This window comes from Emys orbicularis, chromosome 13 (assembly GCF_028017835.1).
Source record: "Emys orbicularis isolate rEmyOrb1 chromosome 13, rEmyOrb1.hap1, whole genome shotgun sequence".
In the NCBI taxonomy this organism is placed as follows: Eukaryota; Metazoa; Chordata; order Testudines; family Emydidae; genus Emys; species Emys orbicularis.
The window spans coordinates 8282157-8402316 of record NC_088695.1 but is presented as its reverse complement, the minus strand read 5'-3'; the positions used below and the strand labels follow the sequence as shown (position 1 = coordinate 8402316).

At 48.5% G+C, this 120160-nt stretch overlaps 3 protein-coding genes across 3 annotated transcripts; all 3 read right to left on the bottom strand.

Moving 5' to 3' along the window:
• Positions 1-17321: 17321 nt before the first annotated feature.
• Positions 17322-33252, bottom strand: LOC135887648 (butyrophilin subfamily 1 member A1-like). The gene is made up of 8 exons (XM_065415369.1): positions 33147-33252; positions 28531-28878; positions 25753-26037; positions 21401-21505; positions 19641-19661; positions 19003-19023; positions 18859-18885; positions 17322-17836 (listed from the first exon to the last, which is right to left on the bottom strand). Exons 1-8 carry the CDS (start codon positions 33244-33246, stop codon positions 17322-17324), a joined length of 1422 nt encoding a protein of 473 aa, XP_065271441.1. The 5' UTR covers positions 33247-33252.
• Positions 33253-61308: 28056 nt separating this feature from the next.
• Positions 61309-77329, bottom strand: LOC135887647 (butyrophilin subfamily 1 member A1-like). Its single transcript, XM_065415368.1, has 8 exons — positions 77230-77329; positions 73657-74004; positions 72225-72506; positions 70808-70915; positions 66473-66493; positions 65018-65038; positions 63702-63728; positions 61309-61826 (listed from the first exon to the last, which is right to left on the bottom strand). Exons 1-8 carry the CDS (start codon positions 77327-77329, stop codon positions 61309-61311), a joined length of 1425 nt encoding a protein of 474 aa, XP_065271440.1.
• A 13782-nt stretch (positions 77330-91111) lies between these two features.
• On the bottom strand, positions 91112-102904 carry LOC135887652 (butyrophilin subfamily 1 member A1-like). Its single transcript, XM_065415373.1, is given in 9 exon segments — positions 91112-91316; positions 91318-91621; positions 93312-93344; positions 94037-94057; positions 94495-94515; positions 95302-95322; positions 96010-96114; positions 101278-101559; positions 102469-102904. Coding segments are annotated over 9 exon segments (1428 nt in total).
• Between the last annotated feature and the right edge of the window lie 17256 nt (positions 102905-120160).

Below are 120160 nucleotides of genomic sequence, written 5' to 3'. Positions count from 1 at the left end.
AAGAAAAACCCTATCAGTGCCTCGAATGTGGGAAAGGATTCATTCTGAGATCACACCTTGTGACACATCAGACAATCCTTACTGGATAGAAACCCCTTCAATGCTTGGACCGTGGAGAAAGCTTCAATAACGGCTCACTCCTGAATAACTATGGGAGAAACCACACGAGAGAGAAACCCTATCAAGCCCTTGAGTGTGGGAAATGTTTGAATTGCAAGTCAGCACTAATTACACACCAGATAAGCTAAACATGAGAGAGACCCCATAAGTGCTTAGACTGTGGAAAAAGTTTCACATGGAGATCAGCCCTTGTTAAACATCAGGCAATCCACACAGGAGAGAGACCCCATAAGTGCATGGACTGTGGGAAAAGTTTCACACAGAGATCACACCTCACTAAACATGGGAGAATCCACACAGGATCTAAACTTCTGGGACACACGGCCAGAAAGGCTTAAGAAACTTGTAGGCTAATTGACCCAGATTCAACTTTTAGAGACATGTTCGAAAAGTGTGTAAGGGTATGTCTACACTACAGGATTAATTCGAATTTATATAATTCGAATTTAGGAAACCGATTTTATAAATTCGAATGTATTCGGCCACACTAGGCACCATTAATTCGGTGGTTTGCGTCCAAGCTACCATAGTAGCATCGATTTCCAGAGCGTTGCATTGTGGGTAGCTTTTACATAGCTATCCCATAGTTCCCGCAGTCTCCACCCCCCTTGGAATTCTGGGTTGAGACCCCAGTGCATGATGGGGCAAAAAACATTGTCGCAGGTAGTTCTGGGTACAGCCTCCCCCTCCCTCCCTGAAAGCAACGGCAGACAACCATTTCGCGCCTTTTTTCCTGAGTGAACTCTGCAGACTCCATTCTGCATCAAGCATGGATCCCGTTGTGCTCCAGAACGCAGTCTTGAACATTATAAACACCTCGCGCTTTCTCGTGGAGTTTATGCTTACACAGGACCAGAAAAAAGAGGCGAGGAGGAGGAGGAGGCGGCGATTGCAGCGCAGCGACCAGCGTGATGAGGACATGGACACGGACACAGAATTCTCTGAGACCGCGGGCCCCGGTGCTTTGGAGATTATGATGTTAATGGGCCAGGTTATAGGCTTTGAACGCCGATTCTGGGCCCGGGAAACAAGCACAGACTGGTGGGACCGCATAGTGTTGCAGGTGTGGGACGATTCCCAGTGGCTGAGAAACTTTCGCATGCGTAAGGGCACTTTCATGGAACTTTGTGACTTGCTTTCCCCTGCCCTGAAGCGCCAGAATACCAAGATGAGAGCAGCCCTCACAGTTGAGAAGCGAGTGGCGATAGCCCTGTGGAAGCTTGCAACGCCAGACAGCTACCGGTCAGTCGGGAATCAATTTGGAGTGGGCAAATCTACTGTGGGGGCTGCTGTGATGCAAGTAGCCAAAGCAATCACGGAGGTGCTGCTACGAAAGGTAGTGACTCTGGGAAATGTGCAGGTCATAGTGGATGGCTTTGCTGCAATGGGATTCCCTAACTGTGGTGGGGCAATAGATGGAACCCATATTCCTATCTTGGCACCGGAGCACCAGGGTACCCAGTACATAAACCGCAAGGGGTACTTCTCAATGGTGCTGCAAGCACTTGTGGATCACAAGGGACGTTTCACCAACATCCATGTGGGCGGCCGGGAAGGGTTCATGACGCTCGCGTCTTCAGGAACACCAATCTGTTTAAACGGCTGCAGCAAGGGACTTACTTTCCGGACCAGAAAATAACCGTGGGGGATGTTGAAATGCCAATTGTTATTCTTGGGGACCCAGCCTACCCCTTAATGCCATGGCTCATGAAGCCATACACAGGCAGCCTGGACAGGAGTCAGGAGTTGTTCAACTACAGGCTGAGCAAGTGCAGAATGGTGGTAGAATGTGCATTTGGCCGTTTAAAAGGTCGCTGGCGATCCTTATTGACTCGCTCAGACCTCAGCCAAACCAATATCCCCATTGTTATTACTGCTTGCTGTGTGCTTCACAATCTCTGTGAGAGCAAGGGGGAGACCTTTATGGCAGGGTGGGAGGCTGAGGCAAATCGCCTGGCTGCTGATTACTCGCAGCCAGACACCAGGGCGATTAGAAGAGCACACGATGAAGCGCTGCGCATTAGGGAAGCTTTGAAAACCAGTTTCATGACTGGCCAGGCTACAGTGTGAAATTTATGTTTGTTTATCCTTCCTGAAAACCCGCCCCCTTTATTGACTCATTCTCTGTAAGGAACCCACCCTCCCCCTTCCCCCAGCTTGCTTTCAAAGGAAATAAAGTCACCATTGTTTAAAAATCATTTATTCTTTATTAATTGATTATAAAAAGAGGGAGAGAACCTGAGTGGGGTTTGGGAGGAGGATCAGCGGGAAGGAAAAGCCCAGTAAAAAAAGGTTAAGAAAATGGCAGCCTTTTGCTTGGGCTGTCCACTGGGGTGGAATGGGAGGGTGTACGGAGCCTTCCCCCCCGTGTTCTTACACGTCTGGGTGTGGAGGCTATGGAACATGGTGAGGAGGTAGGGGGGTTATACAGGGGCTGTAGCGGCACAGAACCTGAGTGGGGTTTGGGAGGAGGATCTGCGGGAAGGAAAAGCCCAGTAAAAAAAGGTTAAAAAAATGGCAGCCTTTTGCTTGGGCTGTCCACTGGGGTGGAATGGGAGGGTGTACGGAGCCTTCCCCCCCGTGTTCTTACACGTCTGGGTGTGGAGGCTATGGAACATGGTGAGGAGGTAGGGGGGTTATACAGGGGCTGTAGCGGCACTCGGTTCTCCAGCAGCCGTTCCTGAAGCTCCACCAGACGCCGGAGCATGTCTGTTTGCTCACGCAGCAGCCCCAGCGTTGCTTCCCGACTCCTCTGATCTTCCTGCCGCCACCTCTCATCTCGAGCGTCTCTCCTCTCCTCACGTTGGTCCCTTCTGTCCTCACGTTGGTCCCTCATGTCCTCACGTTGGTCCCTCCTGTCCTCACGGTCACTGGCTTCTTTCCTATACTTGCAAACCGTCTCCTTCCACTCATTCAGATGAGCTCTTTCATTCCTGGTGGATTGCATGATTTCGGAAAACATCTCTTCTCTCGTCTTTTTTTTACGACGCCTTATCTGGGATAGCCTTCGGGAAGGAGGAGGGAGGCTTGAAACATTTGCAGCTGCTGGAGGGAGTGAAAAAAGGAGAGAATTTTTTTAAAAGATACATTTTTCAGAACAATGCTTATACTCTTTCACGGTGTATACTATTCACATTACATAGCACATGTGATTTCTGTGCAAGGTCGCATTTTGCCTCTTAATATTGAGTGCCTGTGGCTTTGCTGCTAGAGATCACAGACGCAGGTCGGGGCAACAGAATTCACCTTGCATGCTGCCATGGTAAGCCACTGTCTTTAGGCTTCTGCGCCCTGCTTTCCCACATACCAAGCAAAGCCCGTTGTGCTGCAGTTTTCCTGTTAGCTTGTTTTCTGCTGCTGAAGGTTAACACCCCCCCCCATCCAATTCTCTGGGATGATTGCTTTCTCCCTCCCCCCACCGCGTGGCTGGTATCAGGGAAGATCCCTGCAGGAACCAAACTAACACCACCCCCCCCCCACCCGCCATGAATTCTCTGGGATGAGTGCTTTCTCCCTCCCCCCACCGCGTGGCTGGTATCAGGGAAGATCCCTGCAGGAACCAAACTAACACCCCCCCCCCACCCGCCATGAATTCTCTGGGATGAGTGCTTTCTCCCTCCCCCCACCGCGTGGCTGGTATCAGGGAAGATCCCTGCAGGAACCAAACTAACACCCCCCCACCCCCACCCGCCATGAATTCTCTGGGATGAGTGCTTTCTCCCTCCCCCCACCGCGTGGCTGGTATCAGGGAAGATCCCTGCTAGCAAAACGCGAAAAGCTCTGGGCCAATCCTCCCCCCCCCCTTGCACTTGGCTAAATGCAGGGAAGGATTTCTTTTCAGCCACAGGCAAACAGCCCAGTAGGAACGGCCACCTCAGTCCCCTTAATTAAATTCCCTTATTTCAACCAGGTTACCCTAAGCGATATCACTCTCCTGAGGATTACACAGCAAGATAAAGAACGGATGTTGCTTGAATGCCAGCAAACACCGGGACCATACGCTGCCAGGCTGTGTCAGGCAATGATACCAGATTACTTGCTACTAGCATGGCGTGGTCAAGTGTCCTACCATGGAGGACGGAATAAGGCTGCACTGCCCAGAAACCTTGTGGCAAGGCTTTTGGAGTACCTCCAGGAGAGCTTCATGGAGATGTCCCTGGAGGATTTCCGCTCCATCCCCAGACATATTAACAGACTTTTCCAGTAGCTGTACTGGCTGCGAATGCATCCCAAGTGCTCAGGGCAAATTAATCATTAAAAATGCTTGCTTTTAAACCATGTTTTCTATTTTAAAAGGTAAACTCACCTGAGGTCCCTTCCATGGGGTCATGGTCTTGGGTGCTGGCTTGGGAGGCTTGGGAGGGTACTTCAGTCAGGGTGAGAAACAGTTCCTGGCTGTTGGGGAGAACGGAGAGCTGGGTGCTCTCTGCCAGCTCGTCCTCCTCCTCCTCCTCCTCTTCCCCTTCCACGGAATCATCAGGTGTACCTGATGAGATTATCCCCAGCTCGGAATCCACAGTCAGAGGTGGGGTAGTGGTGGCGGCCCCCACTAGAAATGCATTTAGCTCAGCGTAGAAGCGGCATGTCCGCGGCTCTGACCCGGAGCGACCGTTTGCCTCCTTTGCTTTTTGATAGGCTTGTCTGAGCTCCTTGACTTTCACGCGGCACTGATCTGTGTCCCTATTGTGGCCTCTCTCCATCATGCCCTTGGAAATTTTTTCATAAGTTTTGGCATTTCGTCTTTTCGAACGCAGTTCAGCTAGCACTGAATCCTCTCCCCATATAGAGATCAAATCCAGTACCTCCTGTACGGTCCATGCTGGTGCTCTTTTTCGATTATCAGCCTGCATGGTTATCTGTGCTGATGAGCTCTCTGTGGTCACCTGTGCTCTCCACGCTGTGCAAACAGGAAATGAAATTCAAATGTTCCCGGGTCTTTTCCTGTCCACCTGGCCAGTGCATGCGAGTTCAGATTGCTGGCCAGAGCGGTCACAATGGTGCACTGTGGGATAGCTCCTGGAGGCCAATAACATCGAATTGCGGCCACACTAACGCTAATTCGAATTGACAAATTCGATTTTGGCGCTACTCCGCTCGTCGGGGTGGAGTACAGAAATCGAATTAAAGGGCCCTTTAATTCGAATTAAATGGCTTCGTTGTGTGGACGGTTCAAGCGTTAATTCGAATTAAGGCAGCTAAATCCGAATTAAAGTCGTAGTGTAGACCAGGCCTAAATGGTAATTAGCGCCATTCCACCTTAGCTAGACTAGAACTTTGAAATGTAAACTTTGTTAAAGACCTGGAAGAAGATGGTAACTGTAGTAGTCTATGTTTACATTTATCTTGTTAGAGGTTAACAATGTAAACAAACGGTTCCTGTTTAGGGCTGTATTCTGTTAATTCAGAGATCAGAAGGGAATATTAACATTTAGATGAAACTTGGGTGTAATAATGTCATTGTCTGCATGTCTCTTTAAAGTTTGTGGTTAACTGTCTATGAACTGCTTTATGGATAATTACCTTATGTTAATCCTTGTAATTAATTACCTGTAATGTTTAGGAAATAGAAGCTTACTTCAAAAGCCTATTGTTCACCCAAGGACTGCCTGCTGATGAGAGGCTGCAAAAATCTCTAGAAAAATTCTTGGGACCTGATCCTTTTATCTCAGATCTTAAACTTTATTTGGGGCGGAGTTTGAGTTGTACGACAGATCTCCAGTCCAGCTGGACTGCCCTGATATCGAACATTTAGACATTGGACTATAACCTTATAAAATGATTCTGAAAAGTACTCTTTGCAATTCTGAAGAACCATCTCTACAGTGAAACTGCCCTAAGGACTCTATTCATGTCTGTATGTATAATGATCTTTTAACCAATACTCTCTCTTTTTTTCCTTTAATAAATCTTAGTTTAGTTAACAAGAATTGGCTGTAAGCATGTATTTGGGTAAGAACTGAAGTATTCATTAACTTCGGGGTAAAGTGTCCGATCCTTTGAGATTGGTAGAACTTTTTATACAATGAACAAGATTTTCAGTAATCCCCATCATATTTCACTGGGATGCCTGGGGAGGAGCCCAAGGTTGGGTTGCTTCAAGGGAACTGTGATTTGGCCTCTGTGTAGCCAGTAAGGTATTGTAGAAGCTGGTTTGTTGCTGGCTTGGTGAATTGAAGTATTGGAATAGCCACCAGTTTTGAGGATTGTCTGCCCCATTCTTTGCCGTTTGCCCTAACTGAGGAATCTCAGTGTGCTCCCCACACCTCAGGACCCTGGTCAGAACTTCATAAATGCCTTGCCTGTGGGAAAAGTTTCATTCATTCAAAGATCGCACCTCATTAAACATCAGAGAATCCATCAAGGTGTGAGAGACCCTAGGAATATCTTGACTGCAGGAAAAGATTCAATCTGAGCTCACACATCAGTGACCCACACAACAGAGAGACCTTGAATTTGGGGAAAGGTTCATTTGGTGCTTCCGGAGTATCAGGCATCAGCAAATCGACACAATGAAGTGATTGCTGAGATGTTCTCAGTGTGGAAAATGCTCCATGTAGTGCTAACTCCATACTGCACACCAGAGATTTCTCCATACATGGGGGGAATTCTCTCAGTGCCCTGACTAGGGCTGGTCACTGTGGTCTTGTTGTTGGGATTAGCCAGCACATCTCTGTGACCCTCCACCAGATTTTCTGGTGTAAACTCTCTGACGCTGTCAGAACAGGTGCCAGCTCATGCCAGAGACCTAGGCCAATTCACTTGTGTATTAGGATAGATCAAAGTGATTGTTACATGTATAAGAGTGTATTTAGTGTTTAAACTTCATGACAACTAATGGGATGTTTCTTGTATTGTTTTCACTTAACAATATCTTGTTATAATGTAGTAGCAAACATTTCCTTGTGCATACTCCTGTAACTAAATAACCCATCAAACGAGGAAGATAGCTTGTGGAATGCAAATGAAGAACTTTAACAGAAAAGAGCTAATTTCAAAGCAAGTGGGCGTTGTGCGTGAGACTCGGAGGTAAAAGACTCAAAATGAAGTTCCTCACTCTCTGTCATCAAAGGAAAAGCCCATGTGGGTATTGACCCTGTCAGCCTTTTTTTGTGTGAGAAGAAGTCATAAGTGTGGATTCAAGGAAAGATCCTTTATCTCCAGACAGTTTGGTCTCTTACAGGGAAGTGTACCGGATAGAAAGTGGAGCTCCACAGGACAATCTCGGTACCCTGAAAAGACTTTTGGGAAACTGGCAGTTTATTACATCACTGCCACTCTTTGGAATTACAAATTGTGACTCACCTGTGCGTATGTTTTACCTGCTTTAACCGCTCAATAACTCTCACTTCCTTTCCTTAGGTAATGAACCTTTAGTTAGTTTACTATAGAACTGGCTGCCAGCATTGTCTTTGGTGTAAGATCTAGGGTACCAACTGATCTGGGGTAAGTGACTGGTCTGGGAGCGACGTGATGTGATGTGATTTTATGAATAAGTGACCTTTTATCACAAAGTCCAGTTTGTCTGGGTGGCAAGACAAACTGGAGGGTCAAAGGGGACTGTCTGTCAGTCTAGGGTAAGACTGGGATAGTGATCCAGGAGTTCATATATGTCACTGGCTTGGTGAAATCTAATTACAGAACACACCACTAGCTTGGGGTGTCTGCCCAAATTTCTGCCAGGCTGCCCATAGGTTGGCACTCATAGTTGTGAACCACTCCAGAGAGCACGACAAACACACCCTGAGCATCTTATCTATTCTGATGCCCCCTCTCCCCATTAGTAGAGTGATCATTAGTCCTGAGTTCCCCCTTTGGGACTGGATTGTTTCATTCCCAGATAGTCTCACATTACTCCAGGCCGTGCTGAAAAGCATTTAGTGTTTATACACAGGGGCGGCCCGTCCATATAGGCAAACTAGACAGTCGCCTAGGGTGCCAAGTTAAATGGGGTGCCAAATTTGAGGAAAAATGAAATAAAAAAAAAAAAGAAAAAAAAATACAAATAAAATAACAAAGATATCATTATTTCAATTCCCCTGCATGTACGGAGGGAATATGAATTATAATTCAGTCTCCACATTTCTGAGAATTTATTAATATGTCAAATCTTTTATTTACTGCAAACATAAATAATATTTTAGTGAACAAAATTTTCAATTTGCGATGTTGGATCAAGATGACCCACTCCGCAATTTTGATAAGCAATAACTCACCCACAATGAAACTGTGACGAAGTGGGGGATTTTCTTGGTTTTTTTTTTCATGTTTTTCCAGTGGGTTGCATGCAGAGGGAGTGGGACTCAGTGACCCTGGACAGTGGAGAGCGTATGGTGGAGGCCTTAGCATGGACAGTGGGGAAAGGGGGTGAATGGGGCCCTGACTGGGGCAGAGTGGGGTGGCGACATGGGGGTCTGGCTCGGGCAGTGGGGGAGGGTGCATTGTGGGGGCCCTGGCTGGGGCAGTTGAGGGGCAAGGCTTTTGTTTTTGGTTTTGATTTTGATTTTTTTCACCATCAGTGCTGGTACATCACCCCCACCACTAACCTGCCCCTACTTTCCTGACCTCAGGAAAGTGAAACTAGCCCTGTTATACTGCCCACAGAGAGGGAGCCATGGCTGCCGAGAACCCTGTGGAAAGCTTGCAGGAGAAAGCTACATGTCCCATCTGTCTGGAGTATTTCAGAGAACCTGTTGTCACAGGCAGGGCCCTGCACCCCTCACTTCCTTCAATTCACCGTGACTCTCAGCCAGCCAGTAAACAGAAGATTTATTAGACGACAGGAACACAGTCAAAGCAGAGCTTGTAGGTACAGAAAACAGGACCCCTCAGTCAGGTCCATTTTGGGGCAGTGGGGGAAGCCCAGACCCAGGTTCTGGGCCTTCCCATGTCTCCCCAGCCAGCTCCAAAGTGAAACTCCCTCCAGCCCAGGGCTGGCTCCAGCATTTCTGCCGCCCCAAGCAAAAAAAAAAAAAAAAAAAAAAAAAAAAAAGCCGCGATCGCGATCGGCGGCGGCAATTGGGGGAAAGAAAAAAAAAAAGATGCGATCGGCGGCGGCAGTTCAGCGGCAGGTCCTTCGCTCCTAGAGGGAGTGAGGGACCTGCCGCCCCCGAATTGTCGCAGGTGCCGCCCCTCTCCCTTGGCCGCCCCAAGCACCTGCTTGTTAAGCTGGTGCCTGGAGCAGGCCCTGCTCCAGCCCCTCCCCTCTGGTCATTGTCTCTTTCCCAGGCCACCTGATCTCTTTGTTCTCCAACACCTGCAGTTGGCACCTTGCAGGGGAGGGGCCCAGACCATCAGTTGCCAGGAGTCAGGGTGTTGGCCATTCTCTGTGCAGACACCATCACACCTGCCCTTTAGGGCTCTTCAACAATCACACACCCTTATCCCATCACCCAGGTACTTAAGAAATGCATAGGGGAAACTGAGGCAGCCACACAGTATTCAGAGAAAACATTAAGAACATTCCCACTTCATCACATCTGTCCCCCCTTCGAGACCGAACTGAGTGGGGTCACTTTAGCCGGTGACCTGGGGAAGTTCGAACCCACCAACATTCCCATGGATGCCCCAGCATCTCTCCCATTCCTTGGTGGGAGTTATACAAGGCCCTTCAAGTTTCATGCCCTCCCTTAGGACGGGTGTGCTCAATGGCACTCGCAGGCCGCATGTGGGAAGGTTTATGCGGCCCGTTCCCTTTTGCCACCCCAAAACCCCTGGGGTTCAAACAGATCGGGTCTTCTCCCAGCACTCCAGTCTGGAGGGCTGTGATTCGGGCTCTCTTGGTTAAGATCCCCCATCTTGACCTTGGCCACCCTCTGACCAGGTGTCTCTGTCACCCGCAGCTCGGCATCAACCCCTCTCATTGGATGCAGCCACATCAAAGGAGACTGGTCAGTATAAAGCGCCGCCCAAATAGATACGGCTGCAGCTTTTTAAGGGCCTGCACCATGGCCAGGCATTTTATCTCTATGGCTGCATAGTTCTGCTCCTTGGGCAGCAGCTTCTTGCTCAGGTACCCGATGGGGTGTCTCTCCCCCTTAGCATCGTCTTGCATCGGCACCGTGCCCAGCCCTGCGTCTGAGGGGTCCGTGAACACTGTAAAGGGCTTGGCAAAGTCTGGGTTTACCAGATTTTCCGGGCCCTGGATTAGAGCCTCCTTCAGCGCACAGAGAGCCCTCTGGCACTGCTCAGTCCAGACCACCTCCTCTGGCTTCCCCTTCTTACATAGCTCAGTGATGGGGGCAGCTAGGTAGCTACAGTGGGGTACAACCTCTGGTAGTACCTCGCCATCCCAATAAAGGCCTGAACCTGTTTCTTGGTCTGGGGAACGGGCTACTCTCTCATCATGTCCTTGGCTGGCTCTGGGCTTGGTCAGCCGCTCCCCCCCTTGTGGCCCAGGTATGACACCTCTGTCATCCCCACCTTACACTTTCCAGCTTTTACCGTCAGTCCTGCCTCCTTGAGGCAGCCCAGCACCCTCTTCACCTGGGACATGTGTTCCTCCCAGGTCTGGCTAAAGACACACATGTCATCAATGTACGCCAGGGCCAAGTTCCCATCCCCCTCAGTAACCAATCCACCCGGCGCTGGGAGGTGACCGACGCCCTCTTGAGGTTGAAAGGCAGGACCAGGAACTCAAAGAGCCTCAAAGGGGCAGTGAAGGCAGATTTCAACCTGGCATCTGGGTCGAAAGGTACCTGCTAGTCGCCCTTGGTGAGATACATAGTAGAGAGGTAATGAGCCCCCCCTGCCCCAGCTTGTCTAGAATCTCACCAGGCCTAGGCATGGGGTAGGCATCAGACACGGTGATGGCATTAAGCTTCCGATAACCCACACAGAATTGGATTGACCCGTCTTTCTTGGGGACCAGCCCCAAGGGTGAGACCCATGGGCTGTTGAATGGCTGGATCACCTCTAAAGCCAGCATGTCCTTGACCTCTCTCTCCAGGTTCGGGGCTGTTTTCCCAGTGACACCTGATGGGAGGGTTGGCTCCCATCTCAGGGAAGAGATCCACCAGAAGGTCTTCCCCCTTCTCCTCCCAATCCTCCCTTACCAGGTCCAGGGCTCCCCTCACTCTCCTCCCATACAGCAGCTTGAAAGGGAAGAACGCTGTGGACTCCTGGGGCACTTCCCTGTACCACAGGTGGGGCAGGTGCTTGTCCCAGTCCTGCGGATGCTGATTCATAAAAGTCCTCAGCATCATCCTCAGGGTCCCATAAAATCTCTTCACCAGCCTGTTGGACTGAGGGTGATATGCAGAGGCCCAGGTGGGCCAGACCCCACATTTCTCCCACAAGCCCCGGAGCAAGGCTGACATGACATTGGACCCCTGGTCGGTAAGGACCTTGCTGGTAGGACCTCAACTCTGCTGAAGATGGTCAGCAGCACGTCTGTCATAATGTCTGCCTCGGTGGAGGACAGAGCCACCACCTCTGGCTAGCGGGTGGTGAAATCCTTCACCACTAAGGGTCTATTTCTTCCCTGACCGGGTCGCCTTGCTGAGGGGCCCCACTATGTCCATAGCAACCTTCTGGAAAGGTTTCTCTATGATGGGCAGGGGTCTCAAGGGAGCTTCACCCTTATCCCGGGACTTCCCCACCCTCTGGCAGGGGTCACAGGACGTGCAGTGCTGCTGGACTGTGTCACAGACTCCAGGCCAGTAAAAGTTCTGCAGCAGCTGCTGCCCGGTGCGCTGGATCCCCTGGTGTCCCGAGAGAGGGACATCATGGGCCAGGTACAATAGCCTGCGGTGGTACTTCTGGGGCACCACCAACTGCTTCCTGATTCCCCACAGTTCTAGTTCCCCTTGGGGAGCCCATTCCCGGTACAGGAATCCCTTCTCCCACAGGAATCTTTCCCTGCAGCCTTCCCCAAGGGGGTTTGCAGCGCTGTGGCCAGCAAGTTCCCTCAGCTTCTCCAAGGAGGGATCCTTCTGCAGCTTGGTCTGGAATTCAGCTGCTGGGGAAAGGAGTGAAACCTGTTCCCTCTCGCTGGCTGGGCCTGGGGTCACAGCCCCACTGAGCCCTGTCCCTAGTAGCTCCCTCCCTGCTGTGAATCACTTCCCAGGAACATGTCTGGACACGGCAAATCTGGTTGGCAGCTGTCCTACCCTGCCTGTGTGTCCCCGCACTCAGCTGGGGTCTTAGCTCCCACCGTGCTCAGCGCTGCCCTTGCTGTCCCAGTGAGAGCAGGCAGCGAGCTCGCTGCTCTGGTCATAGCATCAGAGCCAGCGTGAGCCCCCCTCTCCGGTGTGCAGGGGTGCGGGGAGTATCTCCCCCTCCCACTCAGCCCCAGGAGTCTGGTTACAGACAGGCAGGTATCCTGGGCATGCAGCTCCTCTCCCCTGCCAACCAGGTCATTTGCATTTTCACTGACACTTTCAGTCTCAGCTGATTGGTTCCCCGGATTCAAATTCAAATTCTTGGCCATTACAGCAGCAGGGCCTGGATCCTGTCCCAAAGAGACACAGTCATCCCCCAACAGGATATCACAGCTGATATCTTGGAGAACCCCAACTACCAGCCAGCCTGACCCCTCCTGTGTCTGCACAGGGATCTGAGCCATAGGCAGGGCGAATGGCTTCATACCTGGGACCTTCACCCAGGTCCCACAGCCCTGCAGCATTTGGTGGGACTGCACCACCTGGGCCCTGACAACAGTTCTCTCTGTCCCAGAATCTTGCCACCCCAGGAATGTCCCCCCATTGACCATCACCTTCTGCTCCCACTGGGGGTCCGAGGGGCCTGACCAGGAAACTCCACGCAGACATATAGGCCGGGGCCAGGAGTGGAAGCCTGTCCACCACCCCACCCATCTGGCTGACAGTGTCTATTGCCTTGGGACCCAGCAAGGGAGCTAGACTCCTGGGCTCTTATGCAGGGTCCCCCTGGTTCAAATGGCCAGCCTGTTCAAAGGCAGTGTGGTGGGCATCCACATCCCCACCCCCTGAACCAGGGGCAACAATTTAATATCGAGGTTCCCTCACCTCTGGAAAGTCCCCTATACCTCTCCACTCCACCATCGCCAGTTCATGCTGCTGCTGCTGCTTCTCCTGCAGCTCTTTCTCGGGCTCTTGATGTCTTTCACAGTCCTCTCGCTCCTTCTCACTGTCCTCCAGCTCTCTCAGACTCAGCTCCAATCCCATCCATCTTAGATCCCCTGATGGGGAACCCGATCGTGAAGACCCCTATCTGGTTGTGTACAGGAGTATTGGGGATGCCTGGCTACTGCTCCAGCTGCTCCCACATCCTCTTGTGGACCCTTTTGGGGAATCTGCTCCTTAGAGTGGTCATCATCCTCCACTGTGGTTTGGTGAACTTTCTAATGCATAACCCTCTCTTTTTGCACAGATTTACAATGTCCTTCTTAAGGAGATGGTGATAGGCCATCACTTTGCTGTTCCCAAGTTGTTGTGGACTCACAGGCCTGTGTGCTCTCAGCTCCCCACAGACTCGCAGGTCTGTGTGCTCTCAGCTCCCCACGGTTTTCAGGAAGAACACCTAGTGTGCCAGCCCTTCTCAAGGTTACCACCTCTCTCCCAGGGTGAAGCTGCAGACGACTCCGCCCCTGGAACTGCTCACCGCAGTCCCCAGGGGGACCCCGTTACTGCAACAGTCCTTCTCGCTGGTCACACACTTCCAGGGGCTAAGCGTACCTCCTTCGCCACCTGAAACCGCTCCTCTCTCAGCCTTCAGCATGCCTGGTTCTCATTAATTCCCCTTTGTTTGACTGCTCCCCAGTCACTTACTGCAGGAAACGCCATCCACAGGGTGCAGTAGATCCCACCGCTACCACCAGTTGGCATGGAGTGTGGGGGAGTCAGGGCCCTGCACCCTCCACTTCCTTCAATCCACTGTGACTCTCAGCCAGCCAGTAAAACAGAAGATTTATTAGATGACAGGAACATAGTCCAAAACAGAGCTTGTAGGTACAGAAAAGAGGACACCTCAGTCAGGTCCACCTTGGAGCGTGGAGAGCCCAGACCCAGGTTCTGGGCCTCCCTACATCTCTCCAGCCAGCTCCAAACTGAAACTCCCTTCAGCCCCTCCCCTCTGGCCATTGTCTCTTTCCCAGGCAAGGAGGCCAACTGACCTCTTTGTTCTCCAATACCTTCAGTTGGCACCTTGCAGGGGAGGGGCCCAGGCTATCAATTGCCAGGAGACAGGATGTCGGCCATTCTCTGTGCAGACCCCTGCACACCCCTGCCCTCTAGGGCTCTGCAACAATCACACACCCTTATCCCATCACCCAGGTACTTCAGAAATGCATAGGGGAAACTGAGGCACCCACACAGTATTCAAAGAAAACATTAAGAACATTCCCACTTCGTCACACCTGTCACTCTAGAGCAGGGGTGGGCAAACTTTTTGGGCCGAGGGCCACATCTGGGTGGGGAAATTGTATGGAGGGCCAGGGCAGGGAGTTGGGTTGTGGGAGGGGGTGCAGTGTGCAGGAAGGGGCTCAGGGAAGGGGGTTGGGGTGAAGAAGGGGTGCGGGGTGTATGGGGGGCTCAGGGCAGGGAGTTGGAGTGCATAGGGGTGCAGGGTGCGGCAGGGGGCTCAGGGCAGGGGGTTGGGGTGCAGGAGGGGTGTGAGATGCAGGCAGGGGGCTCAAGGCAGGGGGTTGGGGTGCAGGAGGGGTGTGAGGTGCAGGCAGGGGGCTTAGGGCAGGGAGTTGCAGGGCAGGGCGCAGGAGGGGTTTGGGCTCCGGCCCGGCGACGCTTACCTAAAGCGGCTCTGGGGTGGCAGCAGTGCACACCGGGCCAGGGCAGGCTCCCTGCCTGCCTGCCCTGGCCCCACACCACGCTGCTCTGGAAAGCGGCTGGAACCAGCCCATGGGGAAGGGGGGAACACAGGGCTCCGCATGCGTTGCCCTTGCCATGCCTCCAGGTACCTCCCCTGAAGCTTCCATTGGCCGCGGTTCCCCATTCCCGGACAATGGGAGCTGCAGGGGGTGGTGCCTGGAGGCAAAGGAAACGCACGGAGCCCTCTGCTCCCCACCCCAGGGACATGGTGCCGGCCGCTTCTGAGAGTGGTGCAGGGCCTGCGGCACCACAGGGAGCAATCCCGTGGGCCGGATCCAAAGCCCTGATGGGCCGGATCCGGCCCACGGGCTGTAGTTTGCCCACCCCTGCTCTGGAATGTGGGCACAATTTCTGCTGAGCCTGCATCAGCCAGTGCTGGGAGGGATCCGATACAGCCGCCTCCTGCCCTCAGTGCAGAGAAACTGTGCAACAGGGAAACCTCAGGCCCAACAGGCATCTGGCAAATGTAGAAATAGCCAAAGGGCAGAGTTTCCAGGCAGCGAAAGGAGCAGCAGGGGACGGGTTGTGTGGGGAACACTAGGAGGCTCTGAAACTGTTCTGTGAAGAGGATCAAACCCCCATCTGTGTGGTGTGCGACAGATCCCAGGCGCACAGAGCTCACACGGTGGTTCCTATAGAGGAAGCTGCCCAGGAGTACAAGGTAGGAAACTGCTGTCAAATTGAATGGGTAATAACTTTGGATTTTAGGTACAAGGTTCATTTCAGTGGAAGTTGCCTGTTACAAGTATAGCTGCATCATTCAGCTCTCCAAAGCTTTCATTGTGTGGGAGATACAGTACTACTGAAAAATAAATGATCTAGCAGAATGGTAAGAAGGGCAAAAAATAGTCTCTAAAGATACCTGACATGAAGGACTGATCTGAGAAGCTGAATCCTGGACAAACCCAGCTTCCACTGGTGAAAAAGGGAACTTTTTTACCATAGGTGCCGACCACGTGGGTCCTGTTGGCAGGCCCTGCTGATCAGTGCCTCCCCCTGCCTCCCGAGCTCAGCTGTGGAGGCTTTGGCAGGAGAGGAGGAGGAGTAAGGAGTGGTGCCCTCAGGGGACAGGGCAGAATGGTGTGAGTAGAGTTGGGGTGGGGCCTTGGGGAAAGGGGTGGAGTAGGGGCAGGGCGAGCCCCTCTCCCTCGACCCACACATTGGAAAGTTGGCACCTGTGCTTTTTACAGAACAGAAGCTGTTAAATGATCAGTGAGGCTTGAATCACATGAGCTGCAGGTCGATCTATGTGAGAGTGCTGCCTTCAGGCTGGAGCTTGGGAAGTTACAAGCTGTTGATGTTGTTACTGATTTGTATCAGAGAACTTATTATTAGTTTTATTTGGATCGCAGCAGCCCTCACAGCCCCCAGATGAGATCTGGGCCCTGCATAAAACACAATGAGGGACAATGCCCACCTTGAGCAGGTTGTAGACGAAGTAGACAAGACAGATAAAGGGTAGGAAAGGGAAACTGAGGCACAGAGAGGGCAGTGACTTGTCCAAGGTCATGCAGCATGTCAGTGGCAGAATTGGGAATACAACCAAGATATCCAAAGGCCCAGTTCAGTGCCCAAACAGCTAGACCAGGCTGCCACCCCCACAGCAGCACTGAGCAGTGAGGAAGTGTGGCCATTAGGAAGGAAAGATTCCTTGATAAACACCCCAGGCCCAGCAGGGAGATGAGGTTTCTCACCGGGATGCTGAATTCCCTTTTTGGTCCATCAAGGATTAAACTCAGATGCCGGCCTGCACTAGAGGAGGTCACTGTGCTAAATACTGCATGGACCCCCTCCCCCCCGAGAACCTTGAATCCACACACAAAAGGGCTCCAAAGAGCTCAGCTCCATGCCAAATACCACTGGGATTACACTGGATTGCAGCAAAACTAACCCCTGGGCGGTGCTGACTTGGGTCAGTCTGACCTGTTCTGTGGTGTACCTGGGCAAGGACCAGCCTCAGCATTTTTCTAGCCCTCACTTTTGATCCCTGTTTAGTTTCCTGTGTCTCTTTCACTCTCCTCTCCTCCCTCCCACAGATCATCACCCGTGGCTGCTCCAGTCTTTCCCCTGATCTTATCCCTTCCCCTCTTGCTGCCCCAGTGAGTTCTAACCCCACAGATCTGCACAAAATGCTCCCTGGAGCTTCCAGCTGCTCCCCAACCCCCCAAACCATGATTGATTAATTCTGTGTCCCTACCCAGCCTGTGCCTCTGCCTGTCCCCAGACCAGCTGTTAGTGCTAGCCCCTGCCCAGCCCCCAGGGAGAGGGGGGGGAGGAGCTTCCACAGGTCATAGAGATGAGGAGCCAGGGACTGGGTAGATGGGAGTCCTCCAAGATCATAGAGACTGGGTTCATGAAGCCAGAGAGGCTGATTTCCGGTTCCCCCCTCTGCTGTGTGTCTCAGGGACACAGTCTGAGCCGAGATCTGTACCCCACCCAGAGCCAGGGTCGGATTCTCTCCCCAGGGACGGAGCCCGGCAGGAAAGTGAAGATCGGGGCCTCGTCACCAGCATCGATAAATGTCACCTGCCCCCGGTCACAGTCCAGACAAACCCGGATCCTGCTGGGGACCCGGCTCAGGGACAGGGGGGCCTCAGGGGAGGTGAGAGCCTGGAACTGACCCCAGTCCCGTTCCACAGCCCAGATCCCCCCCTCAGGGCTACGGCTGATCCATCCCTTCCTCCTCACAGACTCTCTGGCCACCCCCACAGCCCAGTATTCCCCACCCCCCACCTCCACCTCCCAGCAATGTCTCCCTGAGGTGAATCCCTCACAGCCCAGCACACAGGCCCAAGAGTCAAATCTCTCAGGGTTGTTGGGCAGTCGCTGCCGTGTGGCTCCCCATCTCACACTTTTCTGATCCTCAGACAGGATGAGTTTGGGATGAGCCGTGTCTGGATCCAGAGTCACAGTCACTGGGGGGAAAGAGAATCAGAGCGTTAGGGGCAAATCGCAGCCCTGGGGGAGGGTTTGATGGTGTCAGTGACAGAATCTGCCCCAGCTGGAGAGTGACTCAGGGAATCTCCTTCCTCCAGGATGTAGCCAGCTCTGAATGGGGAGCAGCTTTGAGATGTCAGCACAGTGCAGCGGAGAGTCACTCTTGAGGTAGGTGACAGAGCAAGAAGATTTGCTGAGCCGAGACTGAGACTCCGAATGTTTCTCATCCTGCTCTTTCCCTGGTGGGGACTAGAGACCCTGGAATCATAGGGAAGCCCCAGTAGATTTCCACTCATATCATTCACATGGTCACAATTATTTTTTCCCTGATGTGCCCTCCCAAACTTCATTTTAAAACCTTGGCTCTCTCGTTGATGCCAGCATGATGCCTGCTCCATCCTGCCCCATATCTGAGCTCTGTAGATAATGACAGGATTCAATACATCCCTAACTAAAATTCTGTAGCTAGTCATCAGGGCCAGCCAAAGAGAATTATCAGTCCAGATTTCAGTTTTTAAAATTGAGATTTTGATTTAGAAGCAAGGAGCTTCTACAAGAGAAGGAAATTAGGGGTGGAGAGAGGAGAAAGAGGGTTTGGAAATTAATTCATGAAGGAGAAGGTGGAAAGGATGGTTAAAAACAGCAGAAAGTTGGGAGTTGGTGGAGAGAGGAAAAAGGAGAGAAGAGAAAAGACGCAGAATTTGAAGTCTGAGTAGAGTGACTCCTTGGTTTGAACTCTGGGGACTGGTCACTCTTGTTCCTCTACCTAACACTAGGGCTGGGATCCTGACGGACAGTAACTGCTCTGTCACTTGGAGCAGAATTACGGGAGAAATGTGTAAGGAGGGCATGTTGTGGTAGTCCTTTCCTCTCCCTCCTTTGAACCTCAGAACTCTGTCTTTTCTGAACAGGAACAATATTATATTACACTTTCCTTCTTGTTTTTTGTGCAGTGAAAGGGCGCAGAATCTCCCATTGATTAAATAGGAGTTGTAATTACCTGTATCGCTTAGGGATCTCCTCCACTCTGAAAGCAAACACAGATGGGGATGAGAATTAAGCCAGACAAATTCAGCATCAATAGGATTTATTATCACAGAAAAGGCTGCATCAGAGAGAGAAACAAACAAAAAAATGCCCTTACCGAGGTCTACTTGAAGTTTACCTAAATAATAAACAAAAATAAAAGGACATCCTGTAAAAGCTTCTCCTGGGTGAAATTAACCACCTGCCCCCCAATCATTGATCAATTGGCCTGTCTACTGTGCCTTGTTTTACACCAGAACAATCCTAGGGATTGGACACAGGATAAGTCACACCAGTGCAAGTCACTTTTCACACTGGTGCAGCTCTATAAAGGAAGGCAGCCCAAAACTCTCTCAGTGGCCTTTATGCCAGCCTTGAGCTGGGTGAAAGGTCCCACTTATAACTCACATGCCTCACCTACGTGCCAGGACTGTGGGCACTCAGTGCACAGAATCCTCAACTGGGTGACCACATCCTCACTTCGATCCTGGGCTGCCACCAGCCCCTCTCAGACGTTCTTTTTATGGACTGGCATGGAGCCATTTCTGCCATGGGCATCGAGTGCACAGTCCCCCCCGGTCACCCACTCCATGCTGCCTCCTGAAGACACATGTACAATACTGGCTTCCGACCCATTACCAATATAACAAGTTAGGCTATTAGTATTACTTATGATTTTCAAGTTGACATTGTCACATTCATTCAAAAATCTTTCAGAGCAGAACATTGGTTGTACCAGGAGAAAATGGAACTTACTGATAGTGTTGAGATGTTTCCCTAAAAAAGAAAATATAAATAAAATTATGTAAGGACTTTTTCAGTGACTCTAGATTTAAAAGGATCTTTTCATTATGAGTCCTTGTGTAATAATAATGACGCTGCTCTACCACACCATTGCAGCTCTCCAGGGACTTGCAGGTTGGGTGCCCAGTGGAGGAGAAATCTGACACACAGAGTTTGGGTACTTTCTAAGTGTAATTTGATTTATTTACACACATAGACCTGTCCTAGAACACAGATGGTCACAAACAGCACACAGACAATCCTTTCTTTCAAGAACTTCACCTAGCACCAGGACTTGGTTCCCAGGGATGCCAAGAACTAATGCCAGTTGACTAATAAATCCTACTCTGTTTTGAAAAGGCTGTTTCATGTCACTACAAAAACTTGCTGTGACACATAAGTCCCTGAAGAGTATACAAGCTTCTGTTCAGGAGTCTGTCTAAGTCAGGGGTGGCCAACCTGTGGCTCCGGAGCCACATGCGGCTCTTCAGAAGTTAATATGCGTCTCCTTGTATAGGCACCGACTCCAGGGCTGGAGCTACAAACGCCAACTTTCCAATGTGCCAGGGGGTGCTCACTGCTCAACCCCTGGCTCTGCCACAGGCCCTGCCCCCACTCCACCCCTTCCTGCCCCCTCCCCTGAGCCTGCCATGTCCTCCCTCTCCCCCCGCCCCCAGAGCCTCCTTCATGCCAAGAAACAGCTGATTGGGAGGTGCGGGGAGGGAGGAGGCGGCGCTGATTGGCAGGGCTGCTGGTGGGCAGGAGGCACTGGGAGCGGGGGGCGGGGAGCTGCTGACGTATTATTGTGGCTCTTTGGCAATGTACATTGGTAAATTCTGGCTTCTTCTCAGGCTCAGGTTGGCCACCCCTGGTCTAAGTGTAGACTAGCTGGGGAGAGCTCTTGGTGTGAAACCCCGAGTGCTGGAGCCCAGATGCTCAGTTAAGGAGATTATGAGGCAGCGAGGCCTACTCTGAAGGAAGAGTGAGATCCTTTGGATGTGTGGCAGACTGAAGGGGTTTCTCCAAGAGACTGTTTAAGAGCTGGAGTGTGGATCCATGACATTTGGTTCCTAGAGAATCTCAAGAATTGATACCTCAAGAATTGACTCTAACCTGAGATCAAGACAATGAGCAAACTTTCCTGTTTCTTGTTCAGCTCCCTCTTCCTGAAACTTTGCAGAACCCCAAACTAACAACAACAATGCAGCCTGTCTTCCCCAAGACTGAACATTTCCTCACACACTAAAACAAAGTAAAAAAAAGAAAAACTTGGAAGACTCTGTGTACTGGCATCCCCAGATGGAGCCTGCCAGAACAACAAAAACAACAAGCCATTCCTTAATACTGTAACAATCTTTTGAACACACTAGAATTAAACAGCAGAAACTTCATAAGGCAAGGATTTTCGTTCGAGCCAAGTACTTAAAACCCCCAACCACACTGAATTACAGTGGGAGTTGGGAACCTAACTGCCTCAGGCTCCATTGACAATCTAATTAAACTGGTGCAAACCAAGTGTAGGCTTATTTTAAGATGAATAGAAATAAGTTAACCTGAAATAAACTCCATGTAAATTGATGTGTCCACACAGAGGTTTGCACTGGTTTAACAAAATCCATTTAATTTCACACCTTAAGCTGATGTAACTTTCTCATTTAGAAAAGTCTAAACTGTCTTTTCTAAGGAGAAAATCTCATTCTGATTACACTGTATTTTCCCCATTCGAGCTTTACCTCTTAATTTGAAGAGAAAAAGAGTAAGGCTGATGAACACCAACGAAATCACTAGAGTCACACTCCAAACCACCAGCCAAGGAGACATTCTTGGGAAAAAGAAATCTGAAACACAAAGCCCACATTAGTTCAGAAATAATAAACACTATACTCTAGTTTGGAATGACAAACCGTGTATACTTTTAGTCTAGAAACATGTATTACATCAGGATTTGTTTGAAACAAGTGTGGGGAAAATTGCTCCCTGCAAGATAAAAATGGGCAGAAACCAATTTTAAAAAGAGGTTCTGCTCACACACTTTTGATAGTATTGAATGGTGTATTAAATAGTATGTGAAGGGCTACCAGCCTCTCCCTGTCTCCATCTTCCCCTCTCCAGCATACAGAGGCACCAGTAGAAAAAAGGGCCTGTGGTGCACTGCCAGAAAAGTGGAGGGGGGGGTACATGGGCCGTGGGGGGAAAAGGGGAGGGGCCTGCATCGGCCACGTCGCTCTGACGCGAGGGCTTCACGTGACCCATGTCGCCCCCCCCCCCCCCCGCCTCTGCCAGTGGACCTGGTCACATCACCTGTTATTAAGGTGGCTCCACTCTTCCCATATTAGGGCCTTATTTTCAGCTGCTCACTACTTTGCCAAACTTTAGTCATTTGGGCAGAAAAGTTCCATGCTGGGTATCTGCCTCAGGCTGAACTTCTTTTTACAAGTTTCAGCCAAAATGGTTCCACTGTTTCTGAGAATGAGGTTAGAATAACACATCGTTTGACATTTAAAAAAAAAATCTGATGGCCTTTTCTAGGAGAAGCTTTAGTGCCCCAGGCTTTTGAGCAGAAACTTGATATTCAGCAGGGTGTGACCTGTGGGTCAGGGATGTGCCCTTTCCGTGTGAAAATCCATCCAATAATTGGCCAAGTGATAAGCCTCTGAAAAAATTTAGTTTGTGCACACTCAGTAGAGTTCTTAGAGTTTAGCAGTTAAATTCTCTGAAAATTTTGTCCTCACGGAGCATGCTCCATCCCCTCACAGCCGCTACTGCTGACCAGACTTCACATGTGACATCCCCACACTCCAGGTCAAGGATAAAAGGGCAAAGCTGAGCTTTCCCTGCAATTGCTGCTCCAAGCTGCTGTGGGGTTGGGCACTAGAATGGACAGCAGGGGGCCTGTCTCTCCTGTGCTCTCAGTGCCCACTCTGCTGCTGTCTAGGCAGAGCGGAAGTAGAAGGTGACTGACTAGAATTTAAGAGGGGGAAAAGCTAGACCCGGAAGGAGGTAAAGGATTAGATTGGAACAAAGTGCTTGGTGAGACTAGAGTGAGAGAGAAACTGTCACTGGGAATGAAGTGGAGCTGGACACTGGGTAAGGAGACTGGGAACCAGTGAGGGAAATGGGAGTAGCAGGACTGAAAGTGAGAACTGAGACCAGATGGGGAACAGGGGGCAGAGGGACAGACTAGAACAAGGCCTGACAAGGAGACTGGGACTGGGAACCAGTAGGGGGACAGGGAAGGGGGGGGGGGGAGTCACATCTGACAAGGAGCTGGAGTGTGGGGTTACATCTGAGCTTGGTTGGGCAAAGAGACAGTGCAACCAGCTTTCAGAATGGAGAGAGGTAAGTAGTGGTGTCCCCCAGGGGTCTGTACTGGGACCAGTCCTATTCAACATATTCATAAATGATCTGGAAAAAGGGATAAACAGTGAGGTGGCAACATTTGCAGATGACACAAAATTACTAAAGATAGTTAAGACCCAGGCAGACTGCGAAGAGCTACAAAAGGATCTCTCAAAACTGGGTGACTGCGCAACAAAATGGCAGATGAAATTTAATGTTGATAAATGCAAGTAATGCACATTGGAAAGCATAATACCAACTATACATCTAAAATGACGTGGTCTAAATTAGCTGTTTCCACTCAAGAAGAGATCTCGGAGTCACTGTGGATAGTTCTCTGAAAACATCCACTCAATAAGCAGCAACAGTCAAAAAAGTGAACAGAATGTTGGGAATAATTAAGAAAGAGATAGATAATAGGACAGAAAATATCATGTTGCCACTATATAAATCCAAGGTACATCTTGAAAACTGCCTGCAGATGCGGTCGCCCCACCTCAAAAAATATATATTGGAATTGGAAAAGGTTCAGAAAAGGGCAACAAAAATGATTAGGGATATGGAACAGTTTCCGTATAAGGAGAGATTAATAAGACTGGGACTTTTCAGCTTGGTAAAGAGAAGGCTAAGGGGAGATATGATTGAGGTCTATAAAATTATGACTAGTGTAGAGAAAGTAGATAAGGAAGTGTTGTTTACTATTTCTCATAACACAAGAACTAGGGGTCACCAAATGAAATGAATAGGCAGCAGGTTTAAAACCAATAAAAGGAAGTATTTCTTCACACAATGCACAGTCAACCTGTGGAACTCCTTGACAGAGGATGTTGTGAAGTCCAAGACTTTAACAGGGTAAAAAAAGAACTAGATAAATTCATGGAGGATAGGTCCATCAATGGCTATTAATCAGGATGGGCAGGGATGGTGTCCTTAGCCTCTGTTTGCCAGAAGCTGGGAATGGGCGACAGGGGATGGATCACTTGATGATTCCCTGTTCTGTTCATTCCCTCTGGGGCACCTGGCATTGGCCACTGTCAGAAGACAGGATACTGGGCTAGATGGACCTTTGGTCTGACCCAGTATGGCTGCTCTTATGTTAACCTTAATTTGGTCCCTTTGTGAATATACCTTATGACACAATCTTTAATTAAACGACCACATACTATTCCCCCCTCTCCCGCAGAACTCTTGCCTCATTCAGTACACTGGAGGCACCTGCTCTGGGGATGAATCTGGGTTGTGCAGTGAAGGTATGGGTTGCCTGTAGGACCCTGGCCTCATTTCTTGCACAAGCTGGAAAGTGTGGAAAGAATGAGGCAGGGAATTCCAGGAAGAGAAAGGATGGTCTCATGGGTATGTCAGCTCAGTGGCTCTTTTGGAGGCAAGGGGAAACAGTATGTGATCATGGTATTAGAAACTGTATCATAGTGCATAGAGACAAAGGGGCCAAATTTAGAATGCACAGGGAACCTGAATTCTGGTATTTCCTAACTTTTGAATCCAATTTTCATTTAAGATGTTTTGTGTGTGTGCACATGGCTGAGCATGTGTATTCGTATTCATATTATATATATAAAATAATGAATAGTGGGTTTGTTTGTTTATATTTTAATTCTGGTTGTCCTTATGTACAGTCTTCACACTGTTGGATAACCGGGGCTTCTGAACCCATCATCCAACCCAGGAGCCAACTCAGGGGAAAGTGCCTCCTCCTTTTCATGAAATTAATGCTACAGTTAAAACATGTAGGAAGAGAAATTATAGATAATCATTACATTTCCCAACAGAAAACTTACATTTAAGTAAAATTAAAACTTTTGTACTTCCATAGTAAAAGAAAATCTGACTATTAAAGAGTGGAAGTAAATCATTAATGGAGGGCAGATCAATATTAAAATACTCTTCACTTCAGCTGGCATAGGAGCTGATCTGCTAAATGGGTGCATGGGAACTGATCCAAATACCAATAACATCTTTAATGGGCTTTGGATCAGGCCCACAGCATTTTGTTGTTATGGCAACCCCCTTCCCTGCATGAATTTTGCTAGAGGATGAGAAATCAAATTTCAAATTAAAACGTGGACCTTGTAGTGAGTGACACACTCAAATGACTATTCCCAGGGCTCTAGACTTTCTTGGACCTGCCTTGCTTCTGACCCTTCATGAGCCAGAGACTCAACAGTCACAAATTTCCTCTATGTTGAAGAGACCACAGCATATCACATCTCCCACTCCATAGTCACTGGAGCAAGAAGCCTAGTCCTTGATCCATCAGACCACCAGGAGGCGGAAAGTCCAACCAATCAGTAGGACTCCCAATATACCTTAACACTGCCCTGTGGTGGCTGTATCAGAAAAAGAAATCTAATTTCAGCTTAAACATACATTAATAAAAAGAGATATATATAAAATACTAGTTTATTCTTATATGGGACTTCAAACACCAACTGTAATGTTTTTATTATAATCATATCCATAGGACATTTCTATCCAGAAATACATTTGGATTTCTTTTAAATTTAACCTTAATTCTGAATTTCCTGTGTCAAAATTGCTTGTTTCTGGGATAATTACTATATCCCTGGAGTGTATTTTACCCTAAATTGTGTTCTGAACCTTAACTTAATGTAGTTTTTTTGTGAGGAAATATTTTAACTTTTGTATTATTTAGCAACCTAGACTTTATTTCTTTTTTTTTTTTTTTTCCAGTTTGGGATATCAGTGTTTGGTTTTGGTGGTAACTCACCTGATATATAAAAAGTTGAGGGTTCCTTTTCTAGGTTGATGTAAGCGTTCCTTATAGAACAGGATAAATTCTGGTTTGAATTTTCTGTTATAATGATAGAACTTTTTATTTCAAAGAGCCCACGTTCATCTTTGGATTTTGTTTTAATAGAGGATGATAAAAGCTGCCCACTGCGATCTCTCCACAGCACCTCGGGCTCTGGGTACCATCCAGCCAACTGACACACCATTCGGATCCCTCCATCCTGATAACCCTCAACAGAGATTTGAGGGGCAGAGCCTGAAGCTAGAGTAAAATGAATCAGTGTTAAATGATATACATATACAGCCTAGCATATAAAAGTTTACATTTTTAATAAAATGATTGAATACACTTTCTTTATGACAGATATTCATAGAAATAGGAAATTTGACTTTAATGAGACTTAAGTACTTGTTAAGCATTTTGCAGTCCGGAGGCCTCAGAGATGGAAGTGAAAGCCTTACAGAGCGTGGGAGTGAGTAATCAGCAGCTTAGTAGGTGATGTGAATTGGGCAAGGAATGCAAAAGAATTTCCCTTGGATTTCTGATTTCTAGGCTTTGAAGGTTTTTTGTTCACAGATCCAGTAGATTTTTAAGGCCAGAAAGGACCATTGTGATCATCCAGTCTGACCTCCTGGATCACACAGCCCATATGTCTTCCATGAATTAATTCAAGTCCAAAAGCTGTGGCTGAACTAGCACATTCCTTTTCACCAGAGGTGTTCGAGTTGGTGCAGTGTGTCCTCCTCCTCTGGTTATTTTGTGCAGAGTGGGGCAGGCAGCTAATTAATTCCTGCAAGAAATGCAGGGCCGGACTAATTCTTCTGTGGGCCTGGGGCTATCAGATTTTGTGGGGTCCCTCCCTGTATACAAGTCTTCTTCCTAACTTAAAATAAAATGATCACATGGGGGGGGGCAGAGGCTCGGGGCTTCCTCTAGGCTCTTGGGTGGGGCCAAAAATGAGGGGTTCAGAGTGCAGGAAGGGGCTCCAGGCTTGGGCCAAGAGGTTTGGCATGCAGGAGGGGGTTCAGGGCAGGAGGTTGATGTCTGAGTGGGAGTTAGGGTGCAGGAGGGGTCTCAGGGCTGGGGCTGGGGGTTAGGGTGTAGGGCGCTTACCTCGGGCAGCTCCCCTTTGGTGGCACAGCAGGGCTGAGGCAGGTTCCCTGCCTGCCCTGGCCCACACCGGTCCGAGAAGCTGCCGGCACGTCCCTGGCTTTGGCCCCGGAGGGTGGGGTAGTTGGCGCTGCATGCTTCTCTCGCCTGCAGACTCCACACACGCAGCTCCCATTGGGTGTGGTTCCCGGCCAATGGGAGATGTGGGGGAGGCACCTGCAGGCGAGGGCAGCGCGTGGATGGAGCTTCCCTCCCTGATTGCTGTGAGCCAGCGCTTGCAGCTCCAGACCAGCAGAGGGTGGGGAATGGCAGCGCGTGGAGCCGCCTCCACCCCCCGCCAGGCAGGGCTGGATAACACAGGGACTTTAGTGGCTGCAGCACAGGGCCCCGGGGCTAAGGGGGCCCTGCGAAATGATCTGGACTTTGGCAGCCTGGAGATCTTTTTGCAGGGCCCCCCTTAACCTGGGGCCCTGGGCTGCAGCCCCTAAAGCCCCAGTGTTAATCCAGCCCTGAAGAAATGACTTAGGTGTCTATGCTGTCTGGCTTCAGGTGTCTGGTTCCCATTCATGAATCACCAGCAGAGACAGGCGCCTCCCTGCAGCCTGAACTTAGCTGTCCATCTGTCAGTGCGGGGCCGGGGCTTAGGACATGTTTCTGTGGTTGACAATTCCCATTGGCTGGCTTAGGCACCATCATCTCCTGTTCTGGCTGTTTTGTGCGAAGTGAGTCAGAGACCTAACCTGTTGCCATAGGAAACATGTCGGGCATTTTCCCTTTTCTTCCTGAATTCTAAAGGAGGGACAGAATTTGGCTTCTAAAAGAAACTGAACTTGGGCCAGTAACTAAGAACCAGCTGCTGCTATTGCTAAATATCCAGTGAGGATATCCCTCTCCCCTGGGATAAAAAGAAACCCACTATTTGTGGGTGTCTCTGTCTTTTGAGGATGAGCAACTCCCTAATGTCTAGGGATATTGTCCATTCCCTTATTTGGATAGAAAGCCCATAGAGAGGCTGAAATGTTCCCAAGGCACAAACACCAGCACTGCTGAGAGGAGAAACATGGAAGTGAAAGGGGATTTAAGGGTAACAATATGCAAAATGACAAACACTAAGGCCCAACTCCACAAAGAGAATTGGTGTTGCAACACTAAGCACCAAATGGCCTAACTTTTAAGATGCTTAGAAAACCACTGGAATCCACAAAGCCTGAGTTAGGGGAGAGATCAGTGCCTGAGAACGGGATCCACAAAATCCAGCATCTAGGGAGGAAGCTGCCTAAAACAGCCCAGAACAGATATTGATAAGAGTGGTGTATCCTAGCAGTATGCTGTGCCAGATTTCAGAGCCTGAACCCAGGCTGGATTGAGGCCCCCATCTCTGCTTATGACCCACAGCCTGGCACTCTCTCCTGGAGTCAGTCACCTAAGCCACTTTTTACAATCTGAACTGGTGCTGTTACCTCCCATAGAATTTTCATCACAGTTTTTAAGAGCACTTGCTGAAGATGTGGGAGACCCCTGGTTCAACTACCCCCTTCTACTTAATGGGGGGGAAAGGATGTGAACAGGGGTCTCCTACTGCCCATGACATGGGGAGTTAGGTGCCTAAGTACTTTTGTGGACTTTTATAGACATCTTACTGACCTTCTACCTTCAGTTCCAATAGAGCTTCTTCATGAAAGACACCATCTTGAACAAAACAGCGGTACTGTCCTTCATCAGAGGGTCTGACATTCACAATCCTCAAGGCAACATTCCCATCCATGATGCTGGCTTTCAAAAGCTCTGTCCTTTCATGATATTCTGGCATCTGCTGCTCATATTGATCCTTTCCATGCTGATAGAGGTGCACAAACCAAGTGAACTCAGATCGGAACCATCTCACCTCCATGTTCTCAGCACTCATCCTGGTGGACAGGTGACAGGGTAACACAATGTCCTCACCCACAATGGCAGTGACAGGGTGATCAGGTCCAATCACTGTGAACTGAGCTGCCAAATGCACAAAGGCACAAAGAAGATAAAACAAATAAAGTAAATGTACATCATATTCCCTTTTAATCAATGACACTCAAATTAGAATCTCTTTGTGCGTATTTCCTATTCTGTGCCTCGATTGCAGTGCTCTGTCATTGACTAGGACATGTCCTGAATTTATACATGAATTTTACAACCAATAATGCATTTGGATAACCATCATTTAGATTAGTTTTAATGGAAGCTGAAATACTTTCTGCCATTATCCTTACAAGCAGCTCCAGACAGAATTAACTTGCATTTGCAAACCTTTCAAATCATTGCTTTCTGTTTGAAACAGTTTTTAAGTTTTTTTAATGTTATAAAACATATAAACTAAGTAAAAGAACATTATTAGGGTACCATTCAGGAAAGAATCTTTCTTCAGGAAGGAAACTTAAGCATGTGTTTAACTTTAAACATAAACTTAAATGCTTTACTCCCGTGGTTCTCACTTTTGTACTAGTGACCCATTTCACACAGCAAGCCTCTGAGTGTGACCTCCCTTATAAATTAAAAACAAACACTATTATTTAAACAGGATTATAAATGCTGGAGGCAAAGTGGGGCTTGAGGTGGAGACTGACAGCACGCGACCCCCCATGTAATACCCTCGCAACGCCTGAGGGGTCATGACCACTAGTTTGAGAATCCCTGCTTTACTCAATCAGGAGCTAAGGTTGCCAAACAAAGCACTTAAATATTAGGAGATGCCAGATGGTGCTACTTCATTTCTGCCTCCTTTTGTGTATGATACAGTCTTCTGTTCTATGACCTCATTACTGGCCTTCCCACAGAACCCCTGTTTCACTCCGAGACTGCTCAACTGGCATCGATAGAGAGAAAGACTTGATGCTCACAGGGAGTACTTTGCTCATGAGCTCTGTGAAGTCAGCTGGGATGTTTGAGCTAATACTTCCCCCCGCCTCTCCCCTCAGTTTTAAAATGGGAGATAGATAGGTAGCCAGGAGACCTTCAATGAAGAGTCTTAAATACTAGAACTCCTTTGCCCTCTGGTTCCTATGGACTCAGCACCTGCACAGTCCAAGCTGGTTAGGTTTTTGAGAAGAAAATGGGCATGTTGAGGAGGACACTCAAGGAGGGCCACATTAAGAAACTGGATGGATGAGGTGTAGTTATTAATCCTGAAAAATTGGGGAGACATTTTACTGTATTGTTACCCCTCAGCAGCTAGTCCAATTTTGGGACCTGTTGGAAGTAGACATTGATAGAGCCTGGTATTCTCTTTGCTGCAATCTTTTTTTATTTACAAGGAATGTACCAAGCCCGGCTTCTCCAAATGCAGGAGGAACCAGAAGCGAAAGGAGCAGTTTTGTAGTTTACAGCCCCAAGTCTTTCTAGCCAACAGACTCAAAAGTTCTCTCTGTAGCTTTTCCCAGCATTGCACTGTGGTCACAGCTCCTGCTTGACTTTGCTTTTTTTTGTCTCTGTCTCTCTCTCTGTTCTTGTCTGCTGTCAGTTCTGTGTTTGCTCTCTCACATCTCACGCTCCCACACTCACCGGGTCACAATACCCAGTGGAAAACCTCCTCCACACACCCAACACATCCACAGTGCTAGGTGTGGTCTCCACTAGCACTTTTGTCAGTCAAACTTTTGTCAGGCAGGTCACCCCCCTGACCGACATAAGTTTCACCGATAAAAGCGCCAGTGTGGACAGCACTGTGTCAGCAAGAGAATGTCTCCTCCGCGGCTCGTTAGGGGTGGTTTAATTATGCATAGAGCAGCTACATGGGAGACTTTACAGTGGTGCATCTGCAGTGGTACAGCTGTGCTGCTCTAAGGTCTGTAGTGTGGATATAGCCCTAGCCTCTGTGCAGACTCTATTTAGCCTTGTTTTAGGTGTGGCTACTTTACTCTCTTTTACAGCTATATTAAGTGAAAGGGTGCAGTCCCACACCAATTTGAACAAGGTCAACTCAATCCAGAACAAGATTTCATCTAGCTCATAACAAATCATTTATTTTTTACTGATGATACGCTTGGGAATTTGTGCTGATTTTTGTTCAGTTTTGTATCATGTAGTTAAATAGGGTAGTTGTTGTTACGTTGCACTCCATATTCTTTATGGAAATCTGCTTATGAATATGACATGGCAGATTTTGAATAAAGCATTTCCAGTTATGTGACATATCCTTGGAAAGGTTATAATCTGCTGAATGTGTTCATCCTATTTGTATGCATGTATCATTTCTGTGTCTGAAGTTAGAAATATGAAGTGTAAACCGATGTTACTGTTACTAATTTAGTTCTGCCAAGTGAGTGATATTAAGGGTTCTTCAGGAACCTGATGACTCTTAAGCAAGAAACGATGGGCTGTCAATGGATTTGTTTTCCTGTAAGTCTATGGGATGCCTGTGAGGAGGAGGGCTGATGGGGGGGGGGGGGGGGTGTCCCTGGATAGGCGCCGACTTCCCCTCTGCCCTGTGGGTGCTCGACTCCCCCTCCCACAGCCTGGCCCTGGCACTGCCCTTGCCCCACCCCAAATAAAAATAAAATAAAATAAATGAATGGAGATATCCTATCTCCTAGAGCTGGAAGAGACCTTGAAAGGTCATCGAGTCCAGCCCCCTGCCTTCACTAGCAGGACCAAGTACTGATTTTGCCCCCCCGATCCCTAAGTGGCCCCCTCAAGGATTGAACTCACAACCCTGGGTTTAGCAGGCCAATGCTCAAACCACTGAGCTAACCGTCCCCCACCCCTACAAATTCCACCGCCTTCCACAAAGTCCCCACCTACCCCACCTTTTCCCACCCTAGCCCCACCCCCTCCCCGCCCACATTCCACCCCTTCCCCCAAGTCCCCACCTCTGCTCCACCTCCTCCCCCTCCCTCCTGGAAAGTCCTAAGTGCCATCAAACAGCTGTTAGGCAGTGGGTGAAGCGCTGGGAGGGAGGGGAAGGAGCGTGGACGCGGTGCGCTCAGGAGGGGGGGGGAGAGGGGAGGAGGCGAGGCGGGGGGAGCTTGGCTGCCAGTGGGTGCGGAGCATCTGCTAATTTTTCCCTATTGGTGCTCCAGCCCTGCAGCACCCACGGAGTCAGCACCTATGGGTCCCTGCGAAGACACGTGTCCGTCACCTGATGCTGGAATCCATCTTGGATTTTATATTTTTCCACAAAGCGGGGGGGAAAGTTTAAACAAAGAGACAAAGGATTCCCACCTTTTGGCAAATCTATATAAGGGTATGAAGCTGGATAAAGAGGGAATCGTGAGGACACCTCTGCTTACCACTCAAGATGCCTGCTGGAACTAACAGAGACTGAACAGATTGGGCCTGGAATAAAAATGAGTCGAGTCTGTGAAAGAAGCTTATTGGAACATCTTTGAAGGTGAGATATTACATGTAACCAGTTTTAGTGTATTAAGCTTAGCCTCGTGTGTTTGTTTTATTTTGCTTAGTAACTTACTTTGTTCTATCTGTTACCTCTTATGATCACTTAAATCCTACCTTTTGTACTTAATAATTAGTATTAATAAACCCAGTGTAAGTCATTGTTACCTGGGGGGCAAACAATCTGTGCATCTCTCTTCACTTCGCAAAAGAGGGCAAACAATATGAACATATATGGTACAGAACTTTATACAGTGCAAGATGAATTTATCTGGGATTCAGGTCCCATTGGGGCTCTGCACTGGGGTGCTGAGGTAAGTCCCTTTTAACTGAGTCTTCCCAGAGCTGAGTTGATCTCAGGGTATGTCTACACCCAGCCGCTAGTTCGGCGGCTGGCAATCGAAGTTCTGGGTTTGACTTATCGCGTCTTGTCTGGACGCGATAAGTCGAACCAGGAAGTGCTCGCAGTCGACTGCGGTACTCCAGCTAGACGAGAGGAGTACCGCGGAGTCGACGGGGGAGCCTGCCTGCCGCGTGTGGACCGAGGTAAGTTCGAACTAAGGTACTTCGAACTTCAGCTACGTTATTCACGTAGCTGAAGTTGCATACCTTAGTTCAATTTGGGGGTTTAGTGTAGACCAAGCCTCAGTGTCTGTATTCTGCAGAGGAGTGTAGCCCTTTCTCTGTGTCTGTGCTGGAGGAGGCCTGGAGTGTCTGGCTCAGCAAGACAGAGGCAAGGGGTGCCCAGGCTAGCAGAAGGCTTAGGTTCAGTGGTATCTCAGCACATCAAGTGACAGTCCCCAAGGAGGTCCCGATGAGGGAACCCGTCACAATTGCAGAAATCATACAAATGAATAAATCCTGTAAGCAGCAGAAGCTACGGACATTCCTACCTGATTCCAGCTTGTGAGCATAAAATGTAATGAAGAAAATTATAAAATCAGGTAGAGAGGAGCTGGCTCTGGAGCTGTGGCAGATTGAGAGACCCTTCATCTCAGTGTAACTTGATCTAGATGATGGGGGGACGGGGGGGATAAAATAAAAAAAATGTATTGAGTGTAACACAGTCAACGATTTAAGACAACCTGGATACAGAGAAAATGGAAAATTATGAACAGGATATGTTATTGGCGAAACAAAACAAGACCCTGCAGCACTCAACTTAATTGCATTTTTATGCAACTTTCAATAACCTTTTGAATGCTGCATCTGATCAAGTCCAACATTTCATGGAACACTCCCGGCATCGATCAAAAGTTGTCTCCTGATCAAGGGAAACCAACCAATGTGCAAATCAAATATTTTTTAGCCAAAACTACATCCCACAATAGGCAAAGGTTGTTAAAAGTGGACCTATTGAAGATACAATGGGTCGGGCCATGGCGCACAACCAACCCAATCACAGTTTTCAATCTGTTTGCCAAAGCCTTTGAGAAAAGTTTATAGTTGGAGCAACCCAGGGACACAGATCTCCAACCCTTTACCTCCCCAAAGTACCCCTTCTTAAGCAAAAGGGGTAGAATTGCTCAACAACAACTAAGTGGTAGTATCGTCTCCCTGACACTCTCCTGAAAAACCTGGAGCAAGTCAGTCCCAAAAAGGGTCCAAAAGGCCTTGCAAAACTCAACAGGCAAACCATCATTACCAAGTGTCTTCCCTGGAGCATTTAGAGCATGTGACACTGTATGGATTCTGGGGGACATTTGAGCATATTATGAATAATTAAATGCTTGTCAGTTGGACCCCAAACAGATGGCTGCTTGTGCATTTGATGGAGCTGCAAACTTCTCTGGAAGACATAGTGGAGTACAAGCTTTGCTCAGAGAAAAGTGTATCCCTAAACTCTCCTATACACACACTGCAGAGGCCATCTACTCCAACTAGTGCTAGTACGAGCTGCAGACTCTTCAAAAGACATTAAAAAAAAAAAAAGCTATAAATGTAATGTCGTCATTCTTTTTTCGGCAAGACTCCAAAAAGACTGAATAACTTGGAAAATATAGAAGATACACTGGGACTGAAGTTCAAATTAGTCCAACCTGGGAAAACCCGCTGGCTTTTTCATGAGCGATCCTTGGCTGTTTTAAAATTACTCCAGCCATTATTACTGGCTTTGGAAAGTATCTACAAAGATGGGATGGATCTAAGTAGTGAGGCTGGTGGATTACTTTTGCTACTACGTTTAGAGAAGACTATTGCCATTCTCTCTCTTGTAAGTCTACTGTTGACACCACTTGGGTCATTAAACAATGCCATCCAGGCATCTGCTACAACAGTAGTAGATCTTTGTCCAGCAATAGAAGCTACATTTGGATCAGAGAGCTATCCATTGAAAAAGTATTGGAAGAAGCAAAGACTTCAGTCCAGAAGTTGACTAATGAAGGCATTTATATTGAATCCTTAAGTGAAGAGGACAAGAAGTGTTTGTTAAGACAACTGAAAAAGTACACAGATTTGATTCTTAAAAATCTACAACAGCAACTTCTAGATTCTATTCAACCTCTACGTAGCTTTTACAGATCCCTGTCCTATAAAACACCGACAGTTGAGTGGAGTGAGGCACTACCAGCATGGGGCTGCCATGTGCTCAGGACAGAATAGAGAATTTGAACACAGAGTGGAATATCATACAACAAATGAATGAAGATTTGACTTCAACTTCTTTTTTATCACATAAATATTTCAAATCAAACAAAAATCATGCAATTTTTTTGGTGAAAAATAATTCCCCTTTTTTTAATCCTGTCCAGAGATACCCTCATGAATTCTCCCCACTGACGGCTTTTCACACAGGGAATAACCTGTCTCACAGTTTGTAACATGGGCCTTTCTTGCCATTATGCCATCAAATCTTCCCTAAACCCAGGACCATAAAAATCACCCCTGCTAGCCACCCTTCTACAGCTCTGTGGCCACAAAGATAGGAGGCAACATTAATTTATCACAGGATAACAATGCAATGTGTACAAACTGATCACTCAGTGGTTGTTGTGAATCACTTGACATGCATACAGAAGACCAATACCAAGCTAAAAGTGGTGACATGCCCTCATTGTCATTGCATTAAAGTTTCTGGCCCAGATTCAGTAATTAAATCCATCCCTATTGAGCAATACATTTCAAAGGGTACTTCACTTTAGGCACATGCTTAATTCCCACTGATCTCAAAATGAATAAAGGCTGTAATTTGTTTCCATTGATTCTGGACAAAACTGGACCTTTTTTCCTTTCAAGTATCAGAAGCAAAAGGACTCAGCCCCACAGTCAGGTTGAAAACTACTGACAACAAGCAGGCCAGGAAACTATACTGATTGCAGCTGAGTTTGCAGCCCTACGTTTCTTCCTATATTCTAAATACAGGAAGTTACTTTGTTACAAATCTCCCTTTAACTTCACTAAAAACTGGATTGGGCCCAGGGTGCTTGAGTGAAACACAGTAACAGAGGGAAGGAATTACTTATTGAATGTACTGTAAAAATCCAGCAGTGCTAGGAAACTGATCTGAAATGTAGTTTGAAGGCATATCATTTTGAATGTACATATGAGGGACTGTTTCCATAAAGAGCAAAACAAATTCTCATGGGATTATCAAATCTTTATGTTATTAACAATCTGTCCAAGAAAAAGCCCTGAATATTATAAAGTCAAGCAGCCAGAGTTCACCTACCTGATTGATCCCTCTGAGACGTTTCATGGTGGTTAGGGTGCGGTCTGTCCTTCTGAAATCCTCATGCTTTGTCGAGATAGTCCTTAAAATATCAATTATTTCATTTCATCAAACCCAGCTACTTCTGGATATAAAATAGCTGCAGTTTGATCAGAGCCTTTTCTAGCAGTTTTTTTTTTTTAACGAATCCTATTGTTGTTCCACACGGATAAACGTGCTTTCCTCTTGCAGCATTTACTGAGTTTGAAAGTGAAAGTAACAGAGGAACTTGAAAATGGCGGTACTGTAATTGCAAACCCTCAGTTTTACCATCTCTTAAAGAAACAGCCACATTGCTGCTGAGGCAGAACTGTCAGTACCAGAAGATTCAAATATTCTGGCACTCCAAATGACCTGAATACAGGAGTGATTTTGAAGAGACTTGTTCTGGCTTTTGTGTGAACTGTAGTACCTTCTCCGTTGGATCATATGAACTGGAACCATAAACTCCCTGAACATTAAATCTCACCAAATGAGGGTCAATCCATCCTCATCATCATATCCACGCATTATTATCCACACCCGAACACAGCCACTTTATGAACTTCATACCCTCATATCTCAATGTCTGTACTTTGACCCATCAACCTTTTACCCGCAATCGGGGATATTGCAGATTATGTATTCCTCATGCCACCTTATCTTAAACCAAACTTTGCACCCTCGATAATCTGTATGTTATTCCCTGATAACCAGAAACTTCTATGCTCAAACTCTGTTCACTATTTTTTTTAACATCATCTTAATAAATGTCACAAATAATAATAATTACTTTTTACATTATGTTAGAATAAAAATTCCCCTGTGGATAGTTAGAAATAATATTAATAATACCTTTGCAGTGCTAAACTGGAATTTAGGGTGAACCTCATTTTTTATGACTGTAACATCAGAAGATTGAAGCTCTGATTATCTGTATAGACAAAACTCAGTCTGAGGCTGAAAAGAGAAATTAGAGAATAGTATTAAGGAATCCTGAGTTCTGACTGGATACCAAACAAAGTTATATCCTGGAATAAGTGACAGGTTGGAAATACTAATTGTAACACTGCACCGCGTATTCTTCATAGAAATATTATTATTATATGATTATGGCATAACTAAAATATTTGTAATGCAATATGGCTCATGTAAGATGTCATTGGAAAGGTACTGAATATGGTTACTGAATATGATTATCCTATTTGTATGCATGCATCAATTCTGTATCCAAAGTTAGAGATATTGACAATGCAGCAATTACAACTGTGTTTGCACCTGGGGAATGCCCACTAGACCAGGGGTCTCAAACACGCGGCCCGTGGGGTTATTTTCTGCGGCCCACGAGCCGCTCGTGGCCCCCCGCCCTCCACCAGTGTTTACCTAGAGCGGCTCCGGCCAGACATGCACCGGGGGCAGGGCAGGCTCCCTGCCTGCCTGCCTGCCCTGCCCCCGCTCCACTCTGGGAAGGGGCCGGAACGTGGGGAAGGATGGCCAGAGGGGCTGTGTGTTGCTGTTGCTTCAGGCACCGCCCCCAGCAGCTCCCATTGGCCAGGAACGGGGACCTAGGTGAACTGGCGCCCTACGTGAACCATGCAATTAGCACCCCCCCACCCCCAAACCCCAAGGGCAGATCTAGGCTGAGGTTTTTGGTAAACTGAGGCCTGGTCTACAGTACACAGTTATTTTGGAATTAGCCAAGTTAATTTGAAATACTGATTCTGTCCACACGACCAAACCGTTTTTTCGATTTAAAGGGCTCTTTAATCCAATTTCTGTACTCCACTTCGGCAAGTGGAGTAGCGCTAAAATCGAGATTGCAGTTCCAGGTTACAGGTACTGTGGATGCAATTTGATGTTATTGGCCTCCAGGAGCTATCCAAGAATGCTCCCTTGTGACCGCTCTGAACAACACTCTCAACTCCGATGCACTAGCCAGGTAGGCAGTAAAAGTCCCGGGAACTTTTGAATTTCATTTCCTGTTTGGTCACCTTCAGCACAGGTGACCATCAACACAGTCCACTATCACAGGCGACCATGCAGAGTCCACCATCACAGGAGATCACGCAGTCCCAGATTCACAGATGAGCTCCAGCATAGTCTGAACGGGAGGTACTGGATCTCATCGCATGTTGGGGAGACTAATCTGTTATGGCAGAACTGCGTTCCAAAAAAAGAAATGCAAATACATACGCTAAAGTCTCCAGGGCCATGACGGAAAGAGGCTACACCAGGGACACAGAGCAGTGTCATACAAAAATCAAGGAGCTCAGGCAAGGGTACCAAAAAGCCAGGGAGGTGAACGGGCGCTCTGGGTCACAGCTCTATGCATGCCACTTCTACCGTGAGCTGCATCCAATTATGGATGGTGACACCACCACTACCCCACCACTGTCCGTGGACACCTGCGAGGGGGGAGTTGCACGGAGTGAGGAGGATGAGTTATTGGAGGACAAAGAGGAGGAGGAGGAGGACAGTGCACAAGCGGCAAGTGGGGAATCCGTTTTCCCCCCTAGCCAGCAACTATTCTTAACGCTGGAGCCAATAGCCTCCCCCCACTCCTAAGGCGGGCTCCCGGACCATGACCCTGGAGAAGGTACTTCTGGTGAGTGAGAGGCTGATCAGAGCCACATGGTGGGGGGCGGGGGGAACCCAGCTTTGCTGGGCTGTTCACATTTAGTTTAAAGGGCTCATCCCTGCTCTGAGTCTCATCGGAACCACGCGGTGGGTGCGGGGGGGAGGGGGGTGTTGTGTGAAGCGATCATCCCAGAGAGCCCACAGGCCCTCCTTTTATATGGCAAACCCACCATGCATTGCTTTCTATGGGAAAGGGGGCCTGGCAGTTTGAAAGCATTGAAATGAATGCGGAAGAAGCAGAACCCCGCGTGCCCCTAGGGCTTACCATAGCTGCCTGCAAGCTGAATTCTGTTGCCCGGACGCATGTGATGGCTTACTCACACCAAAGTGGAAGGCACTTCAGTACAAGAGGCAAAATGCGACCTGGTACAGAAAGAACATGTGCTGTGTACTATGAATTGCCTGTTTCACTGAGAAAGAGTGTCCCCTTTGTTCTCTAAAATGTATCTTTTAAAATACTACTCTCCCTTTTTGTCCTCCCGCAGGTGCAAATGTTTCAACGCGGCCCCTATCTACTCCATCCCAGAGGCTGGTCCAGATTAGAAGGCAGAAAAAACGAACTCGGGACAACATGTTCGCTGAGCTCATGCAGTCCTCCCGCACTGATAGAGCCCAGCTGAATGCGTGGAGGCAAACAATTGCGGAGTCCCGTAAAGCATTAAATGAACATTAAGAGAGGAGGGACGCGCATGATGAGAGCAGACAGGATGCTATGGTCAGGTTCATGGGGGAGCAAACTGACATGCTCCGCTGTATGGTGGATCTAATGCGGGAAAGGCAGCAAGACCACAGACCGCCGCTGCAGCCCCTGTATAACCGCCCTCCCTCCTCCCCAAGTTCCATAGTCTCCTCACCCAGAGGCCAAAGAAAATGGGGTGGGGAGGCTATGGAGACCCACACACTAAACCCCAGAGGATTGCACAAGCAGCAGAAGGCTGGCATATCCGAATTTTTGATTTGGTTTCTGGACTTGTCCTTCCCTCCTCCACCTGCTTAACCCAATACCCCGACCCGCCCCCTCCCCCTCCCCCCCACAGTCTACCTTCTGATTTCTCTCAATGTGTTGTGCAACAAATAATAAAGAACAGTTTTTAAACAATTATGACTTTATTTCCTTTCATATATATAGGGGGCGGGTAACTTCAAGAGAAACAAACACAACTGTCACACTGTACTCTGGCCAGTCATGAAACTGGCTTTCAAAGCTTCTCTGATGCACAGCGCGCCCTGTTGCGCTCTTCTAATCGCCCTGTTGTCTGGCTGTGTGAAATTGGAGCACACAACAAGCAGCAATTACAATTGGAATATTGGTTGTGCTGAGATCTAACCGAGTCAGTAAGCTGCACCAGCGCACTTTCAAACATCCAAAAGCACATTCTACCACCATTCTGCACTTGCTCAGCCTATAGTTGAACTGCTCCTTACTACTGTCCAGAGTGCCTGTGTACGGCTTCATGAGCCATGGCATTAAGGAGTAGGCTGGGTCCCCGAGGATAACTATAGGCATTTCAACATCCCCAACAGTAATTTTCTGGTCTGGGAAGTAAGTCTTTTCCTGCAGCTGTTCAAATGGACCAGAGTTCCTGAAGATGTGAGCGTCATGCACCTTTCCCGGCCATTCCACCTTGATGTCGGTGAAACGTCCCTTGTGATCCACCAGTGCTTGCAGCACCATGGAAAAGTACCCCTTGCGGTTTACGTACTTGCTGTCCCTGTGTTCCGGGGCCAAGATAGGGATATGTGTTCCGTCTATCGCCCCGCCGCAGTTAGGGAACCCCAGCACATTAAAGCCATCCACAATGGTCTGCACATGTCCCAAAGTCACTACCCTTGATAGCAGCTGGTCAATGATTGCGCTGGCTACTTGGATCACAGCAGTCCCCACAGTAGATTTGCCCACTCCAAACTGATTCCCGACTGACCGGTAGCTGTCGGGCATTGCAAGCTTCCAGAGTGCTATGGCCACTTTTTTCTCAACTGTGAGGGCTGCTCTCATTTTGGTGTCTTTGCACTTCAGGGCAGGGGACAGCAAGTCACAAAGTTCCATGAAAGTGGCCCTACGCATACGAAAGTTTTGCAGCCACTGGGAATCATCCCAGACCTGTAACACTATGCGGTCCCACCAGTCTGTGCTTCTTTCCTGGGCCCAGAATCGGCATTCCATGGCATGAACCTGACCCAACACCACCATGATTTCCCAATCGCCACATGCCGTGCTTCTAGGAATGTCTGTGTCCATGTCCTCATCAGTATAGTAATCGCACTGTCGTCGCTTCCTCGTCCGTTTTTGCAGGTATTGCACATACTGCTGGATAATGTGTGAGGTATTTACAATGGTCAAAACTGCAGCGGAGATCTGAGCAGGCTCCATGCTTGCCTGCTATGGCACCTGCATGGGTAATCCTGGAAAAAGGGCAGAAAATGTAGGAGAGCAGAGTGGCAGTGGAAGAGGTGCTGTTTGGTTCATGATAACTGAAAAGAGGTGGGAAATGGTTGTCTTCTGTAGCTTTCACGGAGGCGGGAGCCCAGGACAGACAACATGGAGAAGCTCGGTAGCACGGCAAGAGTGGGAGAGCAGAGTTGGCGGTGGAAGCTGTGCTGCTAGGTTCACGATGACCGAGCAGAGTTGGCAGAGGAAGTGGTCGATGAGGAAGAGAAAGAGTAGATACTTATAGAGATTACATAGAAAGATGAGAGGAAATGCAAGGTGGATTCATAGTAGCAGGAGAGAAGAGGTGCACCGTACTGCACCGTCTGCTGAAAGCAGGATGGCATCTGCACGCCAAAAAGGCACAAAAGGATTGTCTGCTGTAGCTTTCACGGAGGGAGGAGTGACTGATGACACACACGCAGAAGCACCCGCGAGAATGTTTTTGCCCCATCATGCACTGGGAGCTTAACCCAGAATTGCAATGAGCGGCGGAGAGAGCGATAACTGTGGGATAGCTACCCACAGTGCACCGCTCCGACATTCAATGCTAACCTTGGTACTGTGGATGCACTCTGCCGAATTCGCGCTTTAGTGGGGACACATAAGACCGAATGTATAAAATCGCTTACGAAAATTCAAATAGAATAATTTTGAAATAATTTTGTACTGTAAACTTACCCTGAGAAACATTTTGCCCCTTTTTTCCTTTTAATGATTTTTTTAAGCATATGTTTTTAAACAGAGGCTTAATTATTTGGTTTGTCCTTCTGTCCATCTGTCCAACCAATGTTTCTGAGATCAGATAAAATAGAGATATGAAATTTTCAGAATAGGTTTATACACGACAGCTAGATGATATTTCAGTCTGATTTCAAATAAAAATGCATTAGACATTTTAATTAAAATTTTTATTATTACAAATCCAAAATCATGCATTATGCTATCCTGCTTTAACTGCCATTACCACCACATGCAATATAGAAAGAAATAAGAAAACTCTTCAATGAACTTTAACCTGTATTTACAAAACACTCCGAATAAAAAACACTCTGTGCTCTTAAAACATGACTTTTCTTGCTTTAAGTTTTGAAAATTCAGTTTCTAGTTCTTTTAGATCCAGTTTTCCAGCTTTCAGAGTAGCAGCCGTGTTAGTCTGTATCCACAAAAAGAACAGGAGTACTTGTGGCACCTTAGGCCTTGGCTACACTTGCGAGTTACAGCGCAATAAAGCCGCCCACAGTGCTGTAACTCAGTAACCATCTATACTGGCAAGGCACGTACAGCACAGTATCTCTGCGGATACAGCGCTGCAGGTACTCCACCTTCCCGAGAGGAATATCATGTATTGCGCTGCCGCTGCAGCGCTGAGGCGCCAGTGTGACCACCCAATGCGCTGTGACTGGCCTCCAGAAGTATTCGGCAGTATCCCACTATGCCTGTTCTAGCCACTCTGGCCATCAGTTCGAACTCTACTGCCCTGGCCGCAGGTAACCGACCATGTGACCCGCCCTTTACATTCCCCGGGAATTTTAAAAATCCCCTTCCTGTTGGCTCAGCCCGGCGTGGCGTGGAGTGCTATCAGCGAATCTTTCCAGGTGACCATGCCTCCACGCGCCAAGCAAGCCCCAGTATGGAGCAATGGCGAGTTGCTGGACCTCATCAGTGTTTGGGGGGAGGAAGCTGTACAGTCCCAGCTGCGCTCCAGCCGTAGGAATTATGATACCTTCGGGAAGATATCAAAGGACATGCTGGAAAGGGGCCATGACCGGGACGCCTAGGGTGACCAGATCACAGGGATGAAATATCGGGACATGGGGAGTGAGGGGGGCAGAGCAAAAAAAAATGGCAGCGGAGCAAAAAAAAAAAGCAGTTTCGCAGGGGCGGGGGGCATTAGCAGGCTCCAGCCGCATCGTACACAGCGCCCCGGCCGCGTGCGCTGCCCACCGCAGGGCAAAAGGTGGGCCCGATGCAGAGGGGGCTGGGGATAAAGAGGGCATTGGGGGGGACCGAGAGGAAGCGCTGGGAAGCACAGGAGTCCAGGTGGGCGAGGGCGTACAGCTCCAGTGGGGCCCCGGGCAGGGCACAGGCTGGATGGGCGCAAGGAGGCAGAGCCCCGTAGCGGGACCGGGCGGGGACAAAGCTGTCTCTCCCATGGAAGCAGCTGCAGGAGCCCCCGAGCCCGGGGCTGGGCGCCGGGCAGGGGCGGTGCATAGAAGCCAGGGACCCCGGGGGCGGCGCGGGCTTGCAGGGGGCTGGCACAGCCGAGCTGCAGCAGCGGCTGGTCTCCCGAGCGGCTCCCCGGGGCTCCGGGCTGGGCAGCGGGCGGGAGCCGGGGCTTTTCCTGGCCTCACGGAGCCTCCCGCCCCCCGGCCCGCCCTGGGCACATGCAGCGCGTCCCGCTGCCAGCGGGGAGCCCTGTGCCTCTCCCGCTTGGCTGCACTCCAGCGGCTCCTTCCCGGCGGGGCAAGCTGCTGGAGTGCAGCCGAGCGGGAGAGGCGCGGGGCTCCCCAGCAGCGGCGGGGAAGTTTATGGGTTCCAGGGACCCTGGCCGGCTCCTCACCCCTGTCCACCGGCCGCCCTGCCCGGGACAAGTCTCGCCCCCGCAGGCCCTCTCCACCGCGTGTCTCCGGTGGCCCACGTCCCCGGGCCGTGCCGCCCACCCGGGCTAGAGCCAGCCCCGGCTGCTGCCTGCATGCAGCCCGGGCCATGTCCAGCTAGCCCCGGCAGCCGCGGCAACTTTTCCTTCCCCTCCCACGCTCCTGGTAGATGCCCGACCCTCCTCCCTCCATCCCCCCTCCACACATCCCTCCTTCTAACCTCCTCCCTCTATCCCCTTCACATCCCAGGCAGCACTGCACGCTGGTGTCCGGAGGCCTCCCTCCAGCGCTTGCGCAGCTGCCATACAGCTGATCAGCGGCACGCAAGCCTGGGAGGGAGGGGAATGCGTGCTGCGTGCTTGGGGAATAGGCGGGGCCAGGGTGGGAATTTGGGGAGGGATCCAATGGGGGAAGGAGGGGGCGGAGTTGGGACGGGGGGGGGCGTGAGCGCCGGAGCGGAGGGCAAATGTGCTTTTTTGTCCAGTGTCCCGACCGAACATCGGTCGAGACGTGGGACAAAGAAGCAAATATCGGGACAGTCCCGATAAAATTGGGATGTCTGGTCACCCTAGGGATGCCCTGCAGTGCAGGATTAAAGTGAAGGAGCTGCAGAGTGCCTACCGCAAAGCCCGTGATTCAAATGGACGCTTGGGTGCTCCCCCCGTGACCTGCCGATTCTACAAAGAGCTGTACGCGATACTTGGGGTTAACCCCACCTCCACTCTGAGCACCTCCATGGACACTTCAGAGCAGGGGTGGGAGGAGGGGGAGAAGGAGAAGGAGGAGGAAAACGGGAGTGAGGGTGGTGGGGTGGCTGGAGAGACCCCGGAATCCCTAGAGGCATGTAGCCAGAAGCTCTTCTCGAGCCAGGAGGAAGGTAGCCAGTCGCAGCAGCCGGTACTTGGTGGAGGACAAACAGAAGAGCAGGTTCCCGGTAAGAGGTTTTTTTTTTAGGGAAGGAATGTTTTCGGTGCGGGTTCTTTGGGAGAGGAGGGCTAGGGCTGAATGCATGCCTAGATGCAGAATAGCGCATTGATGTGGTTTATCACATCGCGGTAATCGGCCTCGGTAATCTCTTTGAATGTCTCATCCAGAACGTGGGCAATGCGCTTGCACAGGTTTATCGGGAGATCCACCGTGGTCCTTGTCCCAGTCAGGCTAACGTGTCCGCGCCACTGTGCCGCGAGGGGCGGGGAGACCATTGCTGCACACAGGCAAGCTGCATATAGGCCAGGGCGGAAGCCGCATTGCAGTAGAAGACTCTCCCCTGCTTCCCAGATCACCCTCAGCAGCGAGATATCGTCCAGGATGAACTCCTGTGGAAAATGTTGGGACAGTGTTCAGTATAGGTGCCCCCTGCAGCTGTTGGCTCTCCCCAAGGCAAGGCACAGAAACCCAGAGGACACAACAGCCCTGAAACAATCAGTCCCCCTTACTCACCATTTTTGGGCTCCCGTGGGTTATGTGTGCTCTGTTTGGGATGGGAAAAGTATGCTATTGTGTAGACTCTGTGTGTGCCCTCCTTAAGTGCGGGGGGAATCATTACTCTGGTATAAACAATGCTGCCTCTGTTAAGTGTTGCATTTTGCCTATACAGAAGATGCAACAACCTTGAGACCTCAGCCGTCCCTCTTATCGCCTGCTCAGAGACTGCAAAGACTCAGGAAGAGACCGTGAAAAACCAAAGAAGACATGCTGCAAGAAGTGATGCGGCAATCTATTAAAGAGAATGAGAAAGCACAGAACTGGAGAGAGAGCAAAAGCAGGATCCACCAGGAAAATGCAGCGCACTGGCAGCAAAGCACCGCGCACCGGCAGCAAAGCACTGATAGGCTCATAAGCATCCTGGAGCGCCAAGCAGACGCTATCCAGGAGCTAGAATCCATGCAGAAGGAGCAGTAGCGCAACTGCAACCGCAACAACCATCACACCATACAGCCCCTGTCCCAAAACTCTTTCCCTTGTGCCCCAGTGTTACATTCAACCCACTTTCCCCAACTTCCGGGTTCTTCACGCCACCCGCTGCCTCCAACACCAGTATCTTCACCACCCAGCCTTGAAAACCACGACCCTTACCCTCTGCACTCAACCCCATCACCATGCAGTATAGCTATCCTGAAGTGCAGCACTCACTGCACAGCACACCAGACAGGACATACGCGGATCTGTGATTGTACCATTCCCCACTTCACCCCCTTCACCCCCATGCCCTTTCTGATTCCCAAGCAGTTGTGCTTTTCAATAAATGAATTTTCTTTTCAATAAATGGATTTTTTGGCTTTGAAAACATTCTTTATTATTGCATAAAGTAAAAGAAACCTTAGCCCAGGAAAGAAACAGGCACTGCAAGCAGATTCCTACTTATAAGATTGGAACTATTGCACTTCACTCCCGTGCAGGGCACCAGATATCACTGCTGGCTTTCAGCCTCAAATTGCTCCCTCAAGGCATCCCTAATCCTTGCAGCCCCGCGCTGGGCTCCTGTAATAGCCCTGCTCTCTGGCTGTGCAAATTCAGCCTCCAGGTGTTGAACCTTGGAGGTCCATGCCTGAGTGAAGCTTTCACCCTTCCCTTCACAAATATTATGGAGGGTACAGCATGCGGATATAACCGCGGGGATGCTGTGTTCTGCCAAGTCCAGCTTCCCATACAGAGATCACCAGCGGCCCTTAAACAGCTGAAAGCACACTCCACAGTCATTCGGCACTGGCTCAGCCTGTAGTTGAACCGTTCCTTGCTGCTGTCAAGGCTCCCTGTGTAGGGTTTCATAAGCCACGGCATTAGGGGTAAGCAGGATCTCCAAGGATCACAATGGGCATTTCGACTTCCCCTACTGTGATCTTCCACTCTGGGAAAAAAGTCCCGGCCTGCAGCTTCTTGAACAGCCAAGTGTTCTGAAAGATGCTTGCGTCATGCACCTTTCCGGGCCAGCCTGCGTTAATGTCAATGAAACGCCCACGGTGATCCACAAGCGCCTGGAGAACCATAGAGAAATACCCCTTCCGATTAATGTACTCGGATCCTAGGTGGGGTGGTGCCAGAATAGGAATGTGCGTCCCATCTATCGCCCCTCCACAATTAGGGAAGCCCATTTGTTCAAAGCCATCCACAATGTCCTGCACGTTATCCGGAGTCACGGTTCTTCTGAGTAGGATGCGATTAATGGCCTTGCAAACTTGCATCAACACGATTCCAACGGTCGACTTTCCCACTCCAAACTGGTTTGCGACTGACCGGTAGCTGTCTGGAGTTGCCAACTTCCAGATTGCAATAGCCACCCGCTTCTCCATTGGCAGGGCAGCTCTCAATTTCGTGTCCTTGCACCGCAGGGTGGGGGCGAGCTCCTCACACAGTCCCATGAAGGTGGCTTTTCTCATACGAAAGTTCTGCAGCCACTGCTTGTCATCCCAGACTTCCATGACGATGTGATCCCACCACTCAGTGCTTGTTTCCCGAGCCCAAAAGTGGCGTTCCACGGTGCTGAGCATGTCCGTGAATGCCACAAGCAATTTCGTGTCGTATGCATTACGCGGCTCGATATCATCGTCAGAATCCTCACTCCCACTGTCACTTTGGATCTTAAGGAATAGTTCGACAGCCAAACGTGATGTGCTGGTGAGACTCGTCAGCATACGCCTCAGCAGTTCAGGCTCCATATCACGCAGACAGCTCGCGCTGCACAGAAACCGTTGAAAGATGGCGCCCAAGGAGGACAGAAACAAAGGGATTGCTGGGATACGAAGAGATGCATCACGGGGCATTGGGACAGGACCCAGAATGCCCCTGGACCCACGCCCCCTTCCCACAACCCACGGCGCCAGAATGGGAAGAGGTGCTCTGTGGGATAGCTGCCCATAATGCACCGCTCCCAATGGCACTGCAATTGCTGCTAATGTGGCCACGACAGTGCGCTGGCAGCTGTCAGTGTGGACAGACTGCAGCGCTTTCCCTACTCAGCTGTACGAAGGCGGGTTTAACTCACAGTGCTGTACAGCTGCAAGTGTAGCCAAGGCCTTAGAGACTAACGACTTTATTTGAGCATAAGCTTTCATGGGCTACAATCCACTTCATTGGATGCAGAGAATGGAACATATCGTGAGGAGATATATATACACATACAGAGAACATGAAAAGGTGGGAGTTGTCTTACCAACTCTAAGAGGCTAATTAATTAAGAGAATAAACGTTTGTAGTGATAATCAAGATAGCCCATTACAGACAGTTTGACAAGAGGTGTGAGGATACTTAACATGGGGAAATAGATTCAATGTGTGTAATGGCTCAGCCATTCCCAGTCTCTATTCAAGTCTAAGTTGATGGTGTCTAATTTGAATATTAATTCATAATAACTATTTCCTGCTCTATTGACATTGTGGCATGTCCAACAAGTCTCTCTTGCACCATTGTTGAACGCAGATATGTTTTTATCAATTTTAACTTTGAGAAGCTACGTTCCCCACTAGCTACGGAAAGTGGCAAAGTTTTAAGAGAATGCGTAGAGCTATAAAAATGTTTGGAAAACTGCCGGAGAGTTTATTTTCACAAACTTCAGTACTTCTTCAGGAGTGGAATGTTTCGTAAGTCATCTTGAAAAAGCCTAAAGCTCACTACACAAGTCTGTAGCATCAATGTCTTTTGAATTTTCACGAGTCAATGCCAACTCCAGTTTTATACAAAATTCTCTTATCTGTTTTGCTGTTTTCTTTTGCAAGCTGTGGATATCATACAGAAAGCCAAATACTGACTCTAGCTGCTTTTCAGGTCTATTTGCTCAGCCTCTGCTCAGAGCTCAGCACTATGGGGCCCTCGTCCTCCATAGACTGTAATGCGAAGAGACACACAAGCATTGTTTAGATGGAGAAACTGAGGCAGAGAGAGGGCTGGTTCAACAGGCCCCTATTCAGCGGCTGCAAGGGCCAGTGCAGACCTTAGCAGCAGCTAGGCAAGTCCTGAGCTCCAGCCAGAGTCGCATCTCCGGTTTAATGGTCCTAAGGGGCTTTGCCAGGGTGCAGAGTATAAGAGGTGCATCTTCACCCTGGCCACACCCCTCTATCCCTTTCCGCCCCTCCCTCCTCCAGCCTGTCCATGCCCCAACCCCACTCCCTCTCACCCCTCCCTGTGCCTGCAGCTGCTGGGGAGGAGGCACAAACAGCCAGGCTAGCCGGCACAGGAGCCAGAGCACAATGATGGGCTGGGTCCAAATGTCAAGAATCTCTTTTGATTTAGGGTACAAATTTGGGTCCTGACCTAAGTGCTGAGGGGCTGGTTCTCCAAGGGGCTGGGCACCCGCAGCGCCCACTGACTCCGGCTGCAGCTGCGAATGCAGGTGGACCACGTGCCTTGAACTCCTGTATTTCGAGGAGATAAACCGAGACACCCACAATTAGGCCACTGCTGTAAATTTAGGCCTTACCGACTTGCCCATTAACAGCAGCTCGTGGGCTAAGTTTCATTGTAAGTCACTCTTTATACTTGGTCACTGCTCAGTCCCATGATTCTAAGCAGCAGAGGTGCCAACCCCATGGGTGCTCCAGAGTTCAACCCACCACAGAAAAAGTATAGGGGGAGCTCAGCACCCTCCAGCTACAGCTGTTCTGTGGGGCTGCCAATGAGCTGTTTGGTGGCTAGGGGAGGTGCCTGGGCGAGGGCAGAGAGTAGCGAGCTGCAGATTGGCTGTGGCTTTGGGGAGGGGTTGGAGCAGGGGCGGGAAGAGGCAGACAGAGGGCAAGTCCTTAGGGGAGGAGGCGGTGTATGGTTGGGAAGAGGCAGAGCAAGGACAGGGCCTCAGGGGAGGGGCATAGTGGGGGCGGGGCCTCAGGGCAGAGTGTGGGTGGAGCCCCTCAGGGAAAAATAAAAGTCTGCACTTATGGTAAGCAGATTGCTATCCGTCAAAGGCCAATATTACATCCCCAGTGTCTACAGGCAGCCAGTCCCCCAGGGATGTAACAAGTTCATAATCTTTCCCACAGAATGGATAAATTCACTGTTTTGTTCACAGGTCGAGAACCTCAAGGTTAACTTGAACAAAGTGAAAGTAGCAGAAATGTGGTTCCTGTCCACACTGTGCTGAGCGGAGACGTGGCTTTCACCTGGTGTCCAAGGCCAGTCTCAAGGTGGAGTGAGAAGCAGGGCCGGCTCCTGCATTTCTGCCGCCCCAAGCAAAAAAAAAAAAAAAAAGCCGCGATCGGTGGCGGCAGTTCAGCGGCAGGTCCTTCTCTCCTAGAGGGAGTGAGGAACCTGCCGCCCCCGAATTGCCGCAGGTGCCGCCCCTCTCCCTTGACCGCCCCAAGCACCTGCTTGTTAAGCTGGTGCCTGGAGCCAGCCCTGGTGAGAAGGAGCCACATGTCTGGTTGAGGTGCCTCTGATGTCCTAGAGGTGAAAAGAGAGAAAAGAGCTCTCAGTCTAATATGTCACACAGTGGGGTGGGGCTGTCGGACTCTGGGATACAGAGCTATTGCTCTGGGCATGGTAAATTAGATCCTCCTTTCAGCAAATGCAGACTGAGGGACGGGATCAGAGTTTGCAGCAGCACCAGGGGATGAGATTTCAGCAAACCACGTGCTGGCAGTTGCGGAATCCAATCCGTGAAAGGCCCCAGCCCAGCAGAGCACATGGATACAGGTGTTATCAATGCAGCTCTCACCACACTGGGGAGTTCTGCATAAAAATGGCTGTCTGGGTCTGGCCCACTGAGCTCAAGACCAGCACCAGCCTATCACGGCCCTGACAACACTGAGTGCAGAACTGAGAATCAGGCAGTGGCTCCCTAGGGGGTTGCCCCGAGGTCTGAGGATAAACCAACCTGTCCTGGGAATGGAAAGGGGGAGGCAGCCAAAGAAACAAGACTATTCAGGGACAGTAAAAGCTGTAGGGAAAAAAATAGGGCAAAACAAGCAAACCAGTGAAACGGTAACCGCCAGGCATCAACAGGGATCAGAAGGGATTTTACAAACACCAGAAATAGAGACCTTAAAGCCATGGATTCTCTGAGCGAATGGGGCTTTTCATCTCTAACATCTGCACATCTGTAGCTCTGTAAAGAACAATAATAATTCCTGTTCTGCCGTGCACACGCCGAGTTACGCTGCAATCTCTGAGTGCTGGACTCCAGTGCCCAGGATTCAGGAGCTGTCCTGTCTCTGTGCAGGGGTCTGGGTGGCTGGAACAGTCTCCTGCAGGAATTCATTCGCTGGCTGCTGGCCCTGCCCCTCCAGCTCACTGAGTAGCTTGTTGAGATGAGATATTGGCTTGGAAAAGTTGGTGACATTTTCACCTAGTTTCTTCCCAATCTCCCGGTCCAGTTCCCCCAGTTGAGCTAGCAGGAATTGCTCTTGGTCCTGGATACACCAGCCCAGAGAGTCAAAATGAGAAACAATTTCCTGCCTCTAAGCTTCTGTCTTTCCCTGTGATGGCAGGTCACGGACATGTGGAGACTCATGGGTCATTTCATCACCCTCATGCTCCCCTAGCGCGTACATAGCACTTTTCATCTGTAGAGCTCGAGCACTTTACAGTGAAGGTAAGTGACGTTATCCCCATTTCTCAGATGGGAAACTGAGGCACGAAGCAGTGATGAACCAGATCCCCAATGGGACTTAGGTGCCTAAAGCCCAGATTTAGACCACTGACTCCCAGAATTAGGTGTCACTGAAATCCAGAAAACCTCTGCCTGGCTGCCCCTAACTCTGCAGGGGCCTAAACTCACTCAGCACCAACATTTTGACGGTAAAATTTCCCAAGGTTCCTACATTTCTGCTTCTGGACCTGGGCACTGCTGCCTCACTCTAGTCATCCAGACACCTGCCTCACACCTAACCCCAGAAGGATCCTCCAAGTTGAAGGCCGGCAGTAGAAAGCCTGTCTTGCCTATGGGGCCCAGTTCTGTAGGAGTGTGCTGAGCACACCTTTGTATCAGGGCTCAGACAAAACCCAGAGGAGGTGCTGGCAGAGGCTCCATTATAGCTTTGATCCCAGTGGTTAGGGCACTCGCCTGGCATATGGGAAACTCAGGTTCTACTCCCCACTCTGCCTGATAGGGAGGAAGGGTTTAAACACAGGTCTCCCACCGCTCAGGTGACTGCCCTAACCACGGGGGTCTGGGATATTCTGATGTGAGGATCCCTCAATCTCTTCTGATCAAGCTGCTCCACTTTGGCTAAATAATTAAATAGTCCCTGGGTCAGAGAGGGTGACAACGACTCTGTAGCCTGGGGGTCAGGGCACTGGGAGGTAGAAGATGCAGGTGTAGGACCCTGCGCCAATGGTTATTTAATTATAGCCCCTTTCCTGCAGGAGGGAGCATTTCATTGCAAACCAACGGCTTCAACCTTTAACCTTTTTTAGGGTTGTGACCTCGGCTCAGTCAAGAGATTCCCCTGTAGATGCTGCTTCTGGAGCACTTCCAGCATCCAACACCAGGGGGAGCAGCAGAGTATGACCAGGAACAGGGTCACCATCCTATCAGTGCCTAGAACTGTCACTGGGGTAGGTCACTTGTTGGGAGGGCAGGGAGCAGCACACCCTCTCCTGCTGGGACGATCTCGGAGAGACTCAAGGGGAAATTGTCACCGTGACTGATAACTGCACAGTGATGGCAGAGTTTGTCAGAAAACAGAATGTTCCTGTTGTGTGAAATTTAGACCTTTCGCAGTTACTTCCCTCTCGGGATCAGACTGAAACGTCAGGATATTGAAAATGTTCCCGGAATGAACTATTCTGAAATGTTTTCCTGCAGAAATGTGGAAACAGAAAATGTGGACGGACATTATAGACTGAAATTGAAATGATTCAACTGTTGGGCCATCCCTACCCATACTCAAAGTACGCAGCTGCATAGGGCACTAGGAAATTTGGGGCACCAAATTTGGAGCGTGCTGCTCCAGCCCCTGCTCCGGCTCATCCCCAGGGTCCCCCGTCCCTGCTCCGCCCCGCCCCTTCCCTGCCCCTGCTCTGCCCCGCCCCACCTCTTCCCACCCCCTCCGCACCCCTTCCCCGCCCCCAGTCCCGCCTCTTCCCACTCCTGCTCTGCCCCAGCCCCACCCCCATTCCCACTCCCCTGAGCTCTGCAGCAGGGCCAGGCCTGCACTCTCCGGCGGGGGGAAGTGCAGTGACCCGGCCCCAGCCGCGCTGCCGGGGAGTGCTGGGGGCTGGTTCCCCCTGCCCCCCAAGCCACCCCCCCAGAGGCCTGGGGCCAGCCCCCCTGCTCCCCCCTGCAGAGACCTGGGGCTAGCACCCCCACTCTTCTCCCCGCAGAGGCCCAGGCCCCCCACACACACCCGCAGGAGGGCTGCGTAGGGCCCCAGACTAGCTAGGGATGGCCCTGAATGTTTTAAATTACATTTTTATTCTCCTGATCAGAATCTAGAATAATGTTGTAAAAAGCAACATTTCCAGGGAAACCCCGATTTTGCTGAAGCCACACTTTCAGGTGAGAGACATTTCTGTGTGAAAAATGTCAACTAGCTCTAATTATGGAGTGCTTTAGCTTGAGACAAATAGAGATTTCTAATAAAGATTGTTCAAATTCCTCATGATTTTAATAAAACTGTTGGATTATTCAGTAAGTAAATATTTCCTCCATTCTCCTTTCTCCTGTTTAATTTCCATTAAGGCGGAACAGAAATTACTTTGCACAGAGGAAACAATCAATAGCCTCTCACAGGGGGAGCATGTTACTTGCTGTTACTCTCCTGTTACTCACAGAGATCTGAGCATTGATAACATCCCTGTGCAGATGTATTGGTGAGTAACAATGGCACTTATCGGCAGTTCCTTAATTTTCCTTCTCCCCACTCTAGTTAAACACCATTTTCTCATCTCCCTCATCTTCAAACTCCTCAAACAGCTCCAAATTTGATCCCAAGAAACGTTGCATCTGATTTTTCTGTATTTTGGGAATTTTACATCAGTAACAAAATGTATCAAGAGACAGTGAGGTGCCTAGCCAGTGGTGGCTCCCTGTCTATCGTGATCTCCGGTGGTGGAGTGGGGCTGCCACTAAGGCAGGCTCCCTGCATGCCCCGGCCCCATGCAGCTGCTGCTCCCAGAAGCGGCCAGCACGCCCCCATGGCCTTGCGGGGGGGGGGGGAATGGTAGGGGTCAGGGAACAGAGGAATCCCCACGCTGCTCGTGCCTGTGAGCACCACCCCCGCAGCTCCCATTGCCTGGGAACAGGGAACTGTGGCCAATGGAAGTTGCAGGGGTGGTGCCTGCAGAGGGGCAGCACACGGAACCACATGCCCCCCCCCCTCAGGGGCTACAGGGGTGCATTGGCCCCTTCCGGGAGTGGCATAGAGCCAGGGCCACCCAAAGTAAATGCCGCCCCCTTCTGCACCCCATACCCCTCCTGCACCCTGAGTTCTGAGCTCCCTCCCAGAGCCAGCCCTTCATATCCCCTCACATACCCTCTCCTACACCACATACCACCTGTGCCAGTCCTGACCCCCATCCCAGAGCTTGCACCCCTCACCCCCTCCCAAACCCCAATCCCCTTCAATGTGAGAGTTGATGTGGCTCTCACATTGAAGGTTTTTTGCCAAAGTGGCCCCCACTTCAAAAATAGTAGACTATACAATACCCCTCTGGTCCGCATCTCCCATTGGCTACCTTAGGCAGCTCCCTGCCTAGCATGCTGGCTTTTGTGTCACCCATTCTAAGACACTTACATCTCCCATAACTCAGGCTTTGTGGCTCAGTGTCATTCCAGTGATTTTCTAGGCAGCTGCAATTTAGACTCAGCGACATTCAGCATTGTAATATCTGAGTCCCTTCATGGATCCCGCTCTTCGTCTCCAACTCAGAAGGAGAGAGCAAAGTCCCCCAGCACGCAGCAGGTTCATGAGGCTGGGGGCCCTGCCTGCTTTTCCTGAGCCCAGATGGCCCCCAGGACTCCCAAGGGAAGGGGGAGCTAGTGAGGGGCACTACAGTTAGGTTGGTCGTTTTGTGCTACGTGATCTGAACTCTCTTGTGCTTTATCTGGGTAAGTGAAAGAGCAATAGTGTGTTGGACGTGTGCAAAGAGTCTGTGTGTGTGTTCAATGCTTTCTGGTTTTCTGTTGAACTCCAAGCTCCCAGCGCTCAGAGCTATTCCCCTTGTTGACCTGGTTTACCAAGAGCACTGGGAGAGCTCTCTCCCTCAGCGCTCGTGGGTGACCATGCAAGCAGATCAAAGCACTATCATGGGAGCACTCCCCAGGCAGCACTTTGAACTGTCTAGAGTAGACAGAGCCAAATGCTTCACAACTACTGTTTACCTCCAGAGAGAATTCTGCTGAAATCAGCAGGCTCTCACCTTGGCATGGAGTTCTGGGAGATGGTGTGTTCAGGCATGCGGGAGTCTGGAGGGTCAGCTCTGCATCAGGGGTTAGGCAGCAGGTTTCACACCTCAGGTAGGGGGAGAGCCCCCCAAGAATGTGCCTAAGGACCGCAGATTGGAGCAGTGGATGGGCTCTGTTCTGGTCCCAGATGCTTGAATTATTTGGGGATACTGGGGCTCAGAAGCTTGGGTTCCCCTTACTGCAGTCTGGGATACACACACCAGTAAACAGAAACCTTCTCACTGTCCAGCATCCAAACACCCTTAACTCTGACCAGGTGGGTGCTGGTGAATATTTTTACATATCTGAAATATTAAATTCAGAGACATGAATGGAGAGCTCTCCCCCTCAGAGCTTTCCCTTAGGCTTAGGGGGCAGGGCCGGCTCCAGGCACCAGGCAACCAAGCTGGTGCTTGGGGCGGCACCTGGAGGGGGGCGGCGCGGCGCTCTGGCCGCCGGGGGGGAGAGCCGAGCCCCCGCCGGGGCTCGCCGCCCTGCCCCCGCCGGGGCTTGCCGCCCTGCGCTCTGGCCGCCGGGGGGGAGAGCCGAGCCCCAGCCGGGGCTCGCCGCCCTCTCGCCGCCCTGCCCCCGGCGCTCTGGCCGCGGGGGGGGAGAGCTGAGCCCCCACCGGGGCTCGCCGCCCTGCCCCCGCCGGGGCTCGCCGCCCTGCGCTCTGGCCGCCGGGGGGAGAGCCAAGCCCCCGCCGGGGGGAGAGCCGAGCCCCCACCGGGGCTCGCCACCCTGCCCCCGGCGCTCTGGCCGCGGGGGGGGGGGAGAGCCGAGCCCCCGCCGGGGCTCATCGCCCTCCTCCCAGGGCTCCGGCCGCCCTCCCCTCCGGCCGCCGGGGGGAGAGCCAAGCCCCCGCCGGGGCTCGCCGCCCTGCGCTCTGGCCGCCGGGGGGGGAGAGCCGAGTCCCCGCCGGGGCTCGCCGCCCTGCCCCCGCCGGGGCTCGCCGCCCTGCCCCCAGCGCTCTGGCCGCGGGGGGGGGAGAGCCGAGCCTCCGCCGGGGCTCATCGCCCTGCCCCCGCCGGGGCTCGCCGCCCTGCCCCCGGCGCTCTGGCCGCGGGGGGGGGGAGAGCCGAGCCCCCGCCGGGGCTCATCGCCCTCCTCCCAGGGCTCCGGCCGCCCCCCCCCCCCCCGCGCCCTGCCCCCGGCCGCCGGGGGGAGAGCGGAGCCCCCGCCGGGGCTCGCCCCCACCTCCCCCGGGCTCCGACCCCCCCCCCCCCGCGGGGGGGGGGGGGGCGGCCGGAGGCTTTTTTGCCTGGGGCGGCAAAAAAGCCAGAGCCGGCCCTGTTAGGGGGGCTCTTTCCTGGATGTTTCTCCCTGTTTCTGTATTAGGGAGAGGCTCTCCCTCTAGTGCTGCCACCTCCTGCTCCCTTTGCCTTGGGGTAGGAAGGTTTCTATTAATGGTTCTTCCTGGGCTGGCAAGAGGATGTTCCACATCTTCTACCATTCTCTGTGGTCAGGATAGAGCATCTGGTGGCTTTAACCAGAGACCTGTGGCCAGAGCTGCCCGAACTCTGCTGCTGGGAATGTGGCAGCTCCAGCAGGGGGAGCAGGGAGATGCAGCAGGGGAGGAGGCAGAAAAGCAGCAAGATAGACCGGAGTGCCTAAGGGGACTGTCTGTGACTCCATGTTCAAGCTGTTGTAGTGCTTGAGTGTTCTCAGTTGATGCTTGGTAGGTAAAATCTAAATACAGGACACACAACCAGTGTGGGGTTTGTGCCCTGGTTTCTAACTGCCCTGAGGTTGATCCTCACATTCCTGAGCAACTCTAGTCAGCTGGACAGGGGAATTGAACCTGGGTCTCCCACATGCCAGCTCAGTGCTCTAACCCTGGGGGTAAAAGTTAGAAGGCAGGTGACATCCCCCAAACCACCTCCTTCCTCTCCCTGCCCCCCCCCCCCACTCATTTTGTGTGCAGTGAGGCAGATGCCTACCTCATTCCAGCAAGAAACACTTTAAGTGCCTGAGCCACCTGACATCAGGCACTGGGTTCCCGTCTGTGGGTGGCTAAGCAGACATAGACGCCCCTCTGCAGCCCAGATTTAGGACCTGTCTGTGAGAAGGGGCAGAGTTCAGGACACCCCTCTCTCCTTCTCAGCCTCTCCCAATGGCTGGCTTACATGGTTCCCCCCTCCCCAAGCTGGCTTTTGTGAATCACACTGCAAGGTGCCTGTGTCGCCCATGCACTGTACAGGGAGTTTAGGCCCCGGACTCAGCTCTGTGGGGCACAGGGCTGTTCCTATAATTTTCTAGTTGCCTAAAATTAGTCCCGGTGACACTCAGCATTGCAACACCAGAGTCCCTGCATGGATTTCCCCCTGTGCAACCAGTCCCCTCTCCGCAGAGCACAGCTGAGCAATTCCTGATTGACATGGGTGTGCACAGGACAGAGACAGAGCAGAGGCTGGAGAGTGACACATCACAGTAAACCCCACACTCTCCTCCTAGAGGCGTGATATTCCCTGTGGGGGCTGGGGGGACAGATTTCCTGCTTTCATATTTATAAAGCATCCCCACTCTGAACTGACCTAACACACACACAGCTGAGCTTTTAATAATAAAATAATAATAGTAATAATAATAATAATAAAAAGCAAGCAGCACCAGTCTGACCCGAGGTACAGCCATTACACACCCAGAGCAGACCCCCAATAGACCACACCCCTGACTGGTGCACCCCAGATGACTAAAGACTGACCAATAATTAGCACAGGACAGTGGATTCGACTCCCTTCATCCCACCAGCCTGGTGGATCCACCTTCCATCCCCAGCCCAGCTGTGCCAATCCCCCCAACTCCCCCAAACCCTGCTGCAGCCTCCACCTGCCCCTCCCCCACACAGCCTGTGTGTTCCCTCAACCTAGGGTGACCAGACAGCAAGTGTGAAAAATCAAGACAGGGTGGGGGGTAATAGGAGCCTATATAAGAAGAAGACCCCAAGTTGGGACTGTCCCTATAAAATCAGGATATCTGGTCACCCTACCCCAACCCCAGCTGCCCCCCACATCCCCTCACTGGTGCACTGCAACTTTTAAACAAAGGAAGTATCTAGCTCTCTTTGTTGCAGAGAAAAACTTAAAAAATTCACCCCAGTGAAGTCAGGGCTCAAATATAATTTTTTCGGGCCCAGTACAAACTTGTAACTCGGCCCCACCTCCACACATGGTAATGGAGGTTGCAGCCTGGGCTGGGCCTCCCAGGGTCTCTGGGCCCTGGTAAAGTGACTAAAGATTTTTTAATGCCTGGGGTTAGCAATGCTGTGTCAGTGAGAATTCAGACCTTAAATCTCTATCAGTTACCCAAGGGAAGCCCCCTAAATGAGTGTCATCATTTATCTAACACAGCACAGTGAACAGAAAGGGAACGGACAGAGAGGACAAGCTATGGGAACGCACACGGAGCCAGGCTGTGGGCCCCAAGCAGGACATGAGCACAATCCCCCCAGGCCTGCCGACAGCAATTCCGGGCCCCAGGGCAGAACAGTCAATGGGCCCCCGCTGGTGCCCATGTGCACAAGCTGCGCCCACGTGGACTCCGTCCGCCTGACATTTGGGGGGTGCTGCGCCTGTGCTGGCTGGTGCACAGTGAGCTGCCGGCTGCGCTGCTGGGTGCGCTCTTCCAGCATCGCCAGGGCTTCCACATGCCCACCCGGCTGCCTTCGCTGCCGCCGCTAGTACCACCCCACGTGCCATAGGTGCTGACTTTTGGTTTTGCCGGTGGGTGCCCCCTCCCGGCTCTGCCCCCTTACACAAGGCCAAGCCCCCACTTTGCCCCACTCCACCTCTTCCTGCCTCTGCTCTGGCCCCTCTCCCTAGGTCCCCTTCCCTGAGCGCCTCCCACCCACTGCTCACTCCTTTCTGCCCCCTCCTGCCTTAAGGGTGAGGTGTGTGTGTTTGGCTCAGTCTCCCCATCCAAAATGGCAATTTCCAGCATATTTATACACACACTTCCTTCATATTCTAGTTATTGAATGTGTGTCTATCACTGGTATCATAGCAATCATTATTAAAATAGCAATGAACTACATCATTACATTACCATGAATTACAGTGTGTTAAAATCATGACACTCAGCTACACGCTGTCTTCACTAACACCCCTGTGTAAAGACACTGTTCACTCTGTGCCTCACCCCGGCTTAGCACCTGTTTGGGAGCTGAGGGCCACTGTTGGCTGTGGGAAGAAGGTGGATGGGAGGCACAAGCAGTGGGGAGACTTCCCCTCCCTTCCTCTTTTCTCCTCTCCCTTCCTATCGCTCTCCCTGCCCCTCTCCCTCCCTCTTGTTTCTTCTCTAAGTCCTTGCTCCCTCCCCTTCCTCATGTTACCCCCTTCTTGCTTCCCACCCATGTCCCATTTCCCATCTCTCTCTGCTCCCCACCTCCTGGGGGATATGTCTAGTGCCCGCAGAGGAGGTTCCCCCTCCTCAGGTAGGAAGGGTGACCCAGTGGTCCAGGCACAGACCTGGGGCTCAGGTGTCCTGGGTTTGGTTCTCTGCTCTGCCACTGACTCCCTGCTTAGTCTTGGGAAAGTCACTTCACCTCTGTGTACCCTAGATCCCACCTGCCACATGGGGCTAATGCTGTCCCTGCCTCCCAGGCTGAATCCCTTCATGTCTGTGTGGTGATGGGGGAAATGGAGATACCAAGGTGAGTAGATTGGGCTCCACGCAGGGGGCACAGGAGATGGAGGGGCTCAGGCCAGCTCCGTGGGGGGGGAGGCAGGCTTCAGCCCCAAATCTTCTGCCGGGATCATGGGCTTCTTCTTCCCCCACCCCCCACAGTGTGGCTCCTGCCGGGGTCCAAGGTTTCTCCCACCCACCCTGCATGGCTTTTGTCATGGTCCGGGACTTCCCCTGCCCCCTACCCAGCAGCCAGTGTCCAGGGCTTCTTCTCCCCATTCCTGCCAAGGTCTAGGACTTTTCCTTCCCTTAATGTGCCACTGCACCCATCCAGAGTGTGTGCCTAGGAGCCCTGCAGCCTGCTGGGGCAATTTCAAAGGGCCTGGGGCTCCCAGCTGCTGCCACCACTACCAGGCACTGGCAGCAGTCACGAGTGGAGGCCCCAGACATCAGGTGGTGGGTTCCTGTTTGTGAGTTGCAAAGCAGAGACAGACACCCCTCTGCAGCCCAGATTTAGGCACCTATCCATGAGAGGGGTGTGGCTTAGGACAGTCCTTCCCCCCCCTTGTCGGCATCTCCCATTGGCTAGCTTACATGGCTCCCCCCCCATACTGAGGTGGCTTTTGTGAATCACATTGTAAGGTGCCTGTGTTACCCATGCATTGTCTAGGGAGTTTAGGCACCTGACTCAGCTCTGAGGGTCACAGTGCTGCTGTTCCTGTGATTTTTTCATTGCCTAAAAATTACTCACTGTGATGCTCAGCATTGCAACACCTGAGTCCCTTCACGGATTGCTCCCTGTGCAACCAGTCACCTCTCCGCAGAGCACAGCTGAGCAATTCCTGATTGACATGGGTGTGGACAGGACAGAGAGAGCACAGGCTGGTTAGTGACACATCACACAAAACCCAAACTCTCTTCCTAGAGGTGCAATATTCCCTGTGGGGGTTGGGGGGACATAACCCAGTTGGGAAGCAAATCCCATGACGCTGCCCCCAGCACCTGCAGCTGGGACAGTAAAGTGGAACACAAAAGAATAATTGTTTGTAATGTTTTATTTACAGTAAGTAGCTGGAAAGTAGCAAAGTAAAAGGAGCTTTAATAACCGCAGCACGGCAAGGAGATCACCAGCTACTAAGAAGAGTTTTCTTTATGGCACTAAAATAGCACCAATGTCCAGGAATTAATATAGGGAATTAATGAGTTACAGTCTCACTTTCAGTAACATGTCATAAATCTCTCTGTCCCGCTCATGTTCCCTTTCCTTTCATACTATCCTTTTCTATTCATTATTGTTCTAGCCCTCACTTTCCATCTCTATTTTCCTGTCTCTCTCCTCCCTGTCACAGATCATCCCCCTTGGCTGCTCTCTTCTTTCCCGGTCTTATCCCTTCCCCTCTTGCTAATCCTGGGCTGGGAGACCCCAGTGAGATCTAAGGACACAGATCTGTACAAAACGCTCCCTGCTGCTGCTGCTTCTCCCCAACCCCACAATCCCTGATTGATTCATGGTGTGTCCCTGCCACCCCCACCTTCGCCTGTCCGCTGCTCACCCCCACCTCCGCCTGTCCCCTGCCCGACTGTTAGCCCCAGGGGTTCTTCCCCCTCCAACTCCCATCCCTGGGGCTGCAGGGAAGGGGAGGCACTTCCAGGGGTCATAGAGATGAGGAGCCAGGGGCTGGGTAGATGGGAGTCCTCCAAGATCATAGAGACTGGGGTCCATGAGGCTACAGAGGCTGATTTCCAGTTCCCCCCTCTGCTGTGTGTCTCAGGGACACAGGCTGAGCTGGGATCCTGGCCACAGCCGGAGCCAGGGTCGGATTCTCTCCCCAGGGATGGGGCCTGGCGGGAAAGTGAAGATCGGGGCCTCGTCACCAGCACCGATAAATGTCACCTGCCCCCGGTCACAGTCCAGACAAACCCGGATCCTGCTGGGGGCCCGGCTCAGGGGCAGGGGGGTCTCAGGGGAGGTGAGAGCCTGGAACTGGCCCCACCAGCCCCGTTCCACAGCCCAGATCCCCTCTTCAGGGCTATGGCTGATCCGTCCCTTCCTCCTCACAGACTCTCTGGCCATCCCCACAGCCCAGTATCGCCCAGCCACCACCTCCACCTCCCAGCAATGTCTCCCTGAGGTGAATCCCTCACAGCCCAGCACCCAGGGCTCAGTGTCAAATCTCTCAGGATTGTCAGGTGGATTCTGCCGTGTGTCTCCACATCTCACACTTTTCCGATCATCAGACAGGACGAGTTGGGGATGAGCCGTGTCTGGATCCAGAGTCACATTCACTGGGGAGAGAGAGAATCAAGCATTAGGGGCAGAGCTTGGCCCTGGGGGAGGGTTTCATGGTCTCAGTGCCAGAATCCGCCCCAGCTGGAGAGTGAACCTGGGAATCTCCTTCCTCCAGGATTTACCCATCAGCTCTGAATGGGGAGCAGCTCTGAGATGTCAGCACAGTGCAGGGGAGAGTCACGCCCCTGGCAGACATGGGCCAGCCCTGCAGCAAAAGGGTCACTTGAGCCAGGTCTGGGACTCAGGCTCTTCCATGTCCTGCTCCACATCTCTCCAGGGAGGGGACTAGAGACCCAGGTGTCATGGGGGTCCCCACAGAGTGGTGAGAAACTGAGCTCCCTCTGCTCAGTGCTCACTGACATGCCTCACCTCTCCCTGCCATTTCCCATCTTAAACCCCACATTCACAGATGAGAAATCATCGCTGGGCAGGGAGAACAGATGCCTCCCATCCCTGTGCCCTCAGCCTACATGAGAGCAAGGGGAGTGTTGGGGGAGAAGGAGCAGGAGTGGAAGGAGGGAGAGCAGAGAGGTGAATGGAGACATGAAGGAGGGGATCCCAGAGGGGAGAGAAAAACATATTGGATGAGGAGGAGATGGGGCAGGGGAGGCCCAGCAGCAGGAAGCGAAAGGTTATAGAGAGTTTGCTGTGAGTGTGAAAACAGCAACTCACCTGCTTCTTCCCTCCAAGCAGCCACCGTCACCAAACCCCCAGGCCCTTCCACCTGCCCCCGCTCCTACTGCCTCCGCACCAGCCCCATTCAGCTGATGGCCTGCTGCTCTCCCCACCTTCCTGTTCCTGCCAAGCACTGCCTGCCCTCCAGACCCTTCCAAATGCTGCCCCATCCCTCAATCTACTGGGCCCTTCCCAATCCCAATGTGTCTCCCTTTTGCACTCATGATTTTCCCACAGTGGGAGTGGTTGGCTCATTACAAAAGCAGCTTTGCCTCTCCTGGAATTGACACCTCCTCATGTATTGGGAGTGGACCACATCCACCCTGATGAATTGGCCCTGTCAAGACTGGTTCTCATAGACTCATAGACTCATAGACTTTAAGGTCAGAAGGAACCAATATGGTCATCTAGTCTGACCTCCCGCATGATGCAGGCCACAAAAGCTGACCCACCCACAACAGAATCTTCCAGCCTGCGACTCCTGCCCTATGCTGCGGAGGAAGGCGAAAAACCTCCAGGGCCTTTGCCAATCAACCCTGGAGGAAAATTCCTTCCCGACCCCAAATATGGCGATCAGCAGAACCCCGAGCATACAGGCAAGATTCTACAGCCGGACCCTCATTTTACCCGCGATGGCACGTTAATGCCTAATTGACTAAAATCACGTTATCCCATCAAACCATTCCCTCCATAAATTTATCAAGCCTGATCTTGAAGCCAGAGAGGTCTTTCGCCCCCACCGTTTCCTTCGGAAGGCTGTTCCAAAATTTCACCCCTCTGACGGTTAGAAACCTTCGTCTAATTTCAAGCCTAAACTTCCCCACGGCCAGTTTATATCCATTCTCCACTTGTGAGATAACTTCCTTCTCTTCATGTGTCATTATATAATGCCTGCATCTGTAATTTTCACTCCATGCATCTGAAGAAGTGGGTTTTTTTACCCACAAAAGCTTATGCCTAACACGGCTACCCCCGATACGCGAGAATCCTCTGAGTTTCCAATGTGTACAAAAGAACTCCTTAGGCACCCAGGATCACAACGCTGGCCACACAAACCTTTAAGTCTTTTCACCTTAGTACAGAGCTGTCCTTGTCCCAAAGGCCTAGTGCAAAACGTTAAGTGCATGAGAAAAAGAGACTGGAAGTCTCAGGGCAGGGGGAGCTTTGGATATCAATGCAATATGAGCTGTAGTTACCTGGGCAGACGATGTTTCTTCTCCAGTCTGAAACCAAACACAGAGAGAGGGATGAGAACTCAGCTGAGAAAATGCAGCAACACCAGGACTCTGGGATGAAGAGCAGCTTGCTCTTGCCTGGGGTCAGCTTAAGCCAAGTGATTCCAAAACACGGACACATTTTGAAGAACCAAATGAGACACTTCCCTTCATTCCACTGAATTTCTACAGCCTCATTCACCAAAGTCGAGGTGCAAAGACTCAGGTCCTATGTGACCCTTCACTAGGCCTAGGTGACCAGGTAGCATCAGTGTCTAAACATCTCAGCTCACTAGGAAACTCTGCAACTTCCTGTGGGCAAGAATCTGGCCACAGTGATCCCTGCCTCTGCCAGCACCAGGCTGGGATACTGTAGATCACTAACGCAGCTGCCGGCCTTCTCCAGGGCTTAGGCCACAGTGACACATCAGGGCCATGTTCTAGTCCCTCTACTGGCTCCCAGTTCCCTTCTGATGCCAGTTTAAGGCCTTGGTTTTAATCTGAAAATCAATTAAAGAATCCAGCCCCAGTGGAGGCTGTTTGTGAGACATCCAGGTAGGAGGCTACAGAGGCAGAGCATTGTATAGGGCACCCAGGTTACAGGGCGGGGGTGACACAGGTACCCATTAGTCTGGATTGTACCCTGGGTATGTCACAGTGACACCCTAAATTAAAGCTCACTGGCTAAGCAGAGGATAGAGATGCCAAAACCCAGCGAAAATCAGAGGGGGTGGGGACAGGTGTTCCTGCCTGATGCTATGAATTCCCTTTCGAGAGCCCAAGGTACCATTTGACCCTCCCTTCCCCTCTCCCGTGTTTAAAGCCAGAGTTGATTAGACTCCATGGAGAGCCCTTGTTTCAGTTCAGTGATTGCAAGAGCTGAAATCACTGATGAGCAGGTCTAGGGGCGAAGTCGTAGACCTAGTGTGGGGACAGGGCTGCAGTGAACAACATGGAGATGCAGCAGCAGACACGGCCTGCTGAAATCCCTGGGTAGGTCGTGGAACCTCAGAACACACCATTGCAGAAGTGGCAGTGGGTGGCCAGCAGAAGCCGTGATAACAGCAGTTGAGCTGAGTGGTGGCAGAGGTAACAGCACCAGAAAAAACAGCAGAGGCATCAGCCAGTGGTGGAAGAGACAGCAGCCGCAGTGAGCCAGTTTCAGAGGCAGCAGAGGCATTGCTCAATGTCCCTCACCCCTTTTCAGGGATGGGGGGCAGAGAGCAGATAGATCGATGGATCCAGAGACAGTTTCAACACCACGGAAAAGGCAGCATTCGAGAAATAGAAACACTTACCAAGTTCTCTTTGAAGATCATCTAGGTAACACAGTTATTCACGTAGCGGAATTTGCGTACCTTACTTCGACTTGGAGGGTAAGTGTAGACCAGGCCTAGGTAACACAGAATCAGAAACAAATACACACTAATTAAGTGCTTCTCTTCTAGGATGGAATCAACCTCCCATCATGCAGCCTGTCCCTCACAAACCCATTGATCCAGGCTATGGGCAGGGAAACCACTGAGGTCTGGGGAGAAGAGTCCCTTTCCAACCCACAGGCAGGGCACGCTCCACCTGCGAAGTCCCATAGGGTGTGGCTACACAGCAACTGAATACCCCCAATTGACCCATGTCAGCTAACTAGGCTCACAAGACATGGGCTGGGGGCCTGTAAAATTGTGGTGTAGACATTTGGGCTCATTTTGTGTCTACACCAGAGTAAAGTATCAAAAAATAACTGATTATCTGCATGGACTTAGTTCTGAAAGTTTTCAATTCCCTAGGGAATTAGGCCCAGATTTTTAAAGGTATTTAGGTTGCTAACTCCCACTGATTTCAATTGGCAGTAGGAGTCCAAATACCTTTAAAAAGCTACCCTTAGAGCCCATTCCCGCTTCCTTGCATATCACGTGTTCCCATTCACTTTGCTGGGAGCTTTAGGTGTGCACGGAATGTAATATTGGACCCTAAAATTATCAACATTATTCTTTTAGTGATGTGACTTGTGCATTTAGAGTTGGATCCTACACTCGTTGAAATCAAAGGCACAGCTCTAATTGATGTTAGTGGTGCAGCATCAGGGCATTCATGTTTTTCTCATTTAAAAATGAAAACATGAGGAGACAAATTTGTACAAAGTTTTCCTTGTTGGAGAAAAGGGCACAACACTTAATGATTTCTGTATCACGTTTCCCTAAAAAAACCCAAAAAACAAACAAAAAAACCCAGACAAAACAACAACAACAAAAGGAATAAATATAAATTATGATTAGGAGCATTTTTCTCTTGGATATACGGTTGTCTGAGTTTTGTGAAAGTTGAACATTGTGTATAACTTTTTATATTACCTGTTGGGGTGAAATTTATCAGGCTTAATGTCATCCCAATTTCCTTTTAACATTATTTTTTCATTTAAACAACTCCTCCTCAAATATAATTACACACAAGATCCACGTTGGACCAAACTATTTACTTGTCAGATGAGGCAAGAGGACATTTGAGGACACAGAGTCCTCCTGGTCCCCCATGTCATGGTGCCTCCAGCACCATGTCGATTTCACACTCAGAGAAGATACATTTCCTCTCTGATTTCCTCTTACCCACATACTGAATCATTATCAATACATTATCACTGATATTTCATGTGATTTTCAAATTGATACCTCTTTAAAAATCATCATCATAAATAATAATAAATAAAACAGCAAACAACTTAATGGAAAAGTTTCTATGTGGAGAAAAATTGAACTTACTGATTTCTCCAAGATGTTTCCCTAAAGAAATGAAATAAAGGAAACAGATGTAAATACAAGTTATTTAAGAATATTTTCAGTTAATGGAGATTTAAAGGAGTGTTTTCATGATATGAACGCCTGGCCCCTAAATACCAAACATTTCATTCATGGTTTACCTGTGGCCATACAAGAGTTAAGTGTCCAACGGTAACTGACTATTTACAATTCTGGAAGGATTTACAATTCTATCTATCAAAATATCTATCAAATCTATCAACCTCATGAAGAAACTTGCACAAATACAGACAGATATCATCTTCCTTTCCAAATGCAAACGGATGGACATCATACCAAATGGACTGAAGGTGAAAAATCCATTGCTATCTACATACTGCACAGACCACAGTGAGAGATTGTGCCATACACTGTCAAAGAAACTGAGGAACCACCTGATCAGCATCCTATACAGCAAACAGAAAAACATCAAGAAAGAGCTCTCCAACCTGGAGACTTTCATAAATAACCAACCCTCCACACAAATGGACTTTACTAAAATAAGACAGGAGATCTACATTACACACTTCACCTCTCTACAAAGGAAAAAGGACCGTAAGCTGTCTAAAATCCTACCTGCCACAAGGGGCCACAACAGGGATAACCCTAACCCACCCAGCAATATCGTCAATTTATCCAGCTACACACTCAACCCAGCAGAAGAGTCTGTCCTATCTCGGGGACTCTCTTTTTGCCCCAGCACCCCCACGAACATGATACAGTTCTGCGGTGATCTGGAAGCCTACTTTCGCCGCCTCCGACTCAAAGAATACTTTCAAGATAACACTGAACAGCGCACTGATACACAGATACCCTCCCACCAACAACACAGGAAGAAGAACTCCACATGGACTCCTCCTGAGGGTCGAAATGACAGTCTGGACCTATACATAGAATGCTTCCGCCGACGTGCACAGGCAGAAATTGTGGGAAAACAACATCGCTTGCCTCATAACCTAAGTCGTGCAGAACGCAATGCCATCCACAGCCTCAGAAACCACCCTGACATTATCATCAAAGAGGCTGATAAAGGAGGTGCTGTTGTCATCATGAACAGGTCTGACTACCAGAAGGAGGCTGCCAGACAACTCTCCAATACCAAATTCTACAGGCCACTTTCCTCAGATCCCACTGAGGAATACACTAAGAAACTGCACCATCTACTCAGGACACTCCCTACACTAACACAGGAACAAATCAACATACCCTTAGAGCCCCGACCGGGGTTATTCTATCTACTACCCAAGATCCACAAACCTGGAAATCCTGGACGCCCCATCATCTCGGGCATTGGCACTCTCACTGAAGGACTGTCTGGATATGTGGACTCCCTACTCAGACCCTACGCCACCAGCACTCCCAGCTATCTCCGTGACACCACAGATTTCCTGAGAAAACTACAATGCATTGGTGACCTCCCAGAAAACACCATCCTAGCCACCATGGATGTAGAGGCTCTCTACACAAACATCCCACACACAGATGGAATACAAGCGGTCAGGAACAGTATCCCTGATGATGACACAGCACAACTTATTGCCGAGCTCTGTGACTTTATCCTCACGCACAATTATTTCAAATTTGGTGACAATATATACCTCCAGACCAGTGGCACCGCTATGGGCACCCGCATGGCCCCACAATATGCCAACATTTTTATGGCTGACCTGGAACAACGCTTCCTCAGCTCTCGTCCACTCACGCCCCTTCTCTACCTACGCTACATTGATGACATCTTCATCATCTGGACCCATGGGAAGGAGACCCTGGAAGAATTCCACCATGATTTCAACAGCTTCCACCCCACCATCAACCTCAGCCTGGACCAGTCTACACGGGAGGTCCACTTCCTAGACACCACCGTACAAATAAGCGATGGCCACATTAACACCACCCTATACCGAAAACCCACCGACCGCTACGCCTACCTTCATGCCTCCAGCTTCCACCCCAGACACACCACACGATCCATCGTCTACAGCCAAGCACTGAGGTACAATCGCATCTGCTCCAACCCCTCTGACAGAGACCAACACCTACAAGATCTTCACCAAGCATTCTCAAAACTACGATACCCACACAAGGAAATAAAGAAACAAATCAACAGAGCCAGCCGTGTACCCAGAAGCCTCCTGCTACAAGACAGGCCCCAAAAAGAAACCAACAGAACTCCACTGGCCATCACCTACAGTCCTCAGCTTAAACCTCTCCAACGCATCATCAGTGATCTACAACCCATCCTGGACAATGATCCCTCACTTTCACAGACCTTGGGAGGCAGGCCAGTCCTCGCCCACAGACAACCCGCCAACCTTAAGCATATTCTCACCAGCAACCACGCACCGCACCATAACAACTCTAACTCAGGAACCAACCCATGCAACAAACCTCGATGCCAACTCTGCCCACATATCTACACCAGCAACACCATCACAGGACCTAACCAGATCAGCTACAACATCACCGGCTCATTCACCTGCATGTCCACCAATGTTATATATGCCATCATATGCCAGCAATGCCCCTCTGCTATGTACATTGGCCAAACTGGACAGTCACTACGCAAGAGGATAAATGGACACAAGTCAGATATCAGGAATGGCAATATACAAAAACCTGTAGGAGAACACTTCAACCTCCCTGGCCACACAATAGCAGATGTAAAGGTAGCCATCTTACAGCAAAAAAACTTCAGGACCAGACTCCAAAGAGAAACTGCTGAGCTCCAGTTCATTTGCAAATTTGACACCATCAGATCAGGATTAAACAAAGACTGTGAATGGCTATCCAACTACAGAAGCAGTTTCTCCTCCCTTGGTGTTCACACCTCAACTGCTAGCAGAGCACCTCACCCTCCCTGACTGAACTAACCTCGTTATCTCCATACTGATTTATACCTGCCTCTGGAGATTTCCATTACTTGCATCTGAAGAAGTGAGGTTCTTACCCACGAAAGCTTATGCTCCCAATACTTCTGTTAGTCTTAAAGGTGCCACAGGACCCTCTGTTGCTTTTTACAATTCTGAAAGTTTTTAATTCCTTATGGAATTAGGGTCTGATTTTTCAAGACATTTAGGAGCCTAACTCCCACTGATTCCAGGGAGAGTTAGCTGACCATATACCTTTAAAAATCTAGCCATTAGAGCCCAATCCTGCTTCCTTGTATCTCTCACATTCCCATTTGCTTTGCTCGGAGTTCTGGGGGTGCAGACTGGAATTTCTGGCCCTCAAATTATCAGCATTATTTTTTTAGCAATATGACTTGTGCATTCAGTGCTTAATCCTATACTCATTGAAGTCAATGGCAAAGATCTAACGGATGTTAGTGGTGCAGTATCTGGGCTTTCACCTTTTTCTGGTTAAAAAACTCCAACCAAAAAATGCATAAAACAAACAAATACCCTTATGAGGAGACAAATTTGTACAAAAGTTTTCCTTGTTGGAGGAAAGAGCAAAACATTTACAGATTTCTATATCCCGTTCCCTTAAAAATAAACAGAAATACATATAAATTCTTATTAGGAGCATTTTTGCCTTGGTTACACAGTTGTCTGCATTTCGTGAAAGTTGCACAGTGATTATACAATTCATGAGCCTTTGATGGGTTTCATGTTCTCAACACCAGGAGGAGCAAACATTTTCCTTTCTCCATCTCTGACTTATTCTTTCTCACCATTGTCAGAACTCAGGTTCAGGCTCAGAGCTCATGTCTATTCAGACCCCTCTTTTCTACTGTGTATATATTTTTTTTCAATATTCCCTATTGGGGTGAAATTTGCCAGGCTTTGTCTCATTCCAATTTCTTTTTAACAGTAAATGAAATCACAGACAACTGCTCCCAAAATAAAATCACACACAATCGTTACGGGGGCCCAACTCTGTACAAAATATTTACTTATCAGAGGAGGGAAAAAGACATTAACTAATTCCCAGAGTCCATGGGGACTGAGGAGGGAATAACTGCACAGCTGGGTGGGAAGTGGGCAGAAGAGAGTGAGGAGTGAAGAAGGTTTTGGATTAATCTCCGCTCCACCCCTTCCCCAAATGCTCCATTCAGCTTAACTGAGGCAGTTCTGGGGGAGAAATATTTTGTGCCTGTAAAGGGCTGGTGCAGATCACTGGCTCCTGGAGCAAAGGGGCACCTTCGTAACGTTTCCTTCCCTGTGCTGCTGAGGGGAGCGCAGTGCAGGTCTGTGCTTCCCCTGCTTGGCCTACTGTAAAATTTCATTCTTCCCTTTTTTCATTTATTAGAAGAAAATTTCTTGTTAATTTCACTCAATTTTCCCCTGTGACATTTACCTTTCATTTTAAATAGATAAACAGTGAGGCCAATGAAACAAACAAACAAAACCAGGAGAATCACACTCAGAGCCACAATCCATGGATTCACCCTCGGGAAAAAGAAATCTGAAAAATAAACCCCACAGGATTTGCATTAGTTTGGAAGCAGGGACAACACTGATTTTTTCTCTATTGCACGTAACTACATAAATAGTCCCCAGCAGGACGTATGTGAGATAAAAGTGAAAACATGACCCCCTCTCTGCTACACAAAAGACCAAAACCTGATTGTAAAAATTACTCCAACCAACACAGCTTTAGCACTGATTAACCTGTGAATAAACAGGCCTGGTTTGATTCATGGTATTCAGAGCTTCATTGAGTTCAGGGGCAAATTCTCTGCTCACAAAACCGCATTGACTTCAGTGGAGTTATGACAGCAAACAATTTGGTCCTCACTGTTCAGCAACATTCAGAAATTGCAGGAGTAATTAGAATATTTTGGTGAGTCACTAATAATTTTCCCAATTATTTTGATGAATCAAAATCGCAATTAATCCAAACATTAAGTGCTGAAAATTGATTCTTCTTTTGCTGTTCTTGTGTTTACAGCATTTAAATCATCTAGCCAGGGTGGGCATTTCAAACATGCCTAAGGCCTTCTCCACACAGGATTTGTGCACGGGTTTAGTGAAACTGGTGTAACACTCATGCAGTCATTGTTACATTGATTCTACAGCTGACCACATAACAGGACTGCCCCAATTTAACTAAAATGGTTGACAAAACTTTAAATTGTAAATCAGCTGAATAGTGTCCTTTATCCATTTAGTATCAATCAGTAAGGAACGGACTTAAGCTAAAAACCTAGGACACTCTGAAACTGAAATAAGAGCATTCAAACAAGGGGTTTCATCAATAACTCAGTAGATAATCACTGCAGCTTTTGTGTGTAAAAGGCAAAGTGAGTTATGAGCACAACTCCCATTGAATGTCAACGGAAACAAGCCCACATAATTTGGTGACATTTCACTTACTGAAAAGGTAGCAAACAAACCATAGTATAAAAATTGCTACATTCACAAAATCACTGTGGTGAAGTTAAGTTTTTAGGAACAGACTCTTTCAAGGGTTGGTGAATATTTCTTCTCAAAATCACTTTTTTTTTTTTTTTTTTTTTTAAAGTAAGAGTTTCAGGAATATCAGAGTTAAGATTAAATTTACATGAAACAAAACTCTGATAACTCTGAATATTCAAAATTAAGGCAATCAGATAGCCTGAGTTGTGACCTGTTAAGGTACCAGTTTCTGAACTTCTTTGTTTTTATGTAGGCTGTAAAATATTCACAACAGATGCTTCAGTTCTTTGTTTCCTATGTTTTGTTTTCTTTCTGATGAAGGTGATTTAAGCGTGTGGGTTTGGCTGGTAACTGACCTGCTATATAAACTGTTGATTCCTTTTCTTGATTGAGAAAGGTGTTCCTGATCCAACAGGACAGGTTCTGGTTTGAACGTTCTTTTATAATAATAGAATTTTCTGTTTCAAACAGGCCACTATCCCCTAGGGATTTTGCTTCAGACAGTGATGGTAATTCTTGCCCACTGAGATCTCTCCATAGAACCTTGGGCTCTGGATACCACCCAGCCGATTGACAAACCACCCGGATACCTCCATCCTGGTGACTCTCCACAGAGATGAGAGGATTGGAGCCCAAAGCTAGAAGAAAATTACATCAATGTGTGATTAAATCAATGGGGTAATTTAAAAGCTAAAAGGATGAGTGATAGATTGTGGATCCCTTACTCCCACTAGAGATCACTTGATCATGTAGAAGGGATAAATGAACACTGGAATTTCTGAATTCCCAATACGCATGGACACAGGAATGGATGTGAACAAATATTTAAAACAATTTCACTGAATAAGTGTCCTCTCCACCCAAGAGCAATGGAGCATTGAACAATTTGGAAATCTGGCCACTTCATTTAAATACCTAGTGGGATATGAATTTTTCAGAAATCCAGTTTTTAGTATATTGGATAGACATTTTGTTTGTTCTATTTTTAAATAAATAAATAAATAAATCTAACTGGCTCCATGGTTACTGTGTCAGAGCAGCAGGGGACAAACACTCGGACTCATCCACTAATGGTAAATACATAATGTCTCCCCCCCTCACCACCATCTTTATGTGGCCTCAGCCAATCAGAAAGCTACAACTGATTTTGACTGCACCCCAACTAACTACCAGTAGTGACCACATCAGAAGGCCTATAAACCTGGCAGTCCCACCTTAGCCACGCCTCAAAATGACTGCAGAGAAATTGGAAGACCATGGGCTGTCCACACTTGAAAGGCTACAGCAGCACAGCTTCACTGCTGTGGTGCTTCAGTGTAGACACTACTTACATCAACAGAGGACTTCTGCTGGTGTCATTGGTAATACACCTCTTTGAGAGGCAGTAGCTAGGTTGACAGAAGAATTCTTCTGTTGACCCCAGCGCTGCCTGCATGGGGACTTAGGTCAGCTTAGTTTTGTCACTCATGGGGTGACCTACTTTTCTAGTATAAACCAGGTCCATATTTGTCTAGAACTCTTTTCCCTCCTTTCTCTCCCTCCTTTTGAAGTCAGCCAAAAACATCTTTTGGGCAAGGAAATCGCTTGACCATTCTGAAAATGTCTTTAATAAAACCTTGGGAAAGTTTTCAGCATATTTTCCAAAGTGTATGAATGTGGTCATGTGCTGAAATCTAGTCACACTGTGTTACTCTAAAATAATTCACAAGTTGCTAGTCACAGTTGTTGCAGTAGGAAAGAATAAAACCTGCAGACCATAATAAGATAATATAGACAAGAGCTGCTGACCTGCTACCTTCAGTTCCAATATGGCTTCTTCATAAAAAACATCATCTTTAACAAAGCAGTGGTATTGGCCTTCATCTGAGCGTCTGATATTAAGAATCTGCAAGGAAACATTCCCATCCATGATGCCATCTTTCAAAAGCTCTGTCTTTCCATGATAGTCTGGCATCTGCTCTCTATACTGATCCTGTCCATCACGGTACAGATGCACAACTGCAGAGAACTGAGATCGGAACCACCTCACCTCCATGTTCACAGCACTCATCCTGGGGGACAGGTGACACGGTAACACAGTGGCCTCACCCACAACAGCAGTGACAGGGTGACCAGGACCGGTCACGCTGAATTGGGCTGTGAAATACACCAAAGCAAAAAGAGAAGAAGCTCAGAGGGAAAAAATATATATATTCATGACTGATTCAATAGGTTCAAACTTTCCAAAAATTCAGCATGAGGCAGACACCTGGCAATCAAATTTCCAGCCTGAACATTGAAAATTTGGCACAATAACGAACAAATGAGGGGGGGGGGGGGAGAGTTACATTAAAAAGTGACAGGCCAGCTCAGGTATAGGTGTCACTGGTAACCCCCCTTATATTAATTTGACATGCCATAGAGCCATTTCAGTGCCCCATGAACGGACAGAGTGACCTGAGTATATACACTGTATGCCTGAGCTCTGTGATCTGTTCCTGCCTTCACTTTATTTCTGATATGATTCTCAGCATTGATTTTAATATGAGAAGGGTGAAAAGATGAAATCCTGACTCCACTGAAGTCAACTGAGATCACCTAGAATTTCACCCTAATGTTTTGGGACCCAGCTTCTTTCAAGAGCACCACCTATCGCCTCGTATGAGGCTACAATTTTCATTGAGATGAGATGAGGTTCTTGAGTTTTACTCCTTTGCCCCCCTCCACCTGTTTTTAGTGAGACGGGGTCACTGCCAGGACATTTTCAGTAAAGGGTCTTCAACTCTGGGACTCACTTGCCTTGGCCTCACTGACCCCAAATCACTTCAGCTTTAGGCCAGGTTGCCTTGGTGTTTGAGAAAGGATTGGGTCACAGAGGATGTGAGCATATGAAGTAGGATGCTCAGCATGACCAGAGGTGCGTAGGGCAGCCCAGAGTGAAAATGCCAACGTCAGGGAAGGCTGCAGAAAGGAGAGAAGATTCTCCCTAAACTGGTGGTTTACACTATAGTTAGATTTACCAACCAGTCACAAACTGTGCTCCTGATCCCCCACATTGGTTATCAAGAAAATAAATCACACAGCCCCCTTTACTCCATTCCAGTCTCTGGCTCCCAATCAGCGAATAGGTTCAGTACAGTGAGAAGTTACTTAAAAACTCTATTCACTTTACAAAATGTTCTTTTAATTCCCCAAAGGACCAGACACATTACCAGATCAATACTAGTTTGAATCTTACCCAAAATACCATGCTGCTAGCCAATCCTTTAGTATCTAAATCTAAAGGTTTTATTAGAAAAGGAACGAAAGAGAAGAGTTGCTAAATGGTCAAAGCAGTCAGATACTTTCATATATATACACACGTATACAGAGAGAGAGAGAGAGAGAGAGAGAGAGAGATATTTCAGAGTCCATATATCAGGTTCTTAGCAGTACTGGTGAGTTTGTTAGCTTGCAAAGTCCCTCTGGAACACATCCAAAGCTTGGATGGGTCTATCAGTCCTTTGTTCAAAGCTTCAGTTTGTAGGGAAGTTACTCCAGACGTGAGAAGCAGGATTGCAGACAAAATGGAGAAGATGCAGCTGCCTTTTTATATCCTTTTCCATGTGGCGTGTACATCCTTTGTCCCAAACACAAACTCACAGCACATGTGCATGAAAAGGTACTTGGTGTCCCCTGTCCATCGGCATGTCCCCATAGGTGCCGACTCGGTGGGTGATCCGGGGCCGGAGCACCACAGAGAAAAATTAGTGGGTGCTCTGCACCCACCGGCTGCCAAGCTCCCCACCCCACAACACCTCCTCCGCCTACCTCCCAGCGCTTGCCGCTGCCAAACAGCTGTAGCAAGCTCTGGGAGGGAGGGGGGAGGAGTGGGAACGTGCTCAGGGGAGGAGGCAGGGAAGAGGCGGGTCTGGGGCGGGGATTTGGGGAAGGAGTCGGAATGGGAGAAGGAGGGAGTGGGGTTGGAGTGGGGACTTTGGGGAAGGGGTTGGAATGGGGGAGGGGTGGAGTCGGGGCAGGGGCAGAGGGGGGGGGGGTCAAGCACCCACCGGCACCAGTAGAAGTCGGCGCCTATGCATGTCCCTACATGTCCTGAAAAACAACAAGGAGTCCAGTGGCACCTTAAAGCCTAAGATTTATTTTGGGCATAAGCTTTTCCCAAATAAATCTGTTAGTCTTAAGGTGCCACCGGACTCCTCGTTGTTTTTGTGGATACAGACTAACACGGCTACCCCTCTGCTACTTGTCTACATGTCCTGCTGACTCGCCCCGGCCTTCTCTCAATGGTTCATTCTACAGCAGGCTGGATAGTGCTGATGCTTGTCTGTCTGGGGGTGTCACCCAAATGCACAGCACAAGTTTGAGACAAATATACCACACATATTTATATCTCACCATACAAAGATGATACAGACCTTTAAACAAGCTTATCATATTTAGCAAATCATGCCTTTTCCACTGATACCTTACAATAGAATCATAGACCTGGAAGGGACCTTGAGAGGTCATCAAGCCCAGCCCTCTGCATTCATGGCAGGACCAGCACCATCTAGACCATCCCTGACAGGTGTTTGTCCAACCTGCTCTTAAAAATCTCCAATGATGGAGATTCCACAACCTCCCTAGGCAATTTATTCCAGTGCTTAACCACCCTGACAATTAGGAAGTTTTTCCTAATGTCCAACCTAAACCTCTCTTGCTGCAATTTAAGCCCATTGCTTCTTGTCCTATCAGCAGAGGTTAAGGAGAACATTTTTTCTCCCTCCTCCTTATAACAACCTTTTAGGTATTTGAAAACTGTTATCATGTCCCCTCTCAGTCTTCTCTTTCCCAGACTAAACAAACCCAGTTCTTTCAATCTTCCCTCATAGGTCATGTTTTCCAGACCCCTAATCATCCTTGTTGCTCTTCTCTGGGCTCTCTCCAATTTGTCCATATCTTTTCTGAAATGTGGCACCCAGAACTGGGCACAAGACTCCAGTTGAGGCCTAATCAGCAGCATAATTACTTCTCATGGCATATCTTGAATAAGATTTATTGTGATTTTGTAATATTGGTATCAATGCTATTATAAATGGTCACCCATATTCCATACAGCCTCACACTCAGATACTATGATGATATAAGTACCTAGATAGATAGAGAAACTGAGTTGCCTCATATGCAGCAGGTGGAGAATTACTCCTCCAGAAGGGATGGGGAGGAAGTGGAGACTTATTTACTGATATTGAGCCAATCTGAAATTTGTTGTAGGGGTGGGTTTGTTTTTTTGGTTTGGTTTTTTTTTTCAGTTTTGTACAAAGGAGTGGAATAGGCATGATTTATAAATCACTACAATGAAACAAATCCTACAAGCAGCAGCAGGACCCGTGGGATTCCTACCTGATTCCAGCTTGTGAATGTGATAAGTAATGAAGAAAATGATCAAACCAGGCAGAGAGGCGCTCACTGCGGAGCTAGGACAGAATGAAAGAACCTTCATCTTCACTAACTTGATCTGGACAACAGGATAGGGAAGAGAAAAATACTTTACTAAAGCATGTTTTGCATTCAAATCTGATTTGTTAGAAAAAGGAACTATTATCTGTAGTTAGTGAATTGAACTGATTGTTTCTGGTCACCGTGTCCTTCAAGATTTTAGAGCTGGTAGATCTCATCCTCTCACACCTTGTTTTTAATGACAGGTTTGAAGTGGAAAACAAACTTTCCTGATTTTTCAACTCCCAACTGGTTTCTCAACTTTGAATGGACGAGTCATTGAATTGAGTTAGTTGGGTAAATTGAAATGAATAAAATATTTTCTCTGTACCTGCAGAAGAGGCTATTGCTGTCAAAAGCTGGGTGAGCCCTTCAACAAATTCTGCTTCCAGGTGCTTAGCCAGTGACTGCCACCACTTCACTGATCTGATTTTCTTTAAAACTTTTGAAGCAAACATATACTGCTTGAATATTATACATATATACATTATATATCTATATGCCTTAGCATCAGTTGTCATAATTTTAATTTGAAAGATAAACCAGTATTTAATTTAAATTAAAATATCCAAGTGAAAGAAAAGCCTCTGATTTAATTTTTTTAAATCATTTTTAAAGATCAATTTTCATCCACCCTGAGTGTCTGACATTTCCTTCAGACCCTTATTGCCAAAGAACTACAGCACTTTGATGAATTAAATTAATAGGAGTGACACATTGGTTTGTGTAGATTGGATGAATTATTGCAGAAAATTGAAATTTGTTTGTGCCTTTCAAAAACAGAGCAGCAGCACTGCCAAACCCAGTATTCAAAAGTCAGTGTAACCCCCACCCTAATGTGTTAGGTGTGTGTGGTATTGTATGGTCTTCTGTTGTCTGCAGTGGCCCTTGAAAAGTTTTTACAGTGGGGGTGCTGAAAACCAGTGAAAGTGACCCCAAAATGTTTACCTCATGCCCCCTTTACCCCTGTTCACACCCCACATGCCCTCCCCTCAGAGCTGGGGCTGGGAGCAGGGCTGTATCTCCAGAAGGGTGTGGCACAAACAGCTGTAAAGGGACCGAGGCTGGGGCTACACAGCTAGTGGTGGGCAGGAGTGGATCCCCACGTGCGGGGCCAGGATTGGAGCCCTGGGACCAGGAGTGGATCCCCGCATAAAACCTAGGGACACTGCACACCCCCCCACACACCCCTACTTCCCGTGCATATGATTGTCTGGTCTTGTAGCTTTGATTAGCTGTAAAACTGCATAATTATGGGAACATATACAAGCTGTACATTTTCGTGGGGTGGTTGTTGTTTTTTGGGGGGGGGCTTTAGAATATTTGTTGCTTTATGAAAATCAATACAAAAAATCCTCGCCCCCTGCACACACTTTTTTTTTTTTAAATCACAAATTGGGTCAAAAAAGGTATGTGATTGACTTAAAAATCAATGTTTTAAATATATATTTTGAGTTCCTATTTTTTGCCATTTGGTTTCTGAGCCTTGAGGGTACACTCAATCTTAAACTTTCCCCTGCAACTAACTATAAAGGCTAGAAATTTATTTTTTACTTTAAATTAAATCAAATATTCTCACATAAACTCAAAATTACAACATTAGGGCTTTCAGAAAATTACCCAATACTGTGAGACAAAATAAAAATCACAAATAACTATGAGAGTTGACAATACTGAACCTGGTCAAAAATACTAAAACAAAAATGATTTTTCAATAGAATATGGCTTTTAGAAATTTTTTTAAATACTATTTTTCCTATTATTTTAATGTTTCTAATTTTTCAACAAAATGATGCTAAATGAAAAAAAAATTCAAATTGATTCAAAATGAGAAACCCTAAACAAATGGAATAAAAACATTTTATTCACCCATACCTTATCTTGTCTCTAAGGAGAAAAGGGAGAAAAAAATGAAAACTGAAAAAAAGAAAAACTAAAATCTAATATTTTGTGCAATAATACGTGATTAAAAATTTTTAAATAAGCAAAATGTTTTAAACAAAACAAAAACATAATTTCACAACAATACTACCATTTTAAAATAGCTGTACTCCTATAGGTTTCTTCATGATATTGCCCCTTGAATGGCTTTTCACACAGGAAGAGATAATTTGTTACACAATGTATAAATTTCCTTTTTCTAATATAGCCTGAAGTCCCTACTCAGTGACACTCTTGAACACAGGATCAACATTAGGCACATGCTTAATTCCCACTGAGTTCAGAAGGAGAAAAGGAGGCAGGTTTCTGTTTTGATTGATTCCGAGCATGATTTTATTTTTTACAAGAACAAAAGGATTCACCCCGCCCCCCAGTCAAGAGGCAGAAAACTGCAATGACAGCTCAGGCAGAAAACTAGACTGATGGCAGCTGGATTTGGTGCAGTAAATTTCCTGTATTCAAAATATAGGCAGTTATTTGTTACAAATCTCCCCCAAGAACAGTATTGGGCCCACTGTTCTTGAATAAAATACAGCAAACAAAGAAATGACTAATTCAACAAGCTGTAAAGGTCACATGTTACATTGCTATGAAAACAATCTGCAATGTATTTGACGGTACATCACTTTGAATATAGATGTACTGTCAAGTTTCCATAAAGAGAGAAACAAATTATCACAGGATTATTTACTCCTTGTGTTTTGAATAATCTGTCCAAGCAATAAGTACCGTGTATTAGACGTTATAAACAGTCCTGCTGAAGCAAAGTTCACCCACCTGATTGGGTCTTCTGAGAAGTTTAATATCTGCTGGGTGTGGTCAGACTTCACTCCTTTGGCTGGGACAGTTACACGTTCATTGACTGTTCCCGTTTTTCACGCATGTTGCTCAGCTAATTCTGGCGATCAACGAACTGCAGTTTTGTCTCATGGCTTTTCCGCAGAACGTTGTTAAAAGAAACGTGTTTTTTTCCTGAATTGATAAACCTGCGCTCGGCTCGCCGCGTTCGCCTGGGGAAAGTGAAAGTAACACTGTCAATTGCCTCATTCCAAACCCTGTCACGTGGGGAGGTTCGAGTCTTCTCTTAAAGAAACAGCCCCAGTCCTGCTGCACCGCAAGTGTGTGGGAAACCGGAAGTTTATGTTAACAAAAGGGACTTTGTTATTGTTGAGGTGGGGGTGGTTTTTTTGTTTTGTTTTTGTTTTTTTGGCTCTTTAGTTTATTAGATTCAGCAAAAGCAGGAAGAAGATTCTCTTTGAAATCATGACTGGATTGATGTAACTGGGTCACCTGAACAACTGACTCTGAATCCAGTCATGATTTCAAAAAGAAAAAAGTTTTTGCTGAATATAATAAACTAAATGGCAAAAAACCAACCTCCCCTCCCCCCCCCAACAACAAAGCCCCTTTTGTTAACATAAAGTTCCAGTTTCCCACTGAAGATCGTGACCTTCCAAAACATCAAGTTCATCAGAAGTGATTTGCTGTGTTGTTGCAGCCATGTTGGCCCCGGTCTATTAGAGAGACAAGGGGGATGATGTGAGATCTTTTATTGGATCAACTTCTGTTGGGGAAAGAGACGAGCTTCCCAGCAACACAGACCTAAAGAAGAGCTCGGTGGAGCTCCAAAGCTCGTCTATCTCAACAACAGGAGTTGGTCCCATAAAAGATTTTATCTCCCCCACCTGGCCTAAGTTAATCAAAACTCAAACTTCTGAAAACCAAGAAATACAGAGTTAAGGTACAGGCCAGTGCAACCTTAACCCTGCTGCCATGGGGCTGTCACTAGTCACTGGGAAATGATCTATATGCACCCCAGCTGTATTCCTGGTGTGAGGTGTAGCTAGACCAAATGCTGGAGGAATTAGTTGGTGCAGCGTGGGAGAGTTGTGACTCCAAAATGAGGGGATAGGAGATTAATTTGAGGGCTTCGTGCTGTCACACGGGGGCTGCATCTTGCCAGAGCCCATGGCCCTCCCACAGCCCTCTGGCCACTCCTGGCTCACCAAGGGCACCATTTCAGATTTTTTTGGGGGGGAGGGGGCAGGGGACAACTTTAACCGTGATTCCAGGCAGGGGTGAAAGTAAGTAGAGGGGCTAACCGGTATGCCGGGTCCCTCCTGGGCAAGGTGTGTGTGTGGGGTGGCTCTGGCCCCCGGAAGAGGCAGGGCCTCGGGTCGAAGGAGTGGGGCTGGGGACCAGACTCCCCCAGCCAGCCCTTCATGGCCACCACTGCCACAGCGGTTGGGAGCCCTGAGTCCTTTTAAATTGCCAGGGGCCCCCCCAGGGCAGCTGCCCCTTTTGCTTGCCCCCATTGGTGGCCCCACCAGTAGGGGCAAGCAAAAGGGGCAGCGATGTTAAAAGCCCCGGCAGTGCTTTAACATTGGCCATGTACGGGCCGGTACCAGCAGCCAGTTCTTACCTGTACGCCGTACTGCCCCGCAGCAGCCCACTTTCACTTCTGATTACAGGGACTACTTAGGCACCTGAAAACTCTAGGTTATTTGCAGATAACTTAGGAATTAGCTGACAGGAGCAATGTATCTGATTCCTATATACAGATAGAAAAAATATATATACAAACTGCAATTAAAGCCACATTTTGAGTTTATATGTAAATTTAGAACAATCAGGAGATAATACAGCAAAATATTCCCTTGAGGGCTCAATTCTGGCGCTTTACACAGGTATCAGAAACACACATTTGATACTTTGTACACTATCTTTAGTAGAGATAAATAAAATCTTCTTCATTTCTCTAACAGACACATTCTGTGTTACTGCCATTATCTACTCTGTGTTACTTAATTGTTTTTCACGCCACTAAAAATATATTTACTTAATTTTAACATAGATGATTAAGGTTTTTTTTTCTCTTTTATTAGGAATGGGAATTTATTTTTCTAATTATTTTGGCATTTATGTTTACTGATCACAGTCATGAACATGACTCACTAGCTTTTGACTCCACTATTGCTATTAGTATCAGACTTGGAATTTTTATTTTTGTATGAATTTTAAGTTATTTTACAGATAAAAATACCTTTTGTAAATAAGTAACCTGCGTCTGCACAGTATCTAAAGTTATGTGTTCAGCTAATTTAAAAAAAAAATGCCACTGCTAAGGTGAGTACAAGCTAAATTTACATTCGAGGAGGATACTATTAGTTGATTGTACCACTTTAAGTAATGAATGAAAAAGCACAATATGCTCATAAAAGTAATAATGAGAATTACTCCAGCCAGGACAGGTTAGGCATTTTAGAACTCACTCCTCAAAGAATTAAATTTAAGCATAAGAGAGAAATAAAATTATGAAATGCACAGACCAGTCAAAAAAACAAACAAAAAAACCCCTAAAATAACAGCAGTGCAATCCTTAACCAACTTTGAAAGAATAAAATTACAGAGAACATAGGTGCCTAGCTCGTTTCAACAGGAAGTAACAACAATAATACAAGTGTGTGTTGGGGGGAGAGTGTGTGTATTCGGGGAGTGAGAGACTCTGTGTGAGTGTGTGTGTGTGAGACAGAGAGAAAAAAAGTGCGCTGTCACTTTAAGCTCAGCACTCACTAGTCTGAGGTCTTGGCTACACTTGCAGATGTACAGCGCTGTGAGTTAAACCTGACTTCGTGCAGCTGAGTAGGGAAAGCGCTGCAGTCTGTCCACACTGACAGCTGCCCAGCACACTAGCGTGGCCACATTTGCGGCAATTGCAGCGCTATTGGGAGCGGTGCATTATGGGCAGCTATCCCACAGAGCACCTTTTCCCATTCTGGCGCCATGGGTTGTGGGAAGGGGGCGTGGGTGCGGGGGATTCTGGGTCCTGTCCCAATGCCCCGTGATGCATCACTTCGCATCCCAGAAATCCCTTTGTTTCCGTCCACATTTGGCGCCATCTTTCAACGGTTTCTGTGCAGTGCGATCTGTCTGCGGGAAATGGAGTCCGAACTGCTGAGGCGTATGCTGACGAGTCTCGCCAGCACATCACGTTTGGCTGTCGAACTATTCCTTAAGATCCAAAGTGACAGTGAGAGTGAGGATGAGGAGTCCGACGATGCTATCGAGCCGCGTAACGCGTATGACACGAAATTGCTTGTGGCATTCACGGATATGCTCAGCACCGTGGAACACCGCTTTTGGGCTTGGGAAACAAGCACCGAGTGGTGGGATCACATCGTCATGCAAGTCTGGGATGACGAGCAGTGGCTGCAGAACTTTCGGATGAGAAAAGCCACTTTCATGGGACTGTGTGAGGAGCTTGCCCCCACCCTGCGGCGCAAGGATACGAGATTGAGAGCTGCCCTGCCAGTGGAGAAGCGGGTGGCTATTGCAATCTGGAAGCTGGCAACTCCAGACAGCTACCGGTCGGTCGCAAACCAGTTTGGAGTGGGAAAGTCGACCGTTGGAATCGTGTTGATGCAAGTTTGCAAGGCCATTAATCGCATCCTACTCAGAAGAACCGTGACTCTGGGTAACGTGCAGGAAATAGTGGATGGCTTTGCACAAATGGGGTTCCCTAACTGTGGAGGGGCGATAGATGGGACGCACATTCCTATTCTGGCACCACCCCACCTAGGATCCGAGTATGTTAATCGGAAGGGGTATTTCTCTATGGTTCTCCAGGCGCTTGTGGATCACCGTGGGCGTTGCATTGACATTAACACAGGCTGGCCCGGAAAGGTGCATGACGCACGCATCTTTCGGAACACTTGGCTGTTCAGGAAGATGCAGGCCGGGACTTTTTTCCCAGAGCAGAAGATCATGGTAGGGGAAGTTGAAATGCCCATTGTGATCCTTGGAGATCCCGCTTATCCGTTAATGCCGTGGCTCATGAAACCCTACACAGGGAGCCTTGACAGCAGCAAGGAACGGTTCAACTACAGGCTGAGCCGGTGCCGAATGACTGTGGAGTGTGCCTTTGAGCGTTTAAAGGCCCGCTGGTGATCTCTGTATGGGAAGCTGGACTTGGCCGAAAACAGCATTCCCGCGGTTATATCCGCGTGCTGTGCCCTCCATAATATTTGTGAAGGGAAGGGTGAAAGCTTCACTCAGGCATGGACCTCCGAGGTTCAACACCTGGAGGCTGAATTTGCACAGCCAGAGAGCAGGGCTATTACAGGGGCCCAGCGCGGGGCTGCAAGGATTAGGGATGCCTTGAGGGAGCAATTTGAGTCTGAAAACCAGCAGTGATATCTGGTGCCCTGCACGGGAGTGAAGTGCAGTAGTTCCAATCTTTAGGAATCAGTGTTTGCTAAGCAGACAAGCAGACTTGCAGTGCCTGTTTATTTCCTGGGCTAAGGAGTCTTTTACTTTATGCAATAATAAAGAATGTTTTCAAAGCCAAAGAATCCATTTATTGAAAAGAAAAAACATTTATTTATTGAAAAGAAACAAGGGGGTGGAGTGGGGAATGGTACAATCACAGATTCGCGTACGTCCTGTCTGGTGTGCTGTGCAGTGAGTGCTGCACTTCAGGACAGCTATACTGCATGGTGATGGGGGTTGAGTGCAGAGGGTAAGGGTCGTGGTTTTCAGGGCTGGGTGGTGAAGATACTGGTGTTGGAGGCAGCGGGTGGCGTGAAGAACACGGAAGTTGGGCAAAGTGGGTTGGAGGTGACAGTGGGGCACAACGGAAAGAGTTTTGGGACAAGGGCTGTAGGGGGGGGGTGGCGTTTGTGTTTGCGGTACTGCTCCTCTTTCTGCATGGCTACCAGCTCCTGGATAGCGTCTGCTTGGCGCTCCAGGATGCTTATGAGCCTATCAGTGCTTTGCTGCCGGTGCGCGGTGCTTTGCCGCCGGTGCACTGCGTTTTCCTGGCGGATCCTGCTTTCTCTCTCCCTCCAGTCCTGTGCTTTCTCATTCTCTTTAATAGATTGCCGCATCACTTCTTGCAGCATGTCTTCTTTGCTTTTTTGCGGTCTCTTCCTGAGTCTTTGCAGTCTCTGAGCAGGCGATAAGAGGGACGGCTGAGGTCTCAAGGTTGATGCAGCTGTATAGGCAAAACACAACATTTAACAGAGGCAGCATTGTTTATACCAGCCAGAGTAATGATTCCCCCCGCACTTAAGGAGTAGAAAACACACAGGGTCTACACAATAGCATAATTTCCTGTCCGAAACAGAGCACACATATCCCACGGGAGCCTCAAAATGGTGAGTAAGGGGGACTGATTGTTTCAGGGCTGCATTGTCCTCTGGGTTTCTGTGCCTTGAGGAGAGCCAACAGCTTCAGGGGGCACCTACACTGAACACTGTCCCAACATTTTCCACAGCAGTTCGTCCTGGACGATATCTCGCTGCTGAGGGTGACCTGGGAAGCAAGGGAGGGTCTTCTACTGCAATGCGGCTTCCGCCCTGGCCCATATGCAGCTTGCCTGTGTGCAGCAATGGTCCCCCCGCTCCTCGTGGCACAGTGGCGCGGACACGTTAGCCTGGCTGGGCCAAGGACCATGGTGGCTCTCCCGATAAACCTGCGCAAGCGCATTGCACACGTTCTGCATGAGACATTCGAGGAGATTACCGAGGCCGATTACCGCGATGTGATAAACCACATCAATGCACTATTCCGCATCTAGGCATGCATGCCTAACCCTCCTCTCCCAAAGAGCCTGCACCGAAAAAATTCCTTCCCGAAAAAAAAAACCGCTTACCGGGAACGTGGTCTTCTGTTTGTCCTCCACCAAGTACCGGCCGCTGCGACTGGCTACCTTCCTCCTGGCTCAAGAAGAGCTCCTGGCTGCATGGCTCCAGGGATTCTGGGGTGTCTCCATCTGGCCCACCACCATCACTCCCATTTTCCTCCTCCTCTTCCTCCTCCCCCCCCCACACCAGCTCTGAAGTGTCCATGGTGGTGCTCGGAGTGGAGGTGGGGTTAACCCCAAGTATCGCCTCCAGCTCTTTGTAGAATCGGCAGGTCACGGGGGGAGCACTCGAGCGGCCATTTGCGGCCATTGCGGGGAGCACCCGTTTGCGTCGCGGGCTTTGCGGTAGGCACTCCGCAGCTCCTTCACTTTAATCCTGCACTGCAGGGCGTCCCGGTCATGGCCCCTTTCCATCATGTCCTTTGATACCTTCCCGAAGGTATCGTAATTCCTATGGCTGGAGCGCAGCTGGGACTGTACAGCTTCCTCCCCCCAAAAACTGATGAGGTCCAGCAACTCGCCATTGCTCCATGCTGGGGCTCGCTTGGCGCGTGGAGGCATGGTCACCTGGAAAGATTCGCTGATAGCACTCCACGCCACACCGGGCTGAGCACACAGGAAGGGGATTTTTAAAATTCCCGGGGAATGTAAAGGGTCGGTCACATGGTTGGTTACCTGAGGCCAGGGCAGTAGAGTTTGAACTGATGAGCAGAGTGGCTAGAACAGGCATTGTGGGATACTGCCAAATAATTCTGGAGGCCATTCACAGCGCATTGGGCGGCCACACTGGCGCCGCAGCGCTGCAGCGGCAGCGCTGCACTCGCTATTCCTCTCAGGGACGTGGAGTACATGCAGCGCTGCAACCACGGAGATACAGCGCTGCAAATGCCTTGCCAATGTGGACGGGGAGTGAGTTACAGCGCTGGGGGAGCCTTTACAGTGCTGTAACTCGCAAGTGTAGCCAAGGCCTGAAGGAGCAGCAGCTCCCACTTCCTGCCCAGAAGCAGCAGCAGAGACTCCTGTCCCCCACCCCAGCTCAGCAGAGACAGGGTACATCGGTGGGGGAGGGGGACACCCCAACATCAGTCCACCCCCGCACCCCTCTGCACAGCAGACAGGAGGTTCCCAGGAACACGGTGGCCAGGGGTGGCTCCAAGGCAGGGGTGGGGGAAGGGGTGCAGGAGCAGTGGTGGCTGCAGATGGGAGCAGAGCAGCAGCGGGAGGAGGGGCACCCTGTGCCGGAGGTTTCCCCCTATAGAACAGTGCCCCTGGATGGCTGCCCATCCATCCACCCCTAAGGCCGGCCCTGACATCAGGGACAACATTTATCAAGAGACAATGGGCACTAGAGAGTCACAGGAACAGCCCTGCAATCCACAAAGCTGAGTGCGGGGCCTAGACTCCCTATGCAATTCCCCTCTGCTCAGCATCTCCCAGTGACTGGCTTAGGCAGCTCCCTGCCTAGCACGCTGGCTTTTGTGTCACCCATTCTAAGGCACTTACATCTCCCCATAACTCAGGCTTTGTGGCTCAAGGTGTCATTCCAGTGATTTTCTAGGCAGCTGCAATTTAGACTCAGTGACATTCAGCATTGTAATACCCGAGTCCCTTCATGGATCCCACTCTTTGTCTCCAACTCAGAAGGAGAGAGCAAAATCTCTCAGCATGCAGCAGCCTCATGAGGCCGAGGGCCCTGCCTGCTTTTCCTGAGCCCACATGGCCCCCAGGACTCCCCAGGGAAGGGTGAGCTAGTGAGGGGCACTGCAGTTAGGCTGGTCGTTTCGTGCTATGTGATTTGAACTCTCTTGTGCTTTATATAGTTACGTGAAAGAGCAATAGTGTGTTGGACTTGTGCAAAGAGTCTCTGTGTGTGAAATGGCTTGTCTACACTGGCAATTCACAGCACAGTAACTTGCTGGCTCAGGGGTGTGAAAAATCACACACACACACACACACACACACATACACCCCACCCGAGCACTGCAAGTTTGAGTGCTGTAAAGCACCAGTGTAGACAGGCTCTGAGCATCGACCTGGTTTACTAGGAGTGCTGGGAGATCTTTCTCCCCAATGCTCATGAGCAGGGCCGGCTCCAGGGTTTTTGCCGCCCCAAGCGGCACAAAAAAAAAAAAAAAAAAAAAAAGCCGCAATCGCGATCTGCGGCAGCAATTTGGCGGGAGGTCCTTCGCTCCGAGTGGGAGTGAGGGACCGTCCGCCGAATAGCTGGATGTGCCGCCCCTCTCCGAAGTGGCCGCCCCAAGCACCTGCTTGGCAAGCTGGTGCCTGGAGCTGGCCCTGCTCATGAGTGAACACACAGGCCGTGCTTTGCTGTCTAGTGTAGACAGAGCCAAATGCTTCACAACTAATGCATGCCTCCGGAGGGAATTCAGCTGAAATCAGCAGGATCTCACCTTGGCGTGGAGTTCCAGGAGATGGTGTGTTTAAGCATACAGAAGTTTGGAGGGTCAGCTCTGCACCAGAGGTTAGGCAGCGGGTTTCACACCTCAGATAGGAGGCTAGAGAGCCCCCCATGAATGTGGCTAGGGACCCCAAGATTGGAGCAGTGGATGGGCTCTGTTCTGGTCCCAGATGCTTGAATTATCTGGGGATCCTAGGACTCAGATGCTTGGGTTCTGCTTACTGCAGTCCGGTGGCACCTAACCAGGTCTGGGATACACACACACACACACACACACACACACACACACACACAGAGTAAACAGAAATCTTCTCAGTGCCCAGCATCCAAACACCCTTAACTCTGACCAGGTGGGTTCTGGTGACTATTTCTACATGTCTGAAATATTAAATTCAGAGACATGAATGGAGAGGTCTTCCCCTCAGGGCTGCCACATCCCTTTGCCTTGGGCTGATGGGGGGCTCTTTCCTGGATGCTTCTCCCCGTTTCTGGATAAGAGTCTCTCCCTTGAGTGCTGCCACCTTCTGCTCCCTTTGACTTGTGGTGGGAAGGTTTCTATTCATGGTTCTTCCTGGGCTGGGGAGAGGTTGTCTCCTGTTCCACGTCTTCCACTATTCTCTGTTGCTAGGATAGAGCAGCTGGTGGCTTTAACCAGACACCTGTGGCCAGTAGCTGCCCCGACTCTGCTGCTGGGAATGTGGCAGCCCCGGCAGGGGGAGCAGGGAGATATAGCAGGGGAGGAGGCAGAAAAGCAGCAAGATAGACCGGAGAACCCAAGGGGACTGTCTGTGACTCCATGTTCAGGCTGTTATGGTGCTTGAGAAGTTCACATTTGATACTTAGCGTAGGGTTTGTACCCTGTTTTTTAACTGTTTGCCCTGAGGTTGGTACTCACATTCATGAGTTACTCTAGACAGTGGAGTTGAACCTGCGTCCCCCACATGCCAACGGAGTGCTCTGACCATGGGGGTAAAAGTTATAAGGCAGGTGACATAAAAAAAAACATCTCCACCTCCCCCCCCTCACATTTTGTGTGGAGCAAGGCAGGTGCCTACCTCATTTCAGCAAGAAAAGCCTTAGGTGCCTGAGCCATCTGACGTCAGGCGCTGGGTTCCCATCTGTGGGTTGCTAAGCAGAGACAGATGCCCCTCTGCAGCCCAGATTTAGGCACCTGTCTGTGAGAGGGGGCAGGGCTTAGGACACCCCTCCCCCCTTGTCAGCATCTCCCCGTCTCTAGCTTAGATGGCTCCCTGCCTAGTGAGCTGGCTTTTGTGAATCGCACTGTACGGTGACGCTGATGCCCATGCATCGTCTAGGGAGTTTCGGCACCTGACTCAGTTTTGCAGAATGTGATTTTCTGGTTACCTACAAATTAGGCCCTGTGACGCTCAGCATTGCAACACCTGAGTCCCTGCATGGATTGCTCCCTGTGTAACCTCTCACCTCTCCGCCAAGCACAGCTGAGCAATTCCTGATTGACATGGGTGTGTACAGGACAGAGACAGAGCACAGGCTGGAGAGTGACACATCACAGTAAAACGCAAACTCTCCTCCTAGAGGTGCGATATTCCCTGTGGGGGCTGGGGGGACAGGATCAAGTCAGGAAGCAAATCCCACGGCTCTGCCCCCAACAGCTGCAGCTGGGACATTAAAGTGGAACACCAAGAATTGTTTGTAATGTTTTATTTACAGTAAGTAACTAAAGGTGGTAAGTAAACAGAGCCGAGAAGGAGCCTTAATAACCACAGCATGGCAAGGAGATCCCCAGCTACTGAGAACAGTTTTCTTTATGGCACTAAAATAGCACCAATGGCCAGGAATTAATATAGGGAATTAATGAGTTACAGTCTCACTTTCAGCAACATGTCATAAATCTCTCTGTTCCCTTTCCTTCCATACTGTCCTTTTCTATTCATTTTTCTAACCCTCACTTCTGATCCCTGTTTATTTTCCTGTTTCTCTCCCACTCTCCTCCCCTCCCTGTTACAGATCATCCCCCATGACTGCTCCATTTCCCCCCTCCGCCACCCCCGATTTTATCTCTTCCCCTCTTGCTGTCACCTGGCTGGTTCCCTGCCACTGATATTTTCCTGTCACTCTTCTCAGTTCTATTTTCCACCATTTCTCCTGGACTCTCCCTTTATTCTTGTTTTATTTTCATTCATATTTGTCTTCTTGCTTCTTTTAATTCCCTCTGGTTAAACCTGCCTTGTCCCTGCCTCCCGCAGTGCTGCCAATCTCAGGAGTTTTAAAAAAAAGCATGAGACTGACCTGATGATGATTTTTTTAAGGTTATATAATGGTTTTTCCATCAATCTGCACCCATCTCCCCCTCCCCCCCATGGGTGTGTGTGACCATTACAGTGTTACCAGTTGTCCTGAAGTAACTTGGGCCCCTGCAGCAGGAGCTCTGGCTGGGAGACCCCAGTGAGATCTAATCCCACAGATCTGTACAAAACGCTCCCTGCTGCTGCTTCTCCCCAACCCCCCAAACCCTGATTGATCAATGCTGTGTCCCTGCCACCCCCACCTCTGCCTGTCCCCAGCCGGGTGTTAGTTCTGCCCCCTGCCCAGCCCCCACCTCTGCCCCTCAGGGCCCCTCCTGCAGCCCCAGGGGTTCTTCCCCCTCCCATCTCTGGGGCTGCAGGGAAGAGGAGGAGCTACCAGGGGTCATAGAGATGAGGAGCCAGGGGCTGGGTAGACGGGAGTCCTCCAAGGTCATAGAGACTGGGGTGTGTGAGGCTAGAGAGGCTGATTTCTGGTTCCTCCCTCTGCTGCTTGTCTCAGGGACACAGGCTGAGCTGGGATCTCCACACCCGGAGCCAGGGTCGGATTCTCTCCCCAGGGACGGAGCCCGGCGGGAAAGTGAAGATCGGGGCCTCGTCACCAGCATCGATAAATGTCACCTGCCCCCGGTCACAGTCCAGACAAACCCGGATCCTGCTGGGGGCCCAGCTCAGGGGCAGGGGGGTCTCAGGGGAGGTGAGCCTGGAACTGACCCCAGCCCCGTTCCACAGCCCAGATCCCCCCCTCAGGGCTACGACTGATCCGTCCCTTTCTCCCCACAGACTCTCTGGCCACCCCCACAGCCCAGTATCGCCCAGCCACCACCTCCACCTCCCAGCAATGTCTCCCTGAGGTGAATCCCTCACAGCCCAGCACCCAGGGCTCAGTGTCAAATCTCTCAGGATTGTCAGGTGGATTTTGCCGTGTGTCTCCACATCTCACACTTTTCCGATCATCAGACAGGACGAGTTGGGGATGAGCCGTGTCTGGATCCAGAGTCACATTCGCTGGAGAGAGAGAATCAGAGCATTAGGGTCAGAGCTCAGCCCTGGGGGAGGGTTTGATGGCATCAGTGACAGGATCTGCCCCAGCTGGAGAGTGAATCAGGGAATCTCCTTCCTCCAGGATTTACCCATCAGCTCTGAGATCTCAGCACAGAGCTGGGGAGAGTCACTCCTCTGGCAGAGATGGGCCAGTGACGGGGTGAAAGTATCAGCTGGGCCAGGCCTGAGACTAAGAATCTTTCCCCTCCTGCCCCCACCTCTCCCCGGGGAGGGGACTAGAGACTCGGGCAGCCCCAGCAGATGGTAAAACTTAGTGAACATTGACAGAGCTTCCCCCCACCCCACCTTCAATCTCACTGTGGCCCAGCTGCCCCTGTGCTGGACTTTGCTATGGGGCCTCCCCACCACACCTGGCCTGCTCTGAAATGTCACCGCTCAGAAAGCAATAGCCACGGTACCAGGATTGAACGTGCCCAGAATGTCACTGCTCAGCAGCAGTTGCAGCACAAAAGTACATTAGCCTGGGGAAGGGAGGGGTTAGGACAAGTGTGTGTGGGGGTCATGATGGAATGAGACAGAAGCTATGAGTGTGGGGGAAGCAGGAGCGGATTAGGATTTTGTGGGGCCGTGGGCCACAGCAAGTGAGGGCCCCTCCCTACCCCTTCTCCCTGCAGAACACACACACTCCCACGCTCCTGCTGGGGAAATGGGGCCAGGGTGTGGGGGCATGCCCTGCTGTGCCCACCTGGTGCTCCAGCTGGAGAGAAGGGCAAGCTCCCACACCCCGATCTCCTTCCCCAGCTGGAGTGCTGGGTGGATGGAGTGGAGCAAGCCCCCAAGCCCTGACTTCACTCTCTGGGCAGGAGCACTGGGTAGGCAGCGCGGGTTGGGGCACAGAGGAGCCCATTTCTCTGGGGGCCCCCAATTGGCCATCGCCCCTGGGCACAGGCCCCATTGGCCCAGTGGCTTTTCCACCACTGGGGAGGAGGTACAGAATAGGTGGCTGGTGGAAAGAGGGAGAGGGTCGTGCTAGTGATGTGGAGACTAAAGTGACGTCCTTTTAATCAGAGACAGGAGCATGCTGGGATCGTGGTGGATGAAGAAAGGGGAAATGAGACAACCTCACAACTCTGATCACAGGAGCTCCCCAGATTTGTATAATGGAGCCAGGAGAGCCCCTGTCTGTGATCAAGGCTCTGTTCCTCTGCTTGAGACTGGAGCAATGATCGCCCATAGACACAGTCCCTGCTCACCCCGTCAGTGTGCGGTCACTGCAGAGCTACTGGCTTTCTTCAGAGGGGAAAAGATGAAAGAAGAAACAGAGAGACACTGGAGACAGGCCAGCAGCAGAGGGAGATAAAACAAACTCCCGCTGGAGAAGTGGCTGTGGAGGTGCATGTCCCACTGGATCTGTACAATGAGTGGGAGCCGCTATCTCAGATCTCTGCAGGGTGCAGTGCACATGTGGGCGGTGAAGGGGCAGGAAGAATAGATGCAATATGATATAGATTCATTATGCTGTGGTAGGACATAGACACAAACCCCGTCTTACCTTGTGATGCACCATGAAATGCAGGGTGCTGGGGAGGTCTGCCCTGAACTATAACACCCACTCCCAGATTCAAGAAAAAGGAGGTACATTGCCCCATGGCAATGGATATTTGGACATTGATAAAATATGATCTTTAATTACCTTCTTCTATAGGTGCCACAGATCTTCTCCACCCTAAAGCCAGCCACATAATTAGAGGAGTGCAGATTTGAACATGTATTGCATGATTCAATATTGTACAAACTAATACACCAAGGGAAAAAGAATGTTATAAGTTCATCAGAACCTCTACTGGCTGTCTCTCTCCCAGGGTGGATCTTCACTGCAGTTAGCCCAGGGTCTTATCTGGCTGTTCCCAACCTATTTATTGCACAAACAGAAAACCTCCGACTCAAGTTTGGTGGTGCTTTACACCCAGGTTAGCTGGCAAGACTTTGCGTATAGGCTGTAGCCCAGGTACCACTTTAATTCAGGTTGGTGACATGCCCACTTTGCAGTGTGGAGGGAAGATAAACATCTCAGGGGCTAGTCCACCAGTGCCTTCCCACAATTCCTCCTGGGCCATATTTTAGTGGCCACTACCTACTCTGCTACTGTATTGCTTATCAAATTTTCAAATTAGCTTTTGGTGTGAAATCCATCCAGTTTAGTCTTTCTCCACACTTTATAAAGTTACATTAAAAAACAACCACCCACACCCCGCAAAAGAATGAGAACAATAAAAAAGGAAACAAAAATAATTTGTCATTGCAACAATTTTAAAAATTAAATTTAAAGGCAAACAACTCAACCACAATTAAACTCCCACATGAAACTCCAACTGAGTACAAAAAGTTTCTTTTCAGAGGAAGGATAATGACACTTACTTATCTCGTTATCTCGTTTGCCTAAAAATTAAAGATAAATAAAGATATATTTTTGTTAGGCGTTTCCCTTTTCTTATTTTTTATGTCTCTTTATCATCAATATGACAGTGAAGGCTGCGAGAAATCAACCTCCTCTTCAGGATGTCAGTCCCTTCTGATCTTAAACTCTGTGACGCCATGACTCTATTGCTTACCAGTTTTTCAAATTAGCTTTTGGTGTGAAATCTACCCAATTTAGTGCTTCCACACATTTTATACAATTACACTAACCTCCCTCCCCCAAAAAGAATAATAATAAAAAGCAAGAAAACAAACATACAAAAAGAGGTTTCATATTGCAACAAAATTGTAAACGTTAAATTTAAAAGCAAACTCCATAAAAATTACACCAGCTCCCACATGAGGATCCCATTCGGTACAAAAAAAATTCTTGTCTGAGGAAGGATAATGACATTTACCAATTTCTATATCTAGTTTGCCTAAACATTAAACAGAAACTTAGGCTAAGAAACTATTTCTATTCAGGTTCCTCTTAAGGAGGTCAGACTAGATGATCTGTTCATCCCTTCTAACTCTGCGATTCTATTAGAATCATAGGACTGGAAGTCTAATCTCCTGCACTCGTGGTAGGACTAGGTATTATCTGGACCGCCTCTGACTGGTTTTTGTCTAACCTGTTCTTGAGAAAAACAGCTGGTCATAACTGACCCAGGTAGGGCGACTCTGAGGACAACTTTGGGGACCAGACAATGATGACCCTCCTAGGGCACTGGGTCAGAGCCCAGTAGAGTGGGTGGTCCCAGGCTCCCCTACCACTGCCCACCTCCTTGCCCCTCTGATTAAAAATTGGCCAGGACTGCAAGACCTGCCCACTGGGAGGGATCACTAAGTGTGCTCACCACTAGGCCACCTAACCCACTGATGATGCAATTACACTCCTACATGAGGATCCAATTGTGTACAGCAATTTTCTTCTCAGAAAACCTCTGAGACCAAGGGGTGGTCTACACTGAAAATTTCCACCCCTGAGACACATAACTTATGCTGACCCTAACTGACCCTAATTGGATGGACTTTAAAAGGGAAGTGGTCTCTGGAAACATCCAAATGGGCCTATAATGGTCCAGCCTATTACACACACATAACCCCCACCCCTGTCAAACAAAGAGAAATAAAAATAAATCAGAGAAACCAACAAGCCCATATGCAACTGTGTAGCCGTGGTAAAAATGTATATTTGTGGAAAAAGGAAAATTGAAATTTACCAACTTCTTCAGTAAGTTTCCCTTAAAATACAGAAATAAATATAAATTATTCTCTCTCCTTGCTTCATGAAACAGTGTTAAAAGAGGTACACAATTTATTAGGGGTATGGAGGGACTCAGGGACATCTCAAATTTATTTGGAAATTGGGCAGATATTCTTTATGGATGAAGTTCATCAGGGGATGGACAGCTGTATCTGAGTTATGTGACATTTGATATGATTTTTTTTTATTTTCTGAGGAACAAATGTGTTTATTTACTGATTTACCACAGGGGCATTTCTATAGGGCCCATCACTATAGTGTCCAGGTTCCCTACACTTTATTAGCAAAAAAGAGATTTTTCAAGTACAAATAGGAGACGCTAGGCTTTGCAGAACCTTGTTTCTACTGGGACCAGAGACAGACAGCGATAACCCCCTGAGAACTGGGAAGAGAGGGAGATGGAGGACCAAGTGGAACAGAGAAGTATCTGCTATTATCTAATTCTCTGGTTCAGTTCTATTTTACTGAGACTCTTCTCCCTTCTATTCTCTCCCTCGCACCTCTGCCCTCACCCTTTATCAATAAATTCACATGCATTCTTCTTTATTTAAAACCAGATCAGCAGATCACACGTTCTTTTCATGTTAAATCCCTAAATTGCCCTTATTTATTTGTTAGGGGAAAAAAACTTTATTTACAGTATATTTCTCCCTCTGATATTTACCTTTCATTTTAAACAGATAAACAGTGAGGCCAATGAAACCAAATAAAAGCACCAGGATCACACTCAGTGCAACCATCCAGGGATTCACCCTTGGGAAAAAGGAATCTGAAAAACAAAACACCCAGGGCTTGCCTTAGTTTGGAAGTGGTGACTAAAAGCAGATTTTCATACAAATACATAAATAGTGCCCAGCAGGATTTGTGCTAGACAAGAGTGAAAGAACGGCCATGTCTACACTACACAAAAGACCAGAAACTGATTTTAAAAATGGCTCCAATCAATACAGCTTTAACACTGATTTATCTTGATTTGATTCATTGCTATTCAGAGGGCACAGACTTCAGGGGCAAATGCTCTGCTCATAAAACCAAGACTCCAATAGGGTTATGTGAGAAAAGCATTTGGCCCTTAGCGGTAAACAACATTCAGAAATTGCCAGATTAATTAGCATATTTTTGAAAAATCCACGGTTACCCCCTAATATTGGGAGAAATCATAATCACAATTCCTCCAAACATTTGTGCAGCAAATTAATGAATCATCTTTTGCTGTTCCTGTGTTCACAGTGATTCAGTCACTTAATCAGGATGGAATTTTCAAATGTGCCTAAGGCCTTCTCTGCACATGGTTTGTGCTCTGATTGAGTGAACCTGGGACAACCCTCTTATGTGGTCATTCTTAAATTGGTTCAAGAGTTGACAACATATGAGGGTTGCACCAATTTAAATAAACTGATGCATAAGAACATAAGACCATAAGAATGGCAATACTGGGTCAGACCAAAGGTCCATCTAGCCCAGTATCCTGTCTTCCGACAGTGGCTAGTGCCAGATGCCCCAGAGGGAATGAACAGAACAGGTAGTCATCAAGTGATCCATTCCCTGTGGCTCAGTCTCAGCTTCTGACAAACAGAAGCTAGGGACACCATCCCTGCCCATCCTGGCTAATAGTAATTGATGGACCTATCCTCCATGAATTTATCTAGTTCTTTTTTTACCCTGTTAAAGTCTTGGCCTTCACTACATCCTATGGCAAGGAGTTCCACAGGTTGACTGTGCGTTGTGTGAAGAAATACTTATTTTTATTTGTCTTAAACCTGCTGCCTATTAATTTCATTTGGTGACCGCTAGTTCTTGTGTTATGAGAAGGAGTAAATAGCACTTCCTTATCTACTTTCCCTACACCAGTCATGGATTTTATAGACTTCAATCATATTTCCACTTAGTCATCTCTTTTCTAAGTTGAAAAGCCCCAATTTTATGAATCTCTCCTCATACGGAAGCCGTTCCATATCCCTAATTATTGTTGTTGCCCTTTTCTGAACCTTTTCCAATTCCAATATATCTTTTTTAACATGGGTGACCAAATCTGCATGCAGAATTCAAGATGTGGGCGTACCATGGATTCATATAGAGGCAATGTGATATTTTCATCTTATTATCTATTCCTTTCTTAATGATTCCCAACATTCAGTTTTTTTTACTTCTGCTACAGATTGAGTGGATGTTTCCAGAGAACTATCCATAATGACTCCAAGATCTCTTTCTTGAGTGGTAACAGCTCATTTATACCCCATCATTTTATATGTATAGTTGGGATTATGTTTTCTAATGTGCATTACTTTGCATTTATCAACATTAAATTTCATCTGCCATTTTGTTGCCCAGTCACCCAGTTTTGAGAAATCCTTTTGTAGCTCTATGCAGTCCGCTTGGGATTTAACTATCTTGAGTAGTTTTGTATCATTTGCAAATTTTGCCACCTCACTTTTTACCCCTTTTCCAAGATCATTTATATACGTTGATTAGGACTGGTCCCAGTACAGACCCCTGTGGGACACCACTATTTACCTCTCTCCATTCTGAAAACTGACCATTTATTCCTACCCTTTGTTTCCTATCTTTTAACCAGTTACCAATCCATGAGAGCACCTTCCCTCTTATCCCGTGGCAGCTTACTTTGCTTAAGAGCCTTTGGTGAGGGACCCTGTCAAAGGCTTTCTAAAAATCTAAGTACAGTATATCCACTGGATCCCCTTTGGCCACATGCTTGTTGACCCTCTCAAAGAATTCTAGTAGATTGGTGAGACATGGTTTTCCTTTACAAAAACCATGTTTTCTCTTCCTCAACAAATTATGTTCATCTATCTGTCTGAAAATTCTGTTCTTTACTATAGTTTCAACCGGTTTGCCCCGTACTGAAGTCAGGCTTACAGGCCTGTAATTGTCAGGATCACCTCTGGAGCCCTTTTTAAAAATTGGCATCACATTAACTATCCTCCAGTCATCTGGTACAGAAGCGGATTTAAATGATAGGTTATGGACTAAAGTTAGTAGTTCTGCAATTTCACATTTTATTTCCTTCAGATCTCTTGGATGAATACCATCTGGTCCTGGTGACTTATTACTGTTTAATTTATTATTCTATACCAAAACCTTCTCTAATGACACCTCAATCTGGAACAGTTCCTCAGACTTTTGACCTAAAAAGAATGGCTTAGGTTTGGGAATCTCCCTCACATCCTCAGCCATGAAGAGCGATGCAAAGGATTCATTTAGTTTCTCCACAACGACCTTATCATCCTTGAGTTCTCCTTTAGCACCTCGATTGTCCAGTGGCCCCACTGGTTGTTTAGCAGGCTTCCTGCTTCTGATGTACTTAAAAAAAATTCTGCTATTACTTTTTGAGTCTTTGGCTAGCTGTTCTTTAAATTCTTTTTTGGACTTCCTAATTATATTTTTACACTTCATTTGCCAGAGTTTATGCTCCTTTCTATTTTCCTCACTAGGATTTAACTTCCACTTTTTAAAGGATGCCTTTTTGCCTCTCACTCCTTCTTTTACTTTGTTGTTTAGCCACGGTGGCTCTTTTTTGGTTCTCTTACTATGTTTTTTTTAATTTGGGGCATACATTCAAGTTGAGCCTCTATTATGGTGTCTTTAAAAAGTTTCCATGCAGCTTGTAGAGATTTCACTTTTGGCACTGTACCCTTCAATTTCTGGTTAACTAACCTCATTTTTGTATGTTTCCCCTTTCTGAAATTAAATGCTTCAGTGTCAGGCTGCTATGGTGTTTTCCCCACCACAGGGATGTTAAATTTCATTATATTATGGTCACTATTACCACGCGGTCCAGCTATATTCACCTCTTGGATCATATCCTGTGCTCCACTTAGGACTAAATCAAGAATTGCCTCTCCTCTTTGTGGGTTCTAAGACTAGCTGCTCCAAGAAACAGTCATTTAAGGTGTCAAGAAACTTTATCTCTGCATCTTGTCCTGACATGTACCCACTCAATATGGGGATAGTTGAAACCCCCTATTATTATTGAGTTTTTTATTTTAATAGCCTCTCTAATCTCCCTGAGCATTTCGCAGTCACTATCACCATCCTGGTCAGGTGGTCGGTAGTATATCCCTACTGCTATATTCTTATTATTAGAACATGGAATTACTATCCATAGAGATTCTATGGTACACTTTGGTTCATTTAAGATTTTTACTTCATTGATTCTATGCTTTCTTTAACATATAATGCCACTCCCCCACCAGCACAACCTGTTCTGTCCTTCCGATATATTTTGTACCCTAGTATTACTGTATCCCATTGATTACCCTCATTCCACCAAGTTTCTGTGAAGCCTATTATATCAATATCCTCATTTAATGTGAGGCATTCTAGCACCCATCTTATTATTTAGACTTCTAGCATTGGTATATAAGCACTTTTAAAACTTGTCATTTTTTAGCTGTCTGACATTTCTTGATGTAATTGAATGGGAATTTTTTTCATTTGACTGTTTCTGATCAGATCCTACCTGTATTTCATCATTTTCCATCCTCTCCTCCTTACGAGGACACAGAAAATCTCCATTAATAAGTCCTACCCTAAGAGATGTTTCTGTCCGATCCATGTGCTCCTCCGCACCTGTCGGTTTTCCTCCAGCCTTTAGTTTAAAAACTGCTCTATGACCTTTTAAATTTTAAGTGCCAGCAATCTGGTTCCATTTTGGTTTAGGTGGAGCCCATCCTTCCTGTATAGGCTCTCCCTTTCCCCAAAAGTTTCCCCAGTTCCTAATAAATCTAAACCTCTCCTCCCTATACCATCGTCTCATCCACGCATTGAGACTCTGCAGTTCTGCCTATCTAACTGGCCCTGCGCGTGGAACTAGAAGCATCTCAGAGAATGCTACCATGGAGGTCCTGGACTTCAATCTTTACCTAGGAGCCTAAATTTGGCCTCCAGGACCTCTCTCCTATCCTTCCCTATGTCATTGGTATGCACATGTACCACGACCAGCGGCTCCTCCACAGCACTACACATAGTCTTGAGAGATCTGCAACCTTCGTACCAGGCAGACAAGTCACCATGGGACGTTCTCCCATCATAAACCCAGCTATCTATTTCTAATGTTTGAATCCCCATAGCTATTACCTGCACAAAACCTTAAATCATAAATCAGCTTCATAGTGCCCTATCTTCATTTAGTTGAAGTCAATAAGGAATTGACTGAAACTAAATCTATTTAGGGCACTCTGAAACTTATACAAGAGTGTTCAGACAAGAAAGTGGCATCGATTAACTAGTTAATCAGTGCATATTTTGTGGATCTGGACCAAAGTTACTTAAGGGGCACAAGTCCCATTGAATGTCGGTAGAAACAACATCACATGACTTAGGTCACATTTCACAAAAGTAATGAAGGCTGAGTTGGTGAAGCGAACAGATCACTAGTGCTCTGCGTGGATACAAAATTTGTATCCGCATCCAATCTGTGATCCCCGAAAATGATCCGTGGATATCCACATCTGTGGATGAGAATATCTGCAGATATAAAGCGGCTATCTGTGGATTTGCGGGGCTCTACAGATCACAATCAAGCCAGAGTACAAAATTTACCAGTCAAAAAAATCATTAAGATCAATTTAATGTTACAGGAACACACACTGTCAGTGAAAGTGAAAGTTTCTTCTAAAAAATTTGCAAGTTTTTGTGTGGTGTGTGTGTGTGTCTGTGCATGCATGCTAGAGTTTCAGGAAAGTCAGACTTAACATTAAATTTATATGAAATCCAAAACCAAATACTCACAATTAAGGGGATCAAGTTGCCTAAACTGTGACCCCATAAAGACACCCGCCTCCCATCTTCTGTGTTTGTATATGGAGTACGAAATGTCCACCACAGATGTCTCAGTTATTTTCTTCCTATGTTTTGTTCTGTTTCTAGTGGTGCGTGGTGAGTTCAGGGTGGGGTTTGGATGATGACTGACCTGCTATATAAACTGCTGATTCCTTTTCTTGACTGAGAACGGTGTTCCTGATCCAACAGGACAAGTTTTGGTTTGAATGTTCTGTTACAATGAGAGCAGTTTCTATTTCAAACAGTTTGTTTTCTCCTCGGGATGTTGTTTCAGAGAGTGATGGTAAATGTCTCCCACTGAGATCTCTCCAAAGCACCTCAGGCTCTGGGTACCAACCAGCTGATCGACAAACCACTTGGATCCCTCCATCCTGGTGACCCTCAACAGAGATGAGAGGAGCAGAGCCCAGACCTAAAGGGAAAATACATAAAGGTGCTAATTCCATAAGTTAATTTATAAAGCAGAAGGGTTGAGGGACAGTTTGTGAATCCCTTACTCACATGAGAATGCACTAATTCATGTAGGCAGTCTTTAAAAGGGATAAATGAATACTGGAATGTCTGAAATTCCGGTGCTCATGGAAACACAAAAATGTGAACAAATATTTACAATAATTTCACTGAATCAATGGGAGATATTGTTGTCTCGACACAGGAGCAACTGAGTGCTGAGCATGTTTGGACATATGACCACTTCATTTAGATACTTGAATTAGATGTGAACTTTTTGAAAATCTTATCATTAGTGCATTGGATAGATAGGTTTATTTAAAAAAAAAATCTAACTGGTGTCATGGTTACAGTGTCAAAGTAGCAGGGGAGAAATACTCAGTGTTGTCTAAAAGTGGTAAATACATAGTTTCCCCTCCCCAGCACCACCATTATACAGTCTCAGAAAATAAGGCTGCATTTGATTTTGACTACACCATTAAGTAACTAACAACCAACAGGGAACCCATAAGAAGGCCATACAAGTCGGTCAGTCCCACCATACCCACACATCCTAGAAATAACTGCAGAGCAACAGAAAGGTCATATGTGTCTAGAAGTCCTTTCCCTCTTAACTAAAGACCCTTTGGGAGTCAATCAAGAATTTCCTTTGGGCAAGAAAGTGCCTGGACCGTCCTGAAAATGATTTTAATAACATGTCAGGAAAGTTTCTAGCATATTCTCCCAAGTATAAAAGTGGCTGTTTGCTGAAATTTACATAAACTGCATTCTTGTAAAATATTTCACAAGCAGGGAGTCACAGTTGTTGTTGTAATAGGATAGAACAAAGCCTGCAGACCACACAAAGCTAAAACTGACACAAGCCACTGACCTGCTACCCACAGTTCCAATATAGTTTCTTCATAAAAAGTATCGTCTTGAACAAAGCAGTGGTATTCTCCTTCATCAGAGAGTCTGATATTGAGAATACTCAAGGGAACATTTCCATCTGTGAGTCCGGCTTTCAAAAGCTCTGTCCTTTCCCGATAATCTGGCATCTGCCCTTCATACTGATCCGTCCCATCACGATACAGGTGCACAAAGGATACAAACTCTGAGCGGAACCATCTCACCTCCATGTTTGCAGCGCTCATGCTGTGGGACAGGTGACAGGGTAACACAGTTTCCTGACCCAGGATGGCAGTGACAGGGTCACGGGGTCCAATCACTGTGAACTTTGCTGGAAAATGCACCAGGGCAAGAACAACAAAAAGCAGCTCAGAGGAGAGTGGGAATTTGATATGAAGGAAACAGCCAACAGATTCCATTTTATACAAACTTTCCAAAAAGTTCAGCCAGAAGCAGACACCTGGCATGGAACATTTCAGCCTAAATGCTTAAGTGAGAGCAGCGTTCATGGGCAGCAGGACGGGGGCTCTGTTATAAGAACACTCAGCCTCGGTGTATGGCACAGGCACACAGCACTGAGATGGGGCGTGGAACTGATAACAGACAAGCTTGGAGCATGGCCCAGGCACAAAGGACTGGACAGAGAGGGGAGCGGAAAATTGGTAGGTTCCGTGCATGGCACAGGCACGCAGTGCTGACACAGGGTGGGAAGCTGAAGACGGGTGTGTTCAGTCCCTGGCAAAGTCACACACCAGAGAAACTGAGGCAGAGAAATGGTAATGGACATTTTTGGTGTATAGTTGAGACAAGCTTACTATTTAACAGCCCATTTTTCTGAGTGATCTCAAACTGACACACTTACTGACCTTGCCATGAAATTTGCTGGGCCTCACCAGGAATAAGGGTAGGGTTAGTGGGCCGTATTTGGTAGTTCTTTCACCGTGGTGTTTCTGAGATATAGCCCTATTGCTAGACCCAATTGTTGGATCATTATGGTTCAGTACTTCATATTAACAAGAGACCAAATAACCAAACTTAGGCAAAATTATTGCCTAAAGACAAAACAGTGCGCTACGAAAAGGAGACAAACATACTGTCCTTCTGGGAAGCAATTCTTATTTTGCAGCATGCTCACCTTACACAGAAGGTGTGCTTCAAAAATACACCCCCTCAAAATGCACTTATATTTATACCAGGACTATTCGCAAGTGAGAAAACACTTTATACATCACCCAAGATCCAAGCCACCAGTTCCATAACTTGTTGTTTTTTACCTTCCTTATCTCTGTTTTGGACACCACTTTCCATACCAGGCAGGTGTGGAGGTACATCCCAACCAGTGCCTAGGACACAACAGTCATGTATCTTGGCTTTGATAGACTTCCTATTTTCTATGGTGAAAGCTAACTTCAGCTTTGTACGGTTTGGTGGGATACTTGATATCGGTGAACAGAATTGCGGGAAGAGCATAATACATTCAGTTAACTTCCCAACACTTCTATCATGTATATTATAGGGCTACCGTGCACATAATACCTAATAACATGGTGTATACTACATCTAATATATTAGCTAACAGGCCCAATAAAAAAGTCATGTGACGTCAATATATTTTGATTCTTATGTTTTTGGGCACATGTGAGTCTCAAATTATGGCTCTGATCTTTTTTACATCTGAAACCCACTAAGTCAATTTATTTATTTATTTTATTATTATTTATTGTTATTATTAAACTCTTCAATAAGTGTCTATCCAATGCTTTGGGGAACCTTGACAATCTCTTTAAAATGTCTGTGTGAAGAGACAGACATGCACTATTCCATGAGGAAATAAAATAACCCAGCAGCAGCAACACAATCAGAGCAAACAATGAATAATGAAGGTGCTGATCTTGCTGTGCGGTGAAGTTTACACACTGTGAGCAGTGACATTGACCTTGAGTGAAGCATGTTGTTAAGACACTTCAGGGGCCTAAATAAATCCTCTAAGGAACAGCAGACACAGGGCGGATTCCTACCTGATTCCATCTTGTGAACATAACAAAGAAGGAAGAAAACAATAAACCCAGGGAGAGGGGAGCTGGCTCTGGAGCTGTGGCAGAATGAGAGAATCTTCATCTTCACTGTAACTTGATCTAGACAATAGGAAGGAAGAGGAAAAAAACCTCATCATAATGAGCATAACACACTGGTTAATATTAAAGTCAAACATTGAAGAGGACACATTAAATAAAAAGGAATAAATACATTGTTAAGTGAACCCTTTCATATTACGGAGTTAGAACAGCCCTTCAAAAATCCACATTAAAAATAAGTCAGAACAGTGTAAAAACTGATAGTAATTCCATCAATGGAGAAAAAAAATTAAGGAATGAGAAACAGTGTGTGTGTGTGTGTGTGTGACACAGATTACTGGGGTTTTTTTTAACCCATTTATTTTCTTTCAACATATCAGAGGCAAAATGATTCAGTCCCATAAACAGAATTATTAAGTAACCGGAACAAGAGAGAAAGACGCTTCCCATAAAATTGGATTTGCAAGAGTTTGTAACTTACTTTACAAAACAGAAATATACAATTAGTTAATTCATAACAAATCTCCCTTTGAAGGCATTGAGAGCAGGATCAGGTCCAGTTTTCTTGAATAAAATATAAAAGGAAATAAATAAATTCTTAAATCAAATAGCCACAATAGTTTGGTATTAAATTACAATGAAAGGAGAGGGGGAAATAGCTCGTATATCATTTTGAATATATAGTTCAAAAGCAAAGTTTGTATTCAGAGTAAGATACATTTATCCTGGGATTATTGGATCATTTTGAAGTTAATTCACCCAAGGTCAGGAATAAATACTGGGAAGTATCAAAGAACAAGGGAGATGGTATTCAAGTGACAGATTTCACCTACCTGATAAATCCTGGGAATAAGCTTTGGAAGAGTTTTAAAATCTCTCTGGTTTTCTAAAATCCTCATCCATTCTCCTCTAGTTATCTTACATTGTCAGTGACTTTTTCGGTTATGAAGCTGCAAAATTAATTCTTAATAAAACATTACAGAGACAAAGAGATGAATTCCAGTCTTTCCTTGCATATTTCTGCAAAAATGGTATTTCTTCTTTGTTGGTCACTGAAGTGAAATGTGTCTCTCTTGATGCCTTCACCAAGATAGAAAGGGAAAGTAGCAAAGGAACAGGAATGCTGTATGATTTCAGTCCCTATCACACCCACATTACGGTTTGGAGATAAGGGTCCCCTCCCAAAGAAGTGCCCCTAGTTTGCCAGTTTTGGTGGCAGCAGGCTCAGATTTCCAAGTGCCCAATCTGGCTGAAGGCAATGAGAATTTTGAAGAGGCTCGGCTTCCTGCTCCTTGAGAACTGCTCAATAGCGGTCATAATAATCATTGTATTTTCTATCTCATCCTCCGAATGGAAACTCTCCTCTTAATTACTTCAGTTATAAACAACCTTTGTCCTGCTACTCTGGAGTTTCTGGTGAAGCCAGTGACTTTCTAGCTGTAAGGTCTGAAGGTAAAAGCCCAACCCATCTCTGTTCTCAGATAAGAGTCTAACCAGGACCCAACAGTGTTGGTTCTAAGTTCTGATTGGCCAGCAAACACAGTGCTCTCTGGTCTAAGTCATCACCACAGGTTACTGAATCCCTGACTCACAACAGCCCATGTGCTTGCTGTTCCTTTACAAGTGGGCAGCACATTAATGGGGTCAGAGGGAGACTTTTCACAGATGGGGGCTATGGTATAGAGAAATGCAGTGACTTGCCTGAGACCACAGAGAAAGTTTGCCAGAACAGAGACTATAACCTGGGTCTCCAGTCTCCGGTTACCACTGGATAATGATTCTTCAGAAGTTACAGCTCTGCTTTATGCAGTTCTAGCCCTTGTGCTTGATATAGTTTAATGAATTTCTGATGGGGAAGAGGTGACATTCAATGCACTGGAAACTTGCTGGGGCATATCTCAGCAGCGCTGTGGAGCTGTGAAACTTTACACCAGCTGAGGAGCTGCCCAGAACTGTCTTACAAGAGATAGATCGATAGATAGATAGATAGATAGATAGATAGATAGATAGATAGATAGATAGATAGATAGATAGATCAGAGCACTTTAAAGTTAGGATCCTGTTACCACAGTCATTGAAGATAATGATCAGAGTCTGAGCGGGTGCAGAGTTCAGCTGAAGGAAGTTATGGAGGCACTGCTGGGAATTTCCTATGTAAGAACAAAAACTCCTGTCCCCCAGCCAGAACAAGGAAAAACACTTCTGGGTGGTTGTGTGCTGGGCCAGGTCTCATGATTGGAGTGAGGACAGGGGAGACTGAAGACTCCGACCTTCAGACTGTACCATTGTTCAGGTGGCTGGAGCACCCACCTAGCAAATGCAAGACCCCTGTTCAAATCCTGTCTCCCCCACTGGCCTAGGGGGGGGCATTGAATCTAGGACTCCCAGGTAGCTGTGTAAACCACTGGGCTAAAAGTTATAATGTGTGTAGCAGCACCTCTCCCCCCTCCCCCCGTGTTGTGTGCAGTGCAGCAGGAGCCTAACTCATTCCCACAGGAAACACCTGAGGCGGTGGGCTCCCATTCCTGGATTGATATGCAGAGGTAGGCACCCCCCAGCAGTCCAGACTTATGGTGTGTTTACACGCACCGCGCTGCATCAGGGCAGCTGTACCAATGCATTGGTGCCGCTGCAGCAGGTCTGGTGAAGACACCAGGAGTGACAGACACTCACTAAAAGTGGGGTGGCCACCAGCATTCAAACCAGGGCCCAATCCCCATTGGCACCCCTTCTCCCCAGAACCCTGCCTTTGCACCGCCCTTCTCTCTGAGTCATCGCCCTTGTGCCACCTTGTGATGGGGTGTAGTGTAGTGTAGACATAGCCTTAGACACTTATGTTTGAGAGGGGTCGGGGCTTAGGACACTCCGCTGTTGTGAGCATCTCCCATTGGCTAGTTTAGATGGCTCCCCACCTAGCGTGTTGGCTCTCGTGGATGGCATTGTAAGGCATCTGCCTGTCTCCATTCATTGTACAGGGAGACTAGGCACCTAAGTCAGGCTTTGTGGGTCTCAGTGTTCTTCTTGTGATGTTCTAGGCACCTAAAAATTAGGTGCGGTGATGCTCAGCATTGCAACGCCTATGTCCCTGCATGGATCCCACCCTAGTCATTTAAATTAGAAACTCATAGAAGACAAAGTCACAGCCCTGGCTGAGGGTGGGGTGTCTCCCTTTAGATCCCATCTTTTAGCTCATGGCCACTCTAGGAGAAAAGATGTGTTTCTCCCTGACCCCCCCCCCCCCCCCCCCCCCCGCGATAACAAACACAAGGCACCGATATCATTATACAGTCCTAATGGACATGAGGCAATTCACGTTTTCACCTCAGTGTAGCTAATCAAGGTGACCGTCAACCCTCCGAAACACCCACCAGCCCCCAGAATTCTTCTTGACCAGTTACACTGAGGTGAAACCACCACTTGCCTTGTCTACACACAGATTGTACAATGAGAGAGAGACACCTGCATCCTAGTGTAGACATACCCTCAGAGACTGTCTCTTGGAACAGGTCTCATCCCATGAACATACCCGAGAACACCACAGCAATTGCTGATGGGCAGAAGAAATGTGAACAACATATTTAATATATCTTTGGCAGTCTTTGAATAAATTCAACACCTCTGGAAACAAAGAGTAAAGTCAGCACCACATGTTCAGCCCCGTCTCCACAGAGCCCAGCTGAGGAATTCCTGATTTACATGGCTATAGACAGCACACGAGACAGAGCACAGGCTGGATAGCAACATAGCACAGTAAAACCCCAGCTCTCATCAGAGGGACATGCTGGTAAATTCCATGCTGGGGGGACACAACAAAGTAGGGAAGCAAATCCCACGACTCTGCCCCCGACAATTGCAGCTGGAAAATTCAAAAGGAACAAATCAGAATTTTCTTTCTTGCTTTATTACTGTCAATAACCGTCAGAGTGAAAAGGAGCCAAGAAGCAGCTTCAATACTCACAACAATGGAAAACAGACCCACCGGTTTTAGGAACAGTTATTTTTAATGACACTAAAATGGCAACAAAGTCAAGGAAGTAACATATGAAATTAATGAGTTAGTCTCACCTTCAGTGATGCGTTATAAAGCTCTGTCCCTCTTGTGTTCCCTTTTCTTCTCCCTTCTCTGTCATACTGTTCATTTTTATTTGACATTTTTCTAGCCCTCATTTCCCACCCCTGTTTATTTCTGTGTGCCCCTTCCACTCTCCTCTGATCCCTGTCACAGATCATTCCCCTCATGTTTTCCATTCTTTCTCCTGAGTTTATCCCTTCCTTTCTCACTGCCGCTTGTACCTTTCCCCTCTTCAAAGTGTTTTCCCTTCATTGTTTTTATATTTAATTTTCACCCTTTCTCCAGGACTCTGTTTATTTTGTTTTACTTTATCTTTTCTTTTGTTTTCTCTGTTCCCTCTGGCTCACCCTCTCTTCTCCCTGCCCCACGTTGACTTCCAATTTTTAAAGGATGTGTTTTTGCCTCTAACCACTTCATTTATTCTGTTGTCTAACCATGGTGGCATTTTTTGTCCTTTTACAGTTTTGTTTTATTAATTATTAGTATTTATTATGATTTGGGGTACACAAATACACACAAAGGGGTCAAGGACAGTGGCTCATCCCTCTCCCGCTTCTCCTAACGGGCACAGTCCATGCAGTTCACCTCAGATCACAATCACAGCTCTGCCAAGCTGCTCCCATGGATCCCCTCCACCCTTCAGTACAGCTGCACCGAACAGTGAATGCAGCTAGAGCGCATGCAGATAATTTCCAGTGGCTATTGCCAGCACCAGAGGGGGCAGAGTAAAGGCCATGAGGGCAAATACCTCAACTCTGTATTCCCTGTTTTTCCAACTTGTCACTCCAGAAGGGTACAAGATACCATAAGGCAAGTGCATTAAGAAAGGTTTTAGTCAGTGAGTTTAATCCCCTTTCCATAGCCCCTTCTTCCCTCACTGCAGCTCCAAACCGCTTTCCCTTGCTCCTCTGCTCCCTAATTCCCACTCCTCCCCAACGAGCATTTACACGTGGAATTTATTTTCTTTTCAAAAATATCTGAGCAACCTCTGAGTATCTGCTGTACTCAGATTACATTTTCCCCAAAATAAAACCCCCAATTAGAATCATAGAATCATAGAATATCAGGGTTGGAAGGGACCTCAGGAGGTCATCTAGTCCAACCCCCTGCTCAAAGCAGGACCAATCCCCAATAGTAAGGCATCTTCCAATGTCCATCCATGATCGGATTTAAACTCACAGGCCCTGGGTGAGTACTCAGCTGTTAGAGCCAAAACAGTTTGCGTTGAGCCACACAACCTCTGAGTCAGAGCTTCCTTTCAGCGCTCTTGGACTGTCTCTCGGCAGGTGCTCAGTAGAATTCATTTGGCTCCTGGGCATTAGGCTATACAGAGAGCTCAGCCTTTTTCGACTTTGTTCTGCCAAAGTGAGCTAGGCAGGCATCTCCCTCACTGTCACAAGAAATGGCTTTGGAGCCTAAGCAGCCTGACTCCAGGAGAGGGGTTCGTGGATGTGGCCAGCAAGCAGAGCTAGGCACCTCCCTCCAGCCTGGACAAAGGCCTGGTCTACACTACGACTTTAATTCGGATTTAGCTGCGTTAATTCGAATTAACGCTTGACCCGTCCACACAACGAAGCCAGTTAATTCGAATTAAAGGGCCCTTTAATTCGATTTCTGTACTCCTCCTCGACGAGAGGAGTAGCGTCAAAATCGGTATTGTTAATCCGAATTAAGGTTAGTGTGGCCGCAATTCGATGTTATTGGCCTCCAGGAGCTATCCCACAGTGCACCATTGTGACCGCTCTGGCCAGCAATCTGAACTCGCATGCACTGGCCAGGTGGACAGGAAAAGCCCCGGGAACATTTGAATTTCATTTCCTGTTTGCACAGCGTGGAGAGCACAGGTGACCACAGAGAGCTCATCAGCACAGGTAACCATGCAGGCTGATAATCGAAAAAGAGCACCAGCATGGACCGTACAGGAGGTACTGGATTTGATCTCTATATGGGGAGAGGATTCAGTGCTAGCAGAACTGCGTTCGAAAAGACGAAATGCCAAAACTTATGAAAAAATTTCCAAGGGCATGATGGAGAGAGGCCACAATAGGGACACAGATCAGTGCCGCGTGAAAGTCAAGGAGCTCAGACAAGCCTATCAAAAAGCAAAGGAGGCAAACGGTCGCTCCGGGTCAGAGCCGCGGACATGCCGCTTCTACGCTGAGCTAAATGCATTTCTAGGGGGGGCCGCCACCACTACCCCACCTCTGACTGTGGATTCCGAGCTGGGGATAATCTCATCAGGTACACCTGATGATTCCGTGGAAGGGGAAGAGGAGGAGGAGGAGGAGGATGAGCTGGCAGAGAGCACACAGCTCTCCATTCTCCCCAACAGCCAGGATCTGTTTCTCACCCTGACTGAAGTACCCTCCCAAGCCTCCCAAGCCAGCACCCAAGACCATGACCCCATGGAAGGGACCTCAGGTGAGTTTACCTTTTAAAATATAAAACATGGTTTAAAAGCAAGCATTTTTAATGATTAATTTGCCCTGAGCACTTGGGATGCATTCGCAGCCAGTACAGCTACTGGAAAAGTCTGTTAACATGTCTGGGGATGGAGCGGAAATCCTCCAGGGACATCTCCATGAAGCTCTCCTGGAGGTACTCCAAAAGCCTTGCCACAAGGTTTCTGGGCAGTGCAGCCTTATTCCGTCCTCCATGGTAGGACACTTGACCACGCCATGCTAGTAGCAAGTAATCTGGTATCATTGCCTGACAGAGCCTGGCAGCGTATGGTCCCGGTGTTTGCTGGCATTCAAGCAACATCCGTTCTTTATCTTGCTGTGTAATCCTCAGGAGAGTGATATCGCTTAGGGTAACCTGGTTGAAATAAGGGAATTTAATTAAGGGGACAGAGGTGGCCGTTCCTACTGGGCTGTTTGCCTGTGGCTGAAAAGAAATCCTTCCCTGCATTTAGCCAAGTGCAAAGGGGGGGGGAGGATTGGCCCAGAGCTTTTCGCGTTTTGCTAGCAGGGATCTTCCCTGATACCAGCCACGCGGTGGGGGGAGGGAGAAAGCACTCATCCCAGAGAATTCATGGCGGGTGGGGGGGGGGGTGTTAGTTTGGTTCCAGCAGGGATCTTCCCTGATACCAGCCACGCGGTGGGGGGAGGGAGAAAGCACTCATCCCAGAGAATTCATGGCGGGTGGGGGTGGGGGTGTTGTTAGTTTGGTTCCTGCAGGGATCTTCCCTGATACCAGCCACGCGGTGGGGGGAGGGAGAAAGCACTCATCCCAGAGAATTCATGGCGGGTGGGGGGGGGGTGTTGTTAGTTTGGTTCCTGCAGGGATCTTCCCTGATACCAGCCACGCGGTGGGGGGAGGGAGAAAGCACTCATCCCAGAGAATTCATGGCGGGGGGCGGGTGTTAGTTTGGTTCCTGCAGGGATCTTCCCTGATACCAGCCACGCGGTGGGGGGAGGGAGAAAGCACTCATCCCAGAGAATTGGATGGGGGGGGGGTGTTAACCTTCAGCAGCAGAAAACAAGCTAACAGGAAAACTGCAGCACAACGGGCTTTGCTTGGTATGTGGGCGCAGAAGCCTAAAGACAGTGGCTTACCATGGCAGCATGCAAGGTGAATTCTGTTGCCCGGACCTGCGTCTGTGATCTCTAGCAGCAAAGCCACAGGCACTCAATATTAAGAGGCAAAATGCGACCTTGCACAGAAATCACATGTGCTATGTAATGTGAATAGTATACACCGTGAAAGAGTATAAGCATTGTTCTGAAAAATGTATCTTTTAAAAAAATTCTCTCCTTTTTTCACTCCCTCCAGCAGGTGCAAATGTTTCAAGCCTCCCTCCTCCTTCCCGAAGGCTATCCCAGATAAGGCGTCGTAAAAAAAAGACGAGAGAAGAGATGTTTTCCGAAATCATGCAATCCACCAGGAATGAAAGAGCTCATCTGAATGAGTGGAAGGAGACGGTTTGCAAGTATAGGAAAGAAGCCAGTGACCGTGAGGACAGGAGGGACCAACGTGAGGACATGAGGGACCAACGTGAGGACAGAAGGGACCAACGTGAGGAGAGGAGAGACGCTCGAGATGAGAGGTGGCGGCAGGAAGATCAGAGGAGTCGGGAAGCAACGCTGGGGCTGCTGCGTGAGCAAACAGACATGCTCCGGCGTCTGGTGGAGCTTCAGGAACGGCTGCTGGAGAACAGAGTGCCGCTACAGCCCCTGTATAACCCCCCTACCTCCTCACCATGTTCCATAGCCTCCACACCCAGACGTGTAAGAACACGGGGGGGGAGGCTCCGTACACCCTCCCATTCCACCCCAGTGGACAGCCCAAGCAAAAGGCTGCCATTTTTTTAACCTTTTTTTACTGGGCTTTTCCTTCCCGCAGATCCTCCTCCCAAACCCCACTCAGGTTCTGTGCCGCTACAGCCCCTGTATAACCCCCCTACCTCCTCACCATGTTCCATAGCCTCCTCACCCAGACGTTTAAGAACACGGGGGGGGGGGAGGCTCCGTACACCCTCCCATTCCACCCCAGTGGACAGCCCAAGCAAAAGGCTGCCATTTTCTTAACCTTTTTTTACTGGGCTTTTCCTTCCCGCTGATCCTCCTCCCAAACCCCACTCAGGTTCTCTCCCTCTTTTTATAATCAATTAATAAAGAATAAATGATTTTTAAACAATGGTGACTTTATTTCCTTTGAAAGCAAGCTGGGGGAAGGGGGAGGGTGGGTTCCTTACAGAGAATGAGTCAATAAAGGGGGCGGGTTTTCAGGAAGGATAAACAAACATAAATTTCACACTGTAGCCTGGCCAGTCATGAAACTGGTTTTCAAAGCTTCCCTAATGCGCAGCGCTTCATCGTGTGCTCTTCTAATCGCCCTGGTGTCTGGCTGCGAGTAAGCAGCAGCCAGGCGATTTGCCTCAGCCTCCCACCCTGCCATAAAGGTCTCCCCCTTGCTCTCACAGAGATTGTGAAGCACACAGCAAGCAGTAATAACAATGGGGATATTGGTTTGGCTGAGGTCTGAGCGAGTCAATAAGGATCACCAGCGACCTTTTAAACGGCCAAATGCACATTCTACCACCATTCTGCACTTGCTCAGCCTGTAGTTGAACAACTCCTGACTCCTGTCCAGGCTGCCTGTGTATGGCTTCATGAGCCATGGCATTAAGGGGTAGGCTGGGTCCCCAAGAATAACAATTGGCATTTCAACATCCCCCACGGTTATTTTCTGGTCCGGAAAGTAAGTCCCTTGCTGCAGCCGTTTAAACAGATTGGTGTTCCTGAAGACGCGAGCGTCATGAACCCTTCCCGGCCAGCCCACATGGATGTTGGTGAAACGTCCCTTGTGATCCACAAGTGCTTGCAGCACCATTGAGAAGTACCCCTTGCGGTTTATGTACTGGGTACCCTGGTGCTCCGGTGCCAAGATAGGAATATGGGTTCCATCTATTGCCCCACCACAGTTAGGGAATCCCATTGCAGCAAAGCCATCCACTATGACCTGCACATTTCCCAGAGTCACTACCTTTCGTAGCAGCACCTCCATGATTGCTTTGGCTACTTGCATCACAGCAGCCCCCACAGTAGATTTGCCCACTCCAAATTGATTCCCGACTGACCGGTAGCTGTCTGGCGTTGCAAGCTTCCACAGGGCTATCGCCACTCGCTTCTCAACTGTGAGGGCTGCTCTCATCTTGGTATTCTGGCGCTTCAGGGCAGGGGAAAGCAAGTCACAAAGTTCCATGAAAGTGCCCTTACGCATGCGAAAGTTTCTCAGCCACTGGGAATCGTCCCACACCTGCAACACTATGCGGTCCCACCAGTCTGTGCTTGTTTCCCGGGCCCAGAATCGGCGTTCCAAGCCTATAACCTGGCCCATTAACATCATAATCTCCAAAGCACCGGGGCCCGCGGTCTCAGAGAATTCTGTGTCCGTGTCCATGTCCTCATCACGCTGGTCGCTGCGCTGCAATCGCCGCCTCCTCCTCCTCGCCTCTTTTTTCTGGTCCTGTGTAAGCATAAACTCCACGAGAAAGCGCGAGGTGTTTATAATGTTCAAGACTGCGTTCTGGAGCACAACGGGATCCATGCTTGATGCAGAATGGAGTCTGCAGAGTTCACTCAGGAAAAAAGGCGCGAAATGGTTGTCTGCCGTTGCTTTCAGGGAGGGAGGGGGAGGCTGTACCCAGAACTACCTGCGACAATGTTTTTTGCCCCATCATGCACTGGGGTCTCAACCCAGAATTCCAAGGGGGGTGGAGACTGCGGGAACTATGGGATAGCTATGTAAAAGCTACCCACAATGCAACGCTCTGGAAATCGATGCTACTATGGTAGCTTGGACGCACACCACCGAATTAATGGTGCCTAGTGTGGCCGAATACATTCGAATTTATAAAATCGGTTTCCTAAATTCGAATTATATAAATTCGAATTAATCCTGTAGTGTAGACATACCCTTAGGCACCAAACTCTGTGAGAAGGGCGGGGCTTAGGACACACCCCTCTGCCATTGGCTGTCTTAGGTGGCTTTTATGGATCCCATTCTAACGTGCATCTCTCTCCCCATCATTGCAGAGGGGCTATGTGGATCACAGTGGTGTTCCAGTGATTTTCTAGGCATCTAAAAGTTTGGTGTTGTGATGTTCAGTGTTGGAACACCCAAGTCCCTTTGTGGGTCTGGACTTGTGGAAATTAGTTTAGCTCCATTGATTTCAATAGCATGATTTTGATTTATACCAGCAGATCATCTGACCTAAGAGGTCATTTCTGTACAAAGCCCCCTTTTTAGTTGTTGCTCGTAAGGTTTTTTTGTCACCCTCTGATGTGCAATTTCCTCATATTTAGGCTTACCCCTATTTTAAAAAAATGTTAAATTGAATAGTAAATCTTCTAATAGAACAGGAAAACACCACCACCACCATGCTACAGGGATACAACCGTGTACAAAAAAATTGACTTATGGAAAAAAGAAGAATGAGACTTACCAAATGGCTGTGATTTCTTTTCCTCATTCAAGAACACATTTATTTACTTACCCGACTGGCTATTGCACAGGGAGCACCAATGTAGCATGAGGGTGAACTGCACTTTATTAGCAAAAACTGATTTGAAGTATATCTATCAGGCTTTGCAGCGTCATGTGGGAAGTGAGACCAGAGACAGACATAAGTGACCCCAGAGAACTGGGAGACAGAAGACTGAGCAGGATGCAGAACACACAGCTTTGATCTGGGTCTCTGGTTCAGCCCCATTGCCCAATTTTCTCCTCCTTCCAATTCCATCCCCCACCATACATGGAAATGTCATGGTCTGTTGCATTAGGACAAGATTGTATCTTGTGCAACACCCCGACACAAGGGAGTAAGGGGGAAATGAAACTCTTTAGCCCCATGCATGGGCTCCCTGGATCCTTGCCGTGTGCATTGGATTGGGGGAGTCTCTGCTGGCACAACACGCACCACTGCAAAGGTGGGTGGTGAGTGGACAAAGAGCAGCGGACAGTGGACTGAGCTTTCACTCCACCCTACAATGCTGCAGTCAAGTACTGGGGGAGATGTTCTCTGTGCCTGGAGCCAGGAGCTGGTGCAGATTACCACCCCTCCCCCCAGACCAAAGGGGAACCTTAGGCCTGGTCTACACTACGAGTTTAGGTCGACTTTAGCTGCGTTAAGTCGACTTAAGCCTGGACACGTTTACACGACGAAGCCCTTTCTTTCGACTTAAAGGGCCCTTTAAACCGGTTTCTTTACTCCACCTCCGACGAGGGGATTAGCGATAAAATCGGCCTTAGGGGGGTCGGAATTGGGTTAGTGAGGACGGAATTCGACATTAGTGGCCTCCGGGAGCTATCCCACAGTGCTTCATTGTGACCGCTCTGGACAGCACTCTCATCTCAGATGCACTGGCCAGGTAGACAGGAAAAGCCCCGCGAACGTTTGAATTTCATTTCCTGTTTGCTCAGCGTGGAGAGCACAGGTGACCATGCAGAGCTCATCAGCACAGGTAACCGTGATGGAGTCCCAGTCCCAGTCCCAGGATCGCAAAAGAGCTCCAGCCTGGACCGAACGGGAGGTACGGGATCTGATCGCCATCTGGGGAGATGAAGCAGTGCTGGCCGAACTCCAAAACAGTAAAAGAAATGGCAAAACATTAGAAAAGATCTCCAAGGCCATGAAGGACAGAGGCCATAACAGGGACGCACAGCAGTGCCGCGTGAAAATTAAGGAGCTAAGGCAAGCCTACCACAAAGCCAGAGACGCAAACGGAAGGTCCGGGGCTGAGCCGCAAACATGCCACTACTACGAGGAGCTGCATGCCATTCTAGGGGGTGCAGCCACCAGTAGCCCAAGCGTGTGCTATCAGTCCCTCGCTGGAGACAGGGAAGCGGGTTCGGCGGACGAGGAAGATGAGGATGGAGAGAACATCATAGATAGCTCACAGCAGCAAGGAAGCGGAGAAACCAGTTTCCCCAACAGCCAGGATATGTTTGTCACCCTGGACCTGGAACCAGTAACCCCCGAACTCACCCAAGACCCTGTGGGCACACAGGGGACCTCTGGTGAGTGTACCTTTGTAAATATTACACATGGTTTAAAAACAAGCGTGTTTAATGATTAATGATTAATTTGCCCTGGCAATCGCGGCCAGTACAGCTACTGGAAAAGTCTGTTAACGTGTATGGGGATGGAGTGGAAATCCTCCAGGGACATCTCCAGAAAGCTCTCCTTCATGTACTCCCAAAGCCTTTGCAAAAGGTTTCTGGGGAGGGCTGCCTTATCCCGTCCGCCATGGTAGGACACTTTACCACGCCAGGCCAGTAGCACGTAGTCTGGAATCATTGCATAACAAAGCATGGCAGCGTATGGTCCCGGTGTTTGCTGGCATGCAGACAACATCCATTCCTTATCGCTCTTTGTTATCCTCAGGAGAGTGATATCATTCACGGTCACCTGGTTGAAATGGGGCGATTTTATTAAGGGGACATTCAGAGGTGCCCCTTCCTGCTCTGCTGAACAGAAATATTCCCCGCTGTTAACCACGCGGTGGGGGGGAGGGGTGAAGTGACCATCCCAGAGAATTGGGTGTGTGGGGGAGGGGAGTTAGTTGGGTTTGTGCTGCATGTTAAACCTGAAACCGCAGCCCCTCCTTTTACATTGCAAACCCATTTTAAATGGCCAACCCAACGGGTGCTTGGTATGCTTAATGAGAGCAGTACTGTTTTAAACCATCCCCACTTGTTAACAAGGTTAAAAAAGCCAAAAGACTGTGTCTTACCATGGCTGCCTGCAAGCTGAAATCTGTGGCCTGGCACTGCGTGAGTGATCTCTCACACCAAACCGGCAGGCCCTCAATATAAGAGGAAAAATGCGACCTTGTAACGAAAGCACATGTGCTGTGTGATGTGAACAGCAAAATCTAACGTGAAAGAGTGTACCCATTGTTCTCAAAAATGTATCTTTTTTAAACAACTCTCCCTTCTCCTCCACCAGCTGCAAATGTTTCACCTTCACAGAGGCTAGTGAATATTCGAAGAAGGAAGCGAAGGACGCGTGACGAAATGTTCACTGAACTACAGACTGCCTCCCACGCTGACAGAGCACAGCAGAATGCGTGGAGGCAGTCAATGACTGATTTTAAAAAAGCCCAATATGAGCGAGAGGAGAGGTGGCGGGCTGAAGAGGAGAAGTCGCGGGCTGAAGAGCAGAGGTTGCGTGCTGAAACGCGGGCTGAAGAGCAGAAGTGGCGTCAACTTCTACTCATAAAGCAAGAGTCGATGCTCCGGCTGCTGGAGCATCAAAGTGATATGCTCCTGCGTATGGTTGAGCTGCAGGAAAGGCAGCAGGAGCAGAGACCGCCGCTACAGCCCCTCTGTAACCAACAGCAGGAGCAGAGACCGCCGCTACAGCCCCTCTGTAACCAACAGCAGGAGCAGAGACCGCCGCTACAGCCCCTCTGTAACCACCAGCCCTCCTCCCCAAGTCCCATTGCCTCCTCACCCAGACGCCCAAGAACATGGTGGGGGGGCCTCCGGCCACCCAATCACTCCACCCTAGATGATTTCCACAGCAATAAGTTTTAAAGTTTTAAAGTTTTAAAGTGCAGTGTGTCCTTTTCCTTCCCTCCTCCCCCACCCATCCCGGGCTACCTTTGCAATTATCCCCCTAGTTGTGTGCTGCTTCCCTCCTTCCCCACCCATCCCGGGCTACCTTTGCAATTATCCCCCTAGTTGTGTGCTGAATTAATAAAGAATGCATGAATGTGAAGTAACAATGAATTTATTGCCTCTGCAAGTGGTGCTTGAAGAGGGGAGGGGAGGGGAGGTTGGGGTGCTTGGTTTACAGGGTAGTAGAGTTAACCGGGTGCGTGGGGGGGCTGCGATTTCATCAAGGAGAAACAAACAGAAGTTTCACACCGTATCCTGGCCAGTCACAAAACTAGTTTTCAAAGCCTCTCTGATGCGCACCGCGCCCTGCTGTGCTGCTCTAACCGACCTGGTGTCTGGCTGCGCATAATCAGCGGCCAGGCGATTTGCCTCTACCTCCCACCCCGCCATAAATGTCTCCCCCTTACTCTCACAGATATTGTGGAGTGCACAGCAAGCAGCAATAACAATGGGGATATTCTTTTCGCTGAGGTCACAGCGAGTCAGTAAGCTGCGCCAGCGCGCTTTTAGACGCCCAAATGCACATTCCACCACCATTCGGCACTTGCTCAGCCTGTAGTTGAACAGGTCCTGACTCCTGTCCAGGCTGCCTGTGTATGGCTTCATGAGCCATGGCATTAAGGGGTAGGCTGGGTCCCCAAGGATCACGATAGGCATTTCAACATCCCCAATGGTTATTTTCTGGTCCGGGAAGAAAGTCCCTTCCTCCAGCTTTCGAAACAGAAGAGAGTGCCTGAAGACGCGAGCATCATGTACCCTTCCCGGCCAGCCCACGTTGATGTCGGTGAAACGTCCCTTGTGATCCACCAGGGCTTGCAGCAGCATTGAAAAGTACCCCTTGCGGTTTATGTACTCGGTGGCTTGGTGCGCCGGTGCCAAGATAGGGATATGGGTTCCGTCTATCGCCCCACCACAGTTTGGGAATCCCATTGCAGCAAAGCCATCCACTATGTCCTGCACGTTTCCCAGAGTCACTACCCTTGATATCACCAGGTCTCTCATTGCCCTGGCAACTTGGATCACAGCAGCCCCCACAGTAGATTTGCCCACTCCAAATTGATTCCCGACTGACCGGTAGCTGTCTGGCGTTGCAAGCTTCCACAGGGCTATCGCCACTCGCTTCTCAACTGTGAGGGCTGCTCTCATCCTGGTATTCTGGCGCTTCAGGGCAGGGGAAAGCAAGTCACAAAGTTCCATGAAAGTGCCCTTACGCATGCGAAAGTTTCGCAGCCACTGGGAATCGTCCCAGACCTGCAACACGATGCGGTCCCACCAGTCTGTGCTTGTTTCCCGGGCCCAGAATCGGCGTTCCATGGCATGAACCTGCCCCAGTAACACCATGATTTCCACATTGCTGGGGCCTGTGCCTTGTGAGAGGTCCATGTCAATTTCCTCATCAC

Coding starts and splice junctions, on each gene's coding strand:
- LOC135887648 (XM_065415369.1), bottom strand. CDS start 33,246: ATGAAGGGTCTCTCAATCTGCCACAGCTCCAGAGCCAGCTCCTCTCTA. Junction 19,024..19,640: donor GAAACATCTCAACACTATCA/GTAAGTTCCATT, acceptor TTTATTATTTAG/GTAAACTTCAAGTAGACCTC. Junction 18,886..19,002: donor TAAACTTCAAGTAGACCTCG/GTAAGGGCATTT, acceptor GTTTGCTTTCAG/AGTGGAGGAGATCCCTAAGC.
- LOC135887647 (XM_065415368.1), bottom strand. CDS start 77,329: ATGAAGGTTCTTTCATTCTGTCCTAGCTCCGCAGTGAGCGCCTCTCTG. Junction 66,494..70,807: donor TTATCTATTTAAAATGAAAG/GTAAATGTCACA, acceptor TCATTTCTTTAG/GGAAACATCTTGGAGAAATC. Junction 65,039..66,472: donor GAAACATCTTGGAGAAATCA/GTAAGTTCAATT, acceptor TGTGTTACCTAG/ATGATCTTCAAAGAGAACTT.